Genomic DNA, 108,092 nt, shown 5'->3' with positions numbered 1-108,092 from the left:
ATTAAGAGTCTTCAGAACAGGAGGCTAAAAGAAAGGAAGCCATGATTCTATTTTGACTTTGCCTGAAGTGGATTTAACTCTCCATCTAAGAAAACCTAACCATATTAAAAAAAAAAGAATATAAATAAGGAAAAAGTTACACCCAATGTTTATGTACTGATGAAAAACAGCTTCAGGCACTATAATGAGTTTGTTCCATTTAGTGAGTCCCTTTGTTTGTTTGTTTGTTTTGAAGGAGCAGGAGTCAGCTTTTTGCCTGCCCAGACCCATTTCTGTTGCCGTAATTGTACTTAGCTACCTCCAAGTTTGCATGGGCTGAGACCTGGAGTGTGGCTGAAGAGTCAAGTACAGCTTGCAACCATTCCCTTCCAGTAATTGCAAGGTGAAAACAAAAGTGAGCAGCCAGCAGTTGCCATTTGCCAAGGAGCCTGGGCCACAAGCAGCCTCAGAACAAGGAAGTACTGTCACTATGGGGCTCCAGTTTTCACAAGTACATACAGGTGTCCAGCATGCCAGGACCGTGAGTAGTAGGATCGAACTGGGGAGAGGTATTTCAGGCTGCAGGAACCCTTGTGTCTGTTTGCTTTTTTTTTTTTGACTATACCTTGCAGCTTGTGGGACCTTAGTTCCCCAACCAGGGATCAAACCTGTGCCCCTTGCAGTGGAAACTCAGAGTCTTAACCACTGGACCACCAGGGAAGTTCCAGGAGCCCTTTTGTTTTATTTTGTTTAGTAGCTAAGTTGTGTCTGACTCTTTGTGACCTCATGGACTGTAGCCCTCTAGGTTCTTCTGTCCATAGGATTTTCCAAGCTAGAATACTGGAGTGGGTTGCCATTTCCAGGAATACAAAGGTCCTGAAAACACCAAAACTGCCAAAGCTATTTTTTCTTGGGTATCAATGCAGTCTGTTCTGAAGCTTTCTTTAATGTTTACCATTTGCAGGGTACAGTTGTAGACACCCAGCAGAGGCATGGAAGACCAGGCCCCAAGCCATTCTGGCTATCTGCTGTGGGCATCAAGTCAACCTGGGCAGAGAAAGCAACAGAATTCTGCCTCTGATTTGTAGCTGTGAGTAGTGGAAATTCTTAATCAATACTTTGGCTTCTGAGAATCTCTTTGGCAATGAATAGGAGTAGGGCTGCCCCTTCTCAGGCTGGGAAACAGGAGTGTCCCCCTCCTGGGAGCACAGGGAAAATGAATGAGGTCATGTTTGTAGAGGGCTTTGAGCTGTTGGGATGAAAGCAGCTCCCCAAGTGCAAGGTGTTATTAACCTAAGGTATTATTATTTTCATCTGAGAGGACAATGTGCAGCAGGCAAAACAGAGCAATAAAAACATGCCCATTAACAACGAATAAAGCACAGTAGTAGCCTCGGAAGGAACAAAATCCTTGTTACATCAATGGTCTAGGCTACAGAAAGAGCCATGCTACAACAACTAAGAGAAACAGTCTTAGCCAGTATTTGCTCGGGGGTAGGGGAGGTGGGGCGGGGGTCTGGATAACAAAGATGTTGGGAATGCAAGTCATTGAGTTGGTGCAGACAGGCAACAATAAATAGCTGGATCGTCACAAACAGCTGCAATTAACCAAGCATTTCTGGTGAGCCAGGCATCTTTTGAAGAGTTTATTGTTGTTTAGTTGCTCAGTGGTGTCCGACTCTTCGCAACCCACCATATTTCTTGAACCATGGGATTTCCCAGGCAAGAATAGTGGAGTAAGTTGCCACTTCCTTCTCCAGGAGATCTTCCTGACCCAGGGATCAAACCCAAGTCCCCTGCATTGGCAGGCAGATTCTTTACTGCTGAGCCACCAGGGAAGTCTTTCAAAGAGTTTACTGTCTGTTAACTCATTTCAGTCCATGACAATCCAGAATTCCATTTCACAAGCCAGGCAATTAAGGCACAGAGGAGGGAAGGAGCTTACCTAAGGTCACAGTATTAAGTTCCGGAGTGAAGCATTGGCCAGTGTAGTTCCAGAACCTTGTGGTTAACCATTACACCACACTACCTTCCTTAATGCTGTAATGTCACCTCAGTGGGGCTCACAAAGAGCCATCAAGGGCACTGGGACTTGCACAGGGGTTGCTTGGAAAGGAATGAGCCCCAGATGAGGAAAAGGAGGCATCTGCTTTCTTGGGCAATCATGGGGGAGGAGTGGAGAACTGACATTCCCAGTCCATCTCTGATGCACATTCCATTCCTATTTCCTTCTTCTCCCTTACTATTTATTCTCTGACCCAAACAGATCCAACAAAACTGAGAGAAAGACTTCCTTGGCGGTCCAGTGGTTAAAACTCTACACTTCCAATGCAGTGGGGCGCGGGTTTGACCCCTGGTCAGAGAACTGAGATCCCACATGCTGTGTGAAACAGCAAAAAATTAAAAAAATAAACCAACAGCTGAGAGGGGGAACTTGAGGACTCTTGGTGTACAAGAACCACCATGTGCAATCTCCTTGCTGAAATTTTGTACACCTCTGAACATCTTCTATGGTTTGAAACTTCCAATAGGCTTTGAGGCTCAGAGAGGGTGAGGAACTTATTCAAACTCACTGCTTGATTTATGGTAGCACTAGGATTAGATCGCTCCTTTTCTTCCATTCCCTCCATCTTTCCTTCTTTCCTTCCTTCCCACCCTCCTCAAATTCTTATTTCTTGTTTCCCTACTGTTGCTTCAAGATACCGAGACAACAGGACAAGGTGACGGGGAGAAGCAGAAAGATGTTGAGAGGAGAAGAATCATGGGAGAGGATGTAGTGTCAGGTAAGGAGGTCGCATGCAGGCAAAGCTTGAGGGACAGCTGGGTTAGGCTAGAGGTTAGGCATGCCTTTCCTTTTATGGACTTCTAATGCAATTGCCACGGAGAAGGCAATGGCACCCCACTCCAGTGCTCTTGCCTGGAGAATCCCATGGACGGAGGGGCCTGGTGGGCTACAGTCCATGGGGTCGCGAAGAGTCGGACACAACTGAGCGACTTCACTTTCACTTTTCTCTTTCATGCACTGGAGAAGGAAATGGCAATCCACTCCAGTATTCTTGCCTGGAGAATCCCAGGGACGGTGGAGCCTGGTGGGCTGCGGTCTATGGGGTCGCACAGAGTCAGACACAACTGAAGCGACTTAGGAGCAGCAGCAGCAGCAGCGATGCAATTGCCAACTCTTGCTTGTCTAACACAACCTATTTTTTTTAACTTTTTTTTTTCTGTTGCGGTGAGTCTCAGTTGCTTCTCTCTAGCTACAGCCTGTGGGCTCTAGAGCACTCAGTAGTTGCAACAGAGGGGCTCAGTAGCCCTGTGGCATGTGGGGTCTTATTTCTTTGACCAGGGATCGAACCAGAGTCCCCTGCATCACAAGGCTATTTCTACTGTATGATGGTTAAGGTAAACTTGGCCACTTTTTTTTTCTAGTCTTTTTCCTTAAAGAAAGGGCTTCCCTGATGGCTCGGACGGCAAAGAATCTACTGCAATGCAGAAGACCCAGGTTTGACCCCTGGGTCGAGAAGATCTCCTGAAGAAGGAAATGGCAACCCACTCCAGTATTCTTGCCTAGAGAATTCCATGGACAGAGGAGCCTGGCGGGCTATAGTCCATGGAGTCGCAAAGAGTCGGACACAACTGAGTGACTAACTTTCCTTAATGGAGATGGGGGCTTGATGCAGTAGCACGTCTGCTCCAGGCAAATCCCAATCCTCCTCTGTGATCACTGAGATTTATGTCTGTTGAGAATGTTCTCTGAACCCAGCTCTGTGCTGTTCTTTATTTGGATTACATTTTTTAATACAACAACCCGGTGAGGTGGGGACTGTGCATATCTCCAATTGACAAAGAAGAAAAGTGGGGTCAGAGAGATAATAAGTGATCAAGTCACCAGTTAGCTCAGGGTGGAGCTGAGGTCTGAACCCAGGTCCACGTGTGTGCTCCCAGAGCTCATACTCTTATATCACAGGCTCCTTTCTAGCTCTGTCCACCCGCTGGAATCCACCTTCGGTGATACAAAAACTGGTCTGTATTGTTGGAAATAGTGGGAAGGTCAAAGCCAGACCTCAGGGATGAGTTCATACTGGTTTATACCAGATTACGTTTTCACTAGATGTCACATGTCCACAAGGGACAAAGGTCATACCACTCCCAGAACAGTTAATGGCATTTCCCAAAAGCAGCACTGATGGCCTGTACTCTGTGTCCTGTACCTGCCAGCCCTGTGATAAGCTGGCCCCACCTCTTGTTGCCAGGTGTGTCTTAGGGAAGGTAGGTCTCTGGCAACCCTTTGGAAGGGACAACATCAGAGGTGTGCCTTGGCCAGAGGGCAGGAGACAGCCTTCTTAGGAAAGTCTTCCTTCTCTGGGGTCCTCAATCGTCCTCTTGGCTTCAGGCACCAGCCTCTTTCTATGGGACAGAAATTGACGAGCCTAGCCCTGGGCCTCTCTAGCCCCACCCATGCTTCCAAAACACAGGAGGAGGCTGGTTGTTATGACCACCACTGACTTTAAGGTTTGAGACAGCCTTCCAACCTGGCACACCTTTTTTTTTTTTGAGAACTATATCATGCACTAAGTTTGTGTGTAACCTATGCACAGTTTGAAGCATAATGAACAATCACCCATGTACCCAGCATAGAACTCAAGACCACTACCTCTGAAAGCCATGACTCTCCTCAAATGCATATTCCTTCCCTCCCCAGACACATAATCCTCAAATTTGCATTAAGCATTCCCTTGTTTGCTTATTTTTTGTCATTTAATCCTATGTGTATGTATTTCCAGACAAAGGTGATTATGAGTCTAAGAGATTGATTCCAGTGCACAAATGAGTCACCTTTACCCGGGCCCAGTCCCTCTGTCCCCTAACTCTGCTGGGTGAGCTCAACAGAACCCCCTGAGCAATACAAATCCCTGGCTCTTTTTCGTGACCTCAGACAGAGATGGCTGATCCAAACTAGCAATCATAGGAGATAGTCCAAGAAAGTTCCTTGGAGGAGGGAAATCTAAGTTGGGAAGGACTTGGGTAGATAGAAAGGAGAATGAAGAGAATTTTGGTTTTGTTTTTCTTTGGCTGTGCTGGGTCTTTGTTGCGATGCGAGGGCTTTCTCTAGTTGGGCAACTCTTGAGTTGCAGGGCTCTAGGCGTGAGGGTTTCAGTAGTTGTAGCCCACAGGCCCAGTTGCCCCTTGGCATGTGAAATCTTCCCAGACCAGGGATCAAACCCCATGTCCACTGCACCAGCAGTGGATTCGTAACCATTGGACCACCAGGGAAGTCCAGAAAGGGACTTGAAGAGTTACCTTGAAAGCAAGTTCATAGCAAGACCCATCAGGGCTTCTGTTGGGAAACCCCAGCTTCTGCTGGGAAGTGGAGGGGGGAATGTTGGGCTTGGAGAGGCAAGGGTTGGAGTGGACCTGCGCTGGGCAGCGGGGGAGAATGGGGCTAAAGTATCACTTCCTTTATCCATGAAAAATGGCACATCCTTCCTCAAGTTGCTTCCAAGACTCCTCAAATTAGGTTAGGCTAAGCTATGCTGGGGTAACTACAATCCTTACTTGTCACCCATGTGAAGTTCGTTGTGTTTGGTGACTTTCAAGTAAAACTGACCTCTGGGCAGTGATATAACGATGATCCAGCCTATGGAAGCTTCCACTACAGCCCTCGGGCTGCCTCCTGTTTTTGTAAACAAAGTTTTATTGGAACACAGCTACACTTATTTGTTTATGATTCATCTATGAGTTGGAGAAGGAAATGGCAACCCACTCCAGTGTTCTTGCCTGGAGAATCCCAGGGATGGTGGAGTCTGGTGGGCTGCCGTCTATGGGGTCGCACAGAGTCGGACACGACTGAAGCGACTTAGCAGCAGCAGCATCTATGAGTACTTTTGAACTATAGTGGTTGCCGTATGAACAACAAAGCCTACGACGTTTCCTATCTGACCCTGTGCGCCAGCCAGAACTTGGCAATGAGAGGTCTGGAGTGTTGAGCACTGGCAAGTAAGCGCTTTAGCGCAGAAGCAATACACCTCTGCTCACGGGTCGTTGTCTGGAAGAATCACGTGGCTACTCCTAACTTCCAGGGAGCAGCAAAGTCGATCCACCACACACCCAGAAGTAGAGAATGAGGGACTGGTCAACACCAACAGTGTCTAAATAACCTCTGTGAGGCCCTTCCACAGGTACCAGGCTGTCAGGCAGTGAGGATGGACTTGTTTTCCCTTGCTTATCTGTAAATCCCAGAGTCATAGAGGGAATATAAATGGACCAGGGCTCAGCAAAATGGAGAGAAATATTGGAGAGGTCTGGAGTTTCCAATGAGATGCTACTTGAGGTTGCAGAAATTTTCAGAAACACAGGAACCAGGGTACATTGAGGGAGGAGATAAAAAAGGGAAAGCAAGTCCTGGAGGGGAAGTGTTTGTTTAAAATAAAGTCCTTGGTTGGTTTTGTTTTGTTTTGGTTTTTTCTTCAAGTTTGGTGGTAACAGGTACCTTCCTCCTTTGGAAACACAGGGCACCTTGGGGCAGATGATGGACATTCACTATTTCCTGACCCCGGAAGCTCACACCACGTAGATCACTCTCTGGACCAAGCAGGGTGCTGTTAATAAACACAGGGCAGCTTTCCACATAAAGAGGAAGGAAGTTTCTACTGAGAATGAGAACTCTGGGTTGTACACAACAGCATTGGGAAACTACCAGAACCCGCCTTTGTGATCAGCAATACCCATGTCCATCAAGCCCTGGATCTTGAGAGCAGCCAGAGGAAATCCTATGACCTGTCCTTGGGGAGCTGCCAGACCGGAGCCATCCTACTGACCAGGCTGTGCACAGAGCCCAGTCATCAAACAGGATTGTACAAGGAGTCAGGATTTCTGTCTAGACCTGAAGGCTCTTAAAGAGCACAGGCTTCACCAAAGTGTCTATAGGGGAGAAGTTTAAGGCCAAGAAAGACCTTCCATAGGAGGGGTGTCAAAGGGCTTGTTGAAAATGGTCCTAATTCAGATAAGGAGAAAAGGCAGAAGGAAGAGGGATGAGGAAGGTAGGTTAAACTTAGAGGGACTTCCCTGGTGGTCCAGTGGCTAAGACTCCGTGCTCCCAATACGGGGGTACAGGTTCAGTCCCTGGTCAGCAAACTGCATCTGACATGCTGTGACTAAAGATCCCACGTGCCGCAACTATGACCTGGCACCACCAAATCAATCAATAAATATTAAAAAGACACTTGGAGAGGCAAAGTGAAGGTGAGGTGGAGAGCAGTCCCCGTGTGTTGCCCTTTTTCACTGGTGGCCCTACAGAGAGAACTACTCTGCTGACCAGCAGGCCTGGCAAAGGGACTGATTTTCCTCATGGAGGCTGATAGGACCAGTAATCTGCAGGGAAGACCTGGGGCTTTAGGCTCAGGTGAACCTCAGGCAGGTTCCTGCTCCCTGCACCTGGTTGAGTGAGTTTCAGATTCCTCATCTGGGAAATGGGAACAATAACCATACGTATCGCTTCAGGGTTGTTTTGAAGATTAAATGAGATAACGCATTCAAAATTGCTTGGATGGAGTCATTGTTCAAAATCAATTATTCTTTGTAAGTATTGAGCAAGTCATTTATTGAATGACTCGCATACAGGAGACAGGCTTCCCAGGTGGCTCAGTAGTATAGAATCTGCCTGCCAATGCAGGAGAAGCAAGAGATTCGGGTTCAATCCTCAAGTCTGGAAGATACCTTTGGGTAGGAAATGGCAACCCACTCCAGTATTCTTGCCTAGAAAATTCCATGGATAGAGGAGCCTGGCGGGCTATAGTTCATGGGATCGCAGAGTCAGATACCACTGAGCACAAATGGACATATGGGAAACCATGCGCCCAGTCCTTCTGAGGGATTCGAAGAAATCTAAGACTGGGGGGCGTGCTGGCAAACTGGCTCTGGGGTGTAGGGGAAGCCCTGATTTGCAGCTTTTGGTGGTTTTTGTGGTTTAAATAGTTCCATTATGGCCAATTTCAAGCTACTGGCAGTTTAGCAACTGGCTGACAAAATTCCAAATACTCCGCTCTAGAGAGCAGGCCCCCAACCCAATGGGCTTTCTCTGTAGTTAGCAGATGACACACCAGTGAAAAGTTAGCAGTAGTGGCTGACAGATACACAGCCCAGTCCATAGGTGGCCAATCTAGAGGGCCTTTGAGGGCCCTGTTTTCGGGGTACAAGCAGGTTTTACTGAGATGCAGAGGGAGAAAAGGACTCAGGGATAAAATATCCATCTTGTGTAAGGTAATAGGGAGCTACTGAAGGTACACCGGCAAGAGTATATGATGATGATGGCTGCATATCAGTAAAGTTAAGCTGGGAGTGATTTTTAGAATGGATGAGAAGAGAGAGGATTGAGAGGCAGGAAAACCAGAGGGGAAGCTAATGAAATTGCTAGATCTGTTTTCATACACAGATTGCATCTTGGGCTAGGAAAGATAACAGTACACAACAAAGCAATATAATAAACATACACTTCGTGGAACATAATAGCGATCTGAGGCTTCCAGCAGTTTACCCTGAGAAGCACATTGGTGTGTAGCATCTCTGTTTATTATTCTGTCAGGCTCAACACACAATCTTTGAAGAACCCCTGATGAAGACAGTAGGTGTCGCTTAAATGAATAAGCAATTAGCTCAGGAGTAAATGTGTCTTGTAAATGAAGTCAGGCTTCCCAGGTGGCTTGGTGGTAAAGAAGCCACCTGCCAGATGTGGGTTCAATCCTGAGTTGAGAAGATCCCCTGGAGAAGGAAATGGCAGCCCACTCCAGTATTCTTACCTGGGAAACTCCATGGACAGAGGAGCCTGGTGGGCTACAATTCAGGGCGCTGCAAAGAGTCAGGCATGACTGAGCATACACACACACACACACACACACACACACACACAAAGTCATGGAACTGGTCAGTGATCAAACTTTAGCAAAGAGCTGACTCATTGGAAAAGACCCTGATGCTGGGAAAGATTGAGGGCAAAAGGAGAAGAGGGCGACAGAGGATGAGATGGTTGGATGGTATCACCAATTCAATGGACATGAGTTTGAGCAAACTCCAGGAGACAGTGAAGAACAGGGAAGCCTGGTGTGCTGCAGTTCATGAGGTCGCAAGGAGTCAGACATGACTTAGCAACTGAACAACAGCAACAGACTTTAGCAGGGAAGCACCCTGAATGTGTATGTGACACTTTTAACCTATTTGCTTAGACTCTGATCTAGCCCTCAGGGGTGATCCTCAACCCTCTTTTCTCATCTGCCCTTTGGTTTCCATGCCTGGGAGGAGATGAATGACCCATCTGACCTCAGCTCCAGTTTCAGGGGGATAGAGGGAGGGTGTAGGAAGGCTACAGCTCCCTGCTTGAGCTTGAGCTCAGTACTGGGTAACTTCCATGGGAGGGAGGTGTACCATGTGTTGGGACTGGCATCCCAACAGGTGAACATGTATTCACGCTGATTTGTCCTCTTCTACTGGCACTAGAAGGCAATCTACCCTGTAAATAAAGACACCAAACCAGCAATTCAGGTTTCCCACAGCGAGGCCCGGAGCACGGAGCCTGGGATCCCTGGTTTCTGAGCCAGGCAGCCACTGGCCTGACCTTGGGCAAGTCCCTCTCCTTCCCCAGGCTAGAGCTACGTCCAACCTGTCAGGTGAGGGGCGCTGGATTACATATCCGTCCAGCTTCTTCTAGACCTGATGCTCCAGCCAGCACTCGGTGTTGTCAAGAAACCCCGGGAGAAGGAAGAGAATTTGTTCTCAGTTTCTGCCTTTGATTTTCTAAGTAACCGCAGTTGAGCATAGAGGTGTGGAGGCTGTCAGCACGCTGCCTCTTCCACATTCTGGTTTCTCTGGCTAGCAGGAGACAGATGCTGGGCTTTTTGCCTGCCTGGAGTGTTTCCCCTGGAGGAGGCAGAGCGGGCAGTGGATCCAAAGTGGGCTGAAACGTTAGTGGCACCTCCTTTAGCACAGATTTCATCTCGTAGCATGTGCAGCCACAGATGGGGCTGAGCTCAAAACCAAAAGAAGGACAGGGAAGTGAAGGCAGAAGCGAATGTACCGAAACGTGCTTAAGGGCTTTGGTGTTTGACAGAAACAATCTGGGACTAAACTAAAGCAAAATAGAAGGAACTCTCCTGATTTCTTTAAATGAGTGCTTGAATGGGATTAATGTCCCAGGTCTCTCCTTTTTCCAAATGCCAGAGGCCCGGGGAAGCAGGGCTGGAGGCAAGGTGAGGCGCCTTGCAGGACACTGAGTGCCAACTTCAAGGTCACACCCCAGGCACCTCACTCTTCCCACCCAAGTCACACCGGGCAAGTGTAAACATTGTCTTTTCATTTCAATCTTAACTTGAAAAGTAGATTAAGAAGCTACAAACCCAACTGGAGTCTAAACAGTTGCCCTTTGTTAGAGGCACGCAGCTGAGCAGGAAATTAACAATGAGGAATTCACACTTGGCAAGGTGCAAAAATATGAAAGGCTAATGGCTGATTTCCTAGTGGGCAAGGCTATTTTCCTCAACAGAGAGCTTTAGGTTGTCGGAGGAACAGTTTGCTGGGTCCCAAAACATTTAGGATCAGACCCCTGTGTCCACATCAGCCTGGCGTGCCCATCTGGAGCAGGATGTGAAATTCTCTGCTTGTGGTTTTAGCTTGAATCCACTGAAGCCAAGGGCCAAGGACTGAGAGAGAGAGATGAGGGGCTGTGCGTTGAGATTGGGCCCCATGTTTGTTTGTTTTTTAATTTGATTGCTCTAGAACTTCATTTAGGCACACAGGATCTTCGATCTTCGTTGTGGCACAGGTTCGGGCGGGGGTGGTGGTAGTGGTGGTCTTTGCTTTAGTTGTTGCATGAGAACTCTTTAGTCATGGCAGGTGAGGTCTTAGCCCCCTGACCATGGAACCCGAGCCCCCTGCATTGGGAGCATGGAGTCTTAGCCACTGGTCCACCAGGGAAGTCCCTGGGGCCCATGTTTTGCATACTCAGGAGTGCCAGAGTTCTAACTTTCCTGTCGCCCAGCCCAGGCAGAAGGGTAAGGCAAACAGGCAAGAAGGAGCCTGTCGTAGCCCCTTCAGGTCCCTGAGGCTGCCCCCCAACACCCTGGCTCTGCTGCCTTGGGAACTCGGTGCTACCACTAGGACAGCATCTATCAGCTCTTCACCTGCAAGTTCTCTCTCTCCCTCCTGATACGGGCATCTGTGCGAATCTTTGAAATGAGTGGATGTGTCAAAAAAGGTGGAAAATGCACGACGGAGCTGAAACCAGGACAGCCAAAACGAACAAAATTAAAGGCTCAAGGGGACTAGATGACCTAGAAATTACTCATCCCTCTGTTCCCCTCCCCGCAGGCTTCTCCTTTCTCCCTTAGACCCGAGGTGGAGAAGAAGGGCTAGGACCTGATAAAAATACACGGGCTTGTTACCTCCCTGCCTTCCTTGGACGATTAGAGGAAACCCCCAAGACCCTTAAGCGCTGGCTTCTCTCCTAGGGTTCTCCCAAGGGCGGCATCCACGTTGGCTTGGAAATGGTTAGAATGCCTTGAGGCTATTTACACAAAGGATGTGTGGTATTTGCATGTAATTTCCCTATGCGATCTGCGCCATCTCTCCCCAGACCATTTGTTCAAGTTAAAAGTATTTTTATGACTCTCTTGATGGCTCTCACTTCTGGATTTTTCCTCTTGTCTGTGCCATCTTTTCCCTCAGGGCCTCTCCTTGGCCCACATCTCTGGCAAGGGGAGTCCGGAGGCACCAAGGAAGGACCTGGGAGGAATGCAGTGACGGCTCTTTCAAGGGTTTGCTTATCTCGCCTGCACCCTGAGCACCGGGGGAGGTTCTTTTTTCCAAAACGGTAACACTGTGTGATTGCATTGTAGTGATTGCATTGTAGACCATGGGACTCTAACCCAATTCACAGAAAATCTCTTTGATCTGAAATTTTCTCTGAACTACCCGCATCTCTTTCTCTTCTGCCTCCTGACCCTAGTCAGCCCGTTACCATTATCACTTCTTTTTTTTTTTTTCGGTTCTGCTGGGTCTTGGTTGCTTCAAGCACACTTTCTCTGATTGCGGTGAGCGGGGGCTACTCTCTAGTTGAGATGCTTGGGCTTCCATTGCAGTGGCTTCTCTTATTGTGGAACACAGGCTCTAGGTGTACAGGTTTCAGTAGCTGTGGCATATAGGCTCAGTAGTTGTGGCATGGGGGTGGACTTAGTTGTTCTGGGATCTGCCCAGACTAGGGATCAAATGCACCTCCTCTGCATTGGCAGGTGGATTCTTATTCACTGTACTACCAGGGAAGTCCCGATCACTTCTTCTTTTAAACTGAGTCTTGATTCACTAATGGCTTCTTTGTAATAGCCAGTAAGGATTGGAGGAAGAACAAAGTTATAGGCTTGGGAGTGTTATCCAAGATAGGGAACAGGGCTTCCCTGGTGGCTCAGTGGTAAAAAAAAAAAAAAAAAAAATCTGCCTGCCAATGCAGGAGACCCAGTTTCCATCCCTGATCCAGGAAGATCCCACATGCCTCAGAGCATCTAAGCCCACGCACCAGTTATTCAGCCTGTGTTCTAGAGCCGGGGAGCTGCAACCACTGAGCCCACATGCCCTAATGACTTCATTTTAGTCCACGTGCCCTAAAGCCTGTGCTCCACAGAAAGAGAAGCCACCGCACCTTGAGAGCCCATGCACTGCAGCAAGAGAGTAGCCCCTGCTTGCCGCCACTAGAAAAAAGCCCTATGCAGTAACGAAGACCCAGCACAAAAAGATAGGGAACAAACCCACTTCCCAAGATCAGAGGCTGAGATGGGAGAACAGATCCTTGCAAACAACAGGAACAGAGCTCCCTAATTGAGCTACATCCTGCCTGGTTCTGGCCGCAGATGTGGGTAAATCTGCTCAGGGATGGTGCCCCCTTTACCAATGGCCAAGGGCAGGAAGGACAAAGGCTTCTTTGATAATAAGATTATAAGGCATTTTACTCTGTGATGTCCTAAAGGCCTTCTGCTTTGAGGCCATACTGATTCTTCGTGACTTGTATTTTATCTTTACCCAGTAATTACAAGGTAGGCCCTGTGTGTGATGAAAAGGGTAGCTGGTAGTCATTGGTTCCCTTCCAAAGACACGTCTAAAAGCCTTCTAGTGGTGAGGGTCAAGGGCTGGAGGGAGGGCTCTGAACTCTGCCACGGAGCCCTGGTGCTTGGGAGAAGCTTCCATCTGCTGGCCTGGGCCACGGACTTTCCCGTTCCTCAGCATCAATCAAAAAAAAAAGACAAGTATGTGTTCCTGCCATCCTGGGGACCTTGAAGACAACCAAGGCAATTGGGTGACGGTATCTTTGTCACTAGGTCTGCAGCTGAGAAGAGGACAATTAAAAGTACAAAAGAGGAAACTCCCTGGCAGTCCAGTGGTTGGGAATCCGCCTTCCAGTGTTGGGAGACGCCGGGTTCGATCCCTCATCAGGGAACCAGGATCCTACGTGCCCACCAGTCAACTAAGCCCCCTCTAGGCAACTGCTGAGCCCGTGCACAGCACAATTGAGACTCCAGGCAGCCAAGTAAATAAACAAATGAATAAAAAACTAGTACAAAAGGTAATCAGGAAAGAGACTTTATGAAACAGCTTTTACAAATCTAATCAAGGGAACCCAAGGGCCCAAACAGTACACTGAACGTTGTTGAAACATTGCTGACATCGTGTTCTAGCAGTTGAAGTTTTTGCTAATCAGTCTATCCTCTCACCAGACCCACACAAAAAAGAAAAGGTTTAAAACACACATGTCTGTAATTAAGCTCAGGAGTGGCATCTTCTGTCTGTCCCAGTGACCCACTGTGGGTGTGTGTTCTCATTCAGAGAAGCCCTTCTCCACCTGTCACCCCGCCTTGACTCTCCTTGCTCTCAGGTCCCTCCAAAGTTTCCAAAAGGTGTGATCCGAGCTTGACTGTCTCGATCTACTCTGAGTTGAGGGTCTCCTAACTTCAGGGCTACATGAGCTGCAGAAGGGACCCATAAACAGAGAATGTGTATAGAATCCTGCTCTTTGAAAGGAGCTAAATGAGAGGGTTAGAAGTAGAAGTGGAAGCAGTGTCAGATTTTGTTTTCTTGGGCTCCAAAATCACTGCAGATGGTGACTGCAGCCATGAAATTAAGATGCTTGCTCCTTGGAAGGAAAGCTATGACTAACCCAGACAGTGTCTTAAGAAGCAGAGACATCACTTGGCAGACAAAGGTCCATCTAGACAAAGCTATGGTTTTTCCAATAGTCAGGTATGGATGTGATAGTTGGGCCATAAAGAAGGCTGAGCGCAGAAGAAATGATGCGTTCGCACTGTGGTGTTGAAGGCTCTTGAGAGTCCCTTGGACTGCAAGGAGATCAAACCAGTCAATCCCAAAGGAACTCAACCCTGAATATTCATTGGAAGGACTATTGCTAAAGCTTGAAGCTCCAATACTTTGGCCACCTGATGCGAAGAGCCGACTCATCAGAAAAGACCCTGGTCCTGGGAAAGATTGAAGGCAAAAGGAAGAGAGGGTGATAGAGAATGGGATGGTTGGATGGCATCACCAACTCAACGGACATGAGTCTGAGCAAACTCTGGGAGACAGTGGAGGACAGAGGAGCCCGGCGTGCTGCAGTCCATGGGGTCGGACACGACTTAAGAGACTGAGCACAACAAAGTGAGACGCCACTTGGAGGTGGCGACGTCTTCCGAGTGGGTCACCAGCACTGATCAATCTCCCCGACCCCGGGAAGTCCCTTTGAGGCTAAGGCGCTGGGGGTGGGCGGCTAGGGGCGCTCCTCTGCGGGTTTCTGACCATTGGCTTCGGGATGCTGAGGGGTGGGGCTGAAGAAAGCATCCTCCCGGCCGGGAAGCCGCGTGAGCCCTTCGGATGCTGGGGACAATGGTGAGCGAACTCCTGGGCCTCGACCTGGCGCGCGCGGCGAGAAGGCGGCTCCCGCGCGGTCACCTGAGCGGGGTCAGCTGGCTCCGTGGGGGCGACGCGTCCCCGACCCCTCCAGCCCGCGCTGGGCCGCGAGCGCCGGGCCGCGAGCCCCGAGCCGGCCAGGCGCGCCCGGCCGCCGCTCCGCCGAGTGCCGCCGCCCATTGGCTGGCACGGCGCGGGCCGCTCCCGCCCCGCCCCGCCATTGGCCGCGGCCGCCGCGGGCCCCGCGCGCTAGCCGCCGCTGACATCACGAGGCCTGGGGCGGCGGCGGCGCCCCCGGCCCAGCCCGCAGCCCCCCTCGGCACAGGCGCCGCCGCGGGGCCCGGCGGAGGATGGTGCGCGGCGCGCCTGGGGATCCCCGCCGCCGAAGCCGCAGCGCCAAGGCAGGAGCGGGCCGCGGCGCGCGGCCGACTCCCGCACCGGACGCGGGGCGAGCGGCCGCCGCGGTGAGGCGCCCAGGGCGGCGCGGGCGCAGCGGCCATGGGGGCCCTGACCAGCCGGCAGCACGCGGGCGTGGAGGAGGTGGACATCCCGTCCAATTCCGTGTACCGCTACCCGCCCAAGTCCGGTGAGCGCGACCCAGGGCTGCGAGGAGGTCGCGATGCCCCCGCGCAGGGAGTTCCCCGGGGGCCCAGGGGACCCAGAGGCCGAGGGCGCTGCAGAGCCCTCTCGGAGGGTGGGAGGTGTTGGACCAGGTCTGGCGGGGCAGCTTTAGGGCCCTTGGCGGGGGTCGCCGGGGTGGGCAGCCCCTCCGCCGGGGGCTGGGAGCGGCCTGCGCGCCATCGGGTCCTGTGACGGAGACGTGCGCTCGGGGGACTGCGGCTCCGAGGGGCGGGGTGTCCACGGCTCAGGCCGGGTCCCCTCCGGCCGCAGCGCCGCGTCCCTTCTTTCCTGCCAGGTGCCCGGGACCCCCCGGGAGCTGAGGGTGAGGTGGAACGGGCTGGCATCCGAAGCAGGCACCTGTGCTAGGTGCTGGCCCTGGTGGCCTCCGGAGAGGGAGGCACAGGTTTGAATTAGGTTCTCCGGGTTGGTGGGGCGGTGGGGGGGCGGGGGAGCTGCTGGAGGATGGCGGCCGAAAATGCGTTTGCTGTTGCGGGTGCTTTTTCAAGAGGCTGTCAGAAGAAAGAAGGAGTTTAACAGAAATGTATCAGAGTCACTCGGATTGTCGCTTTGCCAGAGTAGTGGCAAGCCTGGCATTTGAAATGAGAACACCCTGGGATAGGGCACAGGTATTGACAATGTCTAGAATTATGTTTGTTTTCAGAATCATTAAAACGATAAATGGCTCCAGCCTCTGGTTTGTAGCGTAAATATTAGAAGTGGAGGAGAATTTTGACAGCACAGAGAGGCTTACAAGTGGATTGAGCACCAGCCAATTTGAAACTGCTGCCCCGAGACCTAACTCCTGGCTCTTTGTTTTTCAATGCTTTTCTCAAGACTTCTGGGGACCCATGGCTACCATCTTCCCTTCGGCTTTGGACCTGATGAGGATTTTCATGATCTTGGAGGGATGTCAGAATTACAGCAGTAGAATAAAGACATGCTAATGAGATGAGCTGGTTTCTCAGCAGTCGGTCCAGTTTGTGCCAGGTGAAAGCTGGGACCAGACAATGAACCTGCACCCTGCAGTGTGTCTGCCAGGGCCATGTTGCTCACTGCTTTTGTGCCAAAGAATGAATCGTTGCAGACATGAATATGCTTTTGAGCTGCTTTAGTACAGTCTGAGATCAAGGGAGGCATCATTAGTGTTTTAATAAAGCTCTGGCTTATTACAACTGTATGAACCCAGTGCTAAAGGAGGCATGCATTGTGCTTTTTAGTCGACAAAAATATACACAATTATTTGTGGACTTTTCTGAAATCACTTAGCTTTTATTGATTAGCATATGGAGGGTGTTTTGCTGAACTTGGAGTTTGCAGTGGAGTTCACTGCCTCAGAAGAGTATTCATCCATCCTTCACTTATGGGAATAAGCATAGGTCAATCAAGGTCCCCAAAGGATATTGATGCAACTGTGGATCTTGGATGATGATAATAAAAGGGTAATGGACCAAACCAAAACTTTCCCTAACCATCACCCTCCATACTTATAGTCTTAAACCATCATCTCTGCTCTGTCAATCTTTTTTAAAAGTTTCACCTAATGGTAACTCATTTTTTAATTAGAGCTTTTGCATGAGAGAAATCTTTGTAGCAAGTCGACCAAATTTTGTATGTTGAAGGTAAAACACAGAAAATAGGAGTCAGAACATTCATGTCCCAGTTGGCAGACCTCTGTGTACTTGAAAATTTGTGTACTTGGCGTATATGCGCTAGTCTAGAGGCATCTGCTATCTTTCACGTGATCTTTATCATTATTATTGTTTTGTTTATTTGGCTGTGTCGCCTCTTTTCGGCACACGGGGATCTTTCTCTGCAGAGAATGGACTCTCTCTAGGACTCTCTCTAGTTGTGGCTGGAGGGTTCAGTAGTTACAGCACAGAGGCTTAGTTGTTCCATGGCATGTGGGATCTTGGTTCCCTGACCAGGGATCGAATCTGCATCCCCTGCATTGCAAGGCAGATGCAACTCCCTCTTGTGATCTTTAAATTTACCTGACTATTGGATTATAATATTTTTTGTTTTTTTGGCTGGGCAGTGCAGCATACAGAATCCCTACCAGAAATCGGACTGATGCCCCCTGCATTGGAAGCTTGGAGTCTTAACTGCTGGACCATCAGGGCAGTCCCTGGATTATAGTATTTGAGCCCCAAAGGAACCTTGCAGAGAATCTGGCCCCTGATCGATTCATTTGGCGGGTAAGAAAATGGAGACCCAGAGAAGTGAGTTGGTAAAGGCCAAGGTTACCCAGCAAGTTAGTGCTCTTCTTACTAAAGCATCAGCCTCTGCCTTCCTTAAGGAATTGGATTTTGAACTCATCCTTGATGATTTGTGGAATGGAGGCTATTCTACATCAGTATTGGGACCAAACTCAGAGGACTGTCTCGCTGTTGAAGGATCAGACTGGGTTGATCTTGAGGTGTCCCTATCTTTGGTACTGAGAGTGGAACAAAGCAAACAGCAGTATTAGCTTTCTCCAGGTGACCAACCTGGCTGAGCTGGGACTGCCCTCTGGCTCACTAGGAAGTCTCTGTAACTCCACAGCAAGCACAAGGTCATCTGTCCCTGTAGTGATGCTCACAGTGCCCAGCAGAAATTGGTTTTTCTGCTTTTTGTATTTTTAAAGGAACCCCTTAATTTTGTATGCACGTTGACCTGGAAATATTTAAAAGATCTTGAGAACAGCTGATATCATGTTGGAACTTGGGTTTATAGCTTTTTTTTGTTTCTTTACTAGAGATAGGTGAAAATAAAATAGCCTAAAATTGTTTAGAATTATTTATTTTTTTGAATTAGTCGTATAGTTACATAGTTCAAAGTTGAAAAGAATGAAGAGTCTGGTTCTCACAGTGCCTGTTCATCCACCCAGTTCCTCCCTGTACACCACCCATACCTGCATAACCTCCTTCTGGAATTCCTCCAGAGTTTCTTGTGTAAATACAAGTGTAACATGCTACTTAGACTGCTCTCCACCGTGTTTTGTTTTGGTTTTTTAACTTTCAAAGATGTTGGAGATCTTTTTCTATTATCTCCATATTAAGGTTTTTTTGTTGTTGTTGCTGTTGTTCTTTTAAAAAATAAAACAACTGTATAACATTCCTTAGTGTGTACATGCTATCAATTTTTCACACAGTCTCCTACTGGTGAACATTTGGAATTGTCTTCCCCCCGCCCCAACCTTTTACTATTACAAACAATGCAGCAATGATTAATGATATACATATGTTCTCAGGCAATTTTTAGCTTTGTTAATAAATACACAAATATTAATCATTTAAATAACAGAAGGTATGATGGGAGTTTGTCACTGTAAGTATTTCTACATTAGCATGGAAAGCTGTTTTTAGCAGTGTTCTGCACAGTGCTAAAAGGCACAGGGTTGTGCCTTTGTAATTTTTGAGTTAGAAGCCATTCAGTGCTTTTAAATCCTCCTCTGAGATCTTTGTTTCTTTCAAAGCCCACGATCATTTGTTCAGCAAAGGTATGGCTTTGCTGAGGTGTTGTTTTTATGTGTGCAGGCCCAACTTTTGAAAGGCGTCCCCATATTGATAAGAGTCATTGGTTCTGTTTTTCTCTGTCCAGGAAGAAATAGCATACTATAAACACATTCATTTTAATTCAGTACCTGATAAATCTAGTCCATTTCCCTCTTTATATTTGAGCAAACTGGAAAATAGGAGTAATTCGTTTTGCTCAGGTATTAAGAGGGAAACCTATTATAAAAATTTAGAATGGGGAAGGGATAGTTAGGGGGTTGGGGATGGACATGTTTACACGGCTGTATTTAAAATGGTATAGCACATGGAATTCTGCTCCATGTTACTTGGCAGCGTGGATGGATGGAAGGGGAGTTTGGGAGGGAATGGATACATGTATCTGTGTGGCTGAGTCCCTTCAGCTGTTCACCTGAAACTATTCACAACATTGTTAATCGGCTATACTTCAATAAAAAATAGAAAGTTAAAAACACACACTCACACAAAAAAATTTCAAAATGGTGAGACTTCCCTAGTGGTCTAGTGGTTAAGAATACGCCTTGCAATGCAGGGGATTGGATCCCTGGTCCGGAAACTAAGATCCCACATGCCCCGGGGCAACTAAACCCGCACCCACACACCGCCACTACGGAGCGGCACAACTAGAGATCCCACGTGAGGGGACAAAGATCCTGCGTGCTGCATCTAAGGCCTGATGCAGCCAAATAAATAAATGATTTTTTTAAAAGTAAATAAAATTCAGAATGGTAATCAGAGTCCTGGACAGCTAACATCATCATTCTCCAAATTTTTTGTTGTATTGGAGTACACATATGCTTGTCAAATGGGTCTTTCCTAGGGCAAGAGCAGTTTCTAAAGCGTGGGTACTAAGTCTTTGCTGGTCGTACAGTTATAAAAGTTTCTCTTAGCTTTGTTGTTGTTTAGTTGATAAGTCATGTCTGACTGTTTTGCAACCCCGTGGACTGTAGCCGGCCAGACTCCTCTGTCCATGGGATCTCCCAGGCAAGAATGCTGGAGTGGGTTGCCATTTCCTTTTCTAGGGGTCTTCCCAACCCAGGGATTGAACCCTTGTCTCCTGCATTGGCAGGTGAATTCTTTACCACTGAGCCACCAGGGAAACTTATTGCAGAATAAAGAATTATTTGGTGTTGGCAAATTTTGATTGATGCATTAACTAAAATTAAGTAGGTCTGTTGGGACTTTCCTGGTAGTCCAAAGTTTAAGACTTAGCCTTCTAACGAAGTGGGTGCAGATTTGGTCCATAGTCAGGGAGCTGGGTTTCCACATGCCATGAGGTCAAAAAAACCCAAACATAAAACGGAAACAATGTTGTAACAAATTCAATAAATACTTTAAAAATAGTCCACACATAAAAAAATATTTTAAAAAAGTAAAAAATAAAATTTTTAGTAAATACATTTAACACCATAATAAGGCTAATGGTTGTTCTATTTAATGATGGAGTCATAAAGAGCAAGAGTTCAAATGCTGGTATTATTTTTGAACACTTCAGTTCAGTTCAGTTCAGTCGCTCAGTCGTGTCCGACTCTTTGCGACCCCATGAACCGCAGCACACCAGGCCTCCCTGTCTATCACCAACTCCCGGAGTCCACCCAAACCCATGTCCATTGAGTCGGTGATGCCATCCAACCATCTCATCCTCTGTCATCCCCTTCTCCTCCTGCCCTCAATCTTTCCCAGCATCCAGGTCTTTTCCAATGAGTCAGCTCTTCGCATCAGCTGGCCAAAGTATTGGAGTTTCAGCTTCAACATCAGTCCTTTCAATGAACACCCAGGACTGATCTCCTTTAGGATGGACTGGTTGGATCTCCTTGCAGTCCAAGGGACTCTCAAGAGTCTTCTCCAACACCACAGTTCAAAAGCATCAATTCTGCGCTCAGCTTTCTTTATAGTCCAACTCTCACATCCATACATGACCACTGGAAAAATCATAGCCTTGACTAGACAGACCTTTGTTGGCAAAGTAATGTCTCTGCTTTTTAATATGCTGTCTAGTTTGGCCATAACCTTCCTTCCAAGGAGTAAGCGTCTTTTAATTTCATGGCTGCAATCCCCATCAGCAGTGATTTTGGAGCCCAAAGAAATAAAGTCTGACACTGTTTCCACTGTTTCCCCATCTATTTGCCATGAAGTAATGGGACCAGTTGCCATGATCTTAGTTTCTTGAATGTTGAGCTTTAAGCCAACTTTTTCACTCTCCTCTTTCACTTTCATCAAGAGGCTCTTTAGTTCTTCTTCACTTTCTACCATAAGGGTGGTGTCATCTGCATATCTGAGGTTATTGATATTTCTCCCTGCAGTCTTGATTCCAGCTTGTGCTTCCTCCAGCCCAGCGTTTCTCATGATGTACTCTGCATATAAGTTAAATAAGTAGGTGACAATATACAGCCTTGACGTACTCCTTTTCCTATCTGGAACCAGTCTGTTGTTCCATGTCCAGTTCTAACTGTTGCTTCCTGACCTGCATACAGGTTTCTCAAGAGATAGGTCAGATGGTGTGGTATTCCCATCTCTTTCAGAATTTTCCACAGTTTATTGTGATCCACACAGTTAAAAGCTTTGGCATAGTCAATAAAGCAGAAATAGATGTTTTTCTGGAACTCTCTCGATGATCCAACGGATGTTGGCAATTTGATCTCTGGTTCCTCTGCCTTTTCTAAAACCAGCTTGAACATCTGGAATTTCACGGTTCACGTTTTGCTGAAGCCTGGCTTGGAGAATTTTGAACACTTAAAAGGTGGTAATTCTACTTTCAAAACCTCCAGTATGTTTGCTTTATTTGAACCTTACTTCATTGAGAGCAGACCGATTTCTTTCACTTCTCGATTTTGTCTTATGATTGAGGGCCTTTGATTTCCTTATATGATAGTGGTTGTGTTCTTTTGTTCCTTAGCGACTCTTTTCTCGTTCTTTTTATTACTGTCAATGCACACGGCTGTGTGCTAGTGTATAGATTCTGATCCTGTGATTTTGATGCCTACGGCAAGCATCAGGACAGAAGCCCTCAAATCAGCTTTGTAGTTCATGATGTGGGTCACAGAAGGGAGGATTAACAATACAGGCTATATGGTGGCTGTATCACCAGGGTTCTCCAGAGAAAGAGAACCAATAGGAGATGTACACATATAATTGGCCTCCATTATTGTGAGGCTGGCAAGTCTGAAAGTTGTAGGGCTGGCCAGCAAGCTGGATTCTCAGGAATTGATGTTGTATTCGTCAGTCTGAAATCTGTAGGACAGGCTGCTAGACTAGAAACTCAGGCAGGATTTCTGTGTTAGTTTTTTTTCCCCCAAACTTTAAACTTTTTATTTTGCATTGGGGTATATCCAGTTAACAATGTTGTGGTAGTTTCAGGTGAACAGCAAAGGAACTCAGCCATACATATGTATGTAAGTCTTATAGCAGAATTCCTTTTCCTCAGGGAAACCTCAATTTTGGCTTTTAAAGCCTTTAACTGATTGGATGAAGCCCACCCACATTATCCAAGTTAATCTCTTTTACTTAAAGGCAACTAATTATAAAGGTTAATTACATCTACAAAATGCCTTCACAGCAACATCTAGATTAGTGTTTGGACAAACAACTGGCCACCATAGCCCTAGCCAAGTTGACATAAAAATTAACAATCGTAGTGATTCTTTTTTTTTGGCTGTGCTGCACGGCTTTTCAGGATCTTAATTCCCCAACCATGGATCAAACCTGTGGTAGTGAAAGTACAGAGTCCCAACCACTGGGCCACCAGGAAATTCCCAGTAGCTTCTTATTTTATCAGATTATTTGTGCTAGGTAGGCACAAAACTTTGGCTCAAGCTTTTAGTTTCTGACAGAGTGCCTGTGCTGTGAAATCATATTTTTAAATGTCTAAAAATTACAGTCTTTAAAAATCATTATTTAAGAGTTACACTCCTTCCAAAATTTCAGTGCTTATCATCTAGTATCAAATGTAGAATGCAGTCATAAAGAGATAAATAAGAATATAAAATATACCACAATCAGGTGGAATTTATGCCAGGAATGCAAGGTTGGTTTAATATCTGAAAAATCAATCGATGTTAATATACCATATTGGTAGAATAAAGAATAAAAACTGCATGATCATCTCAATAGATGATCCAGTACGTTGGATCAATACTGCTTAACATATCCAATACCTTTTCAAGATAAAAAACATTCAACAAATTTGGAATAGAAAGGTGCTTCTTCAATCTGATGCAGGGTATCTATGAGATACTCATAGCTACCAGTATAATTAATGGTGAGATACAAATTTCTTTCCTGCTAAGATCAGGATCAAGACAAGGATGTCTGCTTTTGCCATTCAGTGTTGACTGAAGATTCTAACTGGATTGGAGATTCTAACAATAAGGTCAAACAAAGAAACACATTAAAAAGAAATTTTAAGGCAACCAGATTGTAAAGAAAAAAGTGAAACTGTATTCACAGACAACATGATCCTATGTACAGAAAATACCCAGGATTCCACAAAAAAGCCTACTAGAACTAATAAACGAGTCAGGTTGTAGATAAAAGATCATATAAACATGAAAAAATCAATTGTGCTTTTATATACAAGCAATTATCTGAAGGGCTTCCCCGGTGGCTCAGCGGTTAAGAGTCTGCCTGCAAAGCAGAGGACTTGGAGACCTGGGTTCAATCCCTGGATCAGGCAGATCCCCTGGAAGAGGCAATGGCAACCCCCTCCAGTAATCTTGCCTGGAAAATCCCATGGACAGAGGAGCCTGGCAGGCTACAGCCCATGGGGTCGCAAAAGAGTTGGACACGACTGAGTGACTAAACAACAACAAATAATCTGAAAATGAAATTAGGAGAAAAACAGTTCCATTCCCAGTAGCATCAAAAAGAATACAGCGATTCTCAGAGGTAAATTTAACATAAGTGTATGATTTTTACACTGAAAATTCTAAAATGTTTTCAAGATAAATGCTCTAACTAAAGATTAGTTTAAAGAGGTCTACATAAATAGACATTTCATGTTCGTGAATTGGAAAAGTCAATATTGTTGAGATGCCAGTGATCTCCCAATTGATCTGAAAATTGACTACATTCTCTGTCACAATCCCAACAGACTTTTTTGAAGAAACTGGCCAGCCAGTTCTAAAATACATGTGGACATGCAAAGGATCTAGAGTATCCTTAACAATTTTGAGAAGGAAGAACAAACTTGGAAGATTTTCATTACCCAATTTCAAAAATTCCATCACAAAAATTCCAAGACACAGTGTGGTGTTGGTACAACTAGAAGCATATAGATCAGTAGAATTGCAAGACAGAAATAAATCCTTATATTTATGGTCGGTTGTTTTTGACAGAAGTGCCAAGATAATTCAACGGGGAGAGGATATGCTTTTCAACAAATGGTACTAGGACAATTGGATATTGACAAGCAGAAAAATGAGCTTAGACCCTTTATTCACATCACCAAAAATTAACTCACAATGGAGCATAAAGTAAAAATATTGACTATGGAATGGAAGCAAATATTTGCAAATCTTCTATATGGTAAGGGATTTGTACCTAGATTATATAAAGAATGTGTGCAATTCAAAAACAAAAGGACAACCTGAAAAGGAGCAAAGTTCTTCAGTAGACATTTCGCCAACAAAGATATACAAATGAACAATAACCATGTCAGTAATGAAAAGATGCTTAATATTGTTGGCCTTTAGGGGAATGCAAATCAAAACTACAGTTAAATTACCACTTCACAGCCACTAGGATGGCAATAATTTTTGAAAACAAATAGTAAGTGTTGGTGAGAATGTGGAGAAACTGAAATCCTGGTCTACCACTGATGGGAATGTAAAAAGGTACAGTTGCTATGGAAAACAGTTTGACAGCTCCTCAAATGCTTTGTTACTTTATAACTCAGCAATTACAGTCCTAGGGGTGTGTGTGTGTATGTATGCCCAATAAAAATGAAAAAAAAATATTCCACACCAAAACATGTACATGAACGTTCATAGCAGCATTAGTCATAGTAGCTAAGAGCTGGGAATAACCCAAATGTTCAACAACTGGTGACTGGAACAACTGATAATATGTGGTAAATCCGAGCCGTGGAGTGTTATTTGTCAATAAAAAGGAATGACGTATTGATAAGTGCTACAGCTTAGCTGAAACCTGAAAGACACCAACATGAAGTGAAAGAAGCCAGAGGCAAAAGGCCATATATTGTATAATCCCGTTTATATGACATGTCCAGAAGAGGCAAATCCGTAGAGACAGAAAGGAGATTAGTGACGGCCAGTGGCTGGGGGAGGGGTAGATGAGAAGTGATTGCTAACAGGGTTTCTTTCTGGGATTATGAAAATGTTCTAAAATTAGATAATGGTGAATAGTTGCATAACTCGGCGAATATACTAAAAAACCATCGAATTGTATGTTTTAAATAGATGAATTGTATGGTATGTGAATTATCTCTCAGTAAAGCTGTTTTTAAAAGGGACCTAGGACTTCCCCAGGGCTTCCTTGGTGGCTCAGATGTAAAGAATCTGCCCCCCAGTGCAGGAGACTCAGGTTCTATCCTTGGCTCAGGAAGATCCCCTGGAGAAGGAAACGGCAACCCTCTCCTGTGCTCCCATCTGGGAAATTCCATGGACAGAGGAGCCTGGTGAGCTACAGTCCATGGGGTCACAAAAAACGTCAGACACGTCTTAGTGACTAAAATGACAACAAAGAGGACTTCCCTAGTGGTCCAGTGGTTAAGACTACATTCCAATGCAGGGGACGAGAGTTCAAACCCTGGTTGGGGATCCCACATGCTTCGCCATGGGGCCAAAAATTAAAAAAAAAAATGGACTTAGATTCAAGAGTTAGAACTATAAAACCGGAAAAAGGAGACATAGAAGCTATGTGTTTGTTTCAGATTGGGCAGATTTCTTTGATACAATGCCAAAAGCAAAATCCATAAGGGAAAAAACTGATAAATTGGATTTCTTCCAAATTAAAAATGTTTCTTCTTCAAACAACATTAAGGAGATGAAAAGACAAGCCACCTTCTGAATGAAAATATTTGCAAAACACATAGAGGATTTACATCCAGAATATTTTGACAACTCTTACAACTCAATATTAAGACGACAACTCAATTTAAAAATGGACAAAGGAGTTGAATAGACATTTCACCAAAGAAGATATAGGAATAGCCAATAAACACATGAAAAGATGCTCAGCATCAGTAGTTATTAGGGAAATACAATTAAAACCACAATGAGACAGCACTTCAAAACTGCTAGGAAAGCAACAGTAAAAAAGACAACATCAGGTGTTGGTGAGAATGCAGAGGAATTGGGACCCTTGTACCTTATGGATGGGAATGCAAAATGGAAATGGCCAATTTGGAAAAGAGTTTGAGAGTGTCTTAAAAAGTTAAACATAAATTTACCTTATGATCTAGCAGTTGCACTCCTATTGTTGTTCAGTCGCTCAGTCTGTCCGACTCTTTGCGACCCCATGGACACCATGGCTTCCCACGCACACCAGGGCTTCCCTGTCCTTCACCATCTCCTGGAGCTCGCTCAAGCTCATGTCCATTGAGACGATGATTGCATCCAACCATCTCGTCCTCTGTTGTCCCCTTCTTCTCCTGCCTTGAATCTTTCTCAGCATCAAGGTCTTTTCCAATGAGTAAATCTATTCAAAAGAAATGAAGACATAGATACACACAAAGACATGTGTTCAGATGTTCGTAACAGTATTGCTCATAATGATCAAAAAACTGAAAATGATCCAAATGTCCATCAACTGGTGAATGGATTAACAAAATAAGGTATATTCATACATTACAATACTATTCAGCAATTTAAAGAAAATAGCTATTGATATATGCTACACAACGCAGATTAACCCCAAAAACATTGTGGTAAGTGAAAGTAGCCAGATACAAGATGATGTATTATTGTATGTGTCCATTTGTATGGACTAGAAACAGCAAATACAAAGAAATAGAAAGCAGAGTAGGGTTTGCTTAAGGCTGGGGAAGGGAGTGGGAATTAGTTGTAAATGGGCATGAGGAAGCATTTTGGGAGGGTGATGTTTTCACCTGGATTGTGGTGATAGTTGCCAAAATCATTAAATTGTAGCATGGATGCATTTTATGCTGTGTATATTATACCTCAATAAAGACTGTTTTTCAAAATAACAGTAAAGAGACTTCGCTGGTGGTCCAGTGGTTAAGACTCTGAGCTCCCAATGCAGGGGGCTCGGGTTTGATCCCTGGTCAGGGAACTAGATCCCACACGCAGCAAAGATGGAAGATCCCGAATGCTGCAACTAATTCCCGGCACAGCCAAATACATAAATAAATATTTAAAAAGGCAATACCAAGTGTTTTATGCTAGTTGAATAAAATAAAGAGAAGAGCTTGAGGACTTCCCTGGTGGTCCAGTGATTAAGAATCCGTTTGCCAGTGTGGGGGCCACGGGTTTGATCCCTGGTTGGGGAAGATTCCACACGCCTCAGGGCAACTAAGCCCACACACCTCAACTGCTGAGCTCTAGAGGCAGCAAGCTGCAACCACTGAGCCCAAGGGCTGCAGCTACTGAAGCCCTCAAGCTCTAGAGCCCGTGCTCCATGACTAGAGAATCCGCCACAGTGAAAAGCCCACTCACTGCAGCGAGAAAGTAGCTCCTGCTCACCACAACTAGAAAAAGCCCGCCACATGCCACAACTAAGGCCCAAAGCAGTCAAATAAAGAACTAAATACTAAAAAAGAAAGAAATTAGTGTTGAAGTCTTCTGAGCATTCATAAGGTGAATGAAGTGTGAGAAAAGACCGTTGACCTGGTTGGTGTTCCAGAGAAGAGTTTCAGTGCAGTGGTAGAAACTGCTGTAAAGATTTGGAGGGGTTGTTGGATGTGGGGGTGGGAGCAGACAGAGGATGGAGGAGTGGATGGATGGATGAGTTGGTGGGTGGATGAGTGGGTGGGTAGATGGGCTGGTTGGTGGATGGGTGGGTGGATGGATGGGTGGGTGAGTGGTTGGGTCTTAAGGAATTTGTTTTTGTACTTGTGTTTTAAGTCAGGGAGAGAATATGTTTGTAGAGGCAAACAAAAAGCCAGTGGAGAACGAGGAATAGAAATCTTGAGTAAGAAGGATGGTTGCTGACAAGGCCTGGAGGAGGTAGGGTTAGTTGGGAATGAGAACCTAAGTGAAAAAATTAAGCTTGCGCTGGGGGAAATAGGAATATCTTCTTGAGACGGGAAGAAAGTATGAATACAAATACAGGGAAGTTGTAAGGTATTGAAACTTTGGTTAACTGAATAGGGTTTTTAAGGAGCACCACAAAGTAGAAGGACAATGGGTAGAGGGATCAAGGTTGGGGACTTGAGAACATGGGAAAGGTTTCGGTCCATTGATATGTGCCTTGCTGTATATACTGTGAAGCTACAGTTGTTAAAACCATGTTGTGGAACTTCCCTGGTGGTCCAGTGGCTAAGACAACCACACTTCCAATGCAGGGGCCCCGGGTATGATCCCAGGTCAGGGAACTAGATCCCACCTGCTGCAACTAAGGGTTCACATGGCACAGCTAAAAGATCCTGCAGGCCACAGCTGAGACCCCGGGGCACACACCCCCCCCCAAAAAAAACCACCATATTGTACTTGTTCAGAATAGAATAGGATCCAGATCTAGATATATATAGCATGATAAAAACCGAGTTTCACATTAGTGGAGGAGCCCATGGGCCACAACTTTTGAGCCTGTGCTCTAGAGCTCAGGAACCACAGTTACTGAAGCCCAGACATCCTAGAGCCTGAGAAACAAGAGAAGCCACTGCAATGAGAGGCCCAGGCACTGCAACTAGAGAGAAACCCCCACTCGCTGCAACTGGAGAAAGCCCAGCAGCAATGAAGACCCAGCACAGCCATAAATAAATAGATAAGAAAGTAAAATAATTAGTGGGGGAAATGGAATAGTCAAGAAATTATGTAAGTGATGTTTCCTATTTGGAAAAAAAAATGAAACCCTTATCTCACACAGTTCACAAGGACAAATTCCAGATGTAAAAACAAACAAAAAAAACCAAGCAAGCAACATAAACTAGAAAGAGTAGGGAGCATTTATCAGGAGGGAAACAGTTAATTCAATCTGGACACTCAATGGGATTACAGTATAATGGTTAAGAGCACACACAGGCTCTGGAATACAAATAGCTGGATTTGGGGCATGGCACTGCCTCTTCTTAACTGTGTGACCTTGGACAAAGTCCTTAACCTCTCTGTGCATTCAATTCTCTTTGGTAAAATAATAATAAAAAAAAAGTTAACACCCACTTTATAGGGTTGTAAGGAATAACCTGTGTAATATTTGTTAGTATAGCACTGGTATATAGAGTAAGCCTTCAAAAAGAGGTTGTTATTATATAGTCATTAAGAACAATGAGGTTGGGAATCCCCTGGTGGTCCAGTGGTTAGGACCTGGCAGGGTCTGGGTTCAATCCCCTGGTCAAGGAACTAAGATTTTGTAAGCCTATTGGAGTGGGCCAGAAAAAAAAAAAAAAGAACAATAAAGTCAATCCATAAGTCCATAAGTACAGACATGGAAAGATGCCAATATTATATTAGAGAAAATAAGCTACATGCAGATCAATATGAGTAATATTTTAATTAGGTTAAAAAACAAAGCAAAACCAAAAACTTGAATGTGCTTATGTATGTATAGGAAAACCTAGAAGGCTGCAAACTGGTTTTTGTTATTTGTTTGGGGGGAGAATCATATCTTTTTTAAGTTAATTAATTTTGTTTTTGGCTGCGCTGGGTCTTCACTGCTGTGCACAAGCTTCCTCTAGTTGCCGCCAGCAGGGGCTTTCTTCGTGGGGGTGCACGGGCTTCTCAGTGCAGTGACTTGTTACAGAGCACTGGTTCTAGGGCTCAGTAGTTGCTACGAGGTGTGTGGAATCTTCCCAGACCAGGGATTGAACCTGTGTCCCCTGCACGGTGAGGCAGATTCTTAACCACTGGACCACCAGGGAAGTCCTCCCAAATTAAGAGTTTTTGTTTATTAACATTTAGGGTAGCCATTAAATATAGAGCTGAAGAAAAATGAGAAGTGTCAACTGCCCTTTATTGTGTGATGTAATAGTTCATAGTGGTTTGGTGGCAAATGTCAGAATATCTCACTGGGGCAGACGTAAATTCTAGAATCCACTGAGCAACCTTTACTTTCATTATGATGTTAGGAATATACCCCAGTCGTGTAGTTCATTGGGTAAACTATTTAAGATTGTTAATTTCAAGATATTTCTGTTTCACATTCTGAGTAACAAATAGCTGTATTCTTCTTAGCAGATAGTTGAAAAAAGAATGTGACTAACACCTTGAAATATTTTTATGTTGATTACACGTTGAAGTAATATTTTAGATATATTGGGTTATTAGAATATCCAACATTGGGTTAAATAAAATATATTCAAATTAATTTTGATTATTTTTACTTAAAAAAATATGGCTCTCAGATAATTTAAAATTACATATGAGGCTTGCTTTTTTTTTTTTTTTTTTTTGGTCATGCCTCAAGACATGTGAGATCTTAGTTCCCTGACCAGGGATCGTACCCTTGACTCTGCAGTGGAAGACCAGAGTCAACCACTGCACCTCCAGGGAAGTCCTGTCATGGTGTATTATTACTGAACCGTGCTGTTCTGGAAGAACAGTACTAGTGTGATTTTATTCCCTTGTAAGTAGCTTTTTTTAATCTGGATGCCTTTTTTTCTCTAATACTTAAAAAAGTACTGAATTGTACTAGTACTGATCATTCTGGGCCATACCTTATGGGGTATTCCCCCTTGATATTTTATTTTTTGTGTGGTGAAAAATGCATAACATTAAACTTACCACCTTAACCATTTTCAAGTGTTAACAGTTCATTAGTGTTAAGATCTCTAGAACTTTTTCTTCTTGCAAAACTGAAACTATACCCATTAATCACTAATTCCCCCTTTTCCCTCCCACACACACCTTATGTTTTAAATACAATTTGGGGGGTGAGTGATAAATTAGGAGTTTAGGATTAAAATGTCTACACTACTATAGGTGAAATAGATACCAACAAGGACCTACTGTGTGGCACAAGCAGTTATACTCTATACACTCAGTATCTTGTAATAACTTGTAATGGCAAAGTATATCTATAACCGAATCACTTTGCTATACTCCTGAAACTAACACACAATGGTAAATCAACTCTATTTCAATAAAAATTTTTCTTAAAAGTATATAATTTTTGTGTATGATGTGGCTTCTTTTTTCCCAGTTCTATTGAGATATAATTGACAAATAACATTCTGTAAGTTTAAGGGGTACAACATGATAATTTGATCTATGTGTATCTTGCAAAATGATTACCACAAGATATGTCTTTTTTAAAATAAGGTTTAGATTTTTTTAATTGAATTTATTGTTGGCTGCACTGGGTCTTCATTGCTTTTCGAGTGCTTTTCTCTGGTTGTGGCGAGCTGGGGCTACTCTCTAGTTTCAGCGCACTGACTTCTCTTGTTGCGAAACAAGGGCTCTGGGCACTTGCCCTCAGGAGTTGGGGCTCCTGGGCTTAGTTGTTCCTTGGCATGTGGAATCTTCCCGGACCAGCGATCAAACCAACATCCTCTACATTGGCAGGTGGATTCTTAACCCTTGGACCAGGGACGTCCCAAGATGTATCTTCTTAAAGCCTGCAAAGAATTCCATTATGATTTGGTTAATAAATTATAGCCAACTATGGGACTTCCCTGGAGGTCCAGTGATTAGGATGCCATACTTTCGATGTGAGGACTGCAGGTTTGATCCCTGGTCAGGGAACTAAGATCCCACATGCTACCTAGGTGGCCTACAAAGTAAAATAAAAACTATAAAATAAATAAAAATTATAGCCAATTAATAATGAAAAGCTTGCAGGTAATCTGCTAGTCATGTATGTTGTTTTCTATCCACAAATAGGCAAAGAAAGGTTTTAGTGTAGTTCTTTTTTCCCTACCATTTCTGATCTTAGCCCACAGTTCTCACTAAGAAGCAAAAATGTGCACAAACTGTCCACAAGGTGCTTTTTTTTCAGGGACTGTTGGTGTGTCTGGTGCTCCCATCTGTTGATGTGGCCACACCATCTAGGTCACTGTGCCCTGATCCCCACCTCTGGGCAGCCTGGGCAAATACAACGCTTTACCCAGGCTGCAGATGGCAAGTGTGCTCCTCCCCAGTCTAATTTCAAAGAGAGGAAAAAAGCCAAATGTGGGTTGTCTTAAGTTTAGTTTTTCTTTTATCTGATGAGGCCATTCGTATTTTAAGTGTGTCAAGGGAGATCAATGCGGCATTGACACTTCTCTCGAAATGAAAAAAATCTCCTTTTCACCTGTGGGTTATTGACCTTGCTTTTAGGTGTTTGTATATGTGTGCTCTTGATTTTTAATGCCAAGCAAGGCTGGACTTCCCTGGCACTCCAGTGGTTAAGACTCTGAGTTTCCAATGCAGAGGATGTGGGTTTGATCCCTGGTTGGGGAACTAAGATCCCACATGCTGTGCAGTGCAGCCAAAAAAAATTCTTTTAAATAGTCATAAAATAAATAGAGACTTCCCTGGTGGTCCAGTGGCTAAGACAGCAAGCTCCTCTTCCAGGGGGCCCAAGTATGATCCCCGATCAAGAAACTAGATCCCACGTTCAACAACTAAGAGTTCACATGCCTCAACCAAGACCCCGTGCAGCTGAATAGACTTTATTCAAAAATAAAAAATTAAGTTAAACATTAAAAAATAAAATAAAATGCCAGACAAGGCTACAGTTTGCTCTACACACTGCTTTCTGAGTAATTTCATTTGTTATCATGGCTGTCCCCAAAAGGGCATTTCCAATAGAACCCTGCTATCTTTAATGTTTTAACCCTGAAGCCATTAGTGCCCTTCTCTTGCTAGGATCAATCACTACCATGTGTAAGCTGATTATCTGTTGATTTCATTGTCCCCACGTCCCTCACCTGACGGCTCCCAGGTCCTGGAAACTCAGCGTGTCCCAGATTGAACTCAGCCTGTACCACTCCAGACACCAAACCTGCTTCTCCCCATTCTTTATTCATGATCTGGGCAAGCCACCCATCAATGTAAACATCTTTCCTTATGGTAAATGTATAATGTCTAACGTGTAGAAAATATATTTTCCTAATGTTCGACAGTAAATAACAAATTCTTTGAGATGGCTGCTTCTGTTTGTGACAGCTAGGCACCTCCTTCTCTATAAATTATGCACGTGGAAAATAGGGCTAGCAAGTGCTAGACATAAATAATTTATAACTAAGCTCCTAAATGATGAATCGCACTGTGTATCACTGCGGATGGCTGCCTTGTGCATGTTGATGGGTAACTTTCAAGGGTTCCTCCTCGATTGCTTTTGTTTCTGCTGGTTTTACCCTCAAACAAGGGGCTTCCCAGGTGGCTCAGTGGTAAAAAAATCCACCTGCTAATGCAGAAGACGCGGGTTCAATCCCTGGGTCAGGAAGATTCCCTGGAGAAGGAAATAGCAACCCACTACAGTATTCTTGCCTGAAAAATCCAATGAACAGAGGAGCCTGGCAGGCTACAGTCCCTGGGGTCCCAAAGAGTCAGACATGACTTAGGAATTAAAATAACAACAATGACTCTCAAATAATGTTTTCCTGCTTGCTGGTTAATTAAAGAATTGCCTCACTTTGTGGCAAGGGATTTTATCCATGTTGTTTTGTTTAGTGTGTTTCTGGACCAAAGCAACTCCATGTGTAGAAAATCCAAAAAAATGAATGCTTGATTCCGTTTTCCTGTTAGAACTTTCTTCTCTGCCTTTGTTGCTGTGGCTTCTTCACAGGCTGAAAGTGCTGAATCTCATTTTTTAGAGTTTTCTATAAACCTAAAAAATTGAAACATTTATCCTAGCCATGTAACACATAAAGAAGACTTTTGCTGACTCATAAGTTCTTTGTATTAATCCAAGAACTGGGGTATATGAGAGCATTGATAGACTATGTTGTGGCTGAGTCACTCACTTTTGAACAGTTTACCTTTATGGGAGAATTAGATTATAGAAATGTGGGCTAAGAAGCATTTGGGGTTTGTTGTTGTTACTGTTTTGTTTTATTGACATGTAGTTGATTTACAATGTGTTAATTTCTGCTGTACAGGTAAGTGATTCTGTTTGTATATATACATTCTTTTTTATATTCTTTTCCATTGTGGTTTATCACGGAATATTGAACATAGTTCCCTGTGCTATGCGGTAGGACCTGTTGTTGATCCAGTCTGTGAGAAGCATGCGTTTAATCAGATTTGGAAAGTGTTCCCAGATGGAATGGGCAGTGTTACCTAAGCCTCCCTTGGTTACTTAGTGCCATCGTGTCCTGGCTCCGTTCCTCCAACTGTCTGGATAAGGCAGTTGGAGATCCTGACCCTGGCTGCAGATTGCCTCTGGTTAGTGTAGAGTTGAAAATACTCCTGCCTTCTGGCTGGTCAAGGTGGGGCCTGACTATTGTCCCTGTAACCTTGGCCATGAAGACTGCTAATGAATTTGGGACTAGGGTGTATATGCATGTCTGTATCTTTCAAAATCACTAAATTTGTCCAGTTAAACAATATAATCTGTGTGGTATGTGAGTGCCCAGTTGCCTAGTTGTGTCTGACTCTTTAAGACCCACTGGACTCCAGCCCGCCAGGCTCCTCTGTCCATGGAATTTTCCAGGCAAGAGTCTGTGTGGTAGTTGATTGTTAAAGCCTGAGGCAGTATCACTTAATTTGTATTTTCCTATTAAACCATCATTTTGAAGCAAATATGAAACACAAGGAGCCTTCATTGTGGAGGGTGATGGAGGTATACATGGAAATGGCAGGGAAATGCTGAGACTACTGTGTTTGGGTATGAGCTGGTGTATGAAAAATCTAGGCAAAGGAACGTATATGCGTGTGTGCATGCTGATACCTGCAGTTAAGATTCATGAGTACATGCAGAATAAGGAATAACCACTTGAAGTGTAAGGGAAAAAATTCAGGAACAAAATATATATATATATATATATATTCATTAAGTGCATTGTGGGGCCTTCTGGTCTTTTGCTTCTTGGTGTGCTAGGCAGATCATGGTAAAGATTCAATTAAGAATGTCAAAAGGGACTTCCCTGGTGATCCGGTGGTTAATAATCTGACTGCCAGTGTGGGGGGGCGGGGGGATTCGATCCCTGGTCTGGGAAGATCCCACATGCCACAGGGCAAGTCAGCCCGTGTGCTGCGACCACTGAGCTAGCACGCCAGCACAAGAGAAACCCTCAGTCGCCGCAACTAGAGAAACCCCACGTGAAGTTCAGCCAAAAAAAAGAATGTCAAAAGGAAAACGGGGATCTATTTTATATTTGATATCTTGGGGTTTTCACTGTTAGGATTTTGAGTATTTTGTGCCATTATCCCCAATCAAGAGAAGAAAATTTTCCTAGGGTTAGAAATGGCTCTAATTGTTTGTTGAAGGGTTAACATTTTTTTTTCCCCCTGAATCGGCTTGTTCACTTGGCTTAGTTTGACTGGTTTCTGTCTCTCGCCCTCTAGGAAGCTATTTTGCCAGCCACTTCATTATGGGAGGAGAGAAGTTTGATTCAACTCACCCCGAAGGCTACTTGTTTGGAGAAAACAGCGATCTGAACTTTCTGGGGAACAGACCAGTGGCGGTATGGTTGTCATCCGTTTACTTCCACTCGGGGCTAAGTGGCCGAGTCAAATGGCCTTGTCAAAATAAGTTTGTAATTGCTGGTTCGGCAGTGTCTGCGGCTTTGTCTGAGTTGAGAGGAGCCAGACTGCAGCCTCTTTGGTGGAGCAGGGTCTCCTGGCACCAGAGGCTGCCCCATGGAAAAGTACCCGGTCTGCCTGAGCGTGAGGACAGCTCACAAGACCCAGCTCTCCTAGGATCTGCCCCTCTGAAGCTCTGCCTAAACGCCACCTCTGCAGATTTCCCTTGCCCAGTCCCTAGCTTGTCCTCACCTTGCTTTTCATTCCTCTTCATAGCAACTAATACCACGTTGTTGTTTTTCGGTCGATAAATCACGTCTAACTCTTTGCAACCCCATGGATTGCAGCATGCCAGGCTTCCCTGTCCTTCACTATTTTCCAGAGTTTGCTCAGGTTCATGTGTATTGAGTCAGTGATGCTATCTAACCATCTCATCCTCTGCCACCCCCTTCTCCTCCTGCCTTCAATCTTTCCCAGCATCGGGGGCTTTTCCAAGGAGTCAGCTCTTTGCATCAGGTGGCCAAAGTATTGGAGCTTCAGCATCAGTCCTTCCAATGAATATTCAGGGTTGATTTCCTTTAGGATTGACTGGTTTGATCTCCTTGCAGTCCAATGGACTCTCAAGAGTCTTCTCCAGCACCATAATGTGAAAACATCAATTCTTCCTAATACCACATAAGCTTCTGTTGCCTTGTCACCTCTATTATCTTCCTTTTGCATCAGAATGTACATTTCCCAGGGCAAGGGAGCTGTGCCACTGTTGAAACCCAGCACCCAGAACAAAGCCTGGGACATTGTGATAAGCCTTTCATAAAGATCTGCTGAATGAATGACTGACAAATTTCCCCTCGATATCTGAGTTGATATCAGACTGTCTCTCTCTCCATTCATTCAACTCATTCCATAAATGTTTATGGGGCATTTTCTCTGCACCCAGCATGAAGCTTTGCAAAATTAGCTGCCATGTGGCTACTGAATGGCCATTTTGTGCTAGGGAAGGCCCTAGAGACTTTTCAGACATTATTTCTAATCTTCATAAAGACCCACTTTAGGACTTCCCTGGTGATCCAGTGGTTAAGATTCCACATTTCCAACGCAGAGGCCAGGGTTCAATCCCTAATCCAGGTACTAAGATCCCACATGACACGTGGCAAGGCCAAAAGATAAATAAATAGAAAATAAAAACAAAACTATATTAAAAAAAAACCCTACCTGTCAGAGAATTTATTATCAATATTATTTTGTAAGCAAGAGAACTTGAGGTTCCGAGATCTGAACAGTGGTAATAGCCTTTGTTGGCTGTTGTTTAGTTGCTAAGTCAGAGAAGGCAATGGCAACTCACTCCAGTGCTCTTGCCTGGAAAATCCCTTGGACGGAGGAGCCTGGTGGGCTGCTGTCCATGGGGTCGCGAAGAGTCGGAGACGACTGAGCGACTTCACTTTTCACTTTCATGCATTGAAGAAGGAAATGGCAACCCACTCCAGTGTTCTTGCCTGGAGAATCCCAGGGACAGGGGAGCCTGGTGGGCTGCCGTCTATGGGGTCGCACAGAGTCGGACACGACTGAAGCGACTTAGCAGCAGCAGCAGCAGTCGCTAAGTCGTGTCCAACTCTTTTGTGACCCCATGGACTGTTGCCTGCCAGGTTCCTCTGTCCATGGGATTTTCCAGACCAGAATACCGGAGTGGGTTTCCATTTCCTTGTCCAGAGGATCTTCCCAACCCAGTGATTGAACCCACATCTCCTGCAATGCAGATGAATTCTTTACCGCTGAGCCACTAGGGAAGCCCAGTAGCCTTTATGAAGGGCACACCGTGTTCCAGGCCCTGTTCAAAATGCTTTCAGAAAATTTTTCCCAAAGCCACATAACTAGATCTGCCTAGCCACAGATCAATAACCTTTCCACTGCTTCTCTTTGCTTCAAAATATCCTGCCATTGTCCAGAAACTCCTATTTTAGTGGGGCAGGCCAAACACAGGAACAAGAGATGTTTCAGTAGCAATCAAGCTCTGAAAGGGCTGGGATTCTGTAGGTATAGAGTGGGGGAGGGAAGTTGCAAGGGCTGATGCTTTGGTGCTGGTTTTGAGAAGGGGGCCTTGGAGGATGGCTGGGTTTTCACCAGGCGGGTGGGCATGGGGCTTCCCAGGAGGGAGGCACTGAGTACAGGTGTGAAAGCATTCACATTTCTGTCGAATCAGCAACCATTTACTGAGAAACTACTGTGTGCCAGGTACTGTGGTAGGCGCTGGGGATACAAAGCTGAAATGAGCATGATTTGTTCCTCCCCTGGAACAAATAAGGAAGCCAGTTGGGCAGGAGTGAACCTTTCCTGGTGGAGAAGCAAGATTGGAAAGGTAGGTGGAGGCTCCGTTCCCTCAAGAGTTGTTCCACTCTCTCCCATAGGCTCTGGGGAAATACTGAATTTTTTTAGGCAAATGAGCGCCCCAGAGAAATCACTTGTTTTCTTGTCTTTAGGAAGTTTAATCTGATGACAATTTTCCATCTGGAGCTTTAATTATAAAGCATTTTGGTTGTTGTTGATGGTTTTTATTGTTTTCTTCCTTTCTATCGGGGCTGCGCTGGTGGCTCAGAAGGTAAAGAATCTGTGATGAAGGAGACCCAAGTTCGATCCCCTGGTGACAGGAGTGGCAACCCAGTCCAGTATTCTTGCCTGGAAAATTCCATGAACCGAAGAACTTGGGGGGGGCTGTAGTACATGGGGTCACAAAGAGTCAGAAACAACTGAGCGACTAACAACACCTTTCTTTCTGGAGTGACAATCGCCCCACCACACCCTGGTGCTGTGTGCTCAGTCATGTCCAACTCTTTGTGATCCCACGAACTGTAGCCACCTGCGCATCTCCCCCCCACCCCAGGAATTTTCCAGGCAGGAATACTGGGAGTGGGAAGCCATTTCCTTCTCCAGGTATCTTCCCCACTCAGGGATCAACCTGCATCTCCTGCATTGGTAGATGGATTCTTCACCACTGTGCCACCTCGGAAGCCAATTCTTGGTTGAACAGTACTTTCAAAATACCAAGTACTTTCTGCTTCACAGTCAATTATGACAACTCGTACTTATCAAATGTCTACTGTCTGATTTTCCTACTGTTACCTTAGCCTTTAGAGTGGAATGATCTTTTTTTCTGCTTGAGCCAGATAAGAACTCCCTTACTTCCTGGGAGTGGGCTCATGCTTGAAAAATACCCTTTCTTCTCACAGGGACTTGGCCATTTGCATCTGCTTCTTCCTCTCTTTTTTCTTTCCTCTGGTGTCAGAATAGTTTATGTACTTTTTTAAAGTGTAGGTTTTTTAAAAAAAAACTTTTTCAGGCCATAAAGGTAATTTTAAAACAAGGGAACACTTCTTTAGGCTCATTTTGAGGTTTATGCTGGCCGACAAACCTCCCCAAAGTGTAACCGTCTTGTTTACATTTCTGTGAGCCCATGAATGACCAAGCTCTTCCAGGAGCCCGGAGAGCAGCGTTGACCTTCACTTGCAGGCTTTCTCCCAAAGAAGCGTCAACATTGGCCTTTTTGTTGTTGTTTTTGTGGACTAATCATTAAACATGCTTCATGTTGCACAGAGCAAATGTTTTCAAAGGACATCATCGTTTCACGTTAAGAAAGCAAATCGGAGTAACTTCAACGAGGGAGGTATAAGTAGAGAATGCGACACGTTTCCCTTTGCTTTTCCCCCCTCTTAGTTAATAATAGCTAACATTAAGTGAACCCTTACCGTTTGCCAGGCACAGTTGTTCCAAGTTCTCTATATGTGTTAACTCTTTGTGTCCTTGTTAATGCAAGTTCGAGGGCGACGCACAGTGAGGCCAAACTGAAACGTCAGTTTGGAGCAGAGAAAGGTTTATTGCAGGACCGTGCAAGGAGATGAGTGGCTCATGCTCTAAAAAGCCTCAGCTCTCCAAAGAGTTTCAGCACGGCACTTTGAAATGGCAGGCGAGGCAGGGGTGGCGAGGTGTGTAATCGCCTTGTGCACAGTTCTCTGACTGGCTGATGAGGAGGGAGCAGGGGTGTCACAGGGGTTCACTTTATCAGTCCTCAGGCTCCAGGAGGCCTGGGGCTATGTGCTCGTGGTCATCAAGTAGTTCTTCCATTTGGTGGGGTTTTTTTCAGATCTGCAAAACAACTCAGGAAATTTGCATCAAATCCTATTATCTAGGTGCTTCAGAAAGGAGCTGAAGCAGAGGATATGAGGGAAGGCCTGTCCAGGGAAGGCCCCATAGGGTCCTGCTCGGTTGCATGCTCACACCCTAATGGGAAGGTCCTGATTTGACAGATGAAGAGTAAGCAACACAAGGAATTAAAGCAAAGATTGCAAAGCCTGGAAGTGCCTGACTCAGGATTTGAACCCAGCAGTCCAGCTCCAGAGCCTGGGGTCCCCTGCCCTTTCCTGCTGGTCAGGTTGGGAGTACTCAGGACCCCTGCCCACATCCTGTCTGTGAGTCTGATCAGATCCTCGAGGGCAGTTTGTGAAATGTGGAGAGAGTAGCCAGCGTGGCCGTGACACGTTCTCACGAGTGTCTCTTGCGAGAGTTTGTATTTGGTGTGTAATTCCACCGGCTGACCTGACCTTGGCAGCCTGCTCTTACCGCACGTCAGCTTGTTCAGGGGAAGGCCCAGCGGCTGGTCACTTGAGTTCTCCAGAGCTGACCTCTACTCTCTACTAACATATCTCAGTGTCGGTAGACGGGCGTCGGGTTGCAGGGGAAAGAGAACAGCCTTATAAAGCCATCCAGCAGCCCCGGGCAAGAGCGGCTCTTCTTTCCAAAGAGATGGGGACACAATATGTTGAAATACATGGTTAGATTAAGTTATAAAGGCCGTAGACTTCCTGGCTTCTGGGACTCGTTGTATTTCCTGTCATCTTCTGAATGATCAGACTGAGATGAGTACCATTCAGCTATGGCTCGGCCTGTAGTTTTTACTGAAGCTCATCTCCCACTTAGGCTAATCCTCCATCAAAGTCAGATGTATTATCAAGTCTTCAGGTCAGATTTAAAGAACCAGAGTGTGTGTATATATGGAAGGATGGTTGAAGAGAGGTTGGAATCAAGATTGCAAGTTTTGCATACTTCTTACTATTGCAACCCTGGCAATGAAAGTTGCAACCCAAACTCTTTGCAACCCTGGCAAGGATCCATCACTCAGGCTCTCAAATTACCCACTTGTAACGGGGAGGCTGTTCTGACTTTGTAGGAATGTCATGCTTGAAAAATGCATTGGAATTGCTGGATGAAGAGACATATCCAACAGTGTTAGCTGCACTCGCTAGCCTTTCAGGTTGGTTATTTCTGCAATTACAGTTCTGGGTGGAGCACATACTCACTTTTTTTTTTTTTAAGTTAATTGTGAGTTTTTTCTTATTTTATTTCATTTTTTTATTTTCTTGGCCAAGCCACGTGGCAGTTGGGATCTTAGTTCCCAGACTAGGGATCGAACTCATGCCCCTTGCATTGGAAGCGCAGAGTCTTAACCACTGGACCACCAGACAGATCACCTCACTGGTTGTTAAGTAACTATCTCAAGTAGTGAACAGGGCTTCTACAGGTCCTTCTGCTCTGGTCTCTGTATAGAGGAGATGAGATGGTGGTGTTTGTACATCAGAGTTGAGGCCACCCTCACCTTCCCTAGGTGGCAGAAGAACTGATGCTGGGTTTTTTTGGTCCTTTATTGCATTAGATCTTTTTTTTTCTTTAAGAGTTTCTTTCTTTCCTTTTTTTATGGCTGCGTTGGATCTTCGTTTGCTTTGCGCGGGCTTTCTCTAGTTGCGACGAGTAGGGGGCTACTCTTCTTGTGGTACGTGGGTTTCTCATTGTGGAGGCTTCTCTTATGGTGGAGCCTGGGATCTAGGCACTTGGGCTCTGTAATTGTGGCTCTGGGGCCCTAGAACTTCAGTAGTTGTGGCACGCGGGCTTTAGTATGCTCCATGGCATATGGAATCCTTTCTGGCCAGGGATTGAACCCATGTCCCCTGCATTGGCAGGTGGATTCCTATCCACTGCAGCACCAGGAAAGTCCTAGATTATATTTTATTGAGGTAAATTACTGCTAAAACTCTAAATCATTTGGAGGTTTAGTGACCTTAGGATTGTCAGATATTGAGAGATATCTTGACTCCAGAGGCATTTAAAAAAATATCCATCTTGCTGGAATATTTTAAGAATTCGAACAGTGACAACTATAGTGCTTTGATTTCCATTTTAGAAAGTTAATTCTTTAAATCAACTCAGAGTGTAGAGTGAATCAGAAAGAGAGGAAGAGACCAGTTAGGAAGTCGTAGTTTATCTTACTTTTTAGATAAGAAGTAGATTTATCCAGAGAGAAACACACTCCATAGACAGAGTGTGGGCCATCTCAGAAGGCGAAAATGGCCCAGAAGTCGTTCAGTTCAGTTCAGTTCAGTCGCTCAGTCGTGTCCGACTCTTTGTGACCCCATGAATTGCAGCACGCCAGGCCTCTTCTGTCCATCACCAACTTTATGTTAGTTAAGAATGAAAAGTACCCGAACAAGGATATTGGCATTTAGGGGAAAAAAAGGATCCAAGAGTTGTGGGCAGTGCGAGTTGAGGAAAGGGGAGAAGTCAAGGCAGAGGACACGGAGGAGCAGAGCCCCTGGAGGCAGCTACCGCTTAAACAGGGCACTCTGCAGGTGTTTTGTCGGAAGGTTGGTTTGTGGCCGGGCCCCAGCGTAACCAGGCAGGTTGGTCACAGGGACTGTGATATCTATGGCCTTAGAGCCTCTATTCGTCTGTGCAGGCTGCCGTAACAAAATACCATAGACTGGGGGGCTTAAACAACAGATACTCATTTTTCATGGTTCTGGAGGCTGAGAAGTCCAGGATCAAGGTGCCGGCAGACCTGGTTGCCAGTGAAGGCCCTTTTCCGATGACTGCCTTCTCCTGTGTCTTCACACGGCAGAAAGAGCCTGGGAGTTCCCTAGTGGTTAGGATTCTGGGCTTTCACTGCCAAGGGTCGGGTTTCAGTCCCTGCTTGGGGAATTGAGATTCTGCAAGCCTCTCAGTGCAGCCAAAAAGGAAAAAGAGAGAATGATAGCTCTCTTTCTGTTCCCATCTTGAGGGGCCCACCCTTATGGCTTTATCTAACCCTATGTTGTTGTTCAGTCGCTAAGTCGTGTCCGACTCTTTGCAACTCTGTGTACTGTAGCCCTGCAGGCTCCTCTGTCCATGGGATTTCCCAGGCAAGAATACTGGAGTGGGTTGCCATTTCCTTCTCCGGGGGAATCTTCCCAATCCAGGCATCGAACCCGAGTCTGCTGCACTGGCAGGTGGATTCTTTACTGCTGAGCCACCAAGGAAGCTCTATCTAACCTAATTACCCTTCAAAAGCCCATCTCCAAATATAGTCACTTTGGAAGTTGGGCTTCAATGTATGAATGGGGGAGTGGGCATAATTGAGTCTATTGTTGTTGATGTTCAGTCACTAAGTCCTGTCTGACTCTTTGCGACCCTGTGAATTGGGCATGTCAAGCCTCCCTGTTCTTCACTATCTCCTGGAGTTTGCTCAAACTCATGTCCACTGAGTCAGTGATGCCATGAGTCCATGGCACAATGTAAAGTCCATGGAGGGAGTGTGTGGGTGTCTGTTTGTATTAAATTGGATTTTTTGTCTTTTGTCTATCGTCTTTCCTTCTTCCTTCCTTTATAATTGTACTACAGCTGTTTTTTATTTTTTTGGACATTCAGTTGGCAATAAGTATTTCATTTTCATCTACAGCCCAACTAGTTCATGTCTCTGGATGTCCATGTAGAGGAAGCACATGCTTCTGGGTGTCTCCTCTGCTCTCAGTATTCTCCTGCAGCACTGATTCACTTGACACCAGATACGTGTGGGTTTTCCACACATTAGGCAGGAATCATCACATAAATTATAGCGTGTCTATACTATGAACTAGTACTCAGCCAAAAATAAGGTAGAGCTGTATTTACTGAGATGAAAATATATCCATGACCACATCATTTACCAAGAAAAGCAAGTTGCTATATATAATGTAGAGTCTGGTTTCACTTCTGATGAGAGTATTAGTAACAGTGTATAAAATATTTGTGCATACATTTATGTTGATATTTACAGGTGCATAAAAATACACAAGCACACAGCATTTGAACCTGGGGCAGGGGTCACTCTTGGGGCTACATCAGTGATGGGAGGTGCTTTCTTCATATCCTTCTGTGTTGTTTGAATTTTCCCCAGTGGACATGTTTAATTTTTTAATTAAAAGTATTTACATTTTCTCTAAAAATAGAAAAAGGATTACCGCTGAGCACAGGAAGGAAATAGGCCTAGGAGAATATATAAAAGTAGGAAAATGTAGGAAGGAAGAATAATAGTTTTTTTTAGTGAACTGCAGGAAGGGTGTGGTCTGCTGAGTGGGGTTGCATGCTGAATCAATCAGTCGTGTCTGACTTTTTGTGACCCCATGGACTGTAGCCCACCAGGCTCCTCTGTCTGTGGGATTTCCCAGGCAAGAATACTGGAGTGGGTTGCCATTTTCTCCTCCAGGGGATCTTCCTGACCCAGGGCTCGAACCTGCACCTCCCAGGTCTCCTGCTCTGCAGGTCCATTCTTTACCACCGAGCCACCAGGTTGGGATGTACTAACAAGTGGTGGCGGGCTTGTGGAGAAAGACAAAGACATCAGAATCAGCATGGGGAGGAGTGGAGTGGGAGCTCCAGCCTCTGGGTGTCAAGGTGCAATGATTCACCTTTAGAAATGTCAGATTCAGTGTGACTGGGTCCTGTTTTTAACAACCTGAGAGTCCAAGAAAATCCAGACTATAAGAAAGCTAAACTATGAATATTTATACTTTTAAAATGCGAATAGGGCTTTACACACCTTTATGTAAGGGTTTTTTTAAAACAGCACTTTTATCATACCTGTCTCCCTATTTCTGTTCTCTCCCCAGAGGTGACTACCCTGCTCAGTTCAGTATGTTACCTTCTCAATCTCACTTTCATTTTTTAAAACCGTGACAAAATATGCATAACATTAAAGGTATCATCTTAGCAATTTTAAGTATACCAATGTCAGTACATTCACATTATTTTACACCCAAGCTCCAGAACTCTTTTCATCTTGAAGAACTGAAACTCTGTCCCCATTAAATAGTAACTTGCCCTCTTCCTCTCCTTTCAGCCGCTGGCAACTGTTCTAAGAATTTGACTTCTCTAAGACGTGTATCATGGAGTCGTACAGTATTTGTCTTTTTGTGACTTGTTTATTTCATTGAGCATAATGTCTTCAAGGTTCATCCATGTTGTAGCCTATATCAGAATTTCCTTCTTTTCTTAAAAAAAAAAAATTTATTCAGTGGCTGTGTCAGATGTTAGTTGTGGCATTAAGGAAATTTTAGTTGAGGCATGTGGGAGTCTTGGCTTGCAAACTCTTAGTTGCAGAATGTGAAATCTACTTCCCTGACCAGGGATCGAACCCAGGCCCCATTCTTTGAGAGCTTGGAGTCTTAGCCACCGGGCTACCAGAATTCTGGCAGTCCCAGAATCTCCTTCCTTTTTAAGGCTGAGCAATATTCCGATATATAGATAGACCACGTTTTGTTTCTCCATTCATCTGTCAATAGACACTTGGGTTGCTTCCTCCTCTTGGCTGTTGTGAATAATGCCGCTAAGAACATGAGTGTTACATTCCATTTTTAAGGCACACATGCCAGTATTGGCCTAGGGAAGAAGTGACCATTCACTTTTGTGAATAAAATTATTGTATGTCTTCAGTTTTGAAATTTAACTTGTTTTTCGTTGTTACCCCTTGGCTTCGGGTTAAGATGTATGTTAGTCGCTCAGTCATGTCGGACTCTTTGCAAGGCCATGGACTGTATAGCCTGCCAGTCTCTGTCCATGGGATTTCCCAGGCAAGAATACTGGATTGGGTAGCCATTCCTTTCTCCAGGGGATTTTCCCAACCTAGGGATTGAACCCAGGTCTCCTGCATTGCAGGCAGATTCTTTACCATCTGAGCGACCTATTCTATTTATGTTACCTTGTAATTCTTAATAAAGATGAAGAAATAATTTCAAATGCAGTCTTCTAGGGAAAGTTGCTTCCTGCCACTTAGTGAATAAATATTGAATATGTAAACAGAGACTACTTTGCAATGTGCAGATACCATCCCATCATATTTCCAAATACTGAGGAACTATAACCAAATTGTAGATTTTATTCAAGAGTTAGCTTCAACTGTCTCTTGATTCCAGAGATAACATTAAAATACTGGCTCCTTTTATTTAAAAACTTTTTAAAGTATGTATTTATTTATTTGATGGTGTTGGGTCTTAGTTGGGACACACAGGATCTTCATTATGTCATACAGGAGCTTTCATTGCTGTGCACAAACTCTCTAGTTGTGACACTCAGGCTCAGTAGCTGTGGTGTGTGGGCTTAGTTGCTCCACGGCGTGTGGGATCTTAGCTCCCCACTCAGGGATCAAACCTGTGCCACCTGCTTTGGAAGGTGAATTCTTAACCACTGGACCCCCAGGGAAGTCCCATGCTGGTTACATTTACATGCAGTGTAGGATAGATTATGTTTTAGGTAAGTAAAAGCATAAAATCAGAGACTTAACAGTATGTGTAGTGTTAGCTCCACCTATGGAAAATAAATTAACATAAAAAAGACAGCTTTGAAAGCTAGTTGGTTGAGTCCAAGCGTTTGCTATAGTACTTGACACTAAGAAGGGATTTTTAATGTGACTTCGGTCCTGGTTTTCCACCCTGAGACCTCTGTTTTACGGAGATGAGTTTCTGTAGGTGACAGATTGTGGGATGGAAAAGGGTTCCACCGGTGTGACAGGGCAAGAGAGTGATGGAGGGCCCCGAGCCACACCATCAGGCTCACTCTGAGGTCCCAGTGGCCTCAAGGTCCTTTTTTCCAAAGGCTGCTGTGCCAGTTCTGGAATCATTTAGTGTGGTCCGTTGCTCTCCCGGGCTTCCCTGGTGGCTCAGAGGGTAAAGAATCTGCTTGCAATGTGGGAGACCTGGGTTCGATCCCTGGGTTAGAAAGATCTCCCGGAGAAGGGAACGGCTACCCACTCCAGTATTTTGGCCTGGAGAATTCCATGGACAGAGGAACCTGGCGGGCCACAGTCCATGGGGTCGCAAAGAGTTGGCCACGACTGAGTAAGCGAGCACACATCCCCGTCTCAAGCCTTTGAGTTCACACCTTTCCATCAGGGCCTTGACTTTGATGTGACAGACTTGCCTGGACTGAGTTCACCCTTCTTCTTAGTTCTTTTTTTTTTTGTCTGTGCTGGGTCTACGTTGCTGTGCAGGCTTTCTCTAGTTGCAGGCAGCGGGGGCTACTCACTAGTTGCAGTGCTTGGGCTTTTCATCGCCGTGGTTTCTCTTGTGGAGCTTAGGCTCTAGGGCGCGCAGGCTCAGTAGTTGTGGAGCACCGGCTTAGTGCTCCAGGGCAACTTCCTGGACCAGGGATCGAACCCGTGTCCCCTTCATTGGCAGGCAGACTCTTAATCACTGGACCACCAGGGAAGTCCTTCTTCTTACTTCTGCCACTCCTTAATATCAGGTGCTGTGCCTGCAGGTGGGGGGGTGGTGAGTGCTTTTAGGCCACCTGTCATACTTGGCTTCACGTCGTCATATCTGCGATTGTCTTTTTCCGTTTTCACTGGACGGACGATTTTTAATAACAGCCACCCACGGTCCTTACAGTGGCTGTGGTCCCACAGTCTCACAGTCCCACGGTCCTTCTTGTGGCTGTTTCTCCTGCACCTCCTGTACCAGAGACGTGAATCTGTCAGTGTGTGCGTTGCCGCCCGCCCCCCGCCACAGGTCATAGCACCCCAGGGACCTTCACCCCGCTGATGGGTCCACATCGCTATCTGGCTGGTGAACAACCCACCACCCCCACAATTCCACCTGCCGAGTCCACTTCTGTAGGCAACTTCTGATGCCACCTGTTCTAAGGCAGACTCTCTGGAAGCAAACCTGCATTGGAGATCTTTATGAAAACTGTTTATTAAAAGAATGTTCTTTGGAGAAGAGGTAAAACGGAAGCCAGATGGTGCCGGGGAGCAAAAATAGCAATAGTGTGGTCTTGGCAGAGACTTGCTCCAGCCTGGTCCCTCGGAAAAGCTCTGGAGTGCAGCTGGTACCACAGAATCCCCCCATCTCAAGGACAGGGGGCTGGCCTTTTGTACCCCCTGCCCTGCTGCTGTGAACCTTCTATTGTATGAATTTTGTTCAGCGTGAAAGTGAAAGTGTTAGTTGCTCAGTCGTGTCGACTCTTTGCTACCCCATGGACTGTAGCCCGCCAGGCTCCTCTGTCCCTGGGATTCTCCAGGCAAGAATACTAAAGTAGGTGGCCATTCCCTTCTCCAGGTGATCTTCCTGACCCAGGGATTGAACTCAGGTCTCCAGCATTGCAGGCAGATTTTTTACCCTCTGAGCCACCAGGGAAGCCTTTGTTCAGCATATGTGTGCATATTTGTTAGGTGTATGCTGATGGTTGGCATTGCTGGGGCACCCACCATGCTGTAGAAGACTCTGCCAGACAGTTTTCCAAAGCATCTCTGCCAGTTTTACTCCTACCAAGAGTGTTTGGGGTCCCTGGCACCTAGTTATTTTCCATCTTTTTCATCTTAGTTATTCTGGTGGGAATGCACAATTAATTTCCATTTTCCGGATGACGCAAGAGGTTGAGTACCTTTTTTTTTTCCTTAGATTTTTTTTTTTTGAAATGGACCATTTTTAAAGTCTTCTTGAATTTGTTACAATATTGCTTCTGCTTTATTTTTATTTCTTTGGCCAAGAAGCATGTGGGGCCTTAGTTCCCCAACCAGGGATCCAACCCATAGCCCCAGCATTGGGAGGCGAAATCTTAACTGCTGAAGCACCAGGGAAGTCCCAATGAGGCTGAGCACCTTTACATATGTTTAGTGGCCGTTTGGATCCATCCTTGGAAAAGTGTCAGTTCGAATCTTCTCTCTTAGGTCAGCTGCTTTTTCTTTCTTAGTAAGGAAGTAATAGGGCAGCATGAGTCTTTGCTCAGATAAATACATTGCAAATATCTTCTGCTAGTCTCTGCTTGCTTTTCACTCTCTTTTAAAAAATTATTTATGAGAGTTTCCTGGTAGCCCGGTGGTTAGGATTCGGCGCTTTCACTGCTGTGGCCGTTTCAATCCCTGGTCAGGGAACCGAGATCCCACAAGCCATGAAGCCAAAAATAATAAACAAATACACTTTATTGAGAGAGCTGAGCGCCAAAGAATTGATGCTTTTGAACTGTGGTGTTAGAGAAGACTCTTGAGAGTCCCTTGGACTGCAAGAAGATCCAACCAGCCCATCCTAAAGGAGATCAGTCCTGGGTGTTCATTGAAAGGATTGATGTTGAAGCTGAAACTCCAATACTTTGGCCACCTGATATGAAGAGTTGACTCATTGGAAAAGACCCTGATGCTGGGAAAAATTGAAGGCAGGAAGAGAAGGGGATGACAGAGGATGAGATGGTTGGATGGCATCACCGACTCGATGGACATGGGTTTGGGTAGACTCTGGGAGTTGGTGATGGACAGGGAGGCCTGGCATGCTGCAGTTCATGGGGTTGAAAAGAGTAGGACATGACTGAGCCACTAAACTGAACTGAACACTTTATTGAGACATAATTGACATGTAACTATTGTGTTAGTGTGAGGTGTACAACCTGTTGACTTGACACATTTATATATTGCAATATGATTACCACCAAACGTGGTTGCTAATACCCACCTCAGGGCATGCCGTTTTTATTTCTTTTCTGTGGTGAGAAAACGTTTAAGACCTAGTCTCTTAGTAGCTTTGAAGTTCAATGCCTTTTTCATTCTTTTCATGGTATCTTTAGTTGAACAGAAGTTCTGAATGTTAATATAGTCCAGTTTATCTATTTTTTTTCTTATATGGTGGTACTTTTTTGTATCCTATTTAAGAAATGTTTCAAATACCAAAATTATGAAGAATGTTTTGGTTTTCCTCTAACAACTTTGTTTTGCCTTTCACATTTAGGCTTGTCATCCACCTGGAATTGACCTGGGGGTGTGCTGTGAAGTAGGGGCCAAGGTTCTTTTTTTTTTTTCCCCCATACTTATGTATTTGGCTACTCTGGTCTTAGTTGTGGCAAGCGGGATCTTAGTTGCAGCGTAGTTACCTGACCAGGGATCAAACCCAGGCCCCCTGCACTGGGAGCTCAGAGTCAGCCCCTGGACCACCAGGAAAGTCCCAGGGCCAAGCTTCTTTGCCTTTTTGTTTGTTTGTTTTGTTTAAATTGACCCAGCACCAACTGTGCAAAAGGCTCTCCATCCCTTTCTCACGGCACTGCAAATCAGGTGAGCATTTCCAGTTTCTGCAGTGAAGAATCCTCACACGTCAGCCTGAGGGCCGCAGGGGTGGAGAGGGGAGCAAGCCTGGTGGCCGGTTTCTGGGAGATGATCGGGGAAGGGGCTGAATGGTCTCAGCAAGCTTCCTTTCGGAGCCCTTTGATTTAGCTGTCAGTTTTCAGAGAGCTCCCTCGCCTCGGCCGCATCCCATGTCCCCGGGTCTCCGGGACTGTCAGATCCTCTGATGTATTCTCTGAGAAACCTGACTTGAAGAAAAAACAGGAATGTCTTAAAAAGGAGGAGGAGTTCACAGACATACCAGTGCTCTCCGCAGCCTGCCCTCCACGTGGTCCAGGGAGCCCCTGTTTGTGGACGTGTAACCAAGAGAGGGTGGTCAGTGTGTCCCCCAGACCCGTGCTGGTGGGAGTGGGGACAGGTCAGTTCTGCTGCTCTGTCAGCAGCCCTCAGCCAGAGGGGTCGGTCCCAGCTCCCCACCAGCGGGTGCCTGAGTCTCCCTGCAGAATGGAAGCGGGTTGTCTCCGACCTGAGCTTTGTGTTCTTCACTGGTTCCGTGGTTGCTTTGAATCGAGTGCAGAGGTCACGCTTGCGCGCTGGACCACCAGGGTCACAGCAGACAAGAGGCAAGCTTGCTCAGCTCTCATTTTACCTTAGACCGTGTCTCCCATGTCCTTCTAATCATAAACTGAGGATCTCAGAGAGCCTTCCGGTCACTGTGGTAAGAATTTTTATGCCTCCACGGGGAGGATAGGTGCTGTTCCCAGGAGGTTCGATTCCAATAGAATATGTGGCAGATTTGCAGTCATTCTCCCGGGTAAAAGTGAGATGTGTCCTAAATTGTATTTACTCCAAGTGTTTTGGGATTCATGGATAAGAGATACTTACCTAACTGCATTCTTGTGCATTCTTTCTTCCAAGAATTCAAAATGGCATTACAGGTAGAATTTTTTTTAAAGAAAATAATATTGTCACAAATAATCATCACTAATGATCACTAGTGATAATCTATATTTTCATAGCACAGTGTGATTTTTAGAACATTTTCTCTTTGGTCTTAATTCTGGCCTGGAGAATCCCATGGACTAGGGGTCACAAATAGTCGGGCACCACTGGTCAACTTTCATTATCCTCCTACTACTTACCCTATCTGATAGACAAGGGCTGTAAATCCCATTTTACAGATAAGGAAATTGATGCCACAGATGTTAAATTACTCACCCGAGAATAGCAGCAATAACTTGGATCTTCCCTCCTGGTGTCTTATCAAATCGTTTCACTTGTATTCTTTCATTTTATGCTTGCACACAGCTCACTGGCAGGCCCAGAGGATCCTAGCTCCTAGTTGAACTTAAAAAATATTGTTCCATAAAGCCTACATTAAAAAGCGCATGGCAGGAACTTCCCTGGCAATCTAATGGTTAAGATTCCGTACTTTCAATGCAGGGGATGTGGGTTCGATCCTTGGTTGCGAAACTAAGATTCCACATGCCTCATGGTGCAGGCAAAACAAAAGAACAAAAAGCACATGGCAAGGAATTCCCTCATTGCCTGGTGGTTAGGACTTGGTGCTTTTATTGCTCTGCTCTGGATTCAATCCCTGCTTCAGGAACTGAGATCCTTCAAGCCAAGTGGTGCTGCCAAAAAGACAAAAAAAAAAGAATGTGGTGAGAGGGGGGTTCAGGATGGGGAACACATGTACACCCATGGCTGATTCGTGTGAATGTATGGCAAAAACCACCACAATATTGTAAAGTAATTAGCCTCCAACTAAAAAAAAAAAAGAATGTGTATATGGGTCAAACTGAACCACTTTGCTATACAGCAGAGATTGGCGCAACATTGTAAATCAACTATACTTCAGTTAAGAGTAAATAAAAAACACACGGCAGTCTGTTTTTTAGGTATTTTGTGAGTATTAATTGTGCCAACTGCTGTTTAGGGCAAATATTAAAAATCCAGGCAGTCACCATGGGCACACACTATGCTTCTCTGAAGACCTTATTCATATCTTCATTCTACAGACATCCATTTTGATCATTTATGTGTGCTGGTCTGATCACTCTGGGTGATACAAACATGTCTCTAGCATAGACTTTGCCCTCAAATTTATCATCTCGCAGGAAGCTCAGACACATACACACACAAGGGGAAGTGATAAATGAAGTGTAGACTGAGCTTCCAGAAGCTCTGAGAAACTTTACTTTGTGACATAAGTTTTGCTGACTTGGAAAGTGCTGCTAAACGCGTGAACTTTTGGTTTGTTGTTTAAGGCTGTGTCTCTTAACAAACCAGGGCAGTTTGCGGTTTTCAACAGTGAAACTAAAGCATCTGTGTTGTAGGAATTTCCTCGAAATTTCTTTGAAACATACTGAAACTAAGTACACACTCTCACCTCTTGTTTCCTGTTGTCCGGGTCCACCCCAGCTTACGGGAAACTATATCTGTGTTGCATTTCAAAGAAAAATTTGGTTAATTTTTTTCAGCTTTTAAAGAGATGCAAAATGACCTTACATTGTAAGAAAAGTGGTTTTTTGTTTTTTTTTTTTTACAAAAGTCTATAAAAGTCAAAGACTTCTGGGTCAAATAATGTGGTTATATGTAGATAGCATCCCTGAATGGCACACTTATTTCACTCAGCTAAAATAGTAGCTCTGATTATTACAGAAATGAATCAGACGTGTGCTTTATCTTTAGAAGACAGCTCTGACAAAAGTGGGCTTTGTGGTAAAGGTTGCTATAATTATAGAATAGAATGTAGTCCCATAGTTTCCTTTCATTAAAAATGTAAATGCTTTTAATACCAAAAGTGCATGTCCTCTGCTAACCCAGACTGTTAAATGGTATTTTTAAAGAATGAGAGGGAGATGACTTCCCTGGCGGTCCAGTGGTTAAGACCCTGAGCTTCTACTGCAGGGAGCAGGGGGTTCCTCCCCTGGTCAGGAACTGAGATCCCGCAAGCCACGTGGTACAGCCAAAAAAAAAAAAAAGAGCCCAGGCAGTTAATAGAAGTGATGATAATAATAAGTACCAGTGGGTGCCATTTACAGTCTACACAGTTATTTCACAGTTAACAGTTCAGCTGTTTTCTCCCAGCCCCAAGTCACTCTCTTAAGGTGAGCAGGGGTGATGTTGGGGAACTCTTCTGCCAGGTTTCTCCACGTCCAGGCTCTGCCAGGAGAGGACGCTAATGAGTCTGCAGGCCTGGAGGAGGAGGAAGGGTGGTACCCAGGGGTGCCAGCTTCTGGGAGCCTCTAGGATATGAGAGCCCCAACCTCTCCCCCTGGTCCCCTCAGCACTGGAGACGGTAGCGGCTTCCCCAAGGTGACTCCAGGTCAGCTCAGTGTCCCCTTTTTTGTGTTTGGGTTCTCCAGTGCCCGTTTAACCAGTTCCTTCTATTAAATTCTCTGTTAAAATACCTGGTGGGGTTTGTTTTCCTGACTGGACCTTGATTAATATAACCTTTAATCTCTCAAATTATAAGGCAGCTATTATCAGGCATATTTTACTTGTGAGGAAGTGGAGACTTAGGGTACCGCGGTTTGTGTAAAACTGCGCAACCACTACTAGTCCAAGAGCCAAGATAGGTCCACCTTCCATTTTGAGATCTTCTGTTTTCCATTCCTTCTTGTCCTTTCTCTTGCCTAACTTCCTCCCTTGCTTTTTTAAAATAATTTTATACCAAAAGGAAAAGGACCTCTCTGGCAGTCCAGTGGTTAAGACTTCGCACTTCCACTGTAGGAGATACAGGTACAATCCCTGGTGTTGGGGTACTAAGATCCCACATGCCCCTCGGCACAGCCCAAATAATAATAATAATAATTTTATCCTTAACAGAAGAACTGCAAAGGTAGTAGGAAATTCTGGTATTCCCTTCACCCAGCTTTCTCTGATGTTAACATCTTATACAACCATGAAGCATTTATCCAAACTAAAAATTAGCATAGGAACATTACTGTTTTTCAAAGCTACAGATTTTATTAGGACTACAGCAGTGTTTCCATTAATGTCTTTTTTCTTAGGTCCAGATTACCTTTGGTTGTTATGTCTGCTTCATCTCGTCCAATCTTAAACAGTTTCTGTTTTTCCTTGTTTTTCATGACCGTGACAATTTTGAGATGTACTATTAGATATTTTGTAGATCTCCCATCAGTTTGGGTTTTCTGATGTTTTCTTGTGATTAGATTAGAATGATGGTTTTGGAGGAAGAACACCACAGAGGTAAGTGCATGTTACATCAGATCAGAGGCACATAATAGTCACACTACTCCCAGTGATGGAAACCCAGATCACTTAGTCAAGGTGGGTGTCTGTCAGGTTTACCCACTACAGATCTTTCCTTTTCCATAATTTATTTGTTTAGAAGCCAGTTACTAAATCCTCTTGCTGAACTTTTGACTTCCCACTTAATCCTCAGGCTCTGCTTTCTTGGCAGATTATTAACTAGTGCTTAAAGAATCTTTGTATTAATTGACTAGGCTGAGAATTATAAACCCAGGAGCCAGACTAACCGTGCTAAGATTTATGGCTGTGTATTGCTTCTTGGAAAATTATTAGCTGTTGCACCATTTTTGCCTTGCACTATGTTTAAACATGAAACTTGGCTATTTTTAGTCTCAGAAAGCTTATGGTTAATGCTAGGACACCTTCTTTTACTTGATGAACTGGAATCACCTCTGACAAGCCCAGAAAGATGATCAGAAGCCCAGGGTCTTAATAGCATGCAGGAAATCAGTAAAAAGTGTAAGAGACAGAGAGAAGTGGTTGCTGAGAAAATTGGAAGAAAAATTGGAAGGGCTGAAGGATGCAGTTCAAGGAGTGGAAATTTACAAGGATGAATGAGAGTGACAGGTAACAGATGGAGGGACACAGAAATCTCAGGTAGGAGGTCAAAGAAAGGTTAAGAATGGAATACAGGATGAGAGAGAAGCCCGTGACGTGAATCAACCTTGGGGCTGGACTCTGGACTTGATATATTATAAATATTTGTAGTTTGTCCTGAGATTCACCATCTAGGATATAAGATTTATACTTCTAGCTCTAGATTTCATTATGCACAGACTTTAAGTGACCTTAGGCCTCAATATAATATATTTAATATATAAACCAGAGAAAGTAGTTCAGTTGGTTTATATAGCCTTGGCTAATCACTGTTATTAAGGAGTGACTGAAGAATAATCAGAGCTCTCAAAACTTTTGGAGGCTTAGCAAGACAAAATGAAACAGATGGTGCCTTGTTAAATTAGCTATAAATTACAGATCCTAATATTAACAATTTAGAAATGAAAACTATCAGACATATGCTATAGGCTTTTATTTTATGCTATTTTGTTCTAATTATATGGAATTTCCATATCTCATGATTGACTAAACAAAATAAAATCTCATTAGAGTTTTTGAGTCACTAATGGCCTTCTTCCTAAGCCTGAGGCTGTATCTATTTGATTGGCTTGGTGGTGATTTAGTCACTAAGTCATGTCTGACTCTTGTGACCCCACGGACTGTATCCTGCCAGGCTCCTCTGTCCATGGGATTCTCCAGGCAAGAATACTGGAGTGGGTTGCCATTTCCTTCTCCAGAGGATCTTCCCCACCCGGGGGTTGAACCCAGACTCCTGCATTGCAAGCAGAATCTTTACCGACTGAGCTACCAGGGAATTGGCTTAGAAATCTGTATAAACTTAACTGTTTCTATATTTCATACTATTATTCTTTTTCTGAAGCCAAGTTTCCTTTTTTTTTTCAAGGTTTTTTAAAATGTGGACCATTCTTTTTAAAGTCTTTTGAATTGATTGCAATATTGCTTCTGTTTCATGTTTTGGTTTTTTGGCCATGAGGCATGTGGGATCTTAGCTTGCTGACTAGGGATCAAACTGATCCCCACCTCCTGCATTGGAAGGCCAAGTCTTAACCAGTGGACCAACAGGGAAGTCCTTGAAAAGCTGAGATTTCTAACATAGCAGACTTCAGATGTGATCGGGCACATTTGGGGTGGTATGGCCGTAGACAATAGCAGACCTCAGAGCGTATTTCCCTTCTAGCAATTTGAGAGATGGAGACTTGAAACTCTTGTAATTGATCTTGAATCTTACATAGGTAGTTTACAGTCAGTATACTTCAGGAGGGGCACAGGTGGGCAGCTTGGAGTTTTTCAACTTGAAAATGAACTTAGTTTTTTTTAGTTAAGGTTTTTAAATATTTATTTGTTTGTCTGTACCAGATCTTAGTTGCAGCATGCGGGACCTTCTATCTTCATTGCAGCGTGTGGGATGTAGTTCCCTGACCAGGGATCGAACCCAGGCCCCCCGCATTGGGAGTGTGGAGTCTTAGCCACTGGACCACCAGGAAGTCCCAGTTTTTAGTTTTTGTAATATAGACTGGGGAAGACTTTAGTCCACTTGGCCTTCTTAATAATTGGCCTGTTGAAAATGCCTCTGTGTTAAAAAAACAGACTGGAAAACTAACAGTTGGTGGCTTTAGAACATTCATATGCTTCTTTGGGAAAAAAAATATGTTGTGTATTTTAAAATGCCTATTTTGGCTGATGCTGGTGCTTAGCCTTCTGGGCACATTCTTTACATACAGGACTAGGCATCTCAAAATCTCTTACTTAAAAGTGAATTCTTATTTGTGGGCTAGGTTACCAGTCTCCTGACCAGATGAAATCTGGAAGTTAGGCATCTAGAATAGAGTGCTTGTCTGAAGGGAGTCATTTCTCTGATGATTAGTCATTATTTACCAAGTTAACTGGAGGGAAAAGGTGACAGTGTCTGCTTTACTAAAAGCCCCTTTTTTCCCTTTTAATGCTCCTTAACATTAGCTGGTTTTAGGCAGAATCCTCTGTATCTAAAAGCAGCTCATGTGCAGGAAGGAACTTTTATTGTAGAAGCACAGGATGATTGGGCAGTGTTTTATCCCTGTGGGAGGGGCTTTCAGTCAGGAACCGGAAGTCAAGTAGGTTTCACTTGTGATCAAAGCCACACATTTGATGTATTTGATGTCAGAGTGTAGGGAACGCATTGCCTGGTCTGAGTACTCCTGAGCAATGTGAGTCAAGACCCAAATCATAATAGAGGGAGAAAATGGGTCTGTGATGGTTGTTAATGGAGACCTGGGTGATTTTGTGATGGGTGCTTTTCTCTGCAGTGGACCTTCCATGCTCTTGTTATCACCTGTTGGAACTGGGTTCTTGGGCGTACCCATAGTAAAGTATGTTGGAAAGGTCAGCCTTAGAGGTGGTATCACGTAGCCAGGACTTTGGTCCTTTGTGCCCCTTGCCAGGGGGCCTGGCGGAGGAGTTAACAGACTATAAATAGACTGCCATCTTGGATGGATTCCTTTGGTAACCAGACCTGAGCACAGAGCATCTTTGAGTAAAGGTCATCTTGTGACCCCCTCTTGGTGTCTCCCTCACATCTTCAATTTGAGTGGAAAGGATGTCTTTTCACATCTTGTCAGCTTTGTGGTTACCAGTCTTTCTACACAAGTGATTGATTCCCCACGAGGATTGGATGGAAAATTAGTGTAAAGGGGTTTTACTGCTGTAAATATAGCTCATTGAGGTTTTGGTGGACAGCAGGCACAATACAGCCTGTCTCAGGGCTACAGCCGGTTAAATAGGGAAATTTGTATTCATTTCACAGCTTTCAACCAGAGTAAACTGTTCTCCCCGACACGGATCTTAAGAAAATGTTCTGAAGTATCACCAGTCTAAAAATATCCACTGGTAAAGTTTTGGATGCACTGTGTAACTGAGAAGAGGGGAAGTAGAGAAGGCTGAGAAAATAACCAAGCATCAAATAAAAAGGAACTGAAATTTAAATAGAAAAGCCCTAAAATCTATAAAAGCAAGCGCTTATGTAAAAGAGTGCTGTAAATGAGCTATTCATATGGCCCCAGATGTTGATTTCCATATTAACTATTATTTGTTTCTCTGACACGAGTGTTACGTGTCTGCTATATATAAAATCAGTACTTTTCTATTTTCATCATAGTTTGTCTAAAAATAATTTCCTTTCTCTTCAGAAGCAGATTTTTGGCATTCGGGGCTTTTTGCTTCGTAAATAAAAAACTGCGTTAGATGGTACTCATTTGTTTTTCTTTTATGTCCCTCTCCCTTTTTTCCTATTAAGTTTCCTTTCAGGGAATGTGTACTGCATGATTGTTTGTAAGTGAAAACTGGAGATAGAGCAGGTGTTCCATCAATAAAAGATTAGTGAATACATGATGGTCTGAGATAGACTTCTCTAGAAAGGAACCAGGGCTCCTTGGAGACATGATGGGTTCGAGAGAGGGGACAGAAAAACAGAAGGTGAACCTGGAGTATCTTTCTGTGCCAGAAAGTAAGCAAGTGCTTCAAAAATTGATTGGGGGAGTACCCCCCTGGTGGTCCTGTGGTTAAGAATCCGCTTGCCCATGGAGGGGATTCAGGTTCGATCCCTGGTCTGGGAACTAAAGATCCCACATGCCACAGGGCAACGAAGCTCATGCACCAAAACTCCTAGGGGCTGCAACGAAGACCCAGCGCAGCCAAAAATAAATTAATAGGCAGTTTTTTAAAAGTGATGGGGCAAGTCTAAAGGACCCAGGAGCCATTGAGTGAGCTCCTACAGGCCAAATCCAGGCTGCTCTGTGGGTATGTGGTCAGGCCTGAATTTAATAGCAAATGTTAGCAAATTATGTACCTTTAAAAAACCTTTTAATTGAAATTAATTATTCATTTTTATGACTGGATTATAGTCCCTTTTACAGACTACTGGGAATCGCCCAGTAATTTACAACTGAAGTAAGATGTTCTGTAATCTCATATGCACTGGGACCATATTTTTTACAACAAAAATGTGCAAAAGTAAGGGGTAGTTTAACAAAATATTTGAAATTAGGTTGGCTAGAAAATCTAGGATACATGGTTGATATACACATACACATATATGTATGTATAAATATACATATGTGTTGTTGTTGTTCAGTTGCTTAGTCGTGTCTGACTCTCTGTGACCCCATGAACTTCAGCACACCAGGCTTCCGTGTCCTTCACTGTCTCCCCAAGTTTGCTCAAACTCATGTCTATTGAGTCAGTGATGCCGTCCAACCATCTCATCCCCTGTCACCCCCTTCTCCTCCTGCCCTGTCTTTCCCAGCATCAGGGTCTTTTCCAAAGAGTCAGCTCTTCGCATCAGGTGGCCACAGTATTGGAGCCTCAGCTTCAGCATCAGTCCTTCCAATGAATATTCAGGGATGAACATGTGTACACATGTTCATCTCAATATCAGTTCTATGTAAACTGGCAGTTCCACATTCGGTCACCAGGTGGCGCCTGGCTGGTGTAAGAAAAATGTACCAGGAAACTGATGAACACCAGCATAAAAGGTCAACGAGGAACTTGCTTTGTATTCACACAAAACCTTAATCAGCAACCCCTGGGAACTCATTGAAAGATTTCCTCTGGCTGAGTGCTCTACCACCTCCTCCATGAAGCCTTCCAGATTACCTCAGCCAGAAACAATCACTTCCTTATAGTTGCCCTTTTGTTTGGCTTTTCTCTGCTTAATGTAATGGTTATTTGTGTAGCAATATCATCTTCCTTATAATGCTGCTTCCTGAAAGAGCAGGATGTTGTCTTTTCCACTTGAAGTCTCTCTTTACACCCAGCACTGAGGGTTGTGGATAAGACTCTGATTGGGTTAATGAAAGGCTGCTAAGGCAGAAGCTTTGGTAGGTAGGAGCATACAAACCGGGTTAGTTTCTCCTAAAGAGGTTTTCAATGGTTTTCTTTTGTGGTGGGGGAGAGAGGTAAAGAGCTAAAATGTAAGCATGTATTTATTATACTATAAAGGATCTATGTGTGTGTGCTTAGTCTTTCAGTCATGTCCAACTCCTTGCGACCCCATGGACTGTAGCCTGCCAGGCTCCTCTGTCATGGAATTCTTCAGGCAAGAATGCTGGAGTGGATAGTCATTCCCTTCTCTAGGGAATCTTCCCGACTCAGGGATTGAACCTGAGTCTGCTGCATCGGCAAGCAGGTTCTTTACCACTGAGCTACCAGGGGAGCCCACTACAAAGGATAGTTTGTATATATAAACAATTGATCCCAGGGATGTCTTTCCTTGAGCGCTGAATAATTTGTGTCCCACTGCCAGTTATCATCAAATGTAATATTCTAAGTGGGAGATGAGGAACACTAGCTTTCCCCCCACCCTTTCCTTTTGTTTTTCTTCTTTGGGGGGAGGATGTGGAGAAGAAGGGGCAAAGAGTGAAGGGAGAACCTCTAATTATTTTTTTTTCCAAACTCAGGTAGGAGTTATGGATAACTCTCAAGTACCCGTGCAAATGAATATGATTAACTTTGCTACTCCAGAAAAAAATTTTAATCCCAAAGTCATTTATTTTGGCTTTAGAATAGACAAGCATTTGTGTTGGGATTTCCTGCCTAATTACTTTTTGCTTAAGCTTATTTAAAAATTGTTTTAAATTCCTTTAGTGTGACAGCCCAGCAAAATGGTGGGGGGTGGGGTGGAGAAACGGGCCACAGATGGGGTCTGAACCAGGATTTCAGCTTTCCTATATAAAAGCCTCCTGATACGCTGCATGCAGGAGAGCAACGTTGAAATCAGCTTTCTGGAGAACAATTTGGCAACATAGTTTTAAGAGTCTTAAAAATATGCTTACTCTTTGATCCAGTAATTCCACTTCTAGGAATTTGTCCTAAGGAAATAATCAAGCAGGCACGCAGAAATGTAGGAACAAGGCATTCACCATGACATTTATATCAGGAAAAAAAAAAAAAGTAAAACCCCAACTGAAAACATTGAATAACATGGAAGTGATTAAAGTAGGCCCCTGTCTTCATTGTGGTGTGCTGGATCTTTAGTTGCGGCGTGTGGGATCTAGTTCCCTGATCGGGGATTGAACCTGGAACCCCTGCATAGGGAGCGTGGAGTCTTAGCCACTAGACCACCAGAAAGTGTTAGTCGTTCAGTCATGTCCGGATCTTTGCAACCCCATGGGCTGGGGCCCGCCAGGCTCCTCTGTCCATGGGATTCTCCAGGCAAGAATACTGGAGTGGGTAGCCATTCCCTTCTCCAGGGGATCTTCCTACCCAGGGATCAAACCCAGGTCTCCTGGATTGTAGGCAGATTCTTTACAATCTGAGCCACCAGGGAAGCCCAGACCACCAGGGAAGTCCCTCAGTGTATTCTCTTAAGGTCACATTCATACACATGAAGTATCAGCGATCACACTGAATACACAAAATCAGATGTATAATACCATAGGTTCAATTATATTTCCCAAGTAAAACAGTTATAGTCAGCAAAAATCCATGACAGCACAGAGTTTCGTGTGGATGTTCTGTTTTCTGAAAGCAGCACAAGGGAGCAGACTCTTCAGAGCTAAGAAGATCCCGTTTTTGCAAAACTTTGAACACTAGTAGGTTTTCAGGGAACCGTATGTAAAAAATGTTTACTGCCCAAGTGACATTATAAGAATACCAGGAGCCTTGTAGATCACTCTGATTAATCTTCTCCAAGCAATTCCCAATTACATGTTTTACTGTGTCTCCCTTTCTTATTTCCTCATTGTCATCACCTCACAACTTCAAACCCAGATGTCTAAACGGGGAGAGAGAGTGAAAGTGTAAGGTAAACGATGGACAATCGAAAACCTTTGATGACCCTAGAAGAGCTCTTGGCTCATGGTTTTTTTTGTTTGTTTGTTTTCTAAAAACCCTCTGCTTTATATGATCAGCTGCGGAGGAAGTTTGTTTCTCGCTGTTTGCGGGCCTTCGCTGTACACACGTCGGGGCTCTCTTGTGTTTGCAGTTCCTAAATTCTTCAGACACCATGCGGCTTCACCAAAGGAAAATCCTTGCAGGTCCGGCTCCCCACGGTGTAAGGTCAGGCGGAAAAGCCTTTTGTGATTAACTCAGCCACCGTGTGTTGCATGGTATTTGGAACTGCAGTGGGAGCTTTTATTAGTTGTCCACATTTTGAATGCTGACTCACATAAGCTTCATCTAATGGGAAAGGCAGATAAATGTAGCATTTTGGATGCCCGAATGCTCCCACCTTGCCCTCCGAGCAGCTGTGACCTTGAGCAGGTTCACTTACTATGGTGATCGGTCTTTCTAAACACACTGTCTTCTCCCACTTTGTTTCTGACAGTTTCCTTACGCAGCCCCTCCTCCCCAAGAACCAGTGAAGACTCTGAGAAGCCTGATCAACATCCGAAAGGACACACTAAGACTCGTCAAGTAAGTTCAGGTTCCCAGCTGGGCCAGGTTCCAGGGGCCCTTCTTCAGGCAGGGGCAGCCGACTCCCCCGGGGACCCACAGAACTGTTTCTGCCAGACCCAGAGCCCGGCCTCCAGGCCTCCAGGCCGTGGGCTGCTTGCATGAGATGTCTCTGCACCTGGATCGTTCAGAACTTTCTGAGACAGTCAGTGTTGATGAGGAACCTTCTCTTTTCTGGAAGCCATCGTGGTTGTCCCAACCTGATGAACTGTCCAAAACAAAGAATTGTTGGGGGAGAAAGTGAATTTTGCAGATACCTGGACAAACCTATGTGAAATGGGATATTTGAACTTGACACAGGAAGTCTTTATTTTCCTGCTCATGTTTACTTTTTAGTTTATTCTTAATCTCATGTGCCTTTCCTCTGGCACCCTGGATTTGCTGTTTAATCACCATTGTCAGTATTAGTTATCATCAGCATCTGCCTTCTTTGTGCTATCTCTGAGATAGTGTGTGTGTGTGTGTGTGTGTGTGTGTGTGTGTGTATGTGTGTTTGGCTGCACGATGTGGCTTGTGGGATCTTAGTTCCCCAACCAGGGATTGAATTTACACCCCCTGCAGTGGAAGCTCAGAGTCTTAACTGCTGTACCACCAAGGAAGTCCCGGGGATAGTATGATTTTTAAACCAATGCTGCCCTCCAGATAGCAAGTCTGTCTACCAAGAGTTTGGGTTCGAATTAGTGGTTAATGCATAGATAAGTAAGCAGCTGTGTGGCGAGGGGGAGAGCACAAACTCTAATAAAAGCTTATGCAGGAAAAGGAAAATGATTAGAGATTACTCTGTGGCTGAGCTGTGAGTAATGTTAATAGACTCACATTTGTATAGAGGAAGATGTACCGAGCTAACAAAATCATGGTGTATTACATGGGGAAGGGAACACCCCTGTGTGGAGCAGAGGGAAGGAAAGGAAAGAAAGTCTTGGGATTTCCCTGGTGGCTCAGTGTTAAGAATCTGCCTGCCAATGCAGGGGACACAGGTTCAGTCCCTGGTCCCGGAAGATCCCACCTGCCACAGGGCAGCTAAGCCCGGGCGCCTCAACTTCCAAGTCCATGCTCTAGAGCCGGGGCTCTGCAGCAAGAGAAGTCACCACAACTGGAAAAGCCCGCACGCAGCACCGACATAAATAAATAATAATTTTTTTAAAAACTTAAAAAAAAAAAAGCCTTGTTCCCATAGTAGAAAGTCAATAGACAATGCCTAAAGCTGAAAAAGTAACCTGAGCCTGTTATTTCAAAGCATGCAGGTAAATGCCAAAAACAGTCAGCTGCAGAGGGAAAGGTGGTTTTCTCTGAAGAAGCAGAAAACGGGCAGAAAGAGACCCGCTGCGTTTTTGTTACAAGCCTTGTGGAAACTATTTAAACGATGGCATGAGTAACTTTGATTAAAGTAAAAGCTATTTTTTAAAAAAGTCTGGCAAATGCACAAGTCATTTAACTGTGGTGCCCTGAAGTATCAGAAATTGCCTAAATTCTCCCCATAGTAGTAAAAGGGTGCTCTGCCATCATTCATGGAGAAGGCAATGGCACCCCACTCCAGTACTCTTGCCTGGAAAATCCCATGGACGGAGGAGCCTGGTAGGCTACAGTCCATGGGGTCACGAAGAGTCGGACACGACTGAGCGACTTCACTTTCACTTTTCACTTTCATGCATTGGAGAAGGAAATGGCAACCCACTCCAGTGTTCTTGCCTGGAGAATCCCAGGGACAGGGGAGCCTGGTGGGCTGCTGTCTATGGGGTCGCACAGAGTCAGACACGACTGAAGCGACTTAGCAGCAGCAGCAGCAGCCATCATTCAAAATGAGGGTGGAGGCCTAAGTGTGTGATCATGGAGGGAAGCCCACAGTATATTCAGTTAAAAAAGAGAAGGGACTTCCCTGGTGCTCCAATGGGTAAGACTCAGGCATCCAACGCAGGGGGCCCGAGTTCCATCCTTGGTCAGGGAACTAGATCCCACATGCCGAAACTCAGACTGTGCATGCTGCAACTAAGATCCACCACAGCCATTAAACAAATAAATAAATAAATTTTTATAAAATAGAAAAAGAAGGGAATTCCCTGGCAGTTCAGTGGTTAGGACTCCTTGCTTCCACTGCAGGGGCTGTGGGTTCAATCTCTGATCAGGGAGCTAGGATCCCACCAAAAGAAAAGGAAAAGAAAAAAGATCACTGTAAACATGTTAATTTGCTACCCCCGAATGACGAGTCTTTGTGGTTTTCTAGATGTGCCGAGGAAGTGAAGACCCCTGGGGAAGAGGCGGGCAGAGCGAAAGTCCACTACAATGTGGAGTTCACCTTTGACACAGATGCTCGGGTGGCCATCACCATCTATTATCAGGCCACCGAAGAGTTCCAGAATGGCATTGCCAGGTAAGAACAAGGGGCCAGGGGAGCCACGTCCTTCCCACACAGACCAGGGTCCATACCTGACACGCTCCCCTGCGGAGGAAAACATCCTTTTTCTACACTCAGGTGAGAACTGTTTCTGAATTTGGATTTTCTTACTTACACAGTCTTACTTTTTCACTTTTTCCCTTCAAACTATGCCATCTTGGTACAGTGACAGATAGCAGCATAGTCCTTCAGGTCATCGTGATGCTGTTAGAAATCTATCAAGCTGGGACGACTTCCTGGTCCAGTGGAGACTTCCTGGTCCAGCTAAGACTCCACATTCCCAGTGCAGGGGGCCCAGGGTTCAATCCCTGGACAGGAAACCTAGATCTCACTTGCCCCAACTAAGACCTAGCACCGCCAAATACATAAATATTTTAAAAATCTTTTAAGCTACATTTCTGTGGATATGTGAGTTGAATAGACACCTTTTAAAAAAATACTTATTTACCTATTTACTTTTGGCTGTGTTAGGTCTTAGCTGTGGCAGGATCTTCACTGCAGCATACAAGATCTTTTCATTGCAGCAGGAGGCTTAGTTGCCCCAAAGCAGGTGGGATCTTAGTTCCCTGACCAGGGATCAAACCTGCGTCCCCTGCATTGGAAGGTGGATTCTTAATCACTGAACCACCAATGCTCAGTCACTCAGTCATGTCCGACTCTTTGCAGCCCCATGGACTGTGGCCCGCCAGGCTCCTCTGTCCACGGGATTCTCCAAGCAAGAATGCTGAAGTGGGTTGCCATTTCCTCCTCTAGGGGATCTTCCCGACCTGGAGATCAAACCCTGGGATCAAACCCAAGTCTCTTGCATCTCCTGCATTGGCAGGCGGGTTCTTTACCACTAGCGACACCTGGGAAGCCCTCATAGGGAAGTCCCTAAATAGATAACTTCAATAGCATCACTAAGCAAGGGCAAAAAGAGATTACGAAGGAGGTCTTTTTTCTTTTTTCTGTTCCACTCTATACCGAGAGCCTGTTGATAATTGACAACAGACACGGAACAGAGGAAACCATCAGATCATCTGGGCGAGACGGTTAACTTGTGCTTTGCTTCCCACTTTGACCAACAGCTACATCCCCAAAGACAACAGCCTGCAGTCGGAGACCGTGCGCTACAAGCGCGGGGTGTGCCAGCAGTTCTGCCTGCCCTCGCACACCGTGGACCCCTCCGAGTGGGCGGAAGAGGAGGTGAGCAGCCGGCTGGCGGAGGGGACCAGCCGCCCGGAGAAAGCGCAGGGCAGGTTCCACGTACAGACCTGCAGGGCGTGGGAGCTACTCGGGACCGGCCGGCAGCACAGGACCGACCCAGGTGCTCAAAGGCGTGCTGCCCTTCAGCCTTCTAATGCCTTCACGCCCTGGGAAGGACACGTCTAATTTTTCTATCCCAGAGCAGCCCCATTAACCTAGGATATTTTGAGAAAGCCGTGCCCAAAGGAAAGACCTACAAGTTAGAAGCCTTTACATCTATGAGGTTTCTTACAGAGAGTCTGGTGGCCTTCAACTCAGTGGACTTAGGTAGTGGAAAATGGCAACGCACTCCAGGATGCTTGCCTGGAAAATCCCAGGGACAGAGGAACCTGGTGGGCTAAAGTCCATGCTGTTTCAAGAGTCAGACACGACAGAGACTAAACCACCAGGTGGTTACCAGATTGATGGGTGAGGAGTTAAGATGAAGTTAAGGCCTCCCTTTCTGATGGATAACTGTGGCCTCTGAATGTAAGTCCCCCTCCTTCCTCCCTTTTTTCTTTTCTTTCCCTTCAGCTTGGCTTCGACCTGGACAGAGAGGTTTACCCGTTAGTGGTCCACGCTGTGGTGGATGAAGGTGATGGTACGGGTGCTTCCTGTCTTCTCTGGCTGCACGCGGGCCCGTTTGTGGCAGGCAGGCTGGCAGCGACTGCGGCCTCAGATCCACAAGGCTCCTCCATGGGCATCAGTCTCCACATCCCAGCGCCCTCCTGCTCGCAGCCTCCTCGGGCACCGACAGTCCTACTGGGTGACTTAACCTGCCCCTTGCTGTGACGCCAGAGGATCGCAAGGGCTCGGGAAAGGTGGTGGGGTCAAGCTCTATCGTTGGCTTTCTTCTTCCCCATCCGTGTGCCTTTCTTTCTTTCAGAGTATTTTGGCCACTGCCACGTCCTGCTGGGCACTTTTGAAAAGGTCAGTGAGTGACGTTATGGGCCTTGCTTTGGTATGCCCTGCTCTGCCTCTCCTCCGAGGACACGTGGAGGCCCCTTTTCTGGCTGCCTGGGCTCGGCAGAGTGGGTCTGGCTGGGAGGCTTCGGGAAGCCGGGGGGAGCACCCCCTCCACACCCAGGGCCACCCAGCGTCGAGTTCCAGCTCGGCCACCAGCTTGCTGATGACCCTCGACTCCTTAGGCCTCGTTTTGTCGTCTTATATCAGAAGGGCTAGACTACATGCTTGAGGACCCTTCTAGAATGAGGAAGCTGTCATTCCACACTCCAGGGCGGGGCTGGGGGGATCCAAGAATGTGCCTAATTGAGAGAAGTAACAGAAGAACATCTGGTCCTCACCTCCCTTCTTCCTCGTCATAACTGGCGTGTTTTCATGTTTTCGCTCCAGCACTCAGATGGGACTTTCTGTGTCAAGCCCCTCAAACAGAAACAAGTGGTAAGTATTCGAGGGCTGGGGACTGGTGGAGTTTCCCTCCTCACTCACTCTCTCTCTCCCCACTCTTTTGCTAAGCACTCTTCTTCCTCCCTCCCTGCCTTTTTTTTTTTTTAATCAAAGAAGAAAAGCAAAAAAGGATGCTTTTCTGTGTTAGAAATGACTTGGGCGGCCTGAAAGGAATACCGATTTTGGGTGTCTGTTGTTCCAGAATTGTCGGTGGTGAGGTGGCCGGTAGCTGAGCAAAGGACTTCAGAAAATGAAAGGACGAGATTTGTCTCCTGACATGAGGTTTAGGGAGCACTCTTTTTATTGAAAAGGCCAGGCTGAGAAGCTAACATTTCCAGCTAAAAGAATAAACTATCAGGGTCTGACTCAGGGCCAATTAGAGCTCTTGGCTTAATGTATCCCAACATTTGTTTTCTCACATTCAAAGTCTGCTGGCCATCGGCCCCCTTCCAGGATGATGGGCAAGGTATGCAGTTGTCTGCTGGAAGTCCTGACCCCTGAGGCCGGGGAAGAGCCATGGAGGACAGGAGGGGAGAGTGGAGTCAGTGGCATTCCCCAGCGAGGGTGGCCCGTCACATGGAGGGTGAGGGGCGGTCAAGTGTGGGGCAGGGTCGGCCTTGGTTGAGATGTGAAGAAAGCCGCCCTCCCCCACGATGGCTGACAAATATCTGAAATTCTTTCTTCCTTAATTTCATTTTTTTATTAAATGCTTTTAACTGGAGGAAAATTGCTTTACAACGTTGTGTTGGTTTCTGCCATGCAACAACGCAGACCAGCCACAATTATACACATATCCCTTCCCTCTATAGCCTCCCTCCCCTGCCCCCATCCCACCCCTCTTGGTCATCACAGGTCGCCAGGCTGGGCTCCCTGTGTTACACAGCAGCTTGTCACCAGCTGTCTGTCTGACACACGATAGTGTATATATGTTGATGTTCCTTTCTCCATTCATGCCACTCTTCCCTCCTGCTCCTGGGGCCACAAGTCCGTTCTCTACATCTGCGTCTCCGTTCCTTTCCTACAAAGAGGTTCATCAATGTCATTTTTCTAGATTCCACATATATGAGTTAATATATTCGTTTTCTCTTTCTGACTTACATCACTGTGTAAAACAGGCTGTAGGTTCATGAAATTCTGATTCTTCGTTCTTTCAGGTACTAAGCGCTCTCCGCCCTTAATGAGGTCAATAGTAGTCAGTAACACCTTAGTATGGATTTGTTGATAATGTCATTTCCAGTATCATCACTACATTAAAGCAAGTTTTAAGAGAGGCAGAGGAGATGATAGAGCCTGAGCCCGGGGGGTGCTGCCTGGAAAGGCCGGGCCTCAGTGAGTTGCCTCACGGGGAGGCCTGGATCTCCAGGACGCCTGCATGGGGTGGAAAGGCTCGGGTACCACAAGGGAGTTGGTTTATCTCTTCTTCTATCGCTAGACTGGCATCAGCAACAGGCTTTGTCTAACTGGGGACTAGAATGTGCAATCAATAGTGGACTGGGCCTTAGGGGAGGGTATCCCTGTGGGTAGGGGGGTGAGGAATGAACTGGCATGAGGAGACAAGGGAGGGGCCAGCTTTGGCAGACGTGGCTCAGGCTGTGGGAGTCAAACTGGGCCTTGAAGTTGGGGTTTTAAATTTTGGCCGCGCTGCACTGCGTTCAGAATCTTAGTTCCCTGACCAGGGATTGAACCTGGGCCCCAGAAGTGAGAGCGCTGAGTCCTAACTACTGGACCACCAGGAAGGTCCTGAAGTTGGGGGTTTTAAGAGGCAGGACTTGTTGTTCAGTTGCTAAGTTTGTATCCGACTCTTTGTGACCCCATGGACTGCAGCACGGCAGGCTTCCTTGTCTTTCACCGCCTCCCTCCCGGAGTTTGCTCAAACTCACGTCCACGGAGTCGGTGACGCCATCCAACCATCTCATCCTCTGTCGTCCCCTTTTCCTCCTACCCTCAATCTTTCCCAGCATCAGGGTCTTTTCCAACGAGTCAGCTCTTCGAGGGACTAACGGGTAATTTTGCCCGCCTGCCTGTCGGCGATGGGGGTGGCTCAGTAGTGGGGGAGGAGTGCAGTTGGCCCGTCCTTCCAGATGCTCTCTCGAAGCTTCCGCATTTTCCCTCCCCGCCCCTTTCCTTGCCCATTTCTTCTCTTTCTTTCTCATTTCCTTTCCTTCATTTGTATAAGGTCTAAGCTCAGCTTTCATTCCATAGCTAGCTAACGCGTCTATTTTGACCTGTCGTCTTCCACCCTTTTCCTAGTCTCTGGGCTCTGTCATAGGGACCTATGGCACAAGGGTTACTATTGTATTTATGAATGTTCATGTTCCCTGTTGGACAAAAAAGTGGGTGAATGAAGCATCAGATTTTCTTTCCCCTCCCAAAGAGAACATGTAAGTAGGTAAGGGCATCCTGTGCTTGTCTAGACCTTCCGTGGTTTCCTTTGTGAATCTGTAGTCCTTGGTTACCGAAGAAGGTTCGTGGCGGAGGTGTATAAGTTCCCACTTTTATCTTTCACTAGAAGCAGCCTGCCCTTGTGCTTTTCCATTTGTTCTGCAGGTGGATGGGGTCAGCTACCTCCTTCAGGAGATCTATGGGATTGAAAACAAGTACAACACACAAGAGTCTAAGGCAAGTTCCATCCGTGGTTCTTTTTTTTTTTTTTGGCCTTTCCCTGCAGGATATGGGCTCTTAGTTCCCCTACCAGGGACCAAACCCTGAGCCGCTGCAATGGAAGCACAGGCTTAACTACTGGACCACCAGGGAAGTCCCCCACCCACAGTTCTGAATGTCCTCTTCCCAGGAGGCAGGGTGAGACCGTCTCTGATCCAGCCAGGATCTAGGAATTTAGCACACCAAACTCTGAAATTTGTCTGGTCCTAGAAGGGTATTTCTTCTTCCTCATTTCAGATGATTATATTTAAATTTGGAAATGAAAAAATGGGCTGGTTTGGATGGGTTCTTCTACGGGGCTCTGCTCACCCAGTTCCCTGGTCCCTCAGTTCATCTCTCCCCTCCTTCCCTGTGTGACTTCCTGGGCTCCTTCAGCTCTGACGGACAGGGCCGGATCTGAGCCCCAGAGGAGGAGCTTGGCACAAACAGTTGCCAGAAGTGAAACTGGGTGTTGCAAATGCACTTGGTAAACTATCAAGTTCAATGTAGGTGCAAGATTCTGTTCATATTACTTGTCTCAGCTCTGCAGGCAAGCTGCTTTCTATAGAAAGTATGGGGGATTTCCCTGGGGGTCCAGCGGTTGAGACTTCACCTTCCAACGCAGGGGTTGTAGGTTCAATCCCTGGTCAGGGGGCTAAGATCCCACATGCCTTGCAGTCAAAAAACCAAAACATAAAAATAAAAAAAAAACAGAGGCACTATTGTAACAGATTCAATGGAGACTTTAAAACTGACCCACATAAAACAAACAGATGAATAATAAAATAAAGCATGGGTCATGAGAGTCTTTGTGACACTGGCTAACTGTCTGCCGCCCATCCCCCCACCCCCCGGCCAGGTGGCCGAGGACGAGGTGAGCGACAACAGCGCCGAATGCGTGGTGTGTCTCTCCGACGTGCGGGACACCCTGATCCTGCCCTGTCGCCACCTCTGCCTGTGTAACACCTGCGCCGACACCCTGCGCTACCAGGCCAACAACTGCCCCATCTGCCGACTGCGTAAGCCCCCCGAGGCCCCGCTGGGTCCCCCAGGTCACCGCCCCGCCCACCGCCAGGGTGGCTTCCGAGGAGGCTCTAGTCCTTCCTGACTCCCGCATGTCCTGATGACCAGTTTCCTTCTTCACAGCCTTCCGGGCACTGCTCCAAATCCGAGCCATGAGGAAAAAACTGGGCCCCCTGTCCCCAACCAGCTTCAACCCTATCCTCTCATCCCAGACCTCTGACTCGGAAGAGCATTCGGTAAGTTGGGCTTTTTTTTTTTTTCACCTTCTGTCCTTCTTCATGTGGCTTGGCAACAAGTAATTGAATCTTGGCACTCTGAAGTATTGAGTAAGCAGGGCGAGATCACATTGTGTTAGAACCAGCCCATAGTACAGTGGAAAATGAGGTTCTAATCGTTAAAACCTCCCCTTGCCGCCTTGGGAACTCAGTGTCCAGTTAATATTTACCATCCCTAGAGCCAGCGGCTTGCTGTTTCACTCCGGAGGTGGGGTCAGTTCTGGAACGCCCCCAAGCAGAAACAAGAGGATGATTGTTTGAGGTTTAGGTTCAACTTACTATTTTTATCTGAATCCTCAGAGAAGGTGACTATTTTTCTTTACCCCATTTCATGGCTTCAGATACTAGGATCCAAGTAGATGAAATAATTCACCTTGGTCTCGTAGTGTAGGTGATGGTGCAAAGCTTCCGAACTTTGTATTTATAGACTAGAGAGTCTTGTCTTTAGGTTAACATGTCAGTGGAAGAGATTAATTATTAATTATTCAGTAAGTGGTACTGGAATGACTAGGTAGCTATTTAGGGAAGAAAAATCAGTTTAGCACTTCACACCTAATCAGATAATGAATTCCAGGTGGAGTAACTAGTTAACTACCCTAAAGACAAAGCAAACCAAACCTTAAAAACCTAGAATATTTTACAGATGATTCTTTAGTTGACTACGGATAGGAATGGGTTCTCTAAGCTTGAAAACAATGGAACACTATCCAAAAAAAGAACGTGTAGATTTTATCACATAAAAAACTTTAAACTTTAGATATGTAAAAGATGGCCCAAATTAAAAGGCAATCCATAAATCCTATAAAGAAAAAAATGTAGGCACAACAAAATGTAGTCAGAGGAAAGGCTAGGATCTCTAGACTAACTCACCTGAATGAAATAATAGATAAATGGGCAAAGATATATACATAAAAGTTCTCAAAACAGGAAACATAGCTGGTTAATGATCAAACATATTAAAATTTTAAAAGTCAACCAGATTAAAAATCAACAACATCCAAGTTAAAATGAGAGACCATTTTTCACCTTTCACATTTAGAAACTTCCTTTTTTAAAGATACCCCATGCTGTCCAAGAAGCAATTAAAATAGGTATTCTGTCCTGCTTATAGGAGTATACCTAGAAAGTTCACTGTAAAAAAACAAACAGCTGTGTATATCAAGAGCCTTAAAAAATATTTGTACCTGGGGATTTCCCTGGTGGTCCAGTGGTTAGGACTCCATGCTTCCAATGCAGGGGCTGCTGGTTTGATCCCTGGTTGTGGAACTAAGATCCTGCATGCTGTGCGGCACAGACAAAAAAGAATAATAATAATAAAATGAAATTTTAAAATGGTTTTATAAAAAAAGAGGTATATGCTAGGGTGAAGATTTAATAAAATTAATAATTGAAAAAAAAATCCTTTGGACTTGGTAATCTAAGGTCTTAGAATTTAATACCCAGAAAATGGTCTGAAAAAAAGATGTGTGCATAATAAATGAACAGATGTTCATCAAAGTGCTGCTTACAGCAGGAAATGGATGCAATTAACTAGCCAGCACCAGTGGAAGAATTAGGAAAGTTATGGTATCTATGAAAAAGGACACATGTGAAGGAAAATATTATGTTCTGTGAAATAAAGTGAAAGTGAAGTTTCTCAGTCATGTCCTACTCTTTGCGACCCCATGGACTGTAGCCTACCAGGCTCCTCCGTCCATGGAATTGTCCAGGCAAGAGTACTGGAGTGGGTTAGCCATTTCCTTCTCTAGGGGATCTTCCTGACCTAGGGATCGAACCTGGGTCTGCCACATTGCAGCTAGACGCTTTACCATCTGAGCCACCAGGGAAGCTCAAATAAGCTCTGTGAAATAAACTTGGTATAAAATTATTATTTACAGATTGATCACAACTGTGTAAACAGTACAGAGGGGAAAAAATTGGAAGAAAATACACTAGAATGCTAACGAAAGTTATCAATTTGGGTGACTCGGTTGTTGATTTTTTTCTTTCTTTCCATTTTTAGGTGTTTTCCAAATTTCCTGTAAAGAACACATATTTCTGTTGTAATAAAAAAAATAAACATTATTAAGAAGAAGCTCATGTATAAGTAGAGTCTCGGCACATGTGGTTCTCCGATATTTTCTCTTTCTTCTGCCTCTAATACAGAAGCTTTTCTTGCCAGAGCCCCCAGACTAGATATGAAAGAAAGCATTTTTCCACCATAGAGGAAGAAAAACACTCATAGCATAAAACGAAAAGTAATCAATTTTTCAACCTGTCTCTGATTCCCCTAGTCCTCGGAGAACATTCCACCAGGCTATGAAGTGGTGTCTCTTCTGGAGGCCCTCAATGGGCCCCTCACCCCGTCCCCAGCGGTCCCCCCACTCCACGTGCTTGGAGACCGACACCTCTCAGGAATGCTGCCTTCCTACGGCAGCGACGGCCACCTGCCTCCCATCCGCACCTTCTCCCCCCTCGACCGCCTCTCCGACTGCGGCAGCCAAGGACTCAAGCTCAAAAAGAGTCTCTCCAAGTGAGTAGGCGGTGAGCGACGGCGTTGGCCCTGGGGTCCTTGACGTGATGCTTTCGGTCCATCCTTCCGCTCCTCCATGGTCACTCCAGACCCGGGTCCCAGGGCGGCGTAGATATCTTTGGGCTGTTGCCAGAGCTGCCCATTTCACTGGAGACCTGGGCTAACAACGCCTGAGGGAGAGTTATCCCATCCCTTAGAAGAGGAAAATAAGATGGTACATGGGTCCTTAGGAGGATCCAGACGGATAAAACTTACGTGTTCTGTTTTGGGAGGAAGGTATAAGGTACAGGGGAGATGACATCATTAGGGTCATCTATGGGAGCGTCCCTGGGGAGCGTCTGTTAGTCTGAGGACTGAAGGAAACTTGTGATCTGTATTTCTTAAGTATTTACATCCACCTTGGCATAAGTCATGGAGCTTCCCAGGTGGCACGGTGGTAAAGAATACGCCTGCAATGCAGGAGACGTGGGTTCAATCCCTGAGTAGGGAAGATCCCCGGAGGAGGAAATGGCAACCCACTCCAGTATTCGTGCCTGGAAAATTCCAGGGACAGAGGAGCCCGGCAGGCTACAGTCCGTGGGGTGGCAAAGAATCAGGCACGATGGAGCGTGCGTGCACAGGCACAAGTCATAATATCAGTTTCCCTGAAAGAAGAAAGGAGGGTATTTTACAGATGAAAATACTGAAACTCTAAAAATGTCAGTGGTTTTCTCCAAGTTCAGACACACTACACAACTGTTTGAAGGAGCGAAAGGGAAAACTCAGATTTTTCTGACACCCAGAAGAGGTCTCAGACCCCTGGGTACCTTTTCCCATGCCTCCACGCCTTCCTAAGAGGTGAGTTCCCTGCAGTTCCCCCCACGGTCCTCTGCTCCCTCTGACTTCCCGTTGATGGGAGTGCAGGCGAGTTCCATTCTTTAAGTGGCCATCGGCTGCAGCTGTTTCTCCCTCTGGCCTCATGCAGGTCCATCTCCCAGAACTCTTCTGTGCTGCCTGAAGAGGACGATGAGCGTTCCTGCAGTGAATCTGAGACGCAGCTGTCTCAGAGGCCATCAGGCCAGCATCTCGGAGAGGTAATAAACTCTCCATCCTTGTTGGGTTTTGGACTCTGGGTCCTTTCCTTCCTGCCTACCGGCCTCTTCAGGTCCATCTGCTCTCATTTACTCATCAAACACCTTCTGAACACTCTCTGAGTCGCAGCAAAGGTGTCACGAGACTCATTCTTTCAACAAAGTATGGAGCCTGTGTATCTGACCAGGCGTGATCCTCTGTGCTAAGAATAGCAGCAGTGGGGAGACACTAAAGTCCTGCCCTCGTGGTGCTTATTATAGGCCTGGCAGTTGGGGTGGGGTGGACACGCAGGACAGTCAAAGACAGTCACAGTGTATGTGGCAGGTGGTACCGCGGATCAGTATGTCAGGTTTTATGAAAAGTTTTAAGAGAAGAATGCCTGAAGGAGAGAGAACGGGGTATGGAGAGAGAACCAACAGGCCTTTGCATCTGCCCGGGGTGGACTGAGGTTTCGAGCCCAGGTGACGGATGGCGGGGTGGGGGTGGGGGACCGGTGCAGGCTGGGAGGGAGATGGTATTTATGTTAGATTCATCGAGCTGGAACCAACCCCCCCATGCCGGAGGAGAAGCCCGGGGGGGCTCCAGGGCCTTGACTGGTTTTGTGTTCTTCCCCTTCAGAAGGAAAGCTGTTTGTAATCCTGGGGAAGCCTGGGGTGTTCCCGTGTCACAGCTGCTAGCTGACCTGGGTCACCTGAGCTGCCGTCTTTGTGTGGCTCCAGCAGATGCTGGGCCTCGGGCAGGAGGCGCTCGCACCTCCCCGGGGAGACAGCCAGCCACCCCGGGTCAGGGCTGCAGAGAAGTGATGACAGAAGAGAAACCGGCCCTGCCTCGCCCGTCACCCCCCACCATCCCTCACCCGGGCCCCCTGCCCTGACCCCTTCCCTCCGACTCTGCCTCTCCCCAGGAATGTGGTGTCACCCCAGAAAGTGAGAACCTGACCCTATCATCGTCAGGAGCTATTGACCAGTCGTCCTGCACGGGAACCCCGCTCTCCTCCACGATTTCCTCCCCAGAAGGTACCTGAGGAGGGCGGGAGTCTGTGGTGCTTCTAGTATTTCCTCCGGGATGGACTGGGGAAGCAGCCAGGTGATACCTCAGCGGCAGCGCCAAGCAGGGCCCGACTTGAGAGGGAAGCGGGACTCAGTGTCTTGCAGTGAGAGGGTGGTCTTGCCACCCAGATGGGGGGAAAGCAGGTATCTTGCTCCCAGTCCTGCTGTTGTAAGGTTTCTTTTAACATCCTAACAGGGAAAAGCAAATCCCTCGCCCCTGAGGTTGAGTTCGGAGCTCTGAAACGTAAAGGAGAGGGACCTCCCTGGGGTCCAGGGATTCAGACTGCGAACTTCCAATGCCGGGGCCTCAGGTTTGATCCCTGGTCGGGGACCTAGGATGGCCCACAGCATGGCCAAAAAGAAAAATTTTAAACTTAAATAAAGCGTAAAGGAGCCAAACCTTGGCAAACCTTAAATCTAAACCCTGTTTGGTGAGGGCAAGGCCAGGCTGCCATGGTCCTCACGGCCCCCGGGTGCGGGGAGAGAACCCTGCTCCCAGGGAACTCATAGCAGCCGTGCCTGACCTCCATCTCCTTCCCCCAACTCCTGTCTCCAAAGACCCTGCCAGCAGCAGCCTGGCCCAGTCGGTCATGTCCATGGTGTCCTCCCAGAGCCAGCACTCCCAGATCAGCACCGACACCGTCTCCTCCATGTCTGGCTCCTACATCGCCCCTGGCACGGAAGAGGAGAGGGAGGCCCTCCCCTCCCCCCGGGATGCCAGCAGGACCCCCTCAGATGAAGAAGAGGTAAGCGGGGAGCACGGGATGGCCCTCGCCGCTCTGGTTCTGCAGGCTCATCCCAAGCAGCTCAATCCAGGGTCTGCCAGGGAGATCACAAAGCCCCCCCCGGTGCTCAGGAAGGGAGCCCCAGAAAACAGGGTACCGCATCCTTAAGTCAAAGTCACCCTCATATCTGATCTTTGGTTTGGCACCACTTCTGTCCTGAGGACTTGGTTTGCGTTTGCTGCCAGGCAAGCTGGGGAGGTGAGCCGGTGGTATCTGCACCTTGATTTTTGCCGCTTTGCTGCAGGTGACGCCCGCGGCATCTCCAGACTGCAACTTCATGGGCCTGGCCGCCGAGGAGCAGGACGCAGAGGTAACAGCCAGGCGGAGGACAGTGGTGCCCCCTCTCCAGTTTAGGGGCCTTTGGTGCTGGCAGAGGGTGCGAACGGGATGGGAGCTGTTCTGGAAGAAGCCTGTTAAGAGGCAGTTGCAGAGCCGAAGGACTGCCCGATTAGCGAGGGCGCTGGTCTCAGTGTAATAGGCTTGGAGAGAGTTCTAGAGGGAAGTCTTCCAGGCCAGACCCTCAAGAGGGTGTTTGTCTTCCGTTCGCTTAGTATTCACCTGGGACAGCCAGCTCATGGGTGTCACTCGGACACCAACCGAGTGACGTGGCTTTTGCCTGCCCACCCCCCACTCCACCCATCCAGGTGCTCCATCCGGTGGAGGAGTCAGGATTATAATTCAGCATGAGAAGTGCTCAGACCCAGCTATGGGGCTGTATAGGAGCACTCAACTCATGGTGGGGACGCCAGAACCTTTTTTTTTGAGCCACATGTTCTCAAAGGCATATCTGGACAGGGTTTAGGATCCTAAGGGATTTCTGAAAGTGTTTTGATCTCACAGTTTGCTTTTTCAATTCACCACTTTGACATCCACCTTAGAGACAGTGTGAGCTAAAGCGTTCCAAGGCTATTCTTGAGATGTCCTAGGGTCTGTCTGTAATGTGCCTCAGACCTGGTCCCTGCTGGCCGATCCTGCCTCACCAGGCAAAATCTGGCTCTGCTTGGCCTCCAAGCCGTTTCACGTGGATGGGAAACACATAGAGACCAGGACAGTGGTTAGCGCTGTTTTCAGCCACTCAGGACACTAATGTCACTGCTGTCTGGACTCATAGCGCCTTCCTTCCGTCCTAGGGGAACGATGTCCTAGAGGAAGAGGACGCATCGCCCACACAGGAAGATGGTAAAAGACCTGGTCTTTGGCTCCCTGTCACCATATTTCTTTCCTGGGTATTCACTAAACGGTACAGAAAGGGGCACCGGTGTGACCGGGTGGCACTGCTCAAGGGTGCAGCTTTGGAGAAATGTTGTCTTCTTGATGAAATATCAAAAAGCCAGCAGGGTATCCGAGGACCTCAGTGGCCCTCCCAGCTTCTTCCGGGCCCCCGAGCCAAGGCTGCAGAAGATATCATTCAGGTGGTTCTCCATCTACGTGGAGTAGATTCTGAAGCTTCTCGGGCAGCCCCCTTCACCTTCCTTCCTGCTTCGGCTTCTCAGCTGAGTCTCATGGAGCTGGTCAGGCAGCCCTGGAGCTGAGCTGGAGCAGGAGCGGAGGGCAGTTTCCCTCGTTCGGTGGGAAGGACTGCAGGCAGTAGGTCTGGTTTTGCTTTAGTGAAGAAAAGGGCTGTTGTTGCAGTAGCAGAGGGGCCTTAGCAGCACAGTGAAGAGGCCTTAGGGGCACAGTGAGGGCTGGGGGAGAGACGGCGGCAGCTCGGGGCAGGCTAGTGTTCTGTAAGCTATTGGGGCGACTCTCTTTACTGTCATTTAGGCCTCAATTATATCCGGGTTTTTTTTCTCAGTTGGAGTAGTTGGTTTACAATGGTGTGTTAGTTTCTGCTATATGGCAAAATGAATCCATTATATATATACAAGTGTAATAGATATACACTATATAATATATGTACAATATATAATATTGTTAGTATTATGTATAATATTTTATTATATCATACATACATATAGATACAAGCACTCTTTTTTAGATTCTTTTCCCACCCAGGTCATTACCCAGTACTGAGTAGAGGTCCCTGTCCCATACAGTAGGCCCTTATTGGTTAGCTATTTTACATATAATAGTGTGTATTTGTCAATCCCAATCTCGCAGTTTAGCCCCTCCCCTTTTCCTCCCTCCCAACCATAAGTTTGCTTTCTACATCTGCGACTATATTTCTGTTTTGTAAATAAGGTCAATTGTATCTTGGGGGGAAGAATTTTGTTTCTAGTAAGCCTAGAGAGGCCCTACAGGCAGAGCAGGGACGCAGGATCGGGCGGGGCGGGGCGGGGCGGGGCTGGGACTCCCACCCGGGAGGGGAGGACCCGGCGGCCCAGGAACCGGTGTCTCTTCCCTCTGCGGCTCCGAGGCGCCTCCGCGGAAGGGCGACCTCCAAAGCAGACCTGGATCCCAGCCTGGACGCAGGTGTCACGCTAGTCGCTTCTGCTTTGGCGCTGGCCGTTGCGAGGGGCGGGTGGCCGCGCACGCACACTGGACCGCTCCCACCCGGCCGAGGAGCCGGGGACGGGGGCGTGGCGGCCCAGGCTGGCCTCCGCGCCGGCCGAGCGGGGTTTGGGCGCTGCAGCTGATGTCTTGAGGGCTCGAGTTCCCCATTGTGATTGTCGCTCCCGCAGAATATCAGCTTCTGGAAAGCGCAGGGCAGCAAGTGGTTTCCGCCTGACATTCCAGAACCCAGCACGGTAGCTGGGTGTTTGTTCCTCTCCCTTCCACCAAGAAAAAAAAGAGGGGAGAGTCTTGAAAAAAATAACATCTAAAACTGCCCCCATCTTACATGACTGTAGCTTTCTGGTCAGTCCCTTAGAACAGGGGTCCCCAACTTCCAGCATCTAATGCCTGATGATCTGAGGTGCAGCTGATGTAATAATAATAGAAATAAAATGCAGGGTAAATGTAATGAGCTTGAATCATCCTGAAACCATCCCCCACTACCCGAGGGTATGTGGAAAAACTGTCTTCCAGGAAACCGGTCCCTGTTGCTGAAAAGGTTGGGGACTGCTGCCTTTAAACATACTCAGAATAACAAATTAAGCCTCATTAGAAAATAAATTGTAATTTTGTGAACTAAGTGATTATTTGATTTGATGGGCAAAATTATGGAACGGAAGAGCTTTAACTGCTGTTCTGTGGATTAGTCATTTCGCAGAGCCTTGTGGTCTTAAACACACCCCATACAAACCCACAGTCACGGGCCAGAGGCGGAGTCCCTTCCCTGGTGGCTCCCCCAGCTTTTCCCAGCCTGACTTAGCCCTGCCCTGGGCCCCGGCCCACATCCTGCAGCCTCTCCAGGGTCTGACTTCCCAGGAACAAAGGCTGGAAAGGGGCCTGTTAAAGACACAGCGGGACAGCAGCAGAACACAGACAGTTTGATTCCTTTTTTGTCCACTCTTTACCCACTTAATTACTGTCTTTTTTTTTTTTAACATATGATATGATTTTTTTTTTGTCTCCATCCTTAAGATTTTTATTTTAAGGACAGCAAAGCAGAGAAAAAACACAGCCAGCCCCTCTCTAACTGCCTTAACTCCGTTACAGGCCAGAGGACATGCGCATTTCTAGGTATGGAGTGTGACAATAACAATGACTTTGACATCGCCAGCGTGAAAGCACTGGACAATAAGCTGTGCTCTGAGGTCTGCTTACCCGGTGAGTGGCAGTCTGCTGAACATGAACTTGGTGGGAGACGCTCCCTCCCCTGCTCGCTCGCACCCCTGCTCTCACCCTGGGACACCCACCTCCTGCCCTGGAGTTTCTGCAAGAAGGCATGGGCTTTGCTAAGATGCTGGAAGCCAGTTGCTGAAAGGAGAGTCCTTGAGCAAAGAGAGACCCCTGCTCTGAGCGAGACTGGGCAGGAAGAACAGGGCCAAAAATCCCTCCCAGTCCTTGCCGCCTCCATCACAATCTTACAGATCCCACGGCAGGGGGCCACGTTTTGCTTCCATCAGCAGCATTGGAGGCAGACACCACCTCTGCGAGAAAGTCTTAGAGAGCGCTGAGCCCTTGGGAAGGGAACTTGCACCTCCCCAGAGGTGCGTGGATCGTTAGGATCAGAGAGGAATTTGAGACTCAGCGTTTTTATAGATGAGCGAGTGGCTCTGTGACCCGAGGAGGCCTGGGTGACCACCAGTTGCCTTGTGCTCACTGGATGTGGATCCCAGAGGAGAGACCAGGGGTGGAGGGTGCCTCCTCTCCCTGGAGCCTTAACTCCAAATTCGATCAGGGCCATCAGGGTGCCCCTGACGTGTTCCCATGAAGCTAAACTGAATCTGGGATACATTCTCACGGAGAAGCCCACCTGTCGGTCACACTCCAGGCACTGAGGTCCCTCTGCTCTGTGCTCACCAAGGGCTCCACCAGCAGGCCTCTAAAGCCACATCTTGCCCAGTGAACTAGGTCGAAATTGCCTCTCCTGGGTTCACGGCAGAGATTGCCTTCACGTTGCGTGGTTCTGTAATCTTTTAAAGTGCCCTGAAATGAAGACTTCCTTTGCTTCAGGACAGCCATGTCTTTGTCATGGGTCCAGTGCTTTACCTGCTCGGCGACGTGGCTAAGGGGCTGGAGGGACAGCCTCCTGTGTTTGCCACTCTCCATCAGCCTGCGGAAGACCTGGGTCCTCACCCCTCTGGCCCTGCGCAGGCTTGCGGCAGGGGAAGCCGTAATTCCCAGAGACGCCTCCCAAGGGCCCTCCGGTCCCTCCCCACTTAGCGCTGACCCTGCCAAGTCTGTGCTGGGAGCAGCTGGGGCCCAGGGTCCACTTCATTCCTGCCTTCCCACTCCTTACCTGGCTTCTGTCTGTCCATGTGTTTCTCATGTCTTTTTGCCAAATTTCTAAGTCTGTCTGTCTGGTTTGTTTATTTTGAAACTCATTTATGTTATCCAGACTCTGTGAAAGTTCATGTTCACTCGTGCCTGACCCCGAGCTTGCTGGGTGTGCGCACACCTGAGGGGCTCTTGCTGAGGCTTCCTGTTCCTACCTGGCAAGGGCCTGTATTCCACATGCTGGGATTTTTCCAAGAAAAAAAATATTTGTGAGACTAGATGAATCCCTGTTCCGCAAAAGTGTGGATGCGTCCGGGGCAAAGGTTACAGGAAGAATTTGTTTTGGTCACTAGTCGGGGAAGATGACCAGGGTTTCCCTGGTGGCTTAGATGGTAAGGAATCTGCCCGCAATGCAGGAGACCCAGGTTCGATCCCTGGATCGGGAAGATCCCCCGGAGAAGGGCATGGCTTACCCACTCCAGTATTGTTGCCTGGAGAATCCCATGGACAGAGAAGCCTGGCAAGTCCATGGGGTAACAAACAATCAAACACGACTGAGTGATTTAACACTTTCACTTTGGGGAAGATGACATCTCTGCCCTCACTCTGCCCTGTGTCTGTAGCAGCTGTGCCCACTGGACTAAGAGAGAAATCTAGGTTCCTGCTTCCCCCCGGGGGCTCCCCTTTCCACCCTCATTTTTTGGCAGAGGGAGCTGCGAGAATTGTTTCAGCCAACCTTGCCGGTAGAAACCGATCCCGTTCTGTCTGCTTCTTCCTCTCCCTAACTCCCTCTGGCCAACCTGCTGGTGGATATTTATTCCACTCTGGGCTTGCGGGAGGGGAGTGAGACCTGGGATTCCTTATGGTGATCTCAGGAGCCAGCCATTCTCAGATTAAACCGAGTTCACCGTTCAGGCCAGACATGAAAGCAGATGACTGGGGCGGCTGCTGGGGAGAGGGCCCAGGCATAAGTGCTCGAGGGGGTCCCTACGTAGCCTCACCCAGAGGTCTCAAAGGCTCTTATGGGAGAGGGCAAGTGCATCTACTCTCTTGGTAAATGTTTCTCCAGTTCCACTGTTAGCATCACACTGGTAGCAAAGTGCTGGGGAACTCTCTGGAAGCATCTGTCGGGTTAATGACAGAAGTACCCACTTTGGTAGGTCCCATGGAATAGACAGACTTCGTCACACTCAGCTGGAAGTTCTGAGTTCCATCCTATGACTGAGGTACTGCAGGCTGGCTTGGCCCCCCAGGACAGCTTCTCGGGCACTTGGTCTCCCTCTCTACAAGGATGTCAGTCTCCTCACGGAGGGCCCACGAGGAGCAGAGCCCGGGGAATATCCCATGGTCCACCGCCCCCAGCCCACATGTGCTCTGCCGGGATCCCCAGCTGGTGGCGAGGACCACTCGTCCCCATCCTCCCCACTCTCATCACCCCTGTGGGAGTGATGCTGAGAGAGCACCTGTGTCAGTCCAGCCCCTCTTTCTCTAAGAAGCTTCTGGATTTTCTTGGACCCGAAGACTAAGGAGGGGGAGGATGGTATATTCTGAGGTTGTTCTGAAAGATTCTCAAAGGGAGGAAGCCTGAGCTGAGAGGAGTAGGTTGTGAGCAGATGAGAATTGCGTGCTAGGTAGATGTAGTTAAAAGGAATATGATGGCCTATCACACAGGTGGCAGGATAGTAGTCAGGGGACCGGTGACAGTTCTGTGAAAACACTCTGGGGAGTGATGGGGAGAAGCAAAGATAATTTGGGTTAGTGGAAATACAAATGGTTTTAAATGACTGCATTGTACAGGAGTGGGCATCGCCAAGGAAATGTAAAATACTTACGGAGAGAATTCCCTGGTGGTCCAGTAGTTTGGACTTGGTGCTTTCACTGCCATGGCCCAGGTTCGATCCCTGGTTAGGGAATTAAGATCCCCCAAACCGTGCAGCATGGCTAGAAAAAAATAAAACCTAAAAGTACTTATGGAGACCTGAAATAACCCAAGACTAAGACACTACTAGGAAGGGTTACACTTCCCAGATACTAAGGAAAAATGGAAATTAACATTCTCTTTTCCTGGAGAGACTCTACAGGATAGTCGGAGCTGTTACAGCCCTCATATTTAATTAGTGGCTGGGCAGAGACAGGAAGATGGCTCAGACAGTAAGGGATCTGCCTACAATGCGGGAGACGGGAGTTCGGTCCCTGGGTCGGGAAGATCCCCCGGAGAAGGAAATGGCTACCCACTTCAGTATTCTTGCCCGGAGAATTCTATGGACAGAGGAGCCTGGTGGGCTACAGTTCATGGGGTCGCAAAGAGTTGGACATGACTGAGTGACTAACACTTTCAGAGACTGGAAGGGGTGTGCAGAAGCACCCTGGATGTGCTTCCCAAATCTGCCTCTAGAGGTCTCTCCACTCTCCCATTTCTGAGTCCCCAGGATGGACTTGAACGAGAAGCACCTTTCTCTACCCCTGCTGAAAGATCCTGAAACTCCAGGCTCCCTTTTCTGACTGAGGGCTGGACAGAGTGGCTTACCTGCTGCACCCAGGCTTGCCCTCTGAACAAGAGGAGCCGAGCAGCAGCGGGGTTTGGCCATGGGTCCAGCAGGGGCCCTTTTTAGAAGAAAGGGTACTGTCACGAAGCCCAGGAGCACAGAGGCTTCAGGTCTGAGCCTTGAGGTGGTTTCAGAAGGAGCCATGTGTGCGCCCTGGCTCAGGAACTGGACTGGTGACGTTGGTAACAAGGACCCAGGCATTCAGACCTGGCAGCCGGTGGTGGTAGCCATGCAGCGGCGGCGTTTTGACTTTGTACATGCGTGTGTCTCTGTGTGTCTTCTCTCTCGTTTACCATTTGCTTTTGGTCTTTCCCACCGAACAGCCGCCGTTTCGGAGTCCTGCCCCCTAAACATTGAGGAATAGGTATGAGTTCTACCAAATTATTTACTTGAACAAACATCTCAGTCTCTCTGGGGGTTCTTAACTTACAAGGGCTATCTGGCTTACTCGTCATGCCATCGTCACACTTAGAGGGCCGTTCTTAGAGGGTGCCAGACCGCAGTGCCCCCAGGGAATAGGGACCCCCACATTCTGTCTGGCTGCGAGAGATGCCTAAGTTTTCTGTCCCACGGACTCCTCTGCCCCGGGGTCCACCTCTGCAGGCTAGTATCAGAGGTTTAGGATGGATGATCGCACCAGGACATTTATGGGAAATACTCAGTTTATACCTACTTAATCCTAGTGTTTCTGCCATTAAAGCGTTTTGTGTCTTGGGCTGGCCTAACCGAAGGCTGACCCCAGACCCTCATGAGTGGCCTCCTCCCAGGAGAATATACTGAACCTCCAGCCTCCAGTCTAGGGTCACCAGCTCTGTCCCCGGAATGAGCCCTCTGCTGGGCCAGCTGTGGCTCTTGGCTCCGCCCAGGAGAAGGTCACAGCATGATGGAGGAATTCAAGGATTCAGCAATTTTCACGACATGAGGAGGAGGGCAGTGGTGCAGGCCGTGGGGGAGCAGGTCGGCACACACTGGACCCTGTTCGGCTGGGGGCCGTGTGGGACAGGCTGGGAGAGGTTGCTCAGAGGTTCTCAGGCCCCGGAGGTTGACGGCTTTCCCCAACCCCAGGGGGTGGGGCTTCCTCCTCTCCCCGGGAAGGAGTTTCTCGCTGCACTGGAGGGAATGAATGGATGGAGCCAGTCTGTGGGCTGGAGGACTGCTGGGGGGAGATGAACCTGAACAAGGCTGGGTGCGGGGCTGGTTGTTGAGCACGTTTAAGAGTCAGGCGCCCTGCTCAGCACTCTGCCGTGTCACCTCACTTACCTCTCCCAGCAACTCTGGGGGCTAAGTACTCATTTCCATCTGATGGACGGGAAAACCGGGACTCCGAGTACAATGACCTGCCCAGGGTCACACTGTCAGTATGTTACAAGTTGGGGGCGTACCCGGTTTTCTGACTTACAGATTTAGACATGACTAGAGAGTGAACAGCACTTGCTTGGTGCCTCAGTGGTAAAGAATCCTTCCTGCCAAGCGGGAGACCTGGGTTCAATGATCCCTGGATCAGAAAGATCCCCTGGAGAAGGAAATGGCAACCCATCCCAGTATTCTTGCCTGAGAATTCCATGGACAGAGGAGCCTGGCAGGCTACAGTGCATGGGGGGTCGCAACGACTCAGACATGATTTAGCAACTAAACAGCAGCAGAGGGTGAACAAGCCAGAGGTCGTGATTGGATAGAGAGCACAAAGGAGAGAGAAGCTCCAGTCCAGGGGTGTGGGCGTTTCCAGCATGGGCAGCCGGTGCTTCTCATGCAGGAGCCACGGACTAGGGACAGGATGATGAGTTTAGGGGATGGTGCCCGTGGGACCCCACCGCTCTGGGGCTCACATCTCCTGGGGTTGATGGCACCAGCTGGTAGCAAACCTCAGTGGGCTGTTTGGGTGCAGAAAGAGAGGGACGGCTGTTGTGCTGTCCTCCCCCATGCCATTTGGTCCCTGGCACCCTCTGGGCAGCCAAGCACTTCCTGCTCCACCCTGGTCCCCAGAGCAAACACCAACTCTGGGCCCCAATTAACACATTCTTCTCCCTCCCATCCACTTCCTCCTGCCTCAGGAAAATCTCAGCTAGACCCAGTTTCTTTTCCTTGTCTGCGGTAATGCTGAAGCAAACTTGAAGACCAAATAAAGACACAAATGTGGGTCCTAGGACAAGGTCCCACAAAACAGGGACCATCCCATGTGTCCCTCCACTTGGGCCCCAGTGTCCATGACTATCCTTGGCCCAGTGGGCACCACTGCTCCTGATTTCTGACGTGCTGTGGTTGGCACACTGTGGGAGTTCCAAGTAATGGGCAGCCTGCCAGCTTTCGTGCCGAACTCCCAGGCTGCCCTGCCCTGCTGGGGACACCATCTGGACCGATCCAGAGGTCCAGCTCGAATAACCTTGCTTTTCACTTCTCAGGTGCCTGGCAGGCCGATGACAACGTGGTGAGTCGTCGGAACACGCAGCGCCGGCGCTTGTCCTCCGGAAGTCTGGAGGACCCCGAGGACAGGCCCTGCATGTGGGGGCCTCTGGCCGTCTGAGAACCCCCAGCCTGTGTACCAGGGCCCTCCTCCCGTCCTCGCATCCCTTCCTGGCCTCACTGCACTGCTGACCTGCTGGGCATCCTCAGCAGGATACGTGGAGACTCTTTAGACCCACGTGGAAGCTGGATGCTTGAGGGCACCTGCTCCTTCTCCCAGCCTTCTTCCGCAGTCGTGATCCTTCCCCTCTCAGAAGGGACCAGAAGCCTCCTTGCTCCTTGAGGGCTAAAGCCACGGGATGAACTGCAGCTCCTGAGACCCTCTGCAGAGACTTTTTGAAAACGTATCCACCGAATCTTGACCTTCAGGTGGAGCTGAGGCCCATGGACTGGTGGTTTCTCGTGCATCTTTTTTCTCCTTAGGCAGGTAGACCAAGAGGACTTGGAGTTTGTGTGACTTCATTACAAACACCCATTTTCTGGTCTCTGGGACGACATGACCAGTCTGAAACCTCCAGTTCAGGATGGGGGTTGGGGAGTGACTCCTGTGAAAAGGGAAAGCCATATCGCACTAGAAGTGGAGTTCCCCCTCAAAAAGCATTAGGAGCTCCTTTCTCGAGGACAGGAAACAGTGGCAACCACTGGGAGGTTGGTTGGGAAAACAGTTCTTGCTTCTTTCTGGTGGCAGAGGCAGTGCCTCATGTGTCTGTCTGCTTAGGAAGGAGGCTAAATCTTGCTTGAATCTGAGAATCCCTTAGTTACATGGCTCCCTTCTGGAGGGTTATTTATGATCAGGTGCACTCAAGAAGGCCTGGGACTCCATCCTAAGGTGACACCGCAAAAACAGTTTGACCCTTTCTATGTGCCAAGCACATGTTAGGAGCTGTCGCGTGGTATCACGTTCCATCAAGTGGCCTTCTTATCCCCACTGTAGCCATCTCCACCCCCTTTTCTTAAATAGTTGAAGAAACAGGTTGAGAGAGGGGGTGGACCAGTGATTCTCAATTGGTGCCCAGGAACCCCAAAGGAAGTTGGGGAAAGGGCTGAGCTGGGGCCAGGGGTAGTCCAGGGGGCTCCCCTCCCCACCCGTTGTCCTCCCCTGCCTCCCCCCTAGATCTGCTGAGCCTGATGGGGAGGGGGAGGTACTACCTTCCATGGGCTCGTTAGAGATTTAGAAGTATTGTTCAAATCATGTGTCCACCCCACCCCACCCCAGTCCCATATAGGACATATAACTTGACACCCTGAAACAGCAAGGCCAGACCGTAAGCTGTTGGCTGTTCCTGTCTCAACACTGGTGTTATCAGTGGATTCCTCCCAGCTCTCAGAGAGATATGTGGTCTGCCGACTTTTGGAAGAGGTCGTTGTTTAGTGGAGACTGAGACTGGGAAGCAAAGCTGGATCCAACAGTTTGTGAGGCGGAGATGTGATTGACAGAGCCCTAGGATATGTCCACCACAATGACCTGAATTAATAGTTGGTATTGTGACCCTTGAAGAGCTTTTCCGGTCCTTCCCAAGGCCTTGAAGCGAGCCCAATGCCCGGGGGACCTTTTGAACCTTCTGTGTAGTTTCTTTGCGCTGCCAGGCGGGTGGTGACCCGCACACTGCTTGGTGGCTGTGGTTCACATCCTGCTGTAGGGGGTGGGGAAGCCTGTCGTCCCAACAGACACTACACAAGCCAGGCCTGAATCTCTGCTTCTGTCTTGTTTCCTGCGTCCACCTTCTCTGAAATCCTGCAGCGGACTCTGCCGTTTCAGACCCCACTCATGTCCTCTCTCTCCCCGAAACATTCGTATGGCCCCTATCATATTTAAGATTTGAGCAATAACCCCACTTCCTGATTTCCCTGAAGTTTGAGCCCCAGAAACATTAGGGAATGGGGAGCTCCCTGAGCCTGGGGTGGTGGCATTCAGACCCACCTGCTCTCCCGGCAGGTAGTATTCACAGCGTGCTGTTACTTGAGATGAAGGAGAGGCAGGTAAACAGTAGCCACAGCGGCCAGGAACCCTAAGAGGAAGCCATTGTCTTCGCTCCTTCTGGAGGGTCTGCCTTCTCCCAGGAAGAGACTTAGAGAGATTTCTCAAGGCCTTGGCTCCATAACCAAGACTGACCTGCGTGAGAAATGGCCCTTCATGCCTGTTTCTCAGACAGTTCCTGCCCTCTCCCCAAGCCCCTCACCTCTCTGCTCTCATTTAGCTCTTTGGCAAGTAGAACTTTCTCTGGTGGTCCAGTGGTTAAGACTCTGCACTTCCACTGCAGGGGGTATAGGTTCGATCCTTGGTCTGGGAACTAAGACCCTGCATGCCCATGGCCCAACCAAAGTGGTGGGGTGGGGAAGATTCCTAGAAATATCCCATTCAGAGGGGCTGGTCTTCAGCCTGGTCAGGGAACAGGGCAGATGCCCCAGCCATCATCTGGAGACCATCATGTTGTAAGCAGGTGACCCAGAGAACCTGTGACAGGGCCTGGCTTCTCCCACGGAGGCACAGACTCCCCTGAATTCGGGGTTCCTTCCTGCCATGCTCAGGTCTGAACTCACCTGTAAGCTCACTTCTGAGTGGTCCCGTGACCTTGGCCTCCTCACGGAGCCCTTTTTCCTCCCCTTACCCAGTCCCAGTCCCCTAGAGGTCATGCCCACGCTGGGGCGTTGCCTGAGCACAGATCCACACACTGGAAGCCATCTCACCTGGGAAGAGTTCGTGTCCTGTCCACCTGGTCTCGGCATGCTGGTTTCTCACTTTGCTTTAGGATCTGCACTCCTAGTATGTGGGAGTCCGTGTGTCCTGTTGTGCCATCTGTGTACCCCTCACTCCCCAGAGTACACTTGTGGGCACACTACAGTGGGGACGTCAAGGATGCAACATTTATGGATTGCTGCATGATTCTTAAAAATGAATAAAACTGTTGACAAGGGAAGGAGAGCCGTTAACTGCGCACCTGGCTTATTTGTGAAAGTTTGTGTCTCACTTTCTCTAGCACTCTTATTATTTTTCAAGACAAGCTGGATGTGAAGAAGTGAACAGGACAAGGGGTAGGGAAAGACATGCTTATGGGTGGGAGTTGACCCACTGTCCCCTGGCCTGGGCACAGCTCCTGTACAAAGGCGTGATAACAAGCCCTCCCCCCAACCCTCACCACCACCACCACCCCACCCCACCCCCCTGCCCTTAAACCGGAGAACTTCCAACTGCAGCTTCTCAATAATTGAAGAGCAGCAAAGCTGGTGACTGGAGGGAGGCTGGGAGAAGGGAGGACGAAGGACTACAGTCCGCTGTTAGTCCTCATCACTTAAAGGTTGATGAAATTAACGGAGCAAATGATCCTGGTAGGGGAATTTGGCAAGGTCATGGCTTTTCTGGGTACCACGCACTGGCTCAGCTTCCTCGGCTATCTGGAAGGGAAGGAGAGGCACTCCCGAAGAAGCTTCTGGGATGTCCACTTCTGGGAAACTTGCTGAGGATGGGGCTGGGAGGGAGCGCTTACCAGGAAGCATGGATTACCCTACCCACCATGGGGGTGTCTGCGGACCTAAGCGGCAGGTGGCATCGGAGAGTCAGTCAGACCTGCCTGCGGGCACCACTCGACAATCTGGAGGGAGATCAGGACAGGCCGCAGAAACGTGCGGAAGTTTCACTCACAACCCAGAGAGGAAAGGAAACCCCCAAGCACGCGGTCCCCGAGTCTAAGCCGCTCCCAGCGTTGGCCTCCGCGCCCCAGGCTGCGTCCCAGGAGCCGTCTACACCTTGGAGCAGCCCAGACGGGAAGCGGGGGGGGCCGGGGTAGGGCGGGAGTGAGGTTCCCGCAGCGGACGGCTCACCCGGGGCCCCCGGGGCCTCGGCTGGAGCGCCGAACCGCGCGCCTCTCAGAACCCTGCGCGGGGCCCTTGCGCGGGAATGTTTGGAGCCGGGACCCGGTGGCGGGTAGGGGGCTGCGTGGCGCGGGAGAAGGCGGCAGGAGGAGGGAGTTCGAAGAGAGTTACCGCCAGAGAGAGTGTTAAGAACCCGCGGTCCCCTTGGAGACACACTGACCAATGGCAGAAGCGGAAGCTGTTTATAGGGGCGGAGCGTCGCCATGGCAGCAGGAGAAGCCTTCGGAGCTGCTACTTAATGCTGGTCCCCCGGCCTCTGGCGTTCAGAGAGGCGCCGTCGGGCGTGGGGGCGACAAGGACTGCTGGCTGGGCCCTCGAGCTGGGGGTGAGGTGTCAGAGAGCCGCAGGGGGTGGGAGGAACTTCTTCTAGAACATTCCTTTGGCCTGTGCTGCGCTCTGAGCCAGGTAAGGGACGGGGTGGTCTGCCGGCCACGGAAAGGGAGGTCGTCGGTAGCAGCCCGCTCTCCCATCCTTCCCCGACGAAAGTGGCGGGCCCGGGGGACTGACATCAGAGAAGTTTGAGGGACACTCACTTCCCGGGCCCCTATAACTCTCTATCCTGTTTCCTTCCTTCCTTCCCCTTGCTCCCTCATCCTAATAGCCCTTTTCAAAGATACTGCCCTCCTGGGCTCCCTCCCCCCGTTTCCATTAGTTGTGGAGGGAGGCGAGGGGGGTTGATTTCCCACTCTTGGGGAGAAGAGAATGCCCTCGGATGTCCCTTACACTCTTCCCTCACTTGGCTAATTAAGTCTCCTCTACAACATCAAAGAGGAAAAGAGCCAGGCGGACCCTGCGGAGGTTGGACCCCTGGGCACAGCTTCTGTTTGCCACACCAAGGCAGTAAAAGATCCTCCCCAAGGCTGCGGGGACGATTTTAGAGGAGCCCCCCCCACACCTTGCGCACATTCTCTCGTCGGGGGTGGGGGAAGAGGGCTCAGTTCCCGCTGTGGTCCCCGCAGGCCTCTCATTCAATTCGGAGGAAGCGACCCCTGGGTCGCGGGATGGAAGTGCTCTTCCGAGAGGCTGTGTAACTCGAGCCGCGGGCGTCAGCAGGCCAGAGAGCTCGGCCGGCCACCCTTGGCTCGGCTCGTGGATGTTGACCGCCCCCTCGGAGAGTCCCCGCAGATATGGCGGAGAGCTGGCTACGCCTCTCGGGAGCAGGGGCGGCGGAGGAGCCCGGGCCGGAGGGCGGCCTGGAGGAGCCCGACGCTCTGGATGACAGCCTGACCAGCCTGCAGTGGCTGCAGGAATTCTCTATTCTCAACGCCAAGGCTCCCGCCCTGCCCTCGGGGGGCACCGACCCCCACGGCTACCACCAGGTGCCAGGCTTGGCCGCGCCGGGGTCTCCCCTGGCGGCTGACCCCGCCTGCCTGGGGCAGCCACACACGCCCGGAAAGCCCACGTCGTCGTGCACTTCGCGGAGCGCGCCCCCTGGGCTGCAGGCCCCGCCTCCCGACGACGTGGACTACGCCACCAACCCGCACGTGAAGCCGCCCTACTCGTACGCCACGCTCATCTGCATGGCCATGCAGGCCAGCAAGGCCACCAAGATCACCCTGTCGGCCATCTACAAGTGGATCACGGACAACTTCTGCTACTTCCGCCACGCTGATCCCACCTGGCAGGTAGGGGAGGCCCTCCAGCCCGGCCCACGCTCTCACGGGCTGGACTCGCATCCCGGATCCGGATCCACAGGCGCCGTCAAGCCAGGGCCCGAGGGAGGAAGGCCATCGAGGAAGGACCTCTAGGGAGCCCAGTGCTTGGAACTGCCCCCACTCTGACTTCAGAGAGGAAGGAGGGCAGATGTTCAGAGGGCTTTCGGGGTGTTGAATTTGAGGTTCAAGTGGAAAGAACTTGTCACTCATCCAGCAGGCCCAGTCCAAAGACCAGGGCTGAACTATGTGTGGACGCTGGCCCCCTAGAGGGAGGTTGATGGACTGAGGGACACATTTTTGTCCCAAGTCCTAGAATTCCTAGACACGACCCTGCTCCAGGCCAGTTTGTCAGGGCCAGACTGGAATCGGAAACAGGCTTTACATCCTGCCTGGTTTCAGTTAGCTGGAGGCGGACGGGGAGGGGAGAGGGGCTGTGCTCTGGGGTTTGAAGGCCAGCTGTGTCCCCATGGAAGGGCTGTGGGGCCTTCCTAAAGCTGTTGTCCCAGCCCCCACCCCAAACCCTCCCATTTTCTGCCACCACTCCTCCACCCCACCCTTCTCATCAACCTCCCTGGGGGGACAATTACCTGAGCCAGGTGCTTTCCACAGGGGCTGTGCCTCCCACACTGCTCATGTTCCAAGTCTCCAGAACCTGGCACAGAGCAGCCAAGGGGCCCAGGCCACCATGTAAACATCACAGTCTTGCCAGGGGGCACTACCCACCTTCCAGCCCCACCGTCCAAGCCCCAGACCCTTGTTCCCCAGCGTGGTTAGGACTGTGCACCCAGGCACGAACAAAGCAGCATAGTGATTGGAGTCTGGGCACACCTTGCCCTGAGCATCTTTGACCATCAGCATCTTTGATCATCTGCCTCTTGGAGACAGAACCAAGATGCGCAGATCACTCCCTGTGGCACAGACCACAGGATCGCAGTTCCAAGCTGTTCCACATTTGCTTGGGCTCTGACCCGGGGGGCAGTACCATTTGTAACCTTGGTGAGAAAGCAGAGACCCCCTGCCACCCTATCCCAAGTCTGAGAGGCCCCAGGAATGAGCACTATGCTCTTGGCCCTCTTGGCCTGGTAATAATCAACCGAGGCCTCAGAGCCTGGAGTGGGAGGAGGGGTGTGTTGGGGGTGGGGGTGGGGGTGAGGGCCCAGGCCAGCAGCCGGCTCTACAAACAAGGAAAATCATCAGATTCCACCCCCCCACACACACATACGCACACTCACACCCACTCACTCACTTCACAAACAGAGAAGGCCAGCCAGGCCCAGGCAGAGAGAGTTGGCCGTCCAGGCCCTGGGGGAGCCGAGGCCTTTAGCCAGAGGCTGCAAGCGGCAGGGGAGGGGAGGGAGGGCAGGACAGGGTGGCACTGAGAGCCATCCTGCGGCTCAGGGCTCGGATGACTGAGCAGGCAGATATCCTGGCAACAGGGAACAAAAGCCCCCGACAGCACTCCCGGTGCCTCGTGGCTGGTGTCCCAGAGCTCCTGGTCGGAGCAGCGCCTCTGCCGCCCTCCATCCCTCCCAGCGGCCCCCATCAGAGAGAAGCTGGTGGGGGGGACTGGCACTGGGTGCCCCCCATCCCCGACCCTGCCCACTCACCCATCCTCCTCTCCTCTCTCCTTGTGTCCAGAATTCCATCCGCCACAACTTGTCCCTGAACAAGTGCTTCATCAAGGTGCCTCGGGAGAAGGACGAGCCCGGCAAGGGGGGCTTCTGGCGCATCGACCCCCAGTACGCGGAGCGGCTGCTGAGCGGGGCCTTCAAGAAGCGGCGGCTGCCCCCGGTCCACATCCACCCAGCCTTCACCCGCCAGGCCACGCGGGAGCCCAGCGCCGCCCCGTGGGCCGGGCCACTGACCGTGAACACCGAGGCCCAACAGCTGCTGCGGGAGTTCGAGGAGGCCACTGGGGAGGCGGGCTGGGGCGCGGGTGAGGGCAGGCTCGGGCATAAGCGCAAACAGCCGCTGCCCAAGCGGGTGGCCAAGGTCCCTCGGCCCCCCAGCACCCTGCTGCTCACCCAGGAGGAGCAGGTCGAGCTGGAACCCCTCAAGGGCAACTTTGACTGGGAGGCCATCTTCGACGCCGGCACTCTGGGCGGGGAGCTGGGCTCGCTGGAGGCCCTGGAGCTGAGCCCGCCGCTGAGCCCTGCCTCGCACGGGGACGTGGACCTCACCATCCACGGCCGCCACATCGACTGCCCAGCCACCTGGGGGGCTTCAGTGGAGCAGGCTGCGGACAGCCTGGACTTCGACGAGACCTTCCTGGCCACGTCCTTCCTGCAGCACCCTTGGGACGAGAGCAGCAGTAGCTGCCTCCCCCCGGAGCCCCTCTTTGAGGCCGGAGATGCCACCCTGGCCACCGACCTGCACGACTGGGCCAGCGTGGGTGCCTTCTTGTAAGAAACCAGGCCCTGCCCCTCCCCCTCCGGACAGTGCCCACGTGTGGGCCCAGACTGCCCCCCAGTGCAGGCCTATGAACACCCTACTGCCCAGGCAGGGGCTGGGCCAGGTCTCCCAAGGCTGACCCTATGAGGACACAGGGCCCCCAGCCCAGGCCGTCCTCAGATTCCAGCCCAGGAGGCTGAGAACTGGGACCTAGGACCAGAATTGCTGCCTCCCCTCCCCAACCCCCCATACACACAGTGTTTCATTGATTCACTTCTTCCCGGCCCCAGGGACACACTCGGGCCCCTGCACTTTGAGAGCTGCAGCTTGGAGGGTCCCTGACCAAGCTGGAAGCCACAGTACAGGGTCCGCCCCAGAGCATCTTAGCTTCAAGACTTCTCTCTCTCCAGCTCTCCTCCCCAGGTCTCTATCCAAAGAAAGTTCCCAGGTACAACAAATGCTAATTAGGTGACTGCAAATTAACCCCCTAGAGGCCTCTCCCGGCAGAGCTTCCCTGGGGCTGGGGCCGGCAGTACATGGGGCGGAGCTGAGGAAGGGGGGCAGAGAGAGGAGACTGAACCGAGGTCAGGGTGCCGGGTAGAGCCAGGAGATTTTCTAAGGCCTCTGGGGCCTTCTGGCCCCATCCCTAGAGGTATAAGTCCCTAATCTTTGAGCCCAACTTGAGGCTGAGAACAGCGGCGAGCTGGGTTTCTGGGGGGTTGGGGACAGGAGCAGCCAAGCTGCAGAGGGAAGGGGGGACAGAAAGACTAATGTAGTAAGTGTAGCTAGCTATAGCTGAGGCTTAACCGGGAGGGACGCGGTGCTTGCTAGAACCACTGGGACCAGGAAGCGGGGATCGCCCCGCGCCCCCTGCCTGTGCTTGTGCAGGGGAGTGCCTTGCTCCACCCTGAGCCCCTTGGGCTGTGTCCCACATCCACCCTCCTGCCCCATGGGGCAACTTAACTTTTTCATGAAAAGTTATTTACAGTAAAACATTTTTAAAAATAAAGCTTTTAAACATTTTAAAATGGACCTGCTTGCAAATTTGTTTGGGGGAAAGTGGGGGCCAGTTTTTGGGGGGCTTCACTGCCAAGGGGGAATGGCTGGGAGGAATATGGGGAGGACACCAAAGGCCTGCAGAGTACCAGCTGATGCCCTCCCCATGACCTCTGTGTTCCCAGAGACAAGGACTGAGAGGCAGCCCTGAGGGGAGGGGGGCTCCCCTGCAGCCAGGCCTTAGCACCTCTATCTGTGCAGTGGGGAGACAGCACCTATAGTTCCCAGGGGGCGGGCAGCAAAGGAGGCGAAGCCCCCTCCCTGGCCCTGGGGACACAAAAAGGCCCAGCTTGCCTGGGGCTTGGTTCACGTCCCCCAACTCCCCCACCACGAGGGCCTGCCCGGGCTCGCCTGCGGTCCTCGCCTGGGCCTGTCTCCAGCTCCTCCCTTCCTCAGTCCCTTTCTGGAGGGACAGGGTGTGAGGTCAGAGGGCCCCAGCCCCAGGGCCCTTACTTCCCACCCTGGGGTGCAATCACCCCACCTGGCACCTTCCCTCCAATGCAGACTCAGGGTGAGGAAGGCCACCAGGGAAGATGGAAGACAGGGTACCTAGACCCTACTCTCCCACGGTCAGGTTCCAGCCTGTGGGGAACCAACCTACCAGAGTTCGATGGGGAAACTGAGGCACAGGAAATGGGTGACACTCAGGCACCTTTCAACGCCCTCGCCCCAGCTTTGCCTGGAACCCATCACTCCTGACCCCCACCTACCCCTGCCAGCACGCCCCCATGGTGCACGGCCCCTTCCCCAGCACGCGTGAGCACACACACACATACACACACACACACAGGCACAAACGAGGGCACTGTCCCACACAATCCTGCCCAGCCTCCATGGACCCCTTTCTCCCAATGCCCCTTTCTTTCCCTGCACTCGAGGCTGGCTCCTGGCCAACCTGGCATTCCCTGGTTAACTTGCTGCTTTCACTTGCTAATTATTCCAAATATTTCAGAAGGGCGCGCACACTGCAAGGCCAGCGGGCTGGGGCCTTACTGAGCTCGGGAGCCAGCCCACTCTCTTCCCACAGCTCGCTGAGGAGGCTGCCCCGTCCTCCTCCTTGAGACTCCCCTGCCCCCCCAGCGGCTCCCTCCCTCTCCCCACCACTCACTCACCCACCCACCAGCCTTCCTCCCCACGTTCCCCAGCACTGGGGGAACACGGGGGCTTCAGGCTCTCCACTGGTCCCCAGGATCAGCCTCCAGCCCCCGCCAAAGGGGGTACACCCTGGATTGACAGAGGGGGCCTGTCACTGTCCCCCCTCCTCACCCTCTGCCTGGGCCCATGCTGGGGGAAGAGGGACAAGGTCAGGGCGTAGGTGAGGAAAGGCTGAAGAAGCCTCTGGCTGCCAGGAAGAACCACCAGGAGCTGAAAACCCCTGTGCCTGGGACTAGTGTCTCTGCCGGGGACAGGGTGGGGGGTCAGGTAACCGTACTTCTAAGGATCCAAAGACACTTTCTAGGAGCAGCCAAAGCTGAGAGGGGGGCTGTGAAGTCGGCCAAACACAGAGCTTCGTATGTGGTGTGGGGAGGAGTGAGTGAAGGGTGGGAAGCATGAGTATCAGATTCTGTCCCTCCTATTCATTCCTGCCCTGACCCTTGGCTGGGTAGCTTTTTAAAAAAGATGTTCAGGGACTTCCCTGATGGTCCAGCGGCTATGACTCTGTGCTCCCAAAGCAGGGGGCCTAGATTCGATCCCTGGTCAGGGAAGTAGATCCCACATGCCACAGGTAGACCAGGTGCAGTCAAATAAATAAAAATATTTTTTAAATTAAAAAAACAAAAATGACGTTCGTTTACTTCAGATTTATTTGTAGGTTCAGTGTAATCCCCATCAAAATATATTTTGCACCACTGACTAAGTTGCAGACAGGATGCTCCATTAGTACTAAATACTTTAGTGTGTATTTCCTTAGAACAAGCACACGCTTTCATGATAACCTAGTACCATCGTCACAATCAGGAAATTGACATTGACTTGGTAATCACATCTTGCTGGCCCGGTAATGCTCCTCTCCATTCCAGCATCTAAATCCATGACCCCACGTCGCAATGAGTTGTCCTTTCTCTTTTGAGCTGTGTGGCTTTGAGCCCATGACCCAAGCTCTCTGAGCAGGTTTCTCATTTCCTTTGATGTCTACTTTGTTTTCGGTTGTGCTGGGTCTTCATTGTTTCATGGGCTTTCTCTGGTTGTGGAGAGCAGGGGCTACTCTCTAGCTGTGGTATACAGGCTTCTCCTTATAGTAGCTTCTCTTGTTGTGGACCACGGGCTCTAGGCACGCGGGCTTCAGTAGTTGCAGCTCCCGGGCTCTAGAGCACAGGCTCAATTGTCGTGGCACACGGGTTTAACTGCTCTTCGGCAGGTGGATTCCTCCTGAATCAGGCATCAAACCCATGTCTCCTGCCTTGGCAGGCGGATTCTGTACCACTGAGCCACCAGAGAAGCCCTGATCTCGACTTTAGAGGTAAGAGGGCCCTGAGCCACTTCATTCTCAGGTATTAGGGACAGTCCTTTCTCAAAGCAAGAGGCCACCCTTCTGTCTCCTAACTTGCCACCTTTTCCCCATCCTCCCTTCCCCATGGACCCCCCAGCCAGGAAAGTGATGAAGGGGGAAAGGGCAGGAGCTCAGGCTTTGGGGGTCCTCCACCTCTGTCCAGAGCACATCCCGTTTCACAGGACCAGCCACTCCTGGCTCCCGTGACTCTCAGGATGTCTGGAAGGGCCCCCCCCGGGATGGGGTCCCATGCTGTCCTGGAGCAAATGGGTCAGGCCTCCTGCAGAGCTGGGCCCAGGGCAAGACACACTCTCCTGCCCATCACGCCTCCCCCACCCAGGTGTTCTGGGCACCAAGACCTGCAGAAGGAAGAGTGAGTGGAGGGTGGGAAGGGAGGCCTGGGAGGGCCGGTGGGTGCAGGTGGTCAGGAGTCAGGCGAGCTTCCGTCCCCATCCGGGGCTGAGGCCCAAAGGTAAACAGGTGTATTTGGACTCCCGGCAGGGGACAGGGGGCTGGCCCCATGGGGCAGGCCTGGGCCTGTCAGAGGTGGGGGTGTGGAGAGAAGCCTGCTTTAACAATGGGTGGCAGAGTGGCCCCGGGTCCTGCTGACACATTCTTGTGTGGTGAAGAGGAAAACACAGGTGACAAGGGAGGGGAGGCACCAGCACCGGGGAGGGGACTTTGGGAGGCCATTCAGGCGGGGCCCTGCACAGGCCAGTGTGAGCCAAGGAGGTGCCTGGAAGCCCCGGGGGTCATCTTCCTCGGGGGGGGGGCCCTGTGTCCAGCCCACTCCGAGGCTCCCAGGTGGGGACAGGTCAGAGGCATCGTGACTGGCTTGCTGGAGCCTGAACTTTCCCTGTGTCACGGGCGGGCAGGGACTAGCTGGAGGGTACTGTCCCCTAGAAGCCAACCGGACTGTACAGCAGGGCAGGGGGCGGTAGGGTACACATTCACCAAGCCAGGAGGCTGGGCTGCAGGTCTGGCTGCCCCCTACTCCGGCCCCCAGACGCCACTCTGAGGGCAGGACGGTGGGGTCTGAGACCCAGACCCTCTTTCCCCTGGAAGGAAGCAGCTCGCTGAGCTCCCAGGAATGCAAGCGCTCCAGGAAGTGGGGAAGCCTGGCACCTTGCCGGTGGCCCACACCGCCCCACGGCCCGAGGCCCTTTGAAGCCGCAGTGGATTGCCGGCAGCGCTCTCAGTGCTGCTGTTTGCCCAGGGAATTAAGTTGAGGCTGAGAGGATGCCAATCTTTCTCCACCCCTCACCCAGCCACCCACCAGCTCTGTCAGTGGCTCTTCCCCTGCCCCCACCAAGCCCTTTCCCCAAACCTAGGGGCACCCCATTCCCTCCAACTTGCCTAAAGTGAACTGTGGACAGAGGGTCAAGGGATGGGGCAGGGTGGCATACAGACCCCGCCTCTGAGAGTTTTCATTCTCAGGAGCCCATGGGTCTGCAGACCCCTGCGGGCTGATAATCTGAAGCATTCCTATATCTGCAGCATCAAGGACAGGCCCCAGCTTCCGAAGTACTGAAGGAATGAATGAACGAATGAAGGAGCCAGCTGAGCAGATCTACAAAAGGTACAAAAACAGCCAAGTCGCTTCAACAAAATATGACCGCAGACAGTAAACATTAACGGGTTCACGGTCACTGGGCCCAGGGTGCTGCCTGAGGCTCCCAGCGGTGCAGAGTGTTCTGTCCTGGGGGTCCTTTGAGGAAAGCCCCATGCTGCCCTTTGCTGATCCTGTGGGTCTGGGTGGGGTAATAAAAGAGGGAGGGGGCCCTGATGCCAGCTGAAGCTGAGTGGGATGTGTGGCAGGTGTGAGCCAGGTGAGGAGGGAGGGGGAGGGGATACCGGATGAGGGACTAAAGGGAAGGGATGGAGGTGGGAGAGGCCTGGCCTTTCTCATTCTCATCTGCTCCTTCAGTGCCCAGCTCCCTTGGGGCTGAGGCCCTGGGAATAAGGACCACAGAGGCCCAAAGGCAGGGCTGGCGCAGTGGAACCGCATTCAAGCCCCCTCTCTCCCATCTTTTATTACGCCTCCCAAATCCACAGGATCAGCAAATGGCCTTTGACCTGTCTGCATCTGGCTACAAGGTCACCAGGTCAGAGGGGTGCCCAGCTCATCTGTCCCTGCTGGCCCCACCTCAAGGTGCACCAGGATGGGCCACTGAGCTTGACAGCCAAGGAGTCCAGCTACCCAGAGTCTAAGCTCAGGCTGGGAGCTCTGTGAGGGGCCTGAGAGTCCCCTGTGCCTGCTGTGTGGCTAAAGATTAAGCCTGGCCTGGCAGAGACTGCCTGGGAGGCTGGGCCTGCGCTGACACTGTGCCACAGGGCTGGGCGCGCTTGGGCCCGCCAGTTCAAGGCCAGTTTTGAAGAGAGGCGTGGGGCGGGAGAACCTCACAGAGGGCCAGGACTCAACTCCCAACCACATTCCCCGGGCCTGCCTCGGCTCCCTACTTCACCTGTGGGTTCTGTTGGGAGGGGGACACTGAAGGTCTCCCAAGCAAACAGGAAGAAAATCACCAACTAGGCCTACACCCTGGACCCCACCCAAACGGTCAGCTCATAGGCTCTGCTATCCTTGGGCTCAGAAAGCTCTTCTCTGAAGGACAAGTCACCTCCCAGACTCTCCACGTAGATGACCCATGGTGACCTCCAAAGGGACTTGGGAAGAGACAGGTATGAGTGGAGAGTTATGAGAGACAGGTATGAGTGGAGGCCACAATCAAAGATGTGGTTACACTATGAAAATGAACCCCACTCCCATCCCCACCGGGAAAACTGGAGGATGGTTGGAAGGAGTGGAGAGTGACAGACACTGTGCAATTCCCAGGCCGTGGATACCCATGCGAATTAGGAAATGAAGCAGAGCCATTTGGGAGAGGGGAGAGGTGACCCTGGCATTAGCCCTGTCCTGGGGAGGTCACCCCAAGTCCTTCAGTGGAGAGAGCAGAGTCTGCCGGTTAACCAGTATGGTGCTCCAGATCGGAAGGAGATAGAGCCAAGACTAAGATGCAGTCCCCCGGGACCTCATGAAGGTAAAAGCTGTAGCCCAGGTACATGGACTCTTCCAGAAGCGGGATCAAAGAGGAGAGCAGAGGGTGAGGACCAAGCCTGGAGAAGGGCCACCCTTGGGGCAGGAGGGAGCCTCTTACCTCACCCCTCCCCCTCCCTCCCGGCCCCCTAGACACACCTACACAGACACTCCCGTTCCTGGAGGCGGGCGGCCCACGGAGCCCGCAGTGAGAGTCAACAGGTCAGAGTGGGCTGGGAAGGAAGCCAGCTTTTGCCCAGGAGGGCTCCTGGCCTCCCACAGGGCATCTCATTAGCACCATGGGAGTAGAGGCCGGAGTCTGAGAGCAGGCAGCAAACGCCAGAGCTCAGAACAGGGCGGAAGGGAGGAGAGGGTCAGCTGCAGTGAACACAGGCGCAAGGGAAGCTGTTTTAAGATGAGGTGACCTGCGTGTGCTTGCAGGAGAGAAGGGGCTAGCCTGGGGAGAGGGTAGATCACAGATCCTGGGCAGATGGGATGCTGCAGCGCCTCTTGCTTCGAGAGGGAAGATGGTGATGGTGGGGAGTTGGGGGCGGGGGAAGGACGCTGTGCTGGTGTGCATGAGAGGACTGTGGGACCTCTAATTCCGGCTGCAGCTAGTAGACAGTGCAATGGGTGTAAGGAGGAAGGAGCAATCTGGAGTAACATGGTAGGGCACTCAGGAACCCGGAGACAGAAAAAAAAAGGAAACAGGAGGAACTTCCCTGGTGGTCCAGAGGATAAGACTCCATGCTCCCAATGCAGGGGGTCCGGGTTCTATCCCTGGTCAGGAAACTAGATCCCACATCCATCCCAGCGACTAAGAGTTCACATGCCGTACACAACAAAGATCCCTGCAACTAAGACCCAGCATCGCCAAAATAACTAAGTAAATAAACAGAAAGTAACAGGTACGTGGGAAAGCCAGCCTTGGCCTCCTTGAGACACTGCAACCAACGTATCAGGCCCACAACACCTCCTGCCTCCAGCTGGCAGGACTCGGGGGGATTTCCCACCTGCAGGGAGGACGCCCCAGTCCCAGGTGCTAGAAACCCCGGTCAGACATCACCTGGTTGCCTGGTCAACATTTCCTTACATCTGTGGACCAGAGTCTGCATGGACACAAATATGGGCAAGACCTGCTCTTAGAGAGATTTCCTGACCCACTGAACTGGGCAGCGGGGTGGTCTTGCCAGGGTAACTCTCCAGTTTCACTCCCAGGATCGGGCAGAGTGGTCTTCTCAGGGCTGGGAGGCCACAATGAGAGGCCATTTAGTGTCCTCTGAGATTGGTGGGCGGTGGCGTCACTGTTGCCTGAGTGGGGAATGCAGCATGAAAGGGAAGGGAAGGGGGAGTCAGGCTGGGGGTACAGAGAGTTTGAGGCACACAGTTGAGGGATGGCTGAGAGGCTTCTGGGTATCCAAGGATGGTTCTAGGAGACTCAGCTTTGAAAAGGCACCCCAGTGTGTGAGCAGACCCCAGGCAACCCCTCCTGCCCCTGCCCCCACTCCCCAAGCAACAACCACTCGTTTGATTTCTAAGTCAGTTTTTCCTGTTCTAGAATTTCATATAAATGGTATCAAACACTTTGTACTCTGTGTTTGGCTTCTTTCACTGACCATATCAATTTTGAAATTTAACTACCTTGTCACATGCAGTGGCAGTTTGTTCCTTTTCACGGCTGAGTAGTACTCTACCAGACAACTATAGCAGTTTGTTTATCCATTCTCTACTTGATAGATATTTGGGCTGCTTCCAGTTTGGGGCTATTGTGACTAAAGGTGCTATGAACATTCTTATACAAAGTGTTTGGGGTTTTCTTTTCGTCTGAACCATGCAGCATGAGGGATATTAGTTCCCCAACCAGGGATCGACCCCAAGCTCCCTGCAGCGGAAGCCTAGAGTCTTAACTACTGGACCACTAGGTGAGTCCTAGGGTGTTTTTTGTTTTTTTAAATCCTTTTCAGGACTTCCCTGTTGTCCTGAAATTAAGAATCCAGCCTGCCAATGCAGGGGATATGGTTCAATCTCTGATCTGGAAGGACTCCACATGCCACAGGGCAACTAAGCCCATGCACCACAACTATTGAGACCCACATGCCCTAGAGCCTGTGCTCCACAACAAGCGAAGCCACCACAACAAGAAACCCACGCTCTACCACTAGAGAGTAGCCCCTGCTTGCCGAAACTAGAGAAAACCCACGCATAGCAACAAAGACCCAGTGTAGCCAAAACAAAATAAATATATTTAAAAAAAAATCTTTTTCATGTGAATGGGGCTTGGGAAGAGAAGACAAACCCTTCACTGGACTATGTTGAGTTGATTCTAGAAGAGTCAGCATGGGTATTCAAGAAGACTCAGAGAGGACAGAACAGAGAGACAGGCAGAAGGAGAAGAGGTGGGCAAGGACATGCAGGTGGACACCCAGCTGTCTGGCTCAGTGCAGGGGAGGGTAAGGGGCCAGCAGGACTCTTGTCAAGTGCACTTCTGGCCATGTCACTCATCGGCTGAGAACCCTGCAATGACTTCGCTCGCCTACAGAAGGCTCTAAACACCATCAAGATCTTCCCCTGCTCACCACTCACTTCCCACCTACCCCTCCTCTGTGATCAGTAACACTTATGTGTTACCCAGAATCACTATGTCCACCCCTGCCCTCTGCCCTGAGTGAACACCCTCCCACTATCCCCCTTCACCTGGGTAACTTTTTTCCGAGTCCCCAACTGTGGCCCCCGAGCTGGAAGAACTCTACCATGCTGGTAGGACTCACCCCAACCCTTTCCGCACTTCTGCTTGAGAAGGCAGTTGGTTACACATATCGAGGTCCCCATATGGGTACCCCAACCCGGGACAGCAGGGCCACATCATCAAGGAAGGGCGGGGAAGGTTGGGGGAATGTCCCTGGACACTCGCTCTGCCTCCAGCCAGCCAGAGTTCTGGAAAGCCCACCCCTCAAGCCCTACTCCTGACCCTGAGCCATTTCATTTGGTGAATCTAGAACTCAGTTTGGGAGAAGACCTCCATCACAACCTCTTTTCCTGCTTCATCCCAGCAGTCTGTTGCATGACTCAAGCTCAGAGGACAGGGGCTGGGGGTTCTGTCCTCTTCCTGCCTGATGCTCATGCCCTTCCCCTTCTGCCAGCACAGACTCCCCACCTCGGGGCTCCTGACTGCTGCCTGGAGTTCATGTTTGTTGGGGAAGGTCGTGAGCTGAGACCTGAGCTCCAGGGACCCACATCAGCTGGCTGGGCCCCTGGCAGACCCCAGGATCTTCAAGCCTAGGCTCAGGGAGGGGGGTAAGGCCAAAGCTGGTCTGTTTGCCCCCTTTGCAGGAGGGACGGGGCACCTGGAATGGTTCTCAGTCATAGAGGCATAGATGTTTAGTCTGCAGGAAATATTGAGAGCCTTCCAGTGTCACCTGCAGAAGAGGAAACTACAGCACAGAGAGAGACCATGGCTCTGAGGATGTCAGCGCAGATGGGGTTGGCTTCTCCTGGGCACTACTGGCTGGGGGACCCATCTGTACCTTTGCCACCTCTCCACTCACTGCCATCCTCCAGTGCCCTTGATTTCACCACGTTGGCATTGCAGGCCTCTCCTGCTGGATGGGGAGCTCCAGGAAGGCAGAGGCAGTGCCTGGTTCTCCATGGCACCTGCCAGGAGCTGGGAGTGGCGCATGGTGTGTGCTCAACAGAGCATGGCAGAACGGATGGAGGGGGTGGGAATGCATGCCCCATTTCTCAGTGACTTAGGTCCAGAAGCCAGTGCTCTGAGCTGGGCTGACTGCGGAGAGCCAGGGGAAAGACAGCTCGGTCTGCTCTCTCTGCCCTCAGGGACCCCAGGCCTTGCCTCCCAGCTCACCCCTCCTCCTTGGTCTTATTAAAAAAGCCCCTGTTGAAGATGTGATTGTGTGTGTTGCCCCTCAGGTGGTCTACATGGAGAACCACACACGCTGATCACTGGTCTCTGTGCTCATTCGTTCATTCAATGAATACCTGAGGGGTGGGAGGACTCTTCCATGGGAGTGGCGGGCACACACACAGCAGAAGACCAAACCCACAGAGCAAGTGGGCCCCAAGAGTGCCCTGGGGGAATTTCCTGGTGGACCAGTGGTTAGGACTCCACACTGCAGGGGGGGGCATGGGTTTGATCCCTGGTTGGGGAATTAGGATCCCACATCCCGAGCAGTGTGTTCAAAAAAAGAAAAGAGAAGAAAAAGACACGAGTGAGCTCACTTACGTATGGAATTTAGAAAAACCACCAAACTCATAGAAAAAGAGATCATCTTTGTAATTACCAGAAGCAGGGGTGGGCCGAGGGGGAATTGGAGAAAGGTGGTTAAAATGGTACAAACTTCCAGTTATCAGATAAACAAGAACTAGAGATGTAATTTACAACATGACGACTCCAGTTAACACTGCTTTGTGATAGAAAAGTTGTTAACCAAGTAGATCCTGGGTTTTCATCACAAGGAGAACGATTTTTTTCTTTACTTTGGAATCTACTTGAGATGATGGATAACAACTAAACCTATTGTGGTAATCATTTCACAATACAGTTGACCTTTGAACAGCAGGGGTTAGAGGCACTGACCCTAGGGCAGTGGGAAATTCCCATATAACTTTACAGTTGGCCCTTTCAATCCACTGTTCTATTATGTACTATCCTAGGTATATTCACTGAAAAAAATCCAGGTGGACTCCCATAGTTCAAACCCATGCTTGCTGTTAAGGATCAGCTGTATATATAATTCAACCAGCATGCTGTACAGCTTATGCACTGATGTACGTCAATTACTTCTCAGTAAAACTGGAGACAATAAATTAATTTTAAAAAGCCAGCAGAAGGGCACCCCGCTCAGGCTGTGAGCCCCTTACGGAAGGCTTCCCTCTGTTTCTCTCTCCTTGCCTACAGGAATCCTGGGGTTAATGAACAAACGATTTAACCTGCCCCCTCCCCACAAAGATCCACCTGCCGGGCAGGAAGGCCTGTGTGTGGGCGCTTCCAGGCCCTTGCCCGCAGGCAGAGGGAGGCCGTGGGTCCATCCATCCGGCTGGGGTCTCCACTCCCCCAAGCCCAAGGCCGGCCGGGCTGGGGGCGCTCGGAGGAGCAGAGAAAGCGCTGAGTCACGTTCAGGGCACACGGCCCCCAGAGAGCCGCGCCTTTGGGGCGCGGGGCTGCGGGAGCGCGCGGGCGCGCCCGAGGCTGCCGGGCGCGGGGGCGCGGGGGCGGGACTGCGGGGGCGCCCGGGCGCCCGGCTTCCCCCTTTGCCAACTGCCGGCCGCTGGCGTCCTCGGTTGCCAGGGGTTTCGGGGCCGAAGTGCAGTGGGTGCCAGCGACTGACGTCACCGCTGCCCGCCGGTTCGGGGAATAGGGGGAGGGGGACCCGCAGAAAGGCCCGGAACGCCCCCAACCCCCGGTTTGTGCCCGTCTTCCTGCACGTTCTCTCCTCCATGCCCTCTCGAGTTTTCCTCATTTATTTGCTGCCCGCGTTCCTCTCCTTTTCAGCGCCCCATTTGCCGCCCCCACCTCCTCCTTTTCTGTTTTACCCATCCATCCACCTGTCTTCGGCCTTTCTCCTCTTCTTGCACCCGCTGGACATTCTCGGAGGTTCCAGGGGGCGCGGTGGAAAGGTACCGGTGGGCATCGGGCGCCCCCTTGTGTCCCACTTGGCCCAGCCTGGCCTCGGGCCTGGGAGAGGGCGGAACGCTCGCCACACTACCTTGATTCAGACCAGTTTACTTGGAGGACATTCAACTTACAGTTATGAAAATAATGTTAAAGCTCACGTGAAAAAAAATAACTCATCTTTTCATTCTTTTCCTATCTACTCTTTACTAGATATGGCTGCTATAAATAATGGATTCACATTTCACAATGGATTTTCTTGAAAGTCAGATTGGCAGCTTTGCAGAACAGCACACAGAACTCTGGGGAGGCAGAGCACAGCAGTCTTTCTGGCCGGCTATGTTGACTCAGCGCAGCTGTGAATTCTCTGAGCCCGACCTTCCTCCTCTGCACAAGGGAGAGGAACAGCTGTGCCTGACTTGTAAGTTTATTGTGATCTGACAAGCTAATGCAAGGTGCTGCCTGTAACAGAGCCGGGCAAACATAAGGCTCTCAAATCATGGTAGTTGGCTTCCAAACTGCACTTTGTTGTTCAGTCGCTAAGTCGTATCCGACTCCTTGTGACCCCGTGGACTGCATCACACCAGGCTCCCCCGACTTTCACTATCACCCAGAGTTTGCTCAGATTCATGTCCATTCAGTCGGTGATGCTATCTAACCATCTCATCCTCCCATATCCCCTTCTCCTTTCGCTTTCAATCTTTCCCAGTATCAGGATCTTTTCCAATGAGTCAGCTCTTCGCATCAGGTAGCCAAAGTATTAGAGCTTCAGCATCAGTTCTTAATGAATAATCAAGACTGATTTGATCTCCTTGCAGTCAAAGGGACTCTCAAGAGTCTTCTCCAGCAACACAGTCCAGAAGCATCAGTTCTTCCGTGCTCAGCTTTCTTTATGGTCCAACTCTCATATCTGTACATAACTCCTGGAAAAATCACAGATTTAACTATAGGGACCTTTGTCTGCAAAGTGCTGTCTCTGCTTTTTAATACATTATCTAGGTTTGTCATAGCTTTCCTCACAAGGAGCAAGCAAATTGCCCTTAGAGAAGGATATTTGAGAAAATACAAAACACGCATGTATATAGTTTACAAAACTGCAATGAGAATATAAAAAGCTCAGAGTATTTGTTCACAGCCATATAGGATTTCTTCCTGAGATGATGTTATTCATATTTTCTGGAGTGTCTACTGTGGGCTGGGTGCTGTTCAGAGGGGTTAAGTGTTGAATGAGGCTCTTGGGGCTGGTCCATCTGAGCCCAAAGTCCTTTCCACCAAAGCTCTGTAGTCCACTTTTTCTTTTCTCTGGCTGCTAACAATTTAAACTTTCCCTTTCACTTAGTTCTCAGGACTGCACAAGGACTACCTCAATGGAGTCATCCT

General features: G+C 48.5%; 2 protein-coding genes, 2 long non-coding RNA genes and 1 other non-coding gene across 13 annotated transcripts; 3 read left to right on the top strand and 2 right to left on the bottom strand.

Annotated features, from left to right (window-relative positions):
• Window positions 1-14,793: 14,793 nt before the first annotated feature.
• Window positions 14,794-89,521, top strand: RNF157 (ring finger protein 157). 9 transcript variants are annotated; one of them, XM_081575461.1, is made up of 20 exons: window positions 15,136-15,493; window positions 17,569-17,723; window positions 35,606-35,724; window positions 62,311-62,399; window positions 64,660-64,806; window positions 65,898-66,015; window positions 66,589-66,655; window positions 66,941-66,984; window positions 67,408-67,455; window positions 70,009-70,080; window positions 70,961-71,120; window positions 71,248-71,360; window positions 73,673-73,911; window positions 74,876-74,984; window positions 75,887-75,998; window positions 76,590-76,777; window positions 77,061-77,126; window positions 77,947-77,995; window positions 80,357-80,467; window positions 86,526-89,521. In XM_081575461.1, exons 3-20 carry the CDS (start codon window positions 35,632-35,634, stop codon window positions 86,645-86,647), a joined length of 1,947 nt encoding a protein of 648 aa, XP_081431587.1. In that variant the 5' UTR covers window positions 15,136-15,493; window positions 17,569-17,723; window positions 35,606-35,631; the 3' UTR covers window positions 86,648-89,521. The 9 variants fall into 9 exon arrangements, with proteins under 9 accessions (XP_081431584.1, XP_081431587.1, XP_081431585.1 ...); XM_081575459.1 differs by having other exon boundaries at window positions 17,564-17,723; XM_081575458.1 differs by lacking the exons at window positions 15,136-15,493; window positions 17,569-17,723 and adding an exon at window positions 14,794-14,886.
• LOC145540622 (uncharacterized) lies at window positions 46,051-53,142 on the bottom strand. The gene is made up of 2 exons (XR_014078428.1): window positions 48,226-53,142; window positions 46,051-46,297 (listed from the first exon to the last, which is right to left on the bottom strand). It is a non-coding gene; the product is annotated as an uncharacterized LOC145540622 (long non-coding RNA).
• Window positions 78,863-90,580, bottom strand: LOC145540621 (uncharacterized). The gene is made up of 8 exons (XR_014078427.1): window positions 90,406-90,580; window positions 90,072-90,176; window positions 89,526-89,979; window positions 89,275-89,423; window positions 84,334-84,472; window positions 83,413-83,521; window positions 81,117-81,289; window positions 78,863-79,527 (listed from the first exon to the last, which is right to left on the bottom strand). It is a non-coding gene; the product is annotated as an uncharacterized LOC145540621 (long non-coding RNA).
• On the top strand, window positions 83,422-83,493 carry TRNAE-UUC (transfer RNA glutamic acid (anticodon UUC)). Its single transcript has one exon. It is a non-coding gene; the product is annotated as a tRNA-Glu (tRNA).
• A 137-nt stretch (window positions 90,581-90,717) lies between the features above and the next one.
• FOXJ1 (forkhead box J1) lies at window positions 90,718-95,530 on the top strand. The gene is made up of 3 exons (XM_081575463.1): window positions 90,718-90,861; window positions 91,416-92,081; window positions 93,750-95,530. Exons 2-3 carry the CDS (start codon window positions 91,584-91,586, stop codon window positions 94,515-94,517), a joined length of 1,266 nt encoding a protein of 421 aa, XP_081431589.1. The 5' UTR covers window positions 90,718-90,861; window positions 91,416-91,583; the 3' UTR covers window positions 94,518-95,530.
• Window positions 95,531-108,092: the final 12,562 nt, after the last annotated feature.

This window comes from Giraffa tippelskirchi, chromosome 3 (genome assembly GCF_054371585.1).
Source record: "Giraffa tippelskirchi isolate mGirTip1 chromosome 3, T2T-mGirTip1v1.2.pri, whole genome shotgun sequence".
NCBI classification, from domain to species: domain Eukaryota; kingdom Metazoa; phylum Chordata; class Mammalia; order Artiodactyla; family Giraffidae; genus Giraffa; species Giraffa tippelskirchi.
Note: the sequence above shows the minus strand (reverse complement) of the source record. Positions and strands in the feature narration are given on the sequence as shown.

Coding starts and splice junctions, on each gene's coding strand:
- FOXJ1 (XM_081575463.1), top strand. CDS start 91,584: ATGGCGGAGAGCTGGCTACGCCTCTCGGGAGCAGGGGCGGCGGAGGAG. Junction 92,082..93,749: donor ACGCTGATCCCACCTGGCAG/GTAGGGGAGGCC, acceptor CCTTGTGTCCAG/AATTCCATCCGCCACAACTT.
- RNF157 (XM_081575453.1), top strand. CDS start 15,406: ATGGGGGCCCTGACCAGCCGGCAGCACGCGGGCGTGGAGGAGGTGGAC. Junction 15,494..35,605: donor CCGCTACCCGCCCAAGTCCG/GTGAGCGCGACC, acceptor CTCGCCCTCTAG/GAAGCTATTTTGCCAGCCAC. Junction 71,361..73,672: donor CTGACTCGGAAGAGCATTCG/GTAAGTTGGGCT, acceptor TGATTCCCCTAG/TCCTCGGAGAACATTCCACC.